This window comes from Mercenaria mercenaria, chromosome 4, assembly GCF_021730395.1.
Source record: "Mercenaria mercenaria strain notata chromosome 4, MADL_Memer_1, whole genome shotgun sequence".
NCBI classification, from domain to species: domain Eukaryota; kingdom Metazoa; phylum Mollusca; class Bivalvia; order Venerida; family Veneridae; genus Mercenaria; species Mercenaria mercenaria.
In genome coordinates, this window is record NC_069364.1 from 39,612,761 (window position 1) to 39,725,488 (window position 112,728).

General features: G+C 34.9%; 4 protein-coding genes across 4 annotated transcripts; all 4 read right to left on the minus strand.

The window, feature by feature from the left end:
- Positions 1-11,817: 11,817 nt before the first annotated feature.
- LOC128556597 (zinc finger MYM-type protein 1-like) lies at positions 11,818-13,104 on the minus strand. Its single transcript, XM_053542138.1, has one exon. The coding sequence runs from the start codon at positions 13,102-13,104 to the stop codon at positions 11,818-11,820; it is 1,287 nt and encodes a 428-aa protein (XP_053398113.1).
- Positions 13,105-20,226: 7,122 nt separating this feature from the next.
- On the minus strand, positions 20,227-71,372 carry LOC123551504 (F-box/WD repeat-containing protein 7-like). Its single transcript, XM_053542139.1, has 15 exons — positions 70,510-71,372; positions 58,495-58,665; positions 56,715-56,782; positions 54,636-54,791; positions 53,505-53,522; positions 50,691-50,880; positions 48,076-48,166; positions 46,075-46,157; positions 37,093-37,283; positions 36,410-36,596; positions 34,100-34,213; positions 32,067-32,189; positions 30,640-30,839; positions 22,134-22,235; positions 20,227-21,118 (listed from the first exon to the last, which is right to left on the minus strand). The coding sequence occupies exons 1-15, from the start codon at positions 70,735-70,737 to the stop codon at positions 20,992-20,994; spliced, it is 2,049 nt and encodes a 682-aa protein (XP_053398114.1). The 5' UTR covers positions 70,738-71,372; the 3' UTR covers positions 20,227-20,991.
- Positions 71,373-82,646: 11,274 nt separating this feature from the next.
- Positions 82,647-86,132, minus strand: LOC128556598 (uncharacterized). Its single transcript, XM_053542140.1, has one exon. The coding sequence runs from the start codon at positions 86,130-86,132 to the stop codon at positions 82,647-82,649; it is 3,486 nt and encodes a 1,161-aa protein (XP_053398115.1).
- Positions 86,133-86,387: 255 nt separating this feature from the next.
- LOC123551506 (uncharacterized) lies at positions 86,388-97,384 on the minus strand. The gene is made up of 8 exons (XM_045340492.2): positions 97,267-97,384; positions 93,263-93,338; positions 91,609-91,665; positions 91,169-91,209; positions 90,629-90,704; positions 89,542-89,706; positions 88,553-88,710; positions 86,388-86,892 (listed from the first exon to the last, which is right to left on the minus strand). Exons 1-8 carry the CDS (start codon positions 97,351-97,353, stop codon positions 86,389-86,391), a joined length of 1,164 nt encoding a protein of 387 aa, XP_045196427.2. The 5' UTR covers positions 97,354-97,384; the 3' UTR covers position 86,388.
- Between the last annotated feature and the right edge of the window lie 15,344 nt (positions 97,385-112,728).

Below are 112,728 nucleotides of genomic sequence, written 5' to 3' on the forward strand. Positions count from 1 at the left end.
CCAGAACATGAACTCTCGTTAACCCGAGTTATGTAAGAAATCCCAGAAAATGTTGTTAATTTTACTCTGGGCGAGATTTCTCGCTGCATAGACATGTGAAGTAACGGAAACTATTATACATGTGATAGATCTAGATTTAACAAAAATCCGGTCTACTAGCTATAAAGTGTAAGTAGAAGTTTTTGAATAATTTTGATAAAGTTGTGGAATCTTATAGAGAATTTCTTTTATAGCCTGTATGCATGTAGTATCCATGTGACTTAAACATATGTTGAATACTTTTATTTAAAACTCGTGGATGGCACTAATGTTGAGTGTTGAATTCTGTACATAAAATAACTCATATTCTCGTTAATTTTAACACAATTTTCTCTGTTAAATACAGGCAAAAATAAATTTCTTACACTTTACGCAAGTTTATGTCCAGAGGTTTATTTGCATTTGTATAGTTATTGTAACAAATTTGGCATGGATGGTTTAATCAATATTATGATTTTCGATTTTTTTACAGGGTGCTGTTCAAGAGAGTAATAATGTAGTGCACAGGAAAAATGAAAATACAGAAAGCTGCAATTTAAGTCAGAAAAGACAACACAGAAACAGAGTTGACCGAATGTTGGACCAACCATGATAGACGACAAAATGCTGTTGGCCCAATGATAAGTGTAGGATACAAGTTGTTGGTGCAATGGAGGGCCAATGATAAGTGTAGGATACCCATCGTTAGGCCAACGTTGCGCCAATTAGCAAAATGGCATTGGGCCAACATTGGCAATCTTCGTTGGGCCAACGAAGAGACTGCAGTTGACCAAACGTTGGGCCAACGCCTGTCTGCTATCTGGGATTCCCATACCTGTCTTCCTCGCTCTGCAGATTAATTTTCTTGAAGATCAAAACAAGTTTTTCTTACTAAATATGATCTTATCCATTGGTCAATGCCAATTTTTATATGATTTATTACTTTTAATTAACTCATCTGAAGGAATCCATAGGGCAAAAGGATGCGTCTTTTGCAAAGCTAATAAATATGTGCCCTGTAACGCGATCATGATTTAGCCGACATAGGGGTATGCGAAAAAATGCAAGACAAATTGATACGAATGTCCGATAAGATATAAGGACCTGACCGGGGCTTGAAATCAGGACATACCAAAAGCGTACACTTTAACTACCGCAGTTTCTATAGCTAGGCAGTGTAAATGCACTCTTACATTATGCCCGACTACATTACTGGAACTATTTTGTCACAATGATCCGGACCACTGATATATTGACTTTGTTACATAACGACAATTCTCATGTAAACGAAAAAAATATAATCCAGTTTTTTCCGACATCTTTAATCGGTCAAATCTGCCGAAATTTCACTAACGTGTTTTTAGTGCATTTTGTATAAACTTCATTTGGCCTCAATTGTTGCAATAAAAGATCACGGGCTCTCTGACCAGACCATTCATTAATTTCTCATACACACAGCTATCAATCAAAAAGAACTTTCTGGCCAGTTCAATGTGGCATGGGGTGCTAAGCATTTCGTTACTTATCATGAACAAGCTCAGTAAATCCGAGCTTGATATCATTTTGCTTGGCTGTGTTCTGTGCTTCCAAAGGATCGTTTTACAACTTTTATTGTAAAAAAAAATTGAGGTGGAACTAGAAGTTTTCTTTCAGTCATCAGTTGAAAACTGCAATATATGAATGTATCAATTTGAAATAGATAACAATGCGGGGCACCTAGAGATTCTAAGATGTATGTGTAAACAAGACTTCAGTAAAACGTCAGTCAAATAAATGAGAAACGTTCCTGCAAGGACGCTTGATATAAATTTGGCAGTAATTCTAAAACGTAAGTGATGTTGTTAAAACAAAAAGTCCATTAAGGAATTCCCTTCACAAAGATCCTTTCTTAGCTGACAATTGGCACGCTTTCCAGTAGTAAAGCTTTCAAAATTTCCTGGAGATGCCAGCTGAATTGTGTAATTTATTCCCAAGAGGATGCAACTCAAGCTATTTCAACAAATTGAATTTAGATGTTCACAAGACGTCAACTTTATCTTTAATTTTAATAAGAATATTAAGTACAGACATCAGTATGTAATGTTATTATCAATGACAGTACACACGTAGGTCGCGGTTATCATATTTCTAAATTAGACTTTTAAAAAATGCAAAGCTTTTTATATAAACCAGAAGTAATTTACACCTATATTATTTTATATCATAAATTCTTTTTAATAACTTCTTACATATTTTTTATTGTCATTCCACTTTTAAGAACTTATTTCATGTAATTGTTGAAATTATTTTATAGAAATGGAAAGATTATTGGGAATAATTTCGAGTGAATACGAATAGTTGATTACCAACTGTTCCGCTTTTAGCTTGATCACCTGCATGTTGCGTATGTCAATTCTTAAAAACTGAATGAGACATATCGATTCATACAAATATCTTCATACTCCTTATTCCAACTTAAAAACACTCTCCTAAAATGTTCAGACGTTCCCAGAGGGACAAACAAATATTTGGTTAATCCAAACTGTCTTAAACTTACAGAGTATGCATTTTTTCACTGAGAGGAAGGGCATTCTGCTGACTGGACAGGACAACAAAAGCTTGTTATGGGAGGTGACCAAGTGAATATAAAGAAAACAGAAAACAATGGTATGAAATATTTTATAACAATGAGAATAGCTTAACATTATATTTTACTATATAATAATTAACAGGTATAAAGTCTCAAACAGCTTAACAGTAGTAAATAAAATAAATAAAAATATTAAAGACATTAATGTTTTTAAACACACGTATACATTTAAAGGTAAATACACATTAATAAATAATGTCAAAGCAATACAAAATATCTATATGAACTTCATTTATAGGCTATTTTGTAGTTATACATTCTTTAAAAGTGGTGGTCAAGTAATAGATCCGTTCAGATAGATGGTTTCCCTGACATAAAATGATTCTTCCAAACAATGTCGGTACGGACCCACAGAAGTGAAGGGCATGTGATTGGAAATCTGCCGCCATAGTCACTTGACTTTGGAGGACCACTATATATTTCGAGATTTACCAACTGTTAAGAAATATATTACCATTAAACTGATCTTTTTTCAATAACCTGCATCCCTGGATACTTTCAGGTTGTTTATACTTTAACAAATCTTCGAATGAGTCAAGCTCGAAAAATTAAAATTGTTACAATTTGTTCTTTTCCTGAAAGCGTAAGTTAAGGGAATGTCTTGAAAAAAGAAAACTTCATACAAAATGTAGTAAACTGAATAGACTAAAACGTTTGATCTCTTAGCTTACTGAACAAGCATGTACACAAATCATATTAAGTAACGTAAAGATAATATTTCTGATCTCAATGTTAAACGAATTAAGCGCTCAAATACGAAGAACAAAGTCTTGAACAAATCTGTTACACACCAAAAATATAAAGGTAAATACTACTTATTATACATGGGTAGGCAACAAAAGTCTCCCCCTGGAATTTATGAAACAACTACTTTCCCATCGAACTCACGATAAGTTTCGTATTCAGCTCCCAAACGTCAAATCTACCGCTTAAAACTGTACCATTTATTAATCACTAAACACCTGTCGGCCGAAAAACAACCCCAGATTGCTAGCACTATAGTCCAATATGCTAGCCACTTCGTCTCTGACGCCCTTATAAATAAACATTCAGTTTGCTGATTGGGTGCACAGCATAATATCAGACAATAAAACAATACTATTGAAAAAAGTTACATTCCCATGTTTAAATGTCGGGTTATATTTTTAAGGGAATGGTATTTGTATATAACATATTCCAAATATTACTTACAATTTGAAAGGTGCTATTCAAAGTACTTGATATTATGTGCAATTAGTTAAACTAAACAACAGATAATGGCTTAGAAATATGGTGTTATAATTATGAACAAACTTCTTTGAGCACAACAATCTCAGCTTTTAACAACAATGATATATGCGTGTCCATCTGTGAAATACATATAGTTATAATTTCACAGAAATATTTCCTTATTGTTTTCAAATTCATATCAATTTAAAAATAGAAACATACCGCAAAAAGAAACTGTCAAGTTAGTATCTGCTTTTTTTTCTTTTTTTTTTTTAAATCATTTCTGAACAGTGATAAATTTTCAAATAATCAAACCCTGTTCCCTCGTTTTAACTGGTACAAGCAATTTCTCTCAATAAATAACAAAATGTACTACAAGATGTCTGACTAGACAATAAATGACTTTTAGGGTTATCCAGAGAGCATAGATCCATCTTCTGACTCCACAGACGCAAGAGGGACCTGGAAAATACTCGGATTCGGTCGTTTGTATTTAAGGTTCAAACTGGATGCTATTTTTGTTTTCATATTATTTGGCTACTTAAATTTAACACGACAGCATCATTTTTCTAGACAGTTTTACTAAAGTACAATACTGTATTGGTATAAACAGGTTTAAAGCATGCATTTTGTGTATATGAACAAATTAAGTTAACACAACTGCAGAAATGATCGTTTTGTGATTATATGGTTAGGCTGACACATTATAAGTTCTTGAATTCTAAATATGTCTCATTCCTGTGATATCCAGATGTGCAAAGGCAAAAATATGATTAAATATTATATGTGTCATTTTATCACATTTGATGAATATCATTGCCATCATACATAAAACTGTATGTAGAAGTTTGATTTTCTTTTCTGTTACCATCCTTTTATACGTTGAAATTCCATATTCGGATTTTGTTATCATGAGCAGCACTTGCGATACGTAGTTCATCAAAATAGATGGCATTCACTTCACGTCCCCTATGGCCAACAAATGTCTGAATACTTTTGTCCATGGAAAGAAGAAATAGAGAGGAAGGTAATACAATATGGTCATCAAATGTCAAATATCATTCAAGCTTATTGGCAACCTGAGAGCCATGATGCTTTAAATGTCTGGAAGTATTTTCACTAAACATAACGAGAAGATGTGTAATGACGACTTAAGATGTTACGATCTTTTCTTAATTCAAATTTATGGAAATCTAGATCAGATTGTGAAAGTGAACTTTATAAATTATGGTCTTACTTTTACAATAATTAGTCTCGGTGGGTACGATCGTTATTTCATTTCTCAAGTACACATTTCAAACAAAACTAATTCTATAAAATAAAACTTTTTTCCTGACAATCAAGTCATAGAGGTGATTTAAAATGTTTCATTCTCCTAGAGATAATCATTATTTTAATTTGAAACTAAATCTAAAATTCAATGTCTGTCATAGGAATTCGTAAAATCGTTTTCTACATTTTGATTCTAAAGTAAAGATTATACATTTCCAAAGGATCTTCTGTTAGATTTCATTTATTATTTACAAACGCAGTCTTTAAGTGCCGTGTTGCGATTGTCAGAAGTCTCCCCGGTCTTGGATTCAAGAGCTAATATAGCTACATATGCTATGTAACCATGGAGTTCATCCAAGTTCAATAGAATTCCGATTCCGCCTGTGCCTGGTCCGTGACGTCTTTGCACATTTCTTAACCTATCAAACACTCTATCAAACCGAGTCTGCTATAAATTTTACTTGGTTGTGTTCTGTGCGTCTAAGGGATTTTTTAATATATAAATTCCAGTATTTGATATTGTACACAAATTCGAGGGCATAATGGAAACTGTAAGAGAACACATCAGAAAGGAGTTTTTCCTATATCCCTTTATAGCGATACGGACACAGTTTCAAAAAAACCTCCGTCAGCAGTTTGTATTCTAAATAGACATAAAAAGTATCTTATTCCTGTATAAGTAATAAGATACAATCTTTATATTAGTGGTTGTTGAAATGTTTATAGATCTTCCTTACTTTTGAATATCCCAGTATTTGACTGCCCCATCTTTACCAGCACTAACAATTATACCTTCTCCCTTCTCTTTGTCAAGTATGCTGAGTTTTAAACATTCTATCCTGTAAATACAAATAATCAAACAAATTGAAAACAACATCTCATACATAATGTTTTACAAAAAGTATATATTTTATTTTGATATTAATTTACTGGCTTTAAATGCGTGTGTTTTCTAAAATACAATGTTCATATGGTAAATATTTCATTCTTGCAATTTGTATCCAAATATTTTAATAAGATGCATAGATGTCGTCAAAAGTCGACCAGGTAGACTACGATTTAGGGTTTCTTCAGCTAAACCATGCTAATGTTTCAATGACATCAAAGACACCAACGTAAACGTTTTTTTTAAAGCAAAAGTCAAATCAACCATTTATAATTGCAAATCCTAGTAGATTTAAATATCTTATAACGGCGTAAAGACGTAATTAATGCATATACGAATAAAACTTATCCTAATACGAGCTTCACGAGTTGCACTTCTTATTAAGCAAAAGATCACGTCTATAATAGCCTTACATAGTCTTACAAAATTTATACACATGCTATATACTGCTTTTACACCAGTGTGATACTCCAAGCTTACATCAACAACCATAAAAACCTGATAAAGTGGCAAAAATGAAGCGTTCGTTTCAAATACTTTTTCTGCTGTTCGTTAACAGTATCAAGATATTTCTTGATCAGGCTTGTAGGACCTTTAACGCGTTTCAGCAAATATGCCAAATGAAATTAACTGTAATTTAAAGACGTGATGGACGTCATCTGGTTGGCACAGATCCATTGCCAACATCTTCCCGCTCTGTTCATATTAATATGTATTTCCATTAAAATTTTTGTTCAACTTGTCATTGCATAATTATATTTAGATATTTAATACGTACAAAATAAACAACAGAGAATTTTTTATGTTTTAAGCGGGTCCACTAAATAGCATTTGTTTATTGAACAAATAACCTGACAAAACTTCAACCTGCAAACTAAAGAGGCCCCGAAATGATAGTTTAAGCCCAGATACAAAGTCTACAGATCCTATAGATCCTGTGATATCAAACTGTGCATTTTCACTCATATCTAATACGATAATAGCAACTGTATCACAAACGAAACTGTTGAGATATTATTAGTTACACTACTTGTTGGTGACAGGATACGGGATATACGCTGTTAAAAAAATCCACATCAGGCGAGAGCGAAGCTACTTATAGTGCAGATTGGAATCCTGCAATCATTTGTTTGGTCATCATGTTTTGTTTATAGTTGATTTACACCAGCCATAAAATGCACAATGACCTGTATTTTGATTAAATCACAAAACACAAAAGCTCATTTACACATATTATGAACTGGTTTAGATCAGAAATATTCTGTTCCATCCTTTCGAAAATCACCAGATTTCACGATGTCACAAATGTCTTGAAACTTCTGCTTGCTTCCCGTTTCCTGTTAAATCATTTATCTTGCACGTAGATTAAATGATCCTACAACAAACTACTGAGTAACAAATAGGTCAATTCCTTTGCTTTACGATGATTTAATTAAAAAAAAAGATTTCAACGTCCGTGTCTCCCTTACAGAGTTATTCCACTTTTACGGTAAACTTTTGTCAAACTTCACGAGCCTAAACAAAGTAGAATGAATAAAAAACTCCAAGAAAGCACTAAATTTACTCTCGGAAACGTTTCTATTGCTGGAGCTAATTATTAATCTGATTTGATTCAATTACGACAGCGATGCGGCAGCCATTTTGTTTTAAATAAATTCATATATGAAATGGCTGATGTAGCTTTATAAAAACCCCTATCCAAACTGTCACAGAACGTTTGCTCTGTTATGGAATGGATCCCTAGATTATAAGCAGATTTTTTAGACGAATGATCAGAAGTGGTTAAAATTCAGTTTAAATGAATTTTATGTATATTGTTAATCAAGATGCTCTTTATTAATTTAAGCACTATGACCTGCTTAAAGAAATTCTGTAACATAATTTTGAATAACATATTGTTTCAGCTTATGACATTTTTGTACAGTTTATGGTACATAAGCTAATCTATCACAGCCAGAATTTATTTGAAGTCATATTAAAAATTCTCTGACACTTTTATCTCATACAGGGAAAGTTGTATAAATTACAGGAAAGCATTTGGGTTCAGTGTTTTACCCGTAATTGTAAGCTTTGATAAAATATTGATGATTGGTAAGCGACCTACATCTTGGTGTAGTCATAACTTTTATGATCAGTTTTGTTTCATCTGTTTAGAAGTGTTTAAGATTTTTTCATACATAATAGGTCTCTTTTCCTTCAGCCCAAGCTTGATCCCAGCAAATCAGGTTTTATGTGTTCGCTTCAATCCATTCATACGTTGAAATACAATACTTCACATCCGATATGACCCAAGGACATATAAAATAGTCATCAAATGTTATCAATGTTTCTATTATTCAAGCTTATTGGCAACTAGAGAGTCATGGTGCTTTACATGTCTATAATGTAACATTAAGTCATATAATGACGACCTTAGGTGCCATGATCTTTTCTTGATTCATATTTATGGGAATATATTTTGAAAGTACATCATATAAATTAAGCGTGTCAAGAAGTGAAATCCTTGTTTTATACTTTATGTATGATATTGAAACTAAGCTGTACTCTCAGAATGATTTAAATCCCCACTTAGTACTTGGCCACTTGTGGTGGAATAGTTTTATTTCTTTGGCAGCTCTATTGAAAGCATAGAAAGACATCATTGTGAAACTGAAAAAAAGTGTTGAACGGACAGAACAGTGACTAGGGCTGTCACTTTTACATTTTCTGTGCAAAACACGTAACTCCCTAATGATGACCTGTCCCATTTTCAGTCCAAAGATCGCTGTGACCTTTGTTTTATTGACCCCTCAAAGTAATAGGGGCAATCAAATAACCAAAAACAATCATTATATGAAGTTTGTGGACTGTATGACAAAACGTTTTTAGATGTTATGCAGAAACTGTTTTCAGTCCCAAGGTAGTTGTAATATTGAACTTTGACCTACCAACCCACAAACATTTTATGTCACCTACTGACCACAGGCAACAATCCTATGCATTTCAAACCATTTTAGTCCTGAGGTCACGTAGACCTTCACCTTTAACCAAGTGATCTTCGAAATAAAAGGGAATATAATATGTTAACAACAAGCAATCCACTGAAGAAATTGTAGGCCAAAGCATTCTTAAGTTATTGCACGGAAACCAACACAAAACGGCAACCATCCAACAAAGTTTGACAAATTTTGGCTAAAGCATTCTTTAGTTATTTGGTGGAAACGATTTTCAGTCAGATGCTAATGTGACCTGTAAAATATGATATCCAAAACAGTCAGTCATTTAATGACCACATACAGTCATCTAATGAATTTTGACGACTGTGCAAAAAATTTCTTTAGTTATTGGGCGGAAACCGCTTTTCAGTCTCAATGTCATTGTGACATTGATCTTTGACCTACTAACCTTTTCAACAATAGAAGACATCTAGACCGTCTTATGACGCTTTGATGTCTGTAGACCAAAGCATTCTTCAGTTATTGAGTGGAACCTTTTTTAGTCTCGAGATCATTGTGATTTTAACCTTATATCTACTCATCACAAAAATAAACGGGTTAATCTACTCACCAGACAGTCGCCCTAAGAAGTTTGACCTTTGTGAAACCAGGTACTCTCTAATTACTGATCGGAAACTTAATAGGCTACCGACCAACCGAGAGTAAATCAATATACCCTCTCCTCTTTGAAGGGTGGTGGGACATTAAAATTCAATCCTTAAGATATGTTTCTAACAGGTACCAAAACGTTGAAGGTATTCACTAATGCGGACGACTTGAATGTTACATGTATCTACAAAAGACTAGTTTGTAAGGTATGTTTCGCATATCCTTTAATTAAATTCTAGCGGATTATTCAAATGATTTACCTCTTATTCTTCCTTGGAACTGTTTTATACTTGTGTAGAAACGACCATCCATGGCAGTTATAACAGTTCTCTTTATTTTTTTTCTTTTACAACAGTTAATGAAATCTTAATCAAATGAAACTGTCATTGCATACAATATATATTATGTAGGTGATAAGATATAATACTGGTTTACGATATATCTTTCTCTTCTAATATCCCAGGTCTTCACTGACTATTACACTGAGTTTTAAAGTACATCATGTACATAACATAAGGATGAAACACATTGATTCTCTACTCAGGCAACAATTTAACAATTCCATCTCTACTTCTAGGTAAAACATTTAATATTTTACCTAGAAAGGAAGATAAAATGGTTACACTGTCACCTGGGTATAAAACATTCTGTACTGCAATAAAAGCACTTAGTTTCAAGATGCAAAAAAAACAACAACACAACAACAACAACAAAACATTTCAAACCTCAACAAAAGTGTTTAATAAACGTGTGAAATAATGAAAGAGACTGCTTGAAGCAAATAGCTTATTTCAAATTTTCAGATTACATGGCATCCGTACTTTCTATCATATCTAGAAATGGAGTCATTTTCTCTGCAAAATTTAACCGTGGGAATAATGCTTTAGTTCAAAGGATAACAAAATAAGTTTAAGCAACTGTTACAATATCAAATGGATCATAGTTTTTGAGTTATTTAATTAAGAAAAATGAGTCCAAAAGATACAGTTTTGAAGGCTCCTGTGTTCTGCACATACATTCATCACTTTTATGGCGTGGTCACACTACACGTAGTTAATCGTAGTAAGGAATGATCGTACTTGATCGTAATTGATCGTACTAAGCGTAGTTACACGTAGATAATCTTAGTCTGTCAGGGGCGTCGGAAGGTGTTTGATATTGGGGCCGCGAGGGGGGTAGGTACGGGAGGGGGTATCCCCCTCCCGTAAGGGGGGTAAGGGGGACCTCCCCCTGAAATTTTTTAAAAAACAGGATCATAAATGGCGAGTTCTGGTGCATTTTAGGGGTACTGAATCGCATCTCAAGCCTCCAGTATTTTCTTACTATTTACATGACTATAAGCAAAATAGTGTTTAATAAACTCTTATCAGAATTAATAATTTGTAACGCAATACAAAGAACGCATGTATGTTTTTTTCGTATTTAATGTATTGAACAATAATCAATCATGTTACATTCAATAAACTCAAGTAAGTTCACTCAACATTTTTCAACATTCTCAAATCAGCTAAGTCGAATTGGACTTATTCAGTCTCTTAAACTTTTCCAAAAATGGAAAGACGTGAGTCGTTGCTGTTCACAAAGTCATTTGCCACCGCATCGAGATCAATACTCTCTGTTGCCTCTCTGTGAATATGTAAAGTCATAATGTGGTTCAAACGTTTTTCAGTCATGTTGGAACGTAAGTACGTTTTTAATCTCCTTAAAGCTGAAAATGAACGCTCACTTGTAGCGTTGGTGGCAGGCATAACTAATATCAGTTTCAAGACAGTAACAATTTCAGAGAACATAGCGCGAGAAGCTGGTTTCATATTTGTCAACAATTTGGTAACATCAGAAACAGTAACACTGGAAACATTGTCACAGCTATTTCGAGCATGTACTTTCAGAGATTCCAGTTGAGATTTTAGTGAGAGTCTATCTATATCGTCCTTGTAGAAGTCTACCACAAAATCCATGTCTTCCAGGTATGAAGAGTCATTGGTGACACATTTAAGTACCATATCTTCCAAGTGACGATAGGACTTGTAACCGGGTTGGTCAAATCGATCCTGCACACAGTTTACAGCTAAATCCAGTGCCTCATAATTTCTGGCGGTACAGGTCTTTCTCTGTGGCGTGAAATTCGTGTGGTGCCTCCCCAGTCTCGAAACGTTTTGGCATTTTACGACGTCGAGGCATTACAGGCTCACTGACATCCAAAGTGTCCAGTTTTTCATTTACACTTTCCCAGAATTATCGTAGGCGTCATCCTTTCTCATATCACTGAGTGTTCCAAGCGTAATTTTGGATAAATGCTGACCTTCAGCTGCTGACATGTCTTTGTTCTGCAAACATTTGCTCAAATTGTCCGTATGTCTGAGAATTTCGTACCCTAAGCTAACACCAAACAGGAAGTCAAAATTAGACATACGAGACTGAACACCTAGAATACGTGCACGTGTTTCAGAGTCCCTGGCACTTTCGTACGAGCTTTCCCATAAAGATTGTAGCACATTGTAATTTTCAAGAACACTTCCGAGACTAGCTGCTCTCACAGTCCAACGCGTAGGACACAAAACGCGAAATCCCGGCGTCTCTGGGCTCATCTCCTGTTTAATTTCCTCTAGTTTGCTGTCCCTCTTTGGCGAATATTTGATTAACTTTGACATTTCATTTACCGTATCTAATACGTCTCTCATGACTTTTGAACGTTTCACTGTGTCTCCAACTGCCAGGTTCAGAGCATGTTCATAGCAATGCGTATACACTGCACGGGGTTCACGGCTTGACAACTGTGTTGCAACTCCCTTTTTAGCACCAGACATGTTACTTGCTCCATCGTAGCATTGTCCACGACAGTTGCTCAAGGAAATGTTCATACGGAGTAGCACATCTTCAATTACATTGGTCAATGTTTGCGCGTCAATAGAATGAACAAGGTAAAGTCCAATAAAATCCTCATGCACATTCAGATCACTGTCCACATGTCTTAATACAAGCACAACTTGTTCACGGTTTGACTGATCGGTTGCCTCATCCACCATTATAGAATAGAAACGATTAGTCCCAATGTTCGCTGCCACCCTCCGTAAAATTCCTAATGCCATTATTTGCAGTATCTCATTTTGAATGTCACCACTAGTGAATTTGTCCGTTTTCTTTTCAAGCCATGTAAGAATAGAATCATCCGCCTGACCGTGTAATTTCAACAGTTGAATGAAGTTGCTGTTGTTATCGTCATGACCTCGTAGAGCTAGTCCCTGGCGAGCTAAAAACCGGATACTTCTTAATATCTTGAGAAGCTGATGTCTGTTGTTCATTTTCTCTTGAGCGTGAGCCGAAGATAAGGTCTCACCGATGTCTTTTGTCTGTTTTGGAAGTGTGATGCTTCTTTCAACCGCCTCTTTATGGCACTCTGAATTTTCATGTTTTTTGAATTTCTTAGTGGCGTCCTTCCAGTTGCTGAACCCGGTACTGATGAAGGCAGTTTCTGCTTTTGAGTTGGCAACCTTTCCACCTGTCATAGCTGACATACATATGTAGCAGAACGCCACGTCTTTTGCCTGAAATGAGATAAGAAAAATTGTTTCAATGGATTTTTTAATTACATGTATAAAAAGATTATATATAAATAAAATACAATAAATATGTCCATATGTTACAAATTTAAGCAATGATTCAAAAAGTTTTTCATGATGGAAAACATGTGAAATCAGAAAAAGTACGTACCTCATCATAGTGAATCCAAGGATGAATTTTGAACCACTGAACATTGAAAGAGCGCTGTTCAGGATTTTTTATTCCAAAAGTGCGTTTTGGAAATTTGAAATTTAGTGGTTGGTTAGGAGTATCCATTATGAGTATCATAAAAGATATGACATAAGTTAAACTTCATTTCTTATTTTGTTTGAAATATTTTTTTTTGAGTAAAAACAATTTATGTAATTAATTCCTTACATCTTAGCGGTGTGATAAATCTTAACACTTACCTCTTTCATAAAATAAAAACATGATAATTATTTTTCTGAATTTTATAAGTTAATACCTTAGATCTTTGCGGCGGGATATAGCTTAAACGTACCATTAACTAAAGACATGCCAATTAAAAACATGCTGATTTATTCATGCGTAATTAAGTCCAATCACGGACACGTGTGTATGACTCCAATTAACACCCCGATCGTGTCACCGTCACCACGGTAACGCACTAATCTGGACAGCGTGTATTGTTTAACGGGAAGCAAAATTTAGTATACTATACAAAATATTGGGTCCGCGGATCTGCGACTCCAACTTATGAATTTACAAAAAATTGTATTTGGGCAAATTATTGGGGCCGCGACCGCGGCCCCTGCGGCCCCACTTCCGACGCCCCTGAGTCAAACGTAGTAATGATCGTAGTTCGAACTTATGATTTGTCCGTAGTAAGCAAATAATTTTTCGACATGTTCAAAATCTGACTACGATTAACTACGAAGTTTTGACCCTACTGTGACCGTAGTTTGAACGTAGTTGATCTTAGTTAAACGTACTTGATCGTACTTAACAGTAGTGTGTATCGTTTTTGATCGTAGTACAAGAAAAACACATCGACAGTACGGTTCAACTACGATCAACTAGGGCTCCACTACGGATAAACTAAACTAGGGCTCCACTACGGCTAAACGCTTTTCCGTAGCTCAACGTAGTTGATCGTAATTTGTCGTAGTTGTTCGTACTTCGATCGTAGTATATACGTAGTGTAACGTAGTAACTCGTGGTAAGACGTAGTGATACCCTAGTTAACCCTACCAGATTTAATCGTAGTTGAACGTAGTTGTTCGTACTTACAAGTACTTCAACGTACGACAAACTACGTTTAAAATGAACTACGACCAACTACGTGCGTGAACGTAAATGTGACCATTGCTTTAGTTTATTGCAACAACTGAGGCCAAGAAAAGTTTGTACAGATTATAAGATAATTACATATCCTGCATGAAAACTTATTAGTATATATCAAAGCGGTTCGTATCTACATTTTGCTCATTTTATCATAGGGGTGGTTATGTTTGTTTCTAAAACCATATGGGGGTAAGATAAAGATCGCACCTTCCAGTTTTTTTACTATTTGATTACAGTAACTGATTGTAATTAAATATATATTTATCAAACGATGTCAGCAATAGAGAGTTCTTCAAAGAGCAGAGTATTTAAGGTCGAAGTTGTGTAAGAAATACTGCTTTTTTTATTATCACCGACTTTTTCTGACATACTTAAATTTGATAATTAAAGATAACTGACTTACAATAACAATATTTTTGAACAATGAAAATAAATTTCAAATATGCAATGTTTTGTGATTTTAACAAAAAAATGACCTCTGATCTTAAATATCAGCTTTGACTTTGACTCCTTTTCGATGAACTAGTTAACTCCTTATTGCTGACATTTTTGACATATACCAATGTACTGACAATCAGAAAGTTCCTGTTAGACAGTACCTAGTTTTTACAAAACATAGATGCCTTGAAATGCATGCATATATGCACACGTTTCTCAAGAACAATTATATTGCAATATTATAAAGACGAAGGCATAGGTAAATTAGCATTTAATTATTTTATATAAAAGAAAGTTCTGCTATCATTTACTGGATATTTTCTAAGGGGATGTATTTGATTTTACAATTAACAGTGATCCGGTTTGCTAGACTCTAGTATGGACTTTTGGAAAAACCAGTGAAATATAATTTATTTACACGAATCTTATATTGTTGACATTTTAACAGCAGGCCAACGGCGAAGACAGAGAGCTGTGTCCAAATGTATAAACTTCATTTGGACTGAATTGTTGGAGTAAAAGACCTAGGCTCTCTGACCGAACCATCCATTATTTCTTATACATGTAGCTGTCAATTGAAAAAAAAACAATATTTCTAGCCGGTCTAATGGGGCATGAGGTGTTAAATATTTCGGTTATTTTCATGATCAATCAAACCGAGTCGGACATTTTCTGTGCTTCCAGTAGATTATCTTAAAAGCGTTTGTTGTAAGAAAAAGGTGGAACTTGATGTTTTCTTTTAGTCATATACAAAAAAACCCCTGAAATATGTAAATACATTGATTTTAGATAAATGATGGACTATGCAAGACATCTAAACATTTTAAGATACATGTGTAAACAAGACTTCAACAAAACGTCAGTCAATCATATATGAGAAACGTTGCTGCTAGGACGTTTCATTTAAATTTGGCAGCAATTCTGAAAAATGACGAATGATTTCAGACACAATGTCTTTCATCAAATCATCACGGAGAACATACGCCCCGCCCGGGGATCGAACTCGCGACCCCGCGATCCGTAGACCAACGCTCTCCCTGCTGAGCTAAGCGGGCGGACAAACATATCCTTGAGATGTCAGCTGATTCGTGTAATTTGGTCCTAAGAGGATACTTCTCAAGCTATTTCAACAAATTAAATTAAGAAGTTCACAAAACGTCAACTTTACTAAGAATATCACAGTACAGACATCACTATGTAACGTTATTATCAATGTCAGTACACACGTACTTCTCACCGGCAGGCCGCGGTTATATACTTTTTAAAAAATGCAATGCTTTTTTATCTAAATAAGGAAATAATTTACAACCATATTACTTTATACCGTTATTTCTGTTTAATAACTGCTTACACATTTTCATTGTCATTCCACTTTTAAGAACTTCTTACACGTAATTGTTGAAATTATTTGATGAAATGGAAATTTATTTTTTATTAAGATTATAAGGAATAATTTCGAGTAAATACGAATTATTCATTACTGTTTCACTTTTAGATCGAGCACCTGTATGTTGCACAAGTCAATTCTTAAAAATTAACGAGACATATTAATTCATACAAGTATCTTCATACTGCTTATTCCGAACTTAGGAGCTCGCCAAAAAAAGAAAAAAAGTCAAAGTTCTTTATTTTTGCAAGAATGAGGAGCAAAGTCATCAATATCAATTTATTTATCAACAGCCTGTTTCTCTTAAATGCCGGTGTAAGTCCGTTTGGCAAACTACAATGCCATAAAGAGTTACCTGCTGAAAAATCATTAAACATAATAATGCATGCACTCAATACCATTCTTAGACAATCTTAATATAATGTTTAATAGTAAATGTCCCGGGTTAATTTTAAATCTGACGGGTTCATGCGACAATATCAAAACTAAGCCTAATTTCAGTGTTATAGTTTAAAGCTTTTTGTAGTTCCAAATTTATTAGGCCGGACTAACGCTCACGGTCTCATTCTGTGATGTGCGTAAATGAAGTAGAGAATTGTAAGTTTAGCAAAATATAGTATTCAAAACCGAAATTGTTCGAAACACATCCGAGATGTATGTAGGATGAAAAGCTTCATGTCGAAATTGAACGCAGCATATTGTCCTAGTTGTATGTATGATGAGGAATAATACCTTCTAAGAAGAATGACAGATGGACAAGCAAAATCTGGTACAACCAAACTTCAACTTACAGAGGATGCAATGTTTCACTGAGAGAAAGGGCATTTTGCTGACTGGACAACAAAAGCTTGTTATGGGAGGTGACCAAGTGAATATAAAGAAAACAGAAAACAATGAGAATAGATTATCATTATATTTTACAATATAATAATTAACAGTATAAAGTCTCAAACAGCTTAACAGTAATAAATAAAATAAATAAAAATATTAAAGACATTATTAATAATGTTTTTAAACACAAATATACATGTACATGTAAAGGTAAATACAAATTAATAAATGTCAAAGCAATAAAAACATCTCTATGAATTTTATTTGTTGGCTATTTTGTAGTTCTACGTGGTCAAGTATTGGATCCATTCATATGGATGGTTTCACTGACATAAAATGATTCTTCCAAACGATGCCTCGGGACGCAGAGCAGTGAAGGGTAAGTGATTGGAAATCTGCCACCATAATCACTTGACATTGTAGGTAAATGCTACTTATTTAACATGGGTAGGCAACAAAAGGCTTCCTCCTGGAATTTATGAAACAACTACTTTCCCGTCGAACCCAAAAGGTTTCGTATTCAGCTCCCAAACGTCCAAACTACCGTTTAAAACTGTACCAGTTTATTAATTACTCCTAGTACTAAACAACCCCAGATTGCTAGCACTATAGTCCGACATGCTAGCCACTTTGTCTCCGACGCCCTTATAAACATTTTCAGTTTGCTGATTAAGTGCACAGCATAATTTCAGACAACAAGAGGGCCATGATGGTCCTATATCGCTCACCTGAGTTTAATTGCTTGCTTTAACAAATTTCTTTGCTAAAGCTTCAAAATGAAAACAATTTTTATTTTTGTTGGATTTAACGTCGCACCGACACATGATAGGTCATATGGCGACTTTAACTAGACGAGAAGATCATGGTAAAGAGTCTTCAAGGTAATACTGAAATCTGTTAAAAATTATACAAATCTCTTTGCTGTAGCTTCAAAAACAAGAAAGTACGTCTATAGGTCAGGGCTCAAAACATTAAAGATGAGTATTGATATCACTATCGAAAGTTACTGAATTGTCCAAAATTTCTATGCTGTTATGATCGTGTGCAATATTGTACATATCATCCAAATTTCAAGACTGTATCTTAAAAACAAGAAAGTAGGTCAGTAGGTCAAGGTCACAGTCAAGTGACACCTAATTACTTGCGGTCATCAGGTAATTATGATTAAACAACCTAGGAAATAAGATCAGATATTTTTTTAAGTATTTCTCCTATATAACTCATATACAAGTGACCCCCGGGGCGGGGCCTCTTTTCGACCCAGGGGCATAATTTGAACAATCTTGTTAGAGAACCACCAGGCATGGCTACATACGCAATATCAAATGCTCAAGCCTTGAAATTTCAGACAAGATTTTTTTTTCCTTTTAGAAGTCTATGCAAAATTTTGGGCCCATGAGACAGGGCCTCTTTTCAACCCAGGGGCATAATTTGAACACTTATGGTAGAGGACCATTAGGCAATGCAACATACCAAATATCAAAAGCCTAGGCCTTCACACAGTTTCAGGCAAGAAGATTTTTAAAGATTGTTTCTATGTAAGTCTATGTTAAACTTGAGACCCCCCTGGGTGAGGCCTCTTTTCACCTCAGGGGCATAATTTGAATAATCTTGGTTAAGGACCATTAGGCAATGCAACATACCAAATATCAAAAGCCTAGGCCTTGGAGTTTCAGAACAAAAGATTTCTTTTAAAGTTTTTTTCCTATATAAGTTTATGTAAAACTTGGTACCCCAAGGGCAAGGCCTCTTTTCACCCAAGGGACATAATTTGAACAAACTTAGTAGAGGACCACAAGGCAATGCTACATACCAAATATCAAAGACAAAGGTCTTGTAGTTTCAGACAAAAAGAGTTTTAAAGGTTGTTCCTATATAAATCTATGTAAAACTTAGAACCAACGGGGCGGGGTCTCTTTTCACACCAGGATTTTAATTTGAACAATTTGGTAGAGGACCATAAGGCAATGCTACATACCAAATATCAAAGGCCTAAGTCTTGTGGTTTCAGACAAGAAGATTTTTAAAGTTTTCTACAGAAGTCTGAATAAAATTGGGACCACCGGGGCGGGGCCTCTTTTCACCCCAGAGTAATGATTTGAACAATCTTCAAGTTGGTAGAAGACATCCAGGGAATGTTTTATACCAAATTTATATCAAAGGCCTATGTCTTGTGATTTAAGACGGGAAGATGTTTAAAGTTTTTTTCCTATACAAGTCTATGTAAAACTTGAGACCACCAGAGGCCTCTTTTCACCCCAGACGCATAATTCGAATAATTTTGGTAGAGAACCACTAGATGCTGTCACATACCTAATATCTAAGCCCTATGCCCTGTGATTTTTGTCAAGGAGATTTTCAAAGTTTTTTTTCCTATATAAGTCGATATAAACCTTGTGTCCCCAGGGACGGGGCCATATTTGACCCTAGGGTGATAATTTGAACAATCTTGGTAGAGGACCACTAGATGATGTTTCATACCAAATATCAAAGCCCTAGGCCCAGTGGTTTAGGCCAAGAAGATTTTCAAAGTTTTTCCCTATACAAATCTATGTAAACCGTGTTACTCTCCGCCCCCCCCCCCCACCTCCCCACAGGACGGGGCCATAATTGACCCTAGGGGTTTAATTTGAACAAACTTGGTAAAGGACCATTAGATGATGCCACATACCAAATATCAAAGCCCTGGCTACTGAGGTTTTGGACAAGAAGATATTTAAAAAATTTCCTTTCGGTTCTGTATGGAATTCATTTCTTTGACTGATTTTCAATGAGGATCATGCAAGGAACATTCCTGTGAAGTTTCATCAAAATTGGACTGGTGGTTTAGGCTGGGAGGTGTTGACGGACGACGAACGGCGACGGACGCCGGACAATCACTGACCACAAAAGCTCACCTTTGAGCACTTCGTGCTCAGGTGAGCTAATAAAACAACAATCATTAAGTCAGACTCTTGAAAAAAAGTACATTCCCATGTTTAAATGTCAGGTTATATTTCTAAGGGAATGGTATTTGTATATAACATACTCTAATAATACTTAAATTTTGAAAGGTGCTATACAAAGTACTTGATATGAAGTGCAAGTTAGTTTAAAAAACAACAGATAATGACTTAGAAATATAATTATGAACAAACTTTTTTGAGCACAACAACAATGATATATGCGTGGCCATCTGTGAAATATACATAGTTTTAATTTCATAGAAATATTTCCTTATTGTTTTCCAATTTATATTAATATAAAAAATACCTCAAAAAGAAACTTTCAAGTTTGTATCTGCTTTTTTAAAAAAAATCATTTTTGAACAGTGATAGTTTTTCGAATAATCAAACCCTGTTCGTTTTAACTGGTACAAGCAATTTCTCTCAATAAATAACAAAATGTATTGTAAGATGTCTGACTAGACAATTAATGAAGCATAGATCAATCTTCTGCCTCCGCAGACACAAGAGGGACATGGAAAACATTCGGATTTGGTCGTTTAAATTTAAGGTTTAAACTGAATGCTATTTTTGTTTTCATATTATTTGGCTACTTTGATTTAACACGTCAGCATAATTTTTCTGGACAGTTTTACTAAAATACAGTATTGTACTGGTATAGACAGATATTCCACGTGCATTTGTGTATATGAACAAATTATATTAACACAACTGCAGAAATGGTCTGTTTGTGATTATATGGTAAGGCCGACACATTATAAGTTCAACTTCTTGAATTCTTAATATGTTTCATTCCTGTTATATCTAGAATATGCAAAGGCTATTAAATGTTATATGTATCATTTTATCACATTTGATGAATATCATTGCCATCACACATAAAACTGTATGTAGAAGTTTTGATTTTCTTTTCTGTTACCATCCTTTTATACGTTGAAATCCCATATTCGGATTTTGTTATCATGAGCAGCACTTGCGATACGTAGTTCATCAAAATAGATGGCATTCACTTCACGTCCCCTATGGCCCACAAATGTCTGAATACTTTTGTCCCTGGAAAGAAGAAATAGTTAGGAATGTAATATAAGATGGTCATCAAATGTCATAAATGTTTCTATCATTCAAGCTTATTGGCAACTAGGGAGTTATGATCCTTTAAATGTCTAAAAGTAACTTCACTAAACATAACGTGAAGATGTATAATGACGACTTTAGATGTTACGATCTTTTCTTAATTCATATTTATGGCAATCTAGATCAGATTGTGAAAGTGAACTTTATAAATTGTGGACTTAGCTTTACAATGATTAATCTCAGTGGGTACGATCATTATTTCATTTCTAAAGTACACAAGTACACATTTCAAACAAAAATAATACTTTCAATAAATCTTTTTCCTGTCACTAAGTCATAGACGTGATTTACAATGTTTCATTTTCCTAGAAAAAAATCATTATTTTAATTTGAAACTAAATCTAAAATCCAATGTCTATCATAAAAATTAATAAAACCGTTTTCTACATTTTGATTCTTAAGTTCCAAAGGATCTTCCGTTAGATTTCATTTACTATTACAATAAGCAGTCTTTAAGTTCCGTGTTGCGATTGTCAAAAGTCTCCCCGGTCTTGGATTCAAGCGCTTATATAGTTTCATTTGCTTTGTAACCATGGAGTTCATTCAAGTTCAATAGAATTCCGCTTCAAGCTGTGATTGGTCCTTGAAGTTTTTGCACATTTCTTAACCTATCATGAACGCACTCTATCAAACCGAGTCTGCTATTATTAATTTTACTTGGTTGTGTTCTGTGCTTTTAAGTGATTTTCTAATAAATAGATTTCATCGTTTGATATTGCACACATATTCGAAGGCATAATGGAAACTGTAAGGGAACACGTCAAAAAAGAATTCCTATATCCCTTGGTAGCGATACCGACAGTTTCTTTTTTAAATAAAAATCCTGTCAGCAGTTTGTATTATATATAGACATAAAGAGTTCCAGAATCCTGTATAAGTAAAAGATACAATCTTTATATAAGCGGATGCTTAAATGTTTACAAATCTTCCTTACTTTTGAATATCCCAGTATTTGACTGCCCCATCTTTACCAGCACTAACAATTATACCGTCTCCCTTCTCTTTGTCAAGTATGCCGAGTTTCAAACATTCTATCCTGTAAATAAAAATATTTAAACAAATCAAAAGCAATATCTCATACAAGAAAATGACTTTATAAGGATTTTAAAACTGTGCAATCTTTACCTGAAATGGAGACAAAATTGTTAAAAGTCTGAGTTATCAGAGAAAACACAAACCTCCATGCTGAAACAAAAAAAAAACATTTATTTTCAAGATGCAACAAAGAACAAAAACCGAGTCTTTTTTTCAAACGTTGGAATTTTTCAATGACATCTTTCAATGTTTTATAAAATGTGTAAAATATTGAAGAAGATGACTGACCAAATCTAAATTTTCAAGAACATGCATATTTTCTATCATATTTAGAACTTAAATCATTTACTGAAAGACTTAAGCTATAAATATTATAACATTTAAATGAGTGTTTACAGCATATCTCGTATACTTAGCTTAATGAAAATGTGAAATCAAAAGAAAATATAGACGTATGTTTTACAGAAAGTATGCATTTTATTTTGATATTTATTTTTACTGGTTTCAAATGAGTATGTTTTCTATTTTTTTTCCAGAAATACAATGCTCATATACATTGTATTGTCAATATTTCATTCTTGCAATTTGAATCTAAATATTTTAATGTACAGTTATTATTATCTAGTAATTCGATCGATGTAAAACGGTGATTTCTGGTGTACATTGTGGAATCATGTACAAACTGAGACCGTGCTGAAATTCATGACATATAAAATTCACATATTACATTTACAAGAATTAAACGGTCATTTTATGTTGTAGTCTATATTGACACATCAACAGCAATTTTCTACATAATAACCCAAATGTTGTGAAGTTCCCCGTCTGTTAATTAAAAACGTTATGGACTTGTTCTTGTCAAAAGAAACCGATTCTAAAACTCTTTAACTGTGACAAAAGCAAACATCATTCGCTTATTAAGTTGCATGGAAGTCGGCAAAAGTGTACCAGGTAGACTAAGATTTAGGGTTTCACCTTCAGCTAAACTATGCTAATGTTTCAATATAGTCACTTACGTAAATGTTTTTAAAGCAAACACTGAATCAAACATTTATAATTGCAAATCCGAGCAGATTTATATATCTTTCAACGGTGTCAAGACGTAACTAAATGCATATACAAATAAAACTTATCCGAATACGAGCTTCACAAGTCGCACTTCTTATTAAGAAAAAAATCGTTTCTATAATAGTCTTATTTATCATATATTGTAAATGTAGTCTTACACAAGTATATACAAGCTACATTTTAAATTCACTAAAGTGCAAATATACAGTATGAAAAGTATCTATATTTCAAAAGTGTGCAATTTTATTTTAGATGTGAAACTTTCAGTCTGTGCGACACATAGAAAGCTTTTGAAAAAATCAATTAAGAGCTTGTTAGTAACTCAGAGGTGAAACTAAAATTGTGTACATAGGAAACGGATGACCCCCACATACTGCACCGTCCTATATGGCCATATTCAGAGAAGGTTGCGCATCTGAGCAACTTTGAATCAATTTCTTAAAAAGTGTATGACGAGTTGAACACGCCAAATTTCTTCACTATGACCTGTTCTGTTTAAGAAAGGGCCAATATTCAGGAAAAAATAGCCATCGTAAAAAGTCCATTATTTATGGTCGTCTTAAAACTAAAACTTATATGCATATCCTTTAAGTAGCATTTGATGAGTTGGACACAAAAGTTTTTTTCTCTATATTCTATAGAGCAAAACTATCAAAGTGTCATAACTACGGTAAAACTAGTCACAGCTAATGTTTCTCCCTCTATGGTCATCTGTACATCAATCTTGATCGTCTGAGAAAGTCTGAAGCAAATCAGAGTGGGAGAAGTTGGACACACAAAAAATGGGACGTACGTACGGAAGACGTACGGACGACAGCAACGCTACATGCTCCTAGATAAATGTGGAGGCTTAACAAGGGGTTTATTATGTGTCGTTAACAAAGTACTGGAGTTTATAAATTTACTAATTTCACATTGATTATAGGACAATAATCAAACAATCGTCTGAAACATACACTTTTATGTAACTTCAAAAACATTTTGAAGAGTAATCTGTGAGAACCTAAAAAACTGTTGAGATTCTATTCTGATTCAGATTCAGCAAATACAAATCATTCAAAAAAGATAAAACAAGTGAATGAAGAATTGCCATGCAATACAAAGTCCCCTACTGAAAGGCACCTAATTTTCTCTACTGCAGTAAAACATAAAGAACTGATATCTTTTAATGATGTATAAACAATATTGTACTATATATACCATATGTTATAATAAAACACTTGGATTAAAACTTGCATATATAAATACCTACTGTTGTTTTCATATGGAATATTTTTTGGTCGATTATAAAAAAGTGATCATATAAGTTATTTATATTAACAAAAAGGAATATTAATCCTAAAAAACATAATAATATAAGCCGACAAGGAACTCTTTACCAGGTAGAGATAGGTCAAAATACACCTAAAAATTGGGTGTAACATGCATGTTGTACCACAGAAAAGAGGTCTTGATTTTTCTCTACGGCCAGTAATAAAAAGTTACAATATAATCTATTTGTAGTAACAACAAATGGACGTTATTCTAAAAACGAGGGTGGTGCCTAATGGTGGTGGACATTTGAGTTAAGTTGCATCAAAATCCCTCAATGCATAAAGAAGAAATGCTCCGGACAGTCATTCTTGAATTTGATCTTTGACCTCTAAGTATGACCTTGACCTTAGACCTAAGTCCCGGGTTTTGCGCAAGACATGGTGTGCTAACTGATATTCAAATCCTGTTTTGCATGACAAAGTTATAGAGTGGACAGGAAAAAAATCCTATTGCCCTTTGATCTCAAAGTGTGACCTTCACCTTTAAGCTAGGGTCATGGGTGTTAAGCATGACACATCGTCTCATCAATGGGAACATTTATGCCAAGTAATACTGTAATCCCTTGACGGATGACAGAGTTCTGGACCGGACAGGAAAAAAACCCAATTGACCTTTGACCACCAATTGTGGCCTTGACCTTTGAGCTAGGGGTCCGGGTTTTGCGCAAGACACGTTGTCTCATCATGGGAAACATTTGTGCCAAATAATATCAAAATCCCTTTATGGATGGCAGAGTTATGGACCGGACAGGAAAACAACTGTTGACATTTGACCCCCAATTGTGACCGTGACCTTTGAGCAAGGGGTCCGGGATTTGCACATGACACGTCGTCTCATCATGGGGAACATTTGTGTCAAGTGACATTAAAATTCCTAAATAATGACAGAGTTATGGACCGGACAGGAAAAAATCCCAATTGACCTTTGACCACCAATTGTGGCCTTGACCTTTGAGCTAGGGGTCCGGGTTTTGCGCAAGACACGTTGTCTCATCATGGGAAACATTTGTGCCAAATAATATCAAAATCCCTTTATGGATGGCATAGTTATGGACCGGACAGGAAAACAACTGTTGACATTTGACCCCCAATTGTGACCTTGACCTTTGAGCAAGGGGTCCGGGATTTGCACATGAAACGTCGTCTCATCATGGGGAACATTTGTTTCAAGTGACATTAAAATCGCTTAATGAATGACAGAGTTATGGACCGGACACGAAACAGACCCTGTTCATGTCATGTTAACATTTGACTGCTAAGTGTGACCTTGACCTTTGAGCTAGGGTTGTGCAGGACACATCGTTTTATTATGAGGTACATTTGTGCCAAGTGATATTAAAATTCCTTTATGGATGGAAGAGTTATGGACCGGACAGAAAAAAAACCCTTTTGACCTTTGACCTCCAAATGTGACCTTGACCTTTAAGCTAGGGGTCTGGGTTTTGCGCATGACACGTCGTCTTATCATGGGGAACATTTGTGCCAAGTAATACTAAAATCCCTTAATAAATGACAAAGTTATGGAGCGGACACGAAATTGCGGACGGACGGACGGAAAAGCGCATTCCTATAAACCCCGAAACTGGTTTTCAACCAGTAGGGGATTAATAGACTCATGATAAAAGGCAATGGTGATATAAAATGTTATAAAATATGAAAAATTAGTACAAGTGATAAAAGTATTAAGTTAGTCAAACATCTTCATATCCAAACATTATCATCTTTCATTGTGTAAACATTAAAATCCCTTTAATGGGGTCAAAGATATATTGCCAAAGTGTTAATAACTGATCAGGAGAAAACATGAAAAGGACGTTTCTTCACTATCATTCAGTGTGGAAATCTGGCTACTGAGCTTTACAATTCCTAAAGCTTGTTTACATAATTAGATAATCATAGCAAATTATATTAACTACTCACTGTACCTTTTACATTCGATCAGGGACATCCCAGGTTACACACAATTCCCTTTAGTGGATGAAAAGCTCTTGTCTTATATCGTAAAGTGTTAATAAAGTATGAAAAATTATATTCACGAAACATTAAATTCCCTTCAGTGGTTTAAATGCCATCCTCTTTCACAGTACAATTAGAAAAGGAGACAATTCTACACATCAACGGCTATGCTTTGTCAACCTGCTGTTTTGAGTCTCGAATTTTATGTAAAGAGCCAGTATAATAACTTCTTTGGTTTCAGAGCTAATTAAAGATAACAATTTTCTCCCATTTTCCAAGTCCAAAAGGGAGAATAAAATAAAATGTTTAACTCATAACTGTATAAATGCTTCATTATTCAAGATTTATGTAGCTTCAATCCAGTACATGCATACGTTTAAAGAAAATTGAAGGAAATTATGTTGTGTAAACTTATATTATTATCTGTAAGGGTCGTGTAACGTTTCAATATAACATGAATGAGTACGTTTCAGAAGTTTTGAAATTAATGAAAATTTTGTGGAATATTTCCGCCTGGGAAGGGAAAAACTAAAAACGATGTCAGAGTTATAGGACCTTGTATGTCAATTAGTATGATCCATGTTTCAAAATGTTACCTGTATGGGTTCCAGAGAAGGGACGGGACAAAGAGATTCTTACTCAGCTCCCAGAAACAATGTTTGGTGGGTTGATAAAGCTGAACAAAAATTGGCCTAATCTAAATTGTGGGAGACTGATTCGTGGATAATATTTATCAGATTGAAGCTAATGTCAAGAAAGACATTCATAGGAAAAGTTGATTGGTAAGCATTTGTGTTTTCTCTGATAATTATTTTATATGTATTTTATATTCAAATGTATATTGGTCATAAGCAAAGTTTATATGAACAATCAAAGTACGTACAAGAAAGATGTTATTAAAATGTCTGTCAAATGTATGACAGACCTTGCATCATGTGTGCCTGATATAAATATGACAGGTATTCTTAATTTTGTTACAACAAAATGCCGTCCATGAAAGAGACCGATTCTGAACTTGATTTTGTTGGAGTTAAAGTTACCCTTACATAATTAAGGCAAAATGCCGACTTTCCCTCTCCACATGATCTGCCAGATGCCGGGAAGAATCACCAACGTTCTATAAGACAGTTGAATGACGTGAATTATTCCACACCCGAAACGAGTTGCGAACCCAGTTCGGCGAGTGGCAAGTAAGAATTTAAGTTAGAGAATTAACCGCTTGGCTAGAGAAAAAACCCCCATCAAAACTGAGAAGTAACAACTTTTCTTTAATAAAACTGTAACAACTTCATAGATTTGTCGGCTGATTCATGTCAATTATTCCTTAGAGAATGCAATTCAAATATCTTTCATCAAATTACTTTTAGGAGCTCTCAAAATGACAAGATGATTCCTAATGTTACTAAGAAAACCAAGTACAGACATTAAAATATAATGCATCATCAGAATATACGTCTCAACAAGGTCAAGCTTAGCTTGCTTTTAAAAATTCTACATGATTGTTTAAGAAATATTAAGTATCAAAATTAGGTTTATCGTAGAATAACCCGAGTTTGGAGTTCTTATGCGTATGAACATATCACGAAGGAGTGATATATTTCTACGCATAAGAACGATAAAATAACAGTACTATTGTCTATTTGACTTAGTCTGTTCATGACAGATAATGAACAGTATACCTCATACACAAGCACATGCTTAATAAGTGGAATTCTGTTATATAGGCACACTGAATGTATTCAATACATTCAATGTGCCTATATAACAAAATTCCACTTATTAAGCACTATTTCATCAACAAAATATAACAACATAGAATCAAAACAATGGGACCACCAATAGATACAATCTCATTATTTTAATCAGTATCGGTCATCTTTTCTTAGAAATTAGTATGTTGAACAAATATTACATGTAACTAGAAAGTATATAGACTAATGGAAATGTTTAACGATGATGATAAGTGTTAAACAAAGAACTTACGTTTTAAGTTATTTAGCCATATTGTCAAGCTTAATCTGTTTATTCAGGGTTTTTCAACAGTATTTTAATCATGTAATTGTAGGCAGTTAATCTAACAAGTGTTCCAGGATTCAGTAACACTACACAACCTGTTAAACGTAAGTTACAACCAACTTTGCTCCATGAATCAGAGATAAGGGAAAAGGGATCGAATTGCGGTGGAGAACTTACCTTAGGTAACCGTTACCTACTGACTTGAGATTAAACCTATGAATAAACGAACTTTGCTCTCCCTGCTGAGCTACACAGGCTGATGGTGAAGATTATATTACTTTAGTTCAGGCTGATCGTGCAAAACGCAGAACTTTCCTAAAGACAACACTGTGAAACCAGTTTCCCTTTTAATGTCGTGTTGCAAGCAAGGGTTCCACTGATACCATTTTAATACATTTATACACCACCACTTTCTGCATATAGCTAAAACATATCTATGTTTTTTTAGAATTTTCAATTACAATTACCTTTCAACCAGTTTGTTCAATTTGTTCATATGTAGCATTATTTACGTTTATTTATTTGATCAAATGAAGTTTAGGGGCTTGCAACAAGATCGTGAATGTTGCTTGGAATGTCAAGAACAGACGATGAAACATTTGTTTGTTTGTTTTGGGTTTAACGCCGTTTTTAACAGTATTTCAGTCATGTAACGGCGGGCAGTTAACCTTACCAGTGTTCCTGGATTCTGTACCAGTACAAACCTGTTCTCCGCAAGTAACTGCCAACTTCCCCACATGAATCAAAGGTAGAGGACAAATCATTTCAGACACAATGTCGTTTAATAAATAGACACGGAGAACATACGTCCCGCCCGAGGATCTTACTCACGACCCCGCGATCAGTAGACCAACGCTCTATCTACTGAGCTAAGCGGACGGGCTACGATGAAACATGGAGATATCTCAACACAGAATGTTTCTCATAAATGCTGAAATCAAATTGTTTGCAAAACAAGGAACTGCATTCAATAAACGCTTGATGCCCTCAGTGGCATCATTTTCGATAGATTTCGCACCAAAGTCCAAAACAAGGTCAAGGTCAAACTGAGGTCAGGTGATGTTTGAAGAAGAGGAATGGTCAGAGTTTACATCTGTATTAGTATCAATTCATTCTTGTAAGGGGTACTGATGCTAGACGAAACGGTCCCATTTGGTTAACCAAGAGATGGCCCATATAAAGCAACCTAAGTCCAAAATGAGGTCAAGGTCAAACTGAGGTCAGGTGATGTCTGAAGATGAGGAATGGTCACAGGTTACATCTGCATTAGTATCAAGTCATTCTAGTAAGGGGTATTGATGCTAGACGAAACGGTCCCATTTGGTTAACCTTGTACAGACGGACGGACAAACGAACGGACGAACAAAACAATCACTTTATGCCTTTTGCATCAGTAGATGCTGCGGGCATAAAAAACGATTTGAACACAAATATCTCTTAATTTTTTTTAGAAAATATTCATGCACCACATTCAACATTCTCTTAAGTTTTGTTAGGTTTAACATCACACCAAAACAAAGTGAAGATTATTAGTAAGTGTTTAAATGATATGTGATATGTGTTATAACCTCACTGAATACAAGAGCATCAGTTAAATAATTACAGAATATAAGCTTAACTAAATGATCACACTGTACATCAGATATTTTCTAAGAGACGACTAAAAGAGAAATAAATTATACTTTATTCATGTACACAGTACATATGTATACCTTTTTGGAACGTACGTTTCACTAAAACATGGCAAGAAGTATTAAAACAAAGAAAAAAGTTTGTATTTGTATGGCATTGTGTTGAACAGGTATATTATAATCCTGTAACACTGTAATAAATATGTATAAGCAGGTTTATCAAAGAGAGGCAACAAAAGATATGATTCAATTGGATAAAAACTATTCGTAGGAAATCTAAATCTCAAATAAAATCGATATTTTAATATCTTCTTTTGTCATTCAAATGATGTTTTAAATCTAAACAAATTATGCATCAATGATCAATCCACAGACTCAATTATGTTTTGAAAAAGACAAATGAAACCATATTTTCAAATACCTTTTCTGATGTTCATTAACAATATCGAGATATTTCTTTATCAGCCTTGTCGGACCTTCAACTTTGTAGACACAGATAGTTTCACCATATGAACATGCTAAATGACCTTGACTATAGCTAACAGACATGATGGACGTCGTCTGGCTGACACTGATCCATCTCAAACACCTGCCAGTCTCGATGTTCCAGATCTTTACACTCTGAAGTAACATAAGATATTTCTTACACAATGTATTATTTTATCTCCACTTAATACTGAAAGAAATTAGTAATATACCATGCATATTATATGGAACGCCGGCTGTGCCACAGGAATTGACAGACTATAATCACAACCAGTTGCTATTAGCTAAAAGCTATTTGCCAGTCGCCATTTGCTAATGTTTATTTGCCAGTTTGGTACGTTAGAATTATAAGATCTTATATGCTGTATGATATCTAGAGACATACAACCTTGTAATGTTATGCTGTTGAATTGCTAATATGTATTTTCTGACTGTAAGTTGAAACATCCCATTTGTCCATTTGCTAGATGCTATTTGTCAAATCCTAATTGCTAGATACCATTTGCAAATTGCTCATTTGCTAAATATTATTGGCCAATTGCTTAATTTATGTTGGCCAGATATTCCAACGCTCAGGAACGTTGATCAGCAAAAGTATCTCCCCTGTGATCAATGTGGTACATAAATAGCATAAAAAACAGAAGTGTGGTGCAAATAGCCAATGGCATTTAACATTTAGCAAATGCACAATCAGCAACAAGCAGGTAGTAAATGAGCAATCAGCAAATGGCATACAGCACGTCTCAGCTTGCAATCAGCAAACAGTTATTAACCCTTACCCTGCTAAAATTCTATAATGAATTTGTCCATCTTTCAACATGGACAGTACCATTAACTGTTAAAAAGGTTGCTTACCTAAAAGATAAAAGGGTTGCTTACCTAAATGATACTGACTGCATGGATGTGCACTGGTCTGCACTGGTCGCAAAGGCAGAATCAATTGCCACCAGCAGGCTAAGGGTTAATAATTGGCAAATGGCAATTGGCAAAAAGTATTTCACAAAAGAGAATTGGCATGTCCCAACCCACATTTCATTATATTATGTTCTAGCCAAGTAACATTTTCCTGACAGCCAGATGCTGATTCACTGTTTAAAAACAAAACTTACTTCACCAGCCTGAACTGACAAAGAGTGAAAAAGGATTAGAATGGTTAACATTTGTTTATAAAATTCTAGAATCTCACTGGAGGCCAGTTTACTTATGATGCTGATCCGCTGTTTATAAATGAAATTTACTTTAAAAGCTTGAATTCACAGAGAAAGAAAGGGATTAAAATGGTTAATAATCATTAACAAATGAAGTGCAAGACCCTAGAATCTGAAGGCCAGTGTCACCGTGAGTCATTTTGTCTGAAATTACCTTATCTGCAGATCCTGTGATGACGAGGTGTCCATCTTCACTCATATCTACTGCAAATATAGCCGCTGTGTGACCAAGTAAACTGTTCAAATGTAGACACCTGTTAATATCCCAAACTTTTGCCTAGAAAAACAACAACAAAACATAAGAGCAAAGAGCGGAAGTATCAGTTAATTTACATCAGCCAATCTACCAACTAGTCAGTATTAATGTACAAAAATCTAAATGAAAATCTAATATCTAAATAGCATCTGCCTCTCTCAGACCACTGAATTATTTCAAGCCAATTTAACATGTCTAACTAGTTTTTTTCACATTTTTATTTGAGAACTTTTTTAGACTCTTATATTTTGTGCTCTAACAGGAGGTGAAGTGTGTGTGTGTGTGTGTGTGTGTGTGTGTGTGTGTATGTGTGTGCATGCGCTCATGCGTGTGTGTGTTTGTTTGAGCTTAACATCTTTTTCAACAAATTTTTAATCAGATAAATGATGGTGTCTACTTGTAGCAGTGAGCACAATGGCTAACCTTAGACATGTGACATAATACCCCACTCAGTAATATTATACTGACACTGGCCTGACCAGTCCTAAACTTTCCTCCTAATGCTGAGCATCAAGAGAGGAAGCTACAAGCACCATTTTTCACTTCTTTAGTATGACGCAGCCTGGGAGCCAGTCTATGACCTCTAGCAAGTGGGTGCTCTACCTATAGATTACCGAAGTGGTCGATAAGAGGTGAAAGATAAAACACATGCCAGGCATGTCACCCATTATTGCACATCAGAAATATTCAAATAAGTGTCAATTAACTTTTTTGAAAAATAAAGACATGAATCTCTTGTGGTGTTTCTTTAGAAAATCCTTATTTCATGTTTATTTGAGCCGCACCATGAGAAAACCAACATAGTGCATTTGTGACCAGCATGGATCCAGACCAGTCTGCACATCCCCGCAGTCTGATCAGGATCCATAATTTTCGCTAACAGTTTCTTTAATTGCTATAGGGTTTGAAAGCGAACAGTATGGATCCTGACCAGACTGCGGGGATGCACAGGCTGGTCTGGGTCCATGCTGGTTGCAAATGCACTATGTTGGTTTTCTCATGGTGCGGCTCATTTTATCTTTCTCAAAATGAATTGCTCCAGGAACATAAACCTAATTTAGTTTACATCATTATCTAGGGAAATGCATTAAATTCTTGAGTTACAGCATTTCTGTTTAAAGAAAATCAACAAATTGAAATATGAAAATTCAAGTGATACTGTAATTTTCTCATTATCTTTTCATTATATGGTGTTAATGTCATTCAATACCTGAAATGTAAAGTACAGCAATAGCCAGGAGGACAGACTAAAGGATGAATGACTGTAAATTTCTCTTCATTACATGTTATGTCTGCGCAAATTATGATCTGAAACCGGTATCAGTCAGAAGCTCTCCTGCAGTAACTACTTTCATTTTAGGCTTTAATCCACAATCCCAATTCAATTCAATCCACATAATGTAAAACAGCTGTTATTTGTTGTAAACAAAACAGACAGATGAACACGTTGTAACAAAAGCCACCTGGACTCTTCAATTGCCATTATGTCTGAAAATTGTTTCTTAAGGGAAATGTTTCTGAAATTTGTAGGTAGATCTAGGTCTATTTTGTGTTATACAACATCAGATATGCCAATGTTACACTTGTCAGAAACTAGGACTGTTAGTGTTACAGCTAATAAATTGCAAATACGAAAGATTGCAATGAAAATGAAGTGTCCATTAGCATTTATTCCCATTGTAAACTCCTTTTTTTGCTAACTTTTGAAAATTTTGAAACAGAACTAAAAAAACAACCCTCTATGATAGGTGCTTTTAGCTTGGAAGAATCCAGTTATCAGAACAAACAATTTTTTTAGGACTTAGAGACGTCTGTGAACAAAGGAAACAACCAGCTGACATTTTAACAGGTTTATCTTCAGCTAAGACAATGATGTGAACCCTGCTTTGAGATATACATGTAGTTGTTAATTGCCCAACACAAAAACTTACAGTTTTATCCTGAGATACTGTGACTAGAACTTCATTGTGTCTTGTCAAGGCCCAGATTGGTCCATCATGAGCTATTATAGTCTTGTTGCACTTGCCGGTCCTCAGGTTCCAAACCTGAAATGGAACCAAGTTAAAAAATATCTGGCAGGTAGTCAAGTGATGTACAAGGCCAATAAAATGATCAAACTAAAGGTACTGTATCTTGAAGAAGTATCTTTTATTAAGAAAAAATAAAACATCTGTACTTACTGTAAGAACTAAGAAATGTATTCAAGTAAGCGGGTTGTTTTGTTTGTCTCAGCAAGTACAATAACATTCTCTTCAGTGATAATTTTCTATAGCAATTGATCTTAACTTGGCTGAGAAGACAGCAGCTACATACTTATATGAGACACATTTAGGTCCATTTCTTGTAACAAGAGGACCATGATGGTCCTGAATCGCTCACCTCTTCCCACATGACACAGTTTTGAGTATGAAGTCGTTTTTTTCTATTATTTGACATAGTGACCTAGTTTTAGAGCTCATGTGATCCAGTTTTGAACTTGACCTAGATATTATCAAGATAAAAATTCTGACCAATTTTCATGAAGATCCATTGAAAAATATGGTCTCTAGAGAGGTCACGAGGTTTTTCTATTATTTGACCTATTGACCTGGTTTTTTAAGGCACATGACCCAGTTTCAAACTTGACCTAGATATCATCAAGGTGAACATTCTGACCAATTTTCATGAAGATCCATTCAAGGGTATGGCCTCTAGACAGGTCACAAGGTCTTTCTATTTCAAGACCTACTGACCTAGTTTTTGATCGCAGTTAACCCAGTTTCAAACTTGACCTAGATATCATCAAGATAAACATTCAGACCAACTTTCATACAGATCCCATGAAAAATAAGAGAGGTCACAAGGTTTTTCTATTATTTAACCTACTGACCTAGTTTTTGATGGCACAACTTTCATACAGATCCCATGAAAAATATGGCCTCTAGAGAGGTCACAAGGTTTTTTCATTATTTGACCTACTGACCTACTTTTTGATGGCACGTGACCCACTTTCGAACTTGAACTAGATATCATCAAGGTGAACATTCTGACCAATTTTTATGGAAATCCATTCACAAGTATGGCCTCTAGAGAGGTCACAAGGTTTTTCTATTTTTAGACCTACTGACCTAGTTTTTGACCGCACATGACCCTGTTTCGAACTTGACCTAGATATCATCAAGATGAACATTCAGACCAACTTTCATGAAGATCCATTGAAAAATATGGCCTTAAGAGAGGTCACAAGGTTTTTCTATTATTTAACCTACTGACCTAGTTTTTGATGGCACATGACATACTTTCGGACTTGACCTAGATATCATCAAGATGAACATTCAGACCAACTTTCATACAGATCCCATGAAAAATATGGCCTCTAGAGAGGTCACACGGTTTTTCTATTATTTGACCTGCTGACCTAGTTTTTGATGGCACATAACCAAGTTTCGAACTTGACCTAGATATCATCAAGGTGAACGTTCTGACCAATTTTCATGAAGATCTTGTGAAATATATGGCCTCTAGAGAGGTCACAAGGTTTTTCTATTTTTAGACCTACTGACCTAGTTTTTCACCGCACGTGACCCAGTTTCGAACTTGACCTAGATATCATCAGGATGAACATTCAGACCAACTTTCATACAGATCCCATGAAAAATATGGCCTTTAGAGAGGTCAAAAGGTTTTTCTATCATTTGACCTACTGACCTAGTTTTTGAAGGCACTTGACCCAGTTCCAAACTTGACCTAGATATCGTCAAGGTGGACGTCCTGACCAATTTTCATGAAGATCTTGTGAAATATATGGCCTCTAGAGAGGTCACAAGGTTTTTCTATTTTTAGACCTACTGACCTAGTTTTTGAAGGCACGTGACCCACTTTCGAACTTGACCTAGATATCATCAAGATGAACATTCTGACCAATTTTCATAAAGGTCCCACAAAAAATGTGACCTCTAGAGTGGTCACAAGCAAAAGTTTACAGACGCACGGACGCACGCACGCACGGACTGACGACGGACACCGCGCGATCACATAAGATTACCTTGTGACTTTGTGACAGGTGAGCTAAAAACCTGACATAATTGAGACATAAGCAATGTTCGAAGCAGTCACTGTCAGTATGACTTGTCAACATTTGATAAACGTATGAAATGTACAAGAAGTATAGAGCAACAACTGAACAAAGAGTCTGTTTCTATGATGCAAAAGTAAAATGCTCATGCTCCCCTAAGCAAAATAAATTTTGATAATTCATTTACCCTGATGGTTCCATCATATGACCCACTGACGAGGAGGTTGTGGGTGAAGAAGTTCAGGCACCAGACACCTTTTACATGCCCTTTGAGAACATGCTGACATTTGCCAGTCTTTAGATTCCAAACCCTTATGGTTTTGTCCAAACTTCCACTCGCCAGGTGCAAATGGTCAAATATTACACATATTACACTGAAATAAAACAAAGGTCCAAGTAAGTAATGCTTCACAAGTACATAATTCAACTTAGGTCATTAAACGATGGTGTCTACTTGTAGCAGTGAGCACAATGCCCAACTTCATAGTGCTGCCTCACTGGGATATCACGCCGTAGACATGTGACATGATGACCCAGCCAGTCACAATATACTGACACAGGACTGACCTGAGTCTTAGCACTATCCTCTTCATGCTGAGTGCCAAGCGAAGAAGCTACTAGTACCATTTTTTACGTCTTAGGTATGACGCGGCCAGGGATTGAACCCATGACCTCCCAATTAGCATGCGCTCTACCACTAGGCTACCAAGGCAGTGCAGAAAATTGTTTAAATTGAGTTATATAAAAAAAGAAAAACATCCAATGTGTTTCCTCTATCTATATTTCTGTCTACCTACCGGTTTCATATCATAATCATCAGTGCAGAGATATAAAAAATATTTATATATTTATTGTATATATGTATTTTACCTGTCAGAATGCCCTTTGAAGTCTGTTATTTTACACTTAGCACTGTTCCAGTTAACCCGCAGATATTTATTGTCTTTATACAATTTCTTCCATTCTGGCTGATCACTCACAGGAACCTCCATTTTAACTGTTTCACATTTATGTTTCCACAGATCATTGTTATTGGCTAGAGCATTCCATGTTTTACATACCTGGAAAGTAGAAAGTTTATTTTAATTGGATGTCTCTTACTTGGGACATTTTCAAGGAGTTAGAGGTTTGCCAGGCATAGCAGGTATGGGACAGACTAGCCATTAGAGGTTTGCCAGACATAGTAGGTGTGGGACAGACTTGCCATTAAAGGTTTGCCAGACATAACAGGTGTGGGACAGACTAGCCATTAGAGGTTTGCCAGACATAGCAGGTGTGGAACAGTTGACAGACATAGCAGGCATTGGACAGATTAGCCATCAAGAGGTTTGACAGACATAGCAGAAATTGGACAGGATAGCTATAAGAGGTTTGACAGACAGCAGGCAATGGACAGAGTAGATATTAGAGGTTTGACAGACATAGCAGAAACTGGACAGAGTAGCCATTAGAGGTTTGACAGACATAGCAGTCATTGGACAGAGTAGCCATTAAAGGTTTGAAAGATATATCATGAACTGGACAGAATAGCCATATGAGGTTTGACAGACATAGCGGGCATTGGACAGTGTAGCCGTTAGAGGTTTGCCAAACATAGCAGGCATAGGACAGAATAGCCATTAGAGGTTTGACAGACATATCAGGTATTGGACAGAATAGCTATTAGAGGTTTGACAGACAGCAGGCAATGGACAGAACAGCCATTAGAGGTTTGACAGACATGGCAGAAATTGGACAGAGTAGCCATTAGAGGTTTGAAAGACATATCACGAATTTGACAGAATAGCCACTAGAGGTTTAACAGACATAGCAGGCATTGGACAGAGTAGCCATTAGAGGTCTGCGAAACATAGAAGACATGGGACAGAATAGCCATTAGAGGTTTGACAGACTTATCAGGAATTGGACAGAATAGCTATTAGAGGTTTGACAGACAGCAGGCAATGGACAGAGTAGCCATTAGAGGTTTGACAGACATAGAATAAATTTGACAGAGTAGCCATTAGAGGTTTGAAAGACATATCACAAATGGACAGAATAGCCATTAGAGGTTTGACAGACATAGCAGGCATTGGACAGAGTAGCCATTAGAGGTCTAAGAAACATAGCAGGCATGGGACAGAATATCCATCAGAGGTTTGACAGACATATCAGGAATTGGACAGAAAAGCTATTAGAAGTTTGACAGACATAGCAGAAATTGGACGGAGTAGCCATTTGAGGTTTGAAAGACATAGCAGAAATTGGACAGAGAAGCCATTAGAGGTTTGACAGACAGCAAGCAATGGACAGAGTAGCCATTAGAGGTTTGAGAGACATAGCAGAAATTGGACAGCGTAGTCATTAGAGGTTTGAAAGACATATCATGAATTGGACAGAATAGCCATTAGAGGTTTGACAGACATAGCAGGCATTGGACAGAGTAGCTATTAGAGGTTTGCCCAACATAGCAAGCATGGGACAGAATGGCCATTAGAGGTTTGCAAAACATAGCAGGCATTGGGCAGAGTAGCCATTAGAAGTTTGCCAAACATAGCAGGCATTGCACAGAATAGCCATTAGAGGCTTGCAAAACATAGCAGGCATGGGGCAGAGTGGCCATTAGAAGTTTGAAAACCATAGCAGAAATTGGACAGAGTAGCCATTAGAGGTTTGCCAAACATAGCAATCATGGGACAGAATAGCCATTAGAGGTTTGCCAAACATAGCAAGCATTGGTCAGAGAGGCTATTAGAGGTTTGCCAAACATAGCAATCAAGGGACAGAATAGCCATTTGAGGTTTGCAAAACATATCAGGCATTGGGCAGAGAGGCTATTAAAGGTTTGCCAGACATAGCAGGCATGGGACAGAGTGGCCATTAGAGGTTTGCAAAACATAGCAGGCATGGCACAGAATAGCCATTAGCGGTTAGCAAGACATAACAGGCATTGGACATAGTGGTCATTAAAGGTTTGGAAACATAGCAGGCATGGGACACAGTGGCCATTAGAGGTTTGCCAAACATAGCAGGCATGGCACAGAGTAGCCACCAGAGGTTTGCAAAACTTAGCAGGTGTGGAACAGAATAGGCATCTAAATATTGAAGCCTAGCTAAAGTACAGTCATGAGATGCCAAATATTGGTCAGGAAAAATAAATTAAGTTAGAACTGGACTCTGTTAAAAATATTACAAAAACACCTCGTGCATTATGATCACACAATGAAGTGAGAAAATAAGCTTTAAACATGATAAATAACACAAAAAAGACACTGGTGACAGGAAAGTGTGATACTGGCAATGAAAATTTGTCACCACATCTGTTTTGAAATATGTGTGGAAGATGGAAGTACTTGTGATGAAAGATCTGCTTGTGGCCATAGAATTATGTACTGAAATAAGTGTGGCAGATGGAAGTACATGTGACAACAAAATGAAGACGTGTCAAAGCTTAGGGAATATAGAGACTATAAAACTTTTGAAGTGTCATAACATCAAGTGCTTTTGAGGTCAGTACAAATCAACATCATAGATTAACAGAACTTCCAATGAAAACTACATATGAAAGGAGGACCAGAACATATATTGTAATGATGCTTTTTGTTTGTTTTGAGTTTAACAACTTTTTTTAACAGTATTTCAGTTATGGAACAGCCGGCAGTTAATCTAACCAGTGTTCCTTGATTCTGTACCAGTATAAACCTGTTCTCTGCAAGTAACTGCCAACTTCCCCACATGAATCAGAGGTGGAGAATGAACGATTTCAGACACAATGTCTTTTATCAAATTGTCACATTTGTAATGATGCACTTGTAGCATTGAATGATGATGTCAAAAAACAAAAACACTTGTAATGAGAATTCAGAAGAGTATGAAATAACTTCCAGATCATGTTTCTGATGAGTATATCTCGAGCTACTTCATGCACATTGTTTGAAAGTTTTTTTTTGTTTTTTTAAACATTACCTATGACATGCTAAAAGGAGCTCATTTCTGCATCTTTATAATATGACAAAAATTTTGCTTTTTCAGTGTGCAATATTTGAACTTACAGCTGCTTTGATTTACAGTCATGTACTTGACTATCAATTTTATACTGTTCTTGGAAGAGAAAGAGACTTACGTCATTCATATCAAACTAAAGGATAAATGGAGACGATACATGTTTTAAGTACTTCCGCTTTGATTTTTTATCTTCAGATAAGATACTGTTAATGCAAATTTATCAGTTATTGAGATTATATATCAAACACTTAAACTGAGTAGTACCATCAAATAAATATACTCTGTACAAGGTCAAAATGGCAGAACAGTACTTGAATGCATTAATCAAATTCTTGTTTCAAGTGTTTTGATGACTTAGCTGTATTTTATCCTATTAAAAGAATTAGTTTTGAGTGGAAATTTCACTAGTCTACTTTTGAAGAGAACAGCTGTTATTTGTCTCATATCTCTGAAGCTTTCAGCAATAAACAAATAATAGAATCTATAAAAGATCCTTTAGAAGCATAGAGTGTGCATGTGTGTTCAGGTTTAGCATCTTTTGAAACAACTTTTTCAGTCATATAAACGAGGGTTTCTGCTTGTAGCAGTGTGTGCAATGCCCAAGTTTATTGTGCTGCCTCACTAGAATATCGAGCCATAGGCAGGTAATTTATTACTCCACCCAGTCACATTATATGGCATCCTACTGACTAGTCCTTGTACTGTCTTATCTGAGTGCAACAAGAAGTACTGTGCATTTTTAATGTCTTTGATATGACATGCCGGAGCGAACCATGAACTCTGCACTCGAAGCACGGGCTCTACCATGGCTACCAAGCATTCTTTGACCAGATTCAGTCATAACTCTTATTGATTTTTTCTCTTCAACTATCATTGTCCAAAAGGGACATGAAGATGTACATTGAGACTTGATTGCAATAAAGAATCACATTTTTCAAACTGCAATAAATTTATTAACTAAGTATGTCCACTGGTGTCCTCATTTACTGTAAATATCTGATCAGATGTTATTGCGCAAGGAAGACTAAGAAAACTTTCATGTCACCTTGGATGGACAGTGACAATTTTTTGTAGAAGTATCGGTGGTGAGAGTATCAATCAAACTTGCATGCTTTATTTATTCCAAAATTTCATGACTCTAACAACTCTATGTCGAATTCTTTTAGATGACATGATACACAAACATTTAGGCTCTATATGATATATGCATATTTTTGGTGATGTCAAGGGCCAATAATTCTGACATGCTGATGAAATCTTATCATGTTTGATCACTCTAGTCAAGTACTTCTTGACATATGCCTAATCATTCGACGACTATTTAAATAAACCGGATGAACAGATATTAACAGGTAAATGAAGCATATTTCATGTGAAATCTTAAATGATTTAAAATATTTCTTTGGATCTGAATGACACAGTGCAAGTTTGTTTGCTGTACAGATTGATGAAATTAATCAATTAAAAGATACAATCAATTAAAGATACAAAATGCATTTTAATCTTGACATTAGATAAATCTATGCTAACATCCTTACAGACTACTAAGTATTCATATTCCAACAAAGTCTAAACATACTCAGCTAGCGGACATACATACAAGTGCTTATATAGCAACAGTGAGGAAGAATCAAATGCACTGACACACTATATCAATACTTCATCATGACATCATGTTTCAGCAGTGATTGCAATCCTATTCATTCTACATCCACATTTCAGCTGTGGACATGCAAAGTTTTACCATACAAATCTGAGTAATCTTGAAGAGAATCGTAAGTATCTTATGTATATCTTTGGCAATAAACTATGAAGTCCCTTTTGCGCCCAGCCTAAAAAAATATAGAAGTCTATAACATAACCTAGAAGCATGATTAGTAATTAGTTTAATATCTATGAACAAACTTTTACTAAAGAGTTTTGTTGTCAATCAAAATTATATCATGGCAATGCATTACTAGCATAACTTTATACGAGCATTGCATAATTTATCTAGCAGACACCCTGAACTTAAACTGGCATCTATACTGATGTATTGCTAATTTTAATACTCAATCCATAGACAATGAAGTTCTTGCATAATGTTACTGAATGACTGAACACTTTATCATGATCTAATATCTGGCAAACTCTACAAAATGTACATAACTACTATTATCAAACACGGATCCAATGAAACTTGTCACTAAGAGTTTTTGGAACAACCTTATATCACACTAATCTATGTACTTGCAAATTTATACTGATTACTTGGAACTTTTTTACCCTAGAAAATTGATGTACTTAAAAACTTAATTAACAATAAACAATCTGCAAACAATTGCTAATGTACTTAAAACTTTATACATACACAATTTATGTTTAGCATAACTGATACTGAATGTACTTCCACTTTATTCATAACCAATCTTAATGTACTTAATAACTTTATATTTACATTATTTCACAAGACAATTGAATGTTCTAGCAAAACTTGATACGAATGTACATCTCTTTATATCGAACCATCTTAATGTATTTTACTAACTTTATTCATAGTATTGGAAGTACTAAACTTTGCCTAACCAGAAAACTGCCATGAACATTTACTGATCATACCTCAAACTGACGATCTTATCTTTAACTGATGATCATACTTCAAACTAGATTTATCTTTAAACCTGACTGATCTATCTTTAAACCTGATGTCATAGCTTCAACCTGACTGATCTATCTTTAAACCTGACTGAATTATCTTCAACCTGACTGATCTTGATCTAACCTAGATCATACCTTCAAACCTACTGATCAATTCAACCTGACTGATTTATCTTAACTCTACTGATCTTATCTTCAAACTTTACTGATCTAATCTTTAAACCTGACTGATCTTATCTTTAAACCTGACTGATCATACCTTCAAACCTGACTGATCTTATCTTTAAACCTGACTGATCTTATCTTTAAACCTGACTGATCATACCTTCAAACCTGACTGATCTTATCTTCAAACCTGACTGATCTTATCTTTAAACCTGACTGATCATACCTTCAAACCTTACTGATCTTATCTTTAAACCTGACTGATCTTATCTTTAAACCTGACTGATCATACCTTCAAACCTGACTGATCATACCTTCAAACCTGACTGATCTTATCTTTAAACCTGACTGATCATACCTTCAAACCTGACTGATCTTATCTTCAAACCTGACTGATCTTATCTTTAAACCTGACTGATCTTATTATTAAACCTGACTGATCATACCTTTAAACCTGACTGATCTTACCTTCAAACCTGACTGATCTTATCTTCAAACCTGACTGATCTTATCTTCAAACCTGACTGATCATACCTTTAAACCTGACTGATCTTATCTTTAAACCTGACTGATCATACCTTTAAACCTGACTGATCTTATCTTTAAACCTGACTGATCTTATCTTCAAACCTGACTGATCTTATTTTTAAACCTGACTGATCTTATCTTTAAACCTGACTGATCATACCTTCAAACCTGACTGATCTTATCTTTAAACCTGACTGATCATACCTTCAAACCTGACTGATCTTATCTTTAAACCTGACTGATCTTATCTTTAAACCTGACTGATCATACCTTCAAACCTGACTGATCTTATCTTTAAACCTGACTGATCTTATCTTTAAACCTGACTGATCATACCTTCAAACCTGACTGATCTTATCTTTAAACCTGACTGATCTTATCTTTAAACCTGACTGATCTTATCTTTAAACCTGACTGATCTTATCTTTAAACCTGACTGATCTTATCTTCAAACCTGACTGATCATACCTTCAAACCTGACTGATCATACCTTCAAACCTGACTGATCTTATCTTCAAACCTGACTGATCTTATCTTTAAACCTGACTGATCTTATCTTTAAACCTGACTGATCTTACCTTCAAACCTGACTGATCTTATCTTTAAACCTGACTGATCATACCTTCAAACCTGACTGATCATACCTTCAAACCTGACTGATCTTATCTTTAAACCTGACTGATCTTATCTTTAAACCTGACTGATCATACCTTCAAACCTGACTGATCTTATCTTTAAACCTGACTGATCATACCTTCAAACCTGACTGATCTTATCTTTAAACCTGACTGATCATACCTTCAAACCTGACTGATCTTATCTTTAAACCTGACTGATCTTATCTTTAAACCTGACTGATCATACCTTCAAACCTGACTGATCTTATCTTTAAACCTGACTGATCATACCTTCAAACCTGACTGATCTTATCTTTAAACCTGACTGATCTTATCTTTAAACCTGACTGATCTTATCTTTAAACCTGACTGATCTTACCTTCAAACCTGACTGATCTTATCTTTAAACCTGACTGATCATACCTTCAAACCTGACTGATCTTATCTTTAAACCTGACTGATCATACCTTCAAACCTGACTGATCATACCTTCAAACCTGACTGATCTTATCTTCAAACCTGACTGATCTTATCTTTAAACCCGACTGATCATACCTTCAAACCTGACTGATCTTATCTTTAAACCTGACTGATCATACCTTCAAACCTGACTGATCTTATCTTTAAACCTGACTGATCATACCTTCAAACCTGACTGATCTTATCTTTAAACCTGACTGATCATACCTTCAAACCTGACTGATCTTAGCTTTAAACCTGACTGATCTTATCTTTAAACCCGACTGATCATACCTTCAAACCTGACTGATCTTATCTTTAAACCTGACTGATCATACCTTCAAACCTGACTGATCATACCTTCAAACCTGACTGATCTTATCTTCAAACCTGACTGATCATACCTTCAAACCTGACTGATCATACCTTCAAACCTGACTGATCTTATCTTTAAACCTGACTGATCTTATCTTTACACCTGACTGATCTTATCTTTAAACCTGACTGATCATACCTTCAAACCTGACTGATCATACCTTCAAACCTGACTGATCTTATCTTTAAACCTGACTGATCATACCTTCAAACCTGACTGATCATACCTTCAAACCTGACTGATCTTATCTTCAAACCTGACTGATCTTATCTTTAAACCTGACTGATCATACCTTCAAACCTGACTGATCTTATCTTTAAACCTGACTGATCTTATCTTCAAACCTGACTGATCTTATCTTTAAACCTGACTGATCATACCTTCAAACCTGACTGATCATACCTTCAAACCTGACTGATCTTATCTTCAAACCTGACTGATCTTATCTTTAAACCTGACTGATCATACCTTCAAACCTGACTGATCATACCTTCAAACCTGACTGATCTTATCTTTAAACCTGACTGATCATACCTTCAAACCTGACTGATCATACCTTCAAACCTGACTGATCTTATCTTTTAACCTGACTGATCTTATCTTTACACCTGACTGATCTTATCTTTAAACCTGACTGATCATACCTTCAAACCTGACTGATCATACCTTCAAACCTGACTGATCTTATCTTTAAACCTGACTGATCATACCTTCAAACCTGACTGATCTTATCTTTAAACCTGACTGATCTTATCTTTAAACCTGACTGATCATACCTTCAAACCTGACTGATCATATCTTTAAACCTGACTGATCTTATCTTTAAACCTGACTGATCATACCTTCAAACCTGACTCATCATACCTTCAAACCTGACTGATCTTATCTTTAAAGCTGACTGATCTTATCTTTAAACCTGACTGATCTTATCTTTAAACCTGACTGATCTTATCTTTAAACCTGAAGAGCATAATAAGCTAACAGAATGGCATTCGCAAATCTGCAGCAGTTTCACAGCCTTTGAGATATCTTGGAATAAAAATATCCACTTAGAATTGAACAGTATATTAGAAATGTGCTACTTACAGCAAGAAAACTTGAAACAAAGTAATGCTGCCTTGGGTCCAACTTGAGCATAAACTTATGCAGGAACTCATTCCTTTTTACATCTGAAAGAAAACAAAACACACATAGATAATGTCAGGACACACTGAAAAAAAAAAGAAATAAGACAGAACAAAGGTACCTGAAGTAGATTAATTTACATTCTGAAAAAGTTTCTGTGTGTCCCATATTCAAAACTTGTATCACACTTGGTATAACTGACACTGAACAGTCTGTACTGTGTCTGTGTGATATTGTACATGTTTTAGGTTGATGTCTCAGCCTGGCTGCCATTTCTCTCGACTGATGGTATTTGGCGCTATAGAACTAGTTTATATGCCATCTATTTTACATTTAACTTTCTTTTTTTTTTTTTGGTTGGATTTATCGTCACACCGACCCATGATAGGTCATATGGCGACTTTCCAGCTTTAATGGTGGAGGAAGACCCCAGGTGCCCCTCCGTGCATTATTTCATCACGAGCGGGCACCTGGGTAGAACCACCGACCTTCCGTAAGCCACCTGGATGGCTTCCTCACATGAAGACTTCAACGCCCCGAGTGAGGCTCGAACCCACATCGATGAGGGGCAATTGATTTGAAGTCAGCAACCTTAACCACTCGGCCACGGAGACCCCTATTTACTTCTGTGTATAAAGATTTGAATGCCTAAGTTCTGATATGCATGGGCAATAATTTCTTTGCACTAAATAACAAGGCTAGATTTAACTTTCTAGCCTTGTTATTCAGTGCAAAGAAATTATTGCCCATGCATATCAGAACTTAGGCATTCAAATCTTTATACACAGAAGTACTGGCTAAGGACAAATGTGACACTAATATCTTAAGTACTTTGTACCCACATCCCTTTAGATTTGCATTCTTCTGTTAAGGTTTTTGGGCAATTCGATTTAAAACAAGATGATGTTTTAAGTCAAATAAATTGCCCATATATCTTTTTTAAAGTACTGCTTTTACACTCTATTATCAAATACTTTCAACTTCACCAGAGGAAATAAATTAATTCTTATCCAGTAGCATTTCAAAATGACTTTTGACCTAACACAAAATGGTTTAAGTAAATATTTAGACATGTAAGACTTTACGACAGAAGTTCGGCAAGATCTTTTAAAGTCAGACAGGACTCACAGTTAATACCTGTGCAAACTTAAAATAGGTGATAAACAACATAATCTAGGATAGTTTAAATACCTAAATATCCTAAAAGATTTGGATTTAATTGTTCCTTAATACTTTGAGAAAATTTACTGTATTTGTACATAGATTAATCTAATGCTCAAATGACTTGCTCCATAGAGAAGAAGTCGTAAATTAACATTTTTTTAAAAAAAAATTATCAATGCGAAAAGCAGAAATCAATTCATTGTTTGAATAAGATTTTTATTTGCAAATATCATATATAAAAAAATACATGTAATTTACAACCTTTTAACCTGATCAATATTAAAGACACCCACCTCTAAATTTATGTAAAATTTTCTGAAATTTTGGAAGTACTTTTACTGATAGAAACTGCAACAAAGAAAAAAATATATAAAATATATCCCCCACATATCTGGTATCTTAGGGTACAACTTTGCATGCACTAATATTTGCTACATGCAAACCTAATTTCATCCGTTTATATCCCTGCTGCTAGGACTTCTACAATTTTCTTCTCTGCCTTTGACAGATCATTTTCAAAATTTGAACAATATTTTACTGAAAATTTCATTTTATATTCCCAGGAAAATTAATGATTTCACAGTTTCACATTAAGAAAAGATTTCTTTAACACTCCAGAATACTCTTAAACTAATATTGAATTACTGTGGTATCTTTGCATTTCAAACAAATGAAACAGTCAAAATCTAAATTTTAAAAGGTCAAAATTTTAATAATCCCTTTTGATATCATGTCCACATTTGTAAAATTTGATATACGTGAATATAAATAGATTTAAGGGAAGGTGGAGGAGCTTACCTGACCAGTTTTGTGTGTACCAGCTGAACAGGGTACCAGCTTCATCAGGAAGGGATAAATTGGGCACATTTAATGCAGAGCTTCCTTCACCCTGAAATACATTTAATTTCAAAATTAATTTTTTTTTCTGATGGAGATGGGTTAGGGGAAGGTAAAGTCATACCAACACAGTTATAGGTCATCTGGCTGCTGACCAAATTGCAGCTTTTGATGGTGGCGAAGGACCCTAGGTGCCCTGTGTACTATTTCAACTTAGGCCGGTACCTAGGTAGAACCACCAAACTTCCCTAAGCCAGCAGAATGCAGCCTTACATGAAAGAATTCTTCATCCTAAGTGGGGATTTAACCCACAGCGGCGAGGGGTAAGTGATTCAAAGTCTGGTGAGTGACCCTGAAATACATTTACAACTTCTCTTCACAATCTCAAATTCTTAAACATCAAAGTCACAGGAAAGTAAGATATTGCAGTCCTTGTGGAGGGAGTCTTCTAGATACTATTTTAAGCACTTTTTCAAATATTTTAGAGCAAAAACCATGACATTTGACAAATGTCTAAAAATCTGACCCAAGGAAAAAATTATTCTTGGATAATCAACCAACCTCCATGAAATAATTCAAGAAATTAGTAATTGAATCTAAAATTCTATCATTATGATATAAGATCTGATATGCAATTACATCATATAAAACTAGACATTTATTACATGATATTACAATAAATAGGCCCAAATATGTTCATTCCAGACCATACATTATTATACTAGTATGGATACAATTTGACAGGACCAGACATTATGGGAAATCACCCAGCTCTTACTGTTATTGCCTAGTCTAAATACAATACTGGCTGGGAACCAGTAGCCAGACAAGTTTTCATATTTCTGCTCCTTCATTTTTTCGTAAATACAAGAGTCCGCCAAGCGGGCAATATACGCCGAAGGTTATATGAAGTTGGGAAAATAATGTTAAAGAACTCATTGTTTGATGCCATAAAAGACAGGAACCATAAAGGAGAAATAAAACTAAAATTCTGTCCACAAAAAAATCCCTTAACCAGGTAAGATATGTTCAGAATTTACACTAAATAATTGGAGTACATCAACGTGACCACAGAAAATGGTTTCGTTTTTCCCTACGGCAATAATAAAAACTAGTACAAAATAGCTATTCATATAAACATAAAAGGATAAAATTTTCAAATAAAAAAATATTGAAGTGAACATAAAAGGATATGTCAAATAAATAACAAGAACTGCAATCAGAGCAATATAACAATACGCCACAAGTAATATGACCTTTACCCTAAACTGACCTTGACCTTGAGCAAGCATCGTAACATGCTTTCTGCATTGTCGCTCGATGTTGTACAATTTGTGCAGTTCCTTGAGTCTTCAAGCAGCACAAAGGTACAGAGCATGACATGAAACAAAAAACTCATATGACTTTTTTTCCCCAACGTTTGGACCTTTGACCTTGAAGAAGCCACCAAACATGCACTCTGCACATCATCTTGATTGGTGAACATTTGTATCAGTTTCTTTTCAAAATCTTCAAGAGATTCAGAGTTACAGAGCGACACAAAATTGCTAACGGACGCTAGCCCTTACGATTATGTTTAGTGGTCATTCATTGTTTGTAAAACAATAGAAACTGACCACTGTAAGGAACAAAAGAATTAAGTGGTTACGGAATGATTCAAAGTTTCTATTGTCTAGCCACACCTCTACCACCTAAGGGTACAACTGTGTTTGCTTGGACGACGGATGACGGACACCGGTATATAACCATGTACGTGCCCTTCGGGGGCATATAAAAATGATTGATAGAAATGAAGCCCACATTACACAAACTTCAGCTCCTTGGGCATCTGATATTGTAATAAGCATCACATTGTGACTTAAAATATGGGTTCCATGGTGCCTTAAATGGGGTCACAAAAAGCAAGTTATTTTCCATAAAGATAAACCAGGGTGGGCTGGACTATTTTGACGATTGTTTGCTGTTATTTTGATATCGAAATAAGTAATTAAACTATTTTTAAACATTTCTTCATCATTAATTTCTCCAACAATTCTAATGAAAGATTAACATGACTCTGTAAAAACGTTCTGAAAAAATTAAGGCATTTCCATGACCCATTTAATGGCAGGTGCATCCAGTAGTGTTACATGTATAACATTTTAATACTTTAAAGTTAAAAATACTAAATTAGCTTAGAGAACCAGCTTACTTTTTCAGTGGAACCATTGAATTGATATTGGCACATTCAGTTCATAGTGGAGCGTCTTTGCATTCTGATACTGATGTTACATTGCATAGTTTATAATTTAAAGGTAAATTAACAAATTGACTTTGACTTCAGGCCATGATGGCAAACCTAGAAAAAGCACCAAGGGATCGGGCATTTTAGTTCAAGATAACTGAAATTTGACTTAAAATGAAATTTTGTGCGCATTTTCGGAACGAAACTTGAAAATTTCTTCAAGATAGCCAAAATTTTGAGATAAACAAAATTTGAGATATCGAGTTTCAACTACATTAACCTCTGTTTATCGTCGTATATTAACTGCTTATTAAAAGACCAATGAATATTCTTTACCATACATATACATTACCTTGTGCTTAAGTTTAGGTTTTCTATGAGCATTCAGATGACTGTTACTCCTGTGGACTGTACTCAAATTTGATGATTTAGTGAGACCAGTATTTGAAGACAATATTGTGGTGGTAGCAGACTTGACGTGTGAGCCCTGGCGCGGGCTGTTCTCATCCTGTATATGACGGCGAATTGGCATATCTATATATCTGTTATAATAACATTAAACATTGTAAGATAATAAATTCTCTGATACAAAATCCAGGTTAGTGTAAAATAAGAAATATTTTCACTAGTTTAGCAATTTTTATTATTTGCAAAACATTTTCTTCAAAAAAAAAACAAACACACTTTAATAGTAATTCTTTTAAGGGGACAACTTATAGCTTACATAAAATTTGATCAGGAATTTGAGCATTTGATACCAAATTCTTTCTAAATTTAAGAAATTCTGGTCTCATAAAAAATCTGATATAGCTGTAAGTAAATAATTATCACCTTTATACTACATTGTCCTTGGTACAGAATATAATATATTGCAAGGAAATGGACAATCATAAGTAATATGAATTACTGTAAACTGATTAATATTCATGGTGGACTAAGTTACATGCCAGATTATGTAACTGGGTCAATTTATGAAACAAAACTCAATGAACAAGTAAAATTCCCATTCATTTGATGCTCATAGTTGAAAATCATGAATACATATGACAACAAAATAGCTATTTTGGCCCAAACCACAAAAAATTTGTGTCCACAGATTCGAATGATTTTAAAGTAATAGTATATTATATTTCCAAAATGTACTTAAGGAATTAACAGTAAATTATAATCACAAAAATACAATAGCTAAAAGTAATGAAAGTAAAATAAGCATATGGGATTTTACAAGTTCTTACTATTTTAAGAAAGGTTTTAAAATGCAAAAAAGGAAGGATTATGGTCTTAGATTAAGCTCTAAATTAATAGTAATACTTGCAGATAATCTGATATAAGTATTTTAAGATTAGGCCACTATAAAATAACTCATTGGTTTGGGAACCACTGCTTACTATTTCATTTCCGCTTTCTGATTAACACATTGAGCTAAAAGGGAAGAAAAAGAGGTGAAAACTGATATCTAAGTTAGTTTTCAGAAAATATATCTAGAAAATGATAACTTTATTATGATGATGATGATGATTATTATTATTATTATTTTCATTATCATTAATATTATTCCGCACTGGCCTTCTAAAATAATATACAAAATTTAAAGATGTTGCGACATCTTGTGAATGATTTTCTATAAAACTCAAATAAACAGTTAATCAATCTTGCAGAATTACTACTTGAACGAAATCAATCAAATCAAAAAAGTCAAAAGTTTGTTTTTGTGGTGAAGCAATTCTTTCAAGTTCTGCACTGATGGGACGTTACTGTACAAAATAACATGCTGCTTATCATTCATATCAATAAAATTGAATTTATCCATGAAACATACATGTTGGGTATTTGCATGCCTACAAAAAAACTATGCAATAATCAAACCTACACATGTAATAAAAACAGTCCTTTTTTCTAAAGTCTTGTTTGTCATAGACATACATACTAAACTAAAATTTAAAGGGACTTTTTACAATTTTAAAACAGAAAAGAACATTAATGTTCAATGTACAAATTTAATATGGGGATATATATAATGCCTAATTTATCCATTTATATCATTTAAGAAATAATGTGCAGAAAAATTGTGTTTCAATGTTATTAATACACAAGAGAGGTTAATCGTTATACATCCGCAGAGTAATTTTACGAGGGCGTAGCCCCATCGAATTATTCTGGTCATGTATAAATGATTTTTAGTGTATTAATTTAAGTAAAACACAATTTTGCTATATATAATTATGTCGATTCTAATATGCCCTTTATCTGAAACAGAAGATAAAATTCAGTAGGGCTCTTTCTTGGTCGTAACAAAAACTACTGATGTTATCGTGATGTCATTTTAGCTAAGCATGGTTTAACAGAAACAAGCATATTAGAATATTTGATAAAATGAAAACACAAAAAGCAAAATGTCTTTAAATATACTTGAAGTCTAAGGACTGTTTTGTGCGAGAACTGCCACATTAGAAAGAACCATCTGACTGAACGTTTTCGAATTTTCTGCAGCTTTTTATCTATGAAAAGGATTTTTCAATTTTCTAATGTTCATAATTATTATAGATCATAATATGTACATTTTACAATTAAAAAGATAATAGAATCACTATTAAGCATGAAATATTATGATGTTAATAAAATTTAATAGCCAATCATAAACACGGTGTCACACTACAAGATTGTCCAATTAATGTGGCAATGTTAACCACTGTACACATGCGTAAGTTACAAGTATATAAGCATGCTGTTATAAAACAAAGTAATACAGAACATTGTTACATACATATATTTTTGTTACATACATATATTTTTTGTTACATACATATTTTTTCAATCTCCGTGATGTCAATATTTTTCCATATTGATAGCAAATTTCGTATTGGTAGTGTGACGTCATTCATGATGTCATTTTAATATGCTTGTTGCTTTAGGATGTTCGTTTATGCCAATATTTTCTATTTTACTCAGGCCAATAATATATATAATAATGGTATCTATTAAAGTGTAGATATGTATGTATGTAATAAAAACATTATTAGATTTGCATCAAGGAACATGCACTCGCTCATTGGCGGAATAAAACTCAACAGAACCCATGCATATTTCTTCATACAAAGCTAGTAAGCTATAAATATATACAAGAAAAGTTAGGCATGCATGATAATTCTAGTTCCATATTACAAACCTGATATTGCTGTACTGACTAAAATAAAAACATTTTTTAACAAATCAGCTGATATATAATGAATCTTAATTACTTTGATTTTTAAAAGGGAGTGCCTCCAGATATACGTATTAAATTCTATATAAATTTTTTACTATTTTACAGCACATTTTCAGTGTGTGACTTCTGTTTTCAGGAAGTTTTTATATATATATGTACAGTCAAATGGCATGGAACAAGTAGCCAGACAGAATTCTACATATTTCATTCAGTATTTTCATATAAAAATGAAACTCACACCCAATTAGTAGCTCTGCTACTCATACAACCTACCTCACCTACTTAAACATATTGCCTTGACTTACTTATGTCCCAGGAGCTCAAATGGGGTCACAAACAGTGGCCAATCCAGGATATTGGTTAAGAGGGGCACAGAATTTCTAGCAGGGTCTAAGGGCATGTCTCTGCAGAAAATATTTGGAAAGTATACCTCACGGTGCAATCTTACTTACATCTGACATAGTTTGGTCATGAATATTTGACATGGTGATATCTTCTAAATTTGTAACTCACCAAGTTGATACCTTTTTACTTTGACTGTCAGTCACTTCCGCAATTATAAATACTACCAATATAATTGTTTTGTGAGCAAAGCCAGCCAAAAATAGTAATTTTTCTGACAGGTAAACCAGCAGCCAGAAAAATATCTTTATTATGACTGTAATTGCAAGACAGACTGCAAACTGTTCCGGTCTGGCTACTTGTGTCTAGCTCAAAACTTCAGTGTCACTGTGTTTATATTTTCTATATACGTTGTACTAATAAATGACTAAGGTAATACTGTGGCATGCCCCTTTAAGTTCATAGCAAATGGAAGCAATCCATTTTTCAGTTTCTAGTTTCCATGTTCACTTATATTTTTTTTTTACAGCTTAGTACAAAATGTGCTAGCAGTCAGTGAAATATGCATTGTACAACACTTTTTTTTTATAAATGTGCAGCTTAAAATATTAGGACCAATACTCAAGTGACATTTAATGTGACATATATTTGTACATTTTGTGCTCTGTTCTTATATATAAAAGCACAACAGTTAGTTATACACCTTTATAAAGAACTGTGCAAATGTAATACAGATGTGAAAACTCTCACCTTAGATTTGGTTGACTTGAATACAGGGGATTTCCTTCCCCTACCCATTTGTCCACACCATTCTTGTCAAGACTTGGGCTCCGTCGCAGTTTTTTTCTCGGGGTAACAGTCAAAAGATGAGCCATGGGCTTATCAGTTACATCTACAGGAGATACCCTGTCATAAAACAATGGCAGTCATATCTTCTGGAGATAAGTGAAAGTGTTGTTTTTAGAAGAAATTTTAAGAAGACTAGACATTTGTCTGCTCCATTTTTGTGTGTGTGAGTGTTCGGGTTAAACGTCTTTTTCAACAATTTTTCAGTCACAACAGTGTCTACTTGTAGCAGTGAAAACAATGCCAAACTTTATAGTGCTGCCTCACTGGAATATCACGCCATAGACACGAGACATGATACCCAACCCAGTCACATTATACTGACACCAGGCTGACCAGTCCTAGCACTATCCCCTTAATGCTGAGCGCCAAGTGAGGAAGCTACTAGTACCATTTTTTACGTCACTGGTATGACACAGCCAGGGATCGAACCCGTCACCTCCCGCACTCGAAGCGGGTGCTCTACCACTTGGTTACTGAGGCAGTTCCATTTTTATCTTTTTATAATGTATCCGACTACAAAACAAACAAGCTTTTAGTGAAACAACAACAACATTTGACAGCCTGTATGAAATACACTTATTTGTTTTTGAATGGTAGTCCGTATGTAATTAATTCTGTTGATACTGACTGGTTTTGATTGAGGTACTGAACTGTCAAAAATATGTTAAAATGAATTTCAACAAATGAAATCCTAGTTGTCAGGTTCACCCTTTCAGTGCTAAAATGGTCAAAAACATCACCAAAATCTATAACAACAGGGTCAAGATGACCCTGAGTTGCTCACCTGAGTAATATGAGCCACCATGTTTCAATCAAACTGTGCATAATTTTTAAAAAGAGGTCAGTTAGTTCATGCATGTCATGAAAGACAGATTAAATCATGCAAACCTTACATGTATCTAAATTTCAAGCTGTATCTCAAAAACAGAATTGGTCATAGGTTCAAGGCACATCAAGTGACCCCTAATCGTTTGGGGCACAGGTATTAATTAAGCACTAGAATAGATCTGATAATGTTTAAGTATTACCTATAACTTCTGAACAATGACCCCAGGATGGGCTCTTTTCCCCAGGGGCTAATTTGACAATTTTGGTAGCAGACCAAAGGCATGCAACATATCAATAGAAAGCTTAGACTGCAGTTTCAGACAAAAGATTTTAAAGTTTTCCTACAATAATATGAAACTGATTACCAAAGGGGCAGTGCCTTCTTTCAAACCCAGGGTTATAGATGAACATTTTGGTAGAGGACAACAAGGCAATGCTCATCAATATACAAGCTAGGCCTTGGTTTTCAGGACAAGAAGATATTTCAATTTTTTTCCTATACAATATATATAAATTGGGACCCCCCGGGGCAAGCCTCTATTCACCCAGGTATAATTGAATAATTTTGGTAAGGACCACAAGGCATGCTACATACAACTATCAAAGGCTAGGTTTGTGTTTGACAGGATTTGTTAAAGTTTTTTTCCTATATAAGTCTATGTAAAAGTTTGACCCCGGGGGCTCTTTCACCAGAGCATAATTTGAATTTCTTCATAGAGCACACATTAATGAACCATGCCAATACCGATGCTCTAACGCCTTGCGGTTTGACAAAAGTTTTTTAAGTTTTCCTTTTGTTGCCATGAACTAATTCAGTATGGAATCAAATCTTTGAACAATTTTAAAGAGACCCATCATGGACTCCCTTGAAAACTGAGTCAATGCTAAATATCAGGCTCATCCTTCGTTTTGACAAAAGTTTTAGTTTTCCTTCGTGCCATGCAACTAAGTTCTGCATGAATTTAATTCTTTGAATAATTGAAGGCGGCCCAGTAGATCACTCCTGTGAATTTAGTGTAATTCTGCATGTTTCAAGAAGATTTTTTAGAAAATGTTACGACGATACGATCCAACACATTTGACAACACTAAAAGTCACCATCGATCCTTTGGCTCAGGTGAGCTATAAAAAAATGGCCTTTTTATATTTTACCCATTACTCCTCGATAACTGAGGTAATCTGAGAGATTCTCTCTCCTGTATTTGTTGCTTGACTTCAGTTTATCTTAGTTGCACTCTTAACCATGAAGTTGTCTGCGAGTGTATATCATTCTCTGAAATAATATGAAATAAGGAATTATGAGATAATAAAAATAAATTTTCTATTCACTTTACTTATACAAATTCGTCCTAAGCTGAGTTTTGAAATCAGATCATAATTGAAAAAGATATCGCTGTTTGAAATTTAAAACTAGAATGTGTCTGTAAGACAAAGGGTGTGCACCCACTGGTACATTTGTCACATATAAGGGGCAATAATTCAAATGTTTGCAGTCTTAAGGGAGTATAGCCTCAACAAACATTTTATATAAAGGATTTATTATTCTAGGCCATATACGTTTTGCGCTTTGAGCATCACAAACAAAAAATCAACTATTTTGGCTATTTCAAGGGCCATAACTCTGTAATAAGTGCTAAGATTTTCAAGAAGAATGCCATGTGTGCAAGGTCACATCATGATAAAGGCTCATGCAAGGTTTCATGTATTTACATAAAAATAGTTTTTGAGGTAGGCATGTCATTAGGTGAAAATGTGCATTTTTAAATCAGGAGCCATAACTTTAAAAATAGGGGGTGTAGCCAGACGAAAAATAAGAGATGTGCAAGTTTATAAGCATGATAAAGACTCATGCAAGTTTTCATCAATGTATATCAAATACTTTTGAGCTAGGTGCGTCACAAGGTGAAAAGGTGCATTTTTGACTATTTCAGGGGCCATAACTCTATAAATAGGGGCGGGGGGGAGGCAGACAAAAAATAGGAGGTGCACAAGTTCATATCATGATAAAGACTTATGCAAGGTTATCAATTTATATGAAACACTTTTGAGCTAGTGCACACAAGTTGAAAGTGCATTTTTACTATTCGGGCCATAACTCTGGAAATAGAGGCCAATGAAAAAGAGGTTTGCAAGTCATATCACGATAAGACTCTGCAAGGTTTCATCTTTTAGAAATGCTTTTGAGCTAGTGCCACAAGGTGAAAATGTGCATTTTTTACTATTTCGGCCATAACTCTGAAATGAGGCGGCCAAGAAATAGGAGTTGCAGTTCAATCACGATAAACTCATGAAGGTTCATCAATTTTTATGAAATGCTTGAGTTAGGCCCTCACAGGTAAAATGTCATTTTGCTATTTCAGGGGCCATAACTCTGGAAATAGGGGGCAGAGCCAGATGAAAAATAGGTGCGCAAGTTCATATCATGATTAAGACTCATGGTTGGACAAAGTAGAGAAATTATTTTATAGAATAATGGAAATACAGTTTGAATCAATATCTAAAACTAAATTGAATCTGCCATTTTGTTTTATGTTAACAAGAAACAGCTACCTTTTTAATTGTGAATGCTCATAACTTTTGCATTTGTAAGTTGACTTTGAAGATTCTTTCATTTTCTAAAATAATTTTAAAGGACCTTGGCTAAGCATACATAGTTGCATTTCCCTTTAAGCAGGACTAATTCAATGGCAGAGGTAGCCACTGATTCTCAAGAACATAATGAAAATCAACTGTGAAAAACATTCATAATTTCAAATTAGATTCCAAGTATGTGAGTCTAAATATGCAGACCTGACCCCTTTGACAACTATCAACAAACACATGAAATGGAAAACCAGTTGACGTATAAATTCTTTATATTTTTTAACAACTTGATTAGAACAATTCTTAATTTTCTGCCTTTTATTCTAACGTTTTGCTTTTTTCCACCTACCTTTAATTTTCTACTTGTGTGTGTGCTAACAGGCTGGAATTCTATCGCTGGAAACTGCGTGCGTGCTGTGTACATGAAATCTCTGTGCAGGATCGGTTGTAACGATGTGTTCAAGAACTGAAACTGGTTATAGTTACTGCGACGTAATATACCCTCCACAATCTGACATCTCTGAAATAAATGAAAATAATTTTACAATAAAAGCAAGTTTTAACATTCTGCAATCTGCCAGGAAAAGCAATTCACATAAAAGCTGTGACTGTGAGCAAAAGTGTTAAAGGCCAATTACAACACTTTTGTTTATAAGGAGGCCTAGCTATTTTTTTGCTATAAGACAAAATATGTTTATTTCTTCTTAAATCTTATTTACAATTTTACTGTCTTCTCAAATATTTGCAAAAGGTTTGAATATTATCTTATTGGAAAATATTTTTTAATCCACTGTTTATGATTACCTCCCTTTATGTCTGTAAATGTATCAGTTCATGTGCAATACTGACCCTGCAAATTATGCACAAGATCTAAATTGACAGCTGATTTATGTATTTTAAACATGAAATTGAAAGCCTTGTGGAACTTTAAATGTTTGGTGTACGATTTATCCCATGAAGGGGCACTTAGTTGATCCAACAATCTTCTGCAAGGCCACGTGAGTGAGCACAGTACAACTTACTCAGATTAGAGAGTATATTATAAACTGCAGCAGTGGCAAGAGATTCAAAGTCAACATCCTTAACCACTTTGCCATGGGCCGGCCCCCTGGATGCATTGAAAGTTTTAATAAGTGAATGGTAGGTGCTAAAATGAATCAATTTTGGAGCAGTACTTTTCAGATAAATAGATAAAATGCCTTTGATCCACTCTGTTACAATCATCTTGCAATACAGCTGCACCTCAGCAATTAAATTTCAGATCTTTGCTGTGTCATTCTGTAACTCAATCAGTCTGGCATATAAATCAAGATATTATATATTTGGCATCACTTATATTACCTGGACTCGTTTTCATCAATGAATGATCATTAGAATGATCATTAGACAACTACAGATATCTCAATGAAATGTTCTTAGTATGTGCTTGCTAAAAACAAAGTTCTAGCAAACTGAATATTCTCAGCTCTTAAGTATAAGTCTCAAGTGCAGGAGGTAGTAGGTTCGATCTCCATACCAAAGACATGAAAAATGGTACCAGTAGCTCCCTTGTTTGGTGCTCAGCATTAAAAGGGAAACCAGCCTCTTCTCTCATACCCTCATGGCGATGGATTCCATCAGGACTGAGGTGTCAAGAGTGATTAATATAAGTTGTAGAACTTGCTTCACAATCGACCAAAAATGTATCAGTATAAATTTTAAGTCCAAAATGTAGATGAATATTGGCCCACAGCTTACAACTCAAAGTTGCACTGTATCTAAAAAGTGATAAACAATATTTTACTTCAAAATCATTAATGACACTGCATTTTTTAAAAAATGTTTACATAGCATTCTAGAAACAGCTCTTCAAACGTATTAGAGCTTTCAACAATCCAATAAATCATCTAGATATGCATGTTTGCACTTTTGAATTATACCTTTAAATCAATAATGGTTGTCCTTATGCCATAAATTAAATACGATAGATTAAATAAAATCTATTCCGAAATCTCTTAATATCATTTTTTTTTATTCCTTTTTTTCTTCAATAGTCAAACAGAATGGCATTATGGAAGAGTTAGGTTAATTAAATAATTCTGTTTGACTTAAAGCATTTAAGTTTTCCTGAAGTGTGCAAAGGTGAATGTGTTCCTAACCTATCATAGAAACGCCCATTTGAAGAGGCAGTGGGATGAATGGCCCTATTCTAATGGCTTGCCAAGTCATTCTTTCTCTCTCTTTCTCCTTAAATATTAATGAAGACATTTAATGCACCTTTATCAATTTAATTTGAATGTTCTGTAAATGATGTTTTGATGTGACATCAAAATAGAACTATAAAAGTTTGTTTGTTTGGGAATTTTTTTTTGGTAGTTTGACTTTCTTACAAAAGGACTTCAACTGAATAATGGCAGCCAGCTTGTCTGATGGTTGTTTGTTTGTTTCGAGTTTACCTCTATTTTTCAGCAGTGCATCAGTTATGCAATGGCGGCCAGTAAAAGCAGGGCCCCGTGATTCTTAGATCTGCACTCTCCCTATTGAATAACCAGGCAGTCACCCAAGACTGTCTGAACCATTACAGACATTCTCTGCAACTGACTGAGTACTTAGCAATAAGAAATATTGTTATAAAATATTGGACACAATATTAGATCACTTGTACAAATCATATGAAACAGATAGAGCAAATACTAAACCCAACTGAGCTAATACAAGACAAGAGATGTTTAGTTTTGGTAACAGTGAGCTTGACCCTTGTGGTCACAGAGACAATCCCATAATTATTCTATTAAGCAACCTACATACCCAGTTCCAGTGCAAATTATCTTCATTTCTAATTAGACTTACTCAGAGCAGTAATAATTTTTCATTTTTTAGTAACGCTGCCACTCAAAATAAAACACAAAGTTAGTTCTTCACATAAGTTTGCTATACACCAAGTCTGGTGATAGTATGTCAATCCTGACTAAAGTTATAAACCTGAATTCACTTTACTGTCCTTTTTGATGATCCTAGACAGTGAAAAAAATTTAGTAACTGTAACCTTGACCATGACCATAATTATGGCATTTAATTTGCTCTTTTTTTATTACTTTCCCTTTCCCTGCACCAAAGGAAAAGACTTTTAAGTTAAAATTAAGACTACCCATCCTTTACCCTCCTAACATTTGGACGCACATCATGACTTTATTATGAACTCCACCCATGTTCTGACATGTGCACTTCTTTGGAAAAAAGGCACTTCATCACTACATGATTTATTAATATTTTAAAATGTAAATGTTCAAATAGATAAGGCTCTTCAAATATTACGGCTAATTTAACTTCTCAAATACACATTAGCTTAATACAAAGATAAAAACACAGTTTCCATTCACTTTTTAAATATTTCAGTTTCTACGTTGTCCCAGCATTAGGGTTATCTACACCAGGTTAAAATTGATTTTCATATGTAAGTAGATAATACTATTTAATTTGTAAATCACTCTCAATATAACTCCACTGTTCTAAGACCTTAAAAGCTTTCGATTGAACTAACCCCTATGTTTAAAAGTTTATTACTCTGTATTCCATGTTGTGACTTAAAAAGTAAGTGCATTTAGTACCATCTTGAAAAAGAATTTAAGCCGCACTATGAGAACATAATGCATTGGCAACCAGCATGGATCCAGACCAGCTTGCACATCCGCACAGTCTGGTCAGGATCCAGTCTGTTCGCTTTCAAACCCTGTTGCAATTAGAGAAATCGTTAGCTAACAGCATGGATCCATGCTGGTCGCAAATGCATGTTGTTTTTTTCATGGTGCGGCTCATTTATAAACTTATTCCTCTGAAAACCCAGAAGTGCTAGCACTTCATCCATCTGCATTTATTTATCATTGTATTATAGAAATTAGATCAAGATATAAACTAAATTCAACTAGAGCTGTCACAGCAGTGACAAATTATACCCCCACAATACAGCCTTGTCACAGTTGAACCTCAAAATCAATAGGGGTTTATAATAATCTGCTAGGCATGATTGACTCCCTATCAAGTTTAGTGATCGTAGACCCAAGCGTATGTCAGTTATCATCCAGAAATGATTTAACTGTTCTGGGTCACTGTGGCCTTGACCCTTGACCTACTGACCTCAAAATCAATAGTTGTCATCTACTGGTCATAGCCAACCTTCCTATCAACTTTCATGATCCTAGGCCCAAGCATTCTCAAGTTATCATCCGGAAATAGTTTTACTGTTGCGGGTCACTGTGACCTTGATCTTTGACCTACTGACCTCAAAATCATCTTTCATGTTCCTAAGTCCGAGCCTTGACCTACTGACCTCTAAGTCAAAAGTGACCTGTATTTTATGAATAATTGTTACACCAGTGTACCAAAATGTATGGTTCTAGGCTCAAGCATTCTCAAGTTATCATCCGGAAACCGTATAACTGTTCCTGGTCATTGTTACCTTGACCTTTGACCTACTGACCTCAAGGTCGGACTTGCCTGTATTTTATAATGTTACACCTGTGTACCAAAAATTATTTAAATCTGTCAAGCCTTTAGTTAGTTACATGAATAAATACTATATTCTAGGGTTGTTTCATTTTAAACATATATAACTTCAAAGTTCACCCCTGACGACATATTGCAGCATGCAAAAAAAGTGTTTCTTTAATAAACATTAAAAAAACAACCAAAGACAAATGAAATTATAATGACGTGTTAATTGTTTTCTTTTCATTATACATATTTTTATGGCTCCAATTACATTACTTTTAGCTCATCCCTCTTATATATGTTAGGTATCAAATTTTTATGCCCCAACATGTGTGGGGCATGAAGCGTATGTAAGTTCCGAATCTTGTATGTCAAATCCCTTCTAACTTTTACAGACGAACAAGCTTGATGTGCGGATGACCACTAAGGAAGGAACTTTTGCTCTGACTATTTTACCACAGTTATGGCCCTTTGATAGCTTTGTTATATAGAATATAGAGAAAAATCTTGTGCATTCAATTCCTCAAACACTATTGATAGGATATACTTGAAAGTTTTATGGATAAAAGACCTTGATGTGAAGATGGCCATAAAAAATGGACTGTTTTCTGAGGCTATTTTTTTTCTCTAGATTTATGGCCCTTTCTCAATTTCACAAAATGGGCCATAGTGAAGAAATTTGCTGTATTCAACTCCCTTATACACTTTTTGAAGGAATAGATTCAAAGTTACTCAGATGAACAACCTTATCTGAATATGACAATAAAGGATGAGGGTACATTTGTATCATTTAGACGCAATTCTAGTTTATATTGTAATTAATTAATTTATAGTCGCCAACTGTAACCTATATGGGTGACTCCTCCAGAAGATTGTTAGTAATGTAAGTCACCAGGGAAGATAGTACAAGATACAGAAGATGCTCCAATTCCAGAAGCTTCCCTAAGTTCTTAAATAATAGCATGCTATTTGTAAAGCACCCATGTTTCATAGTCGGACAGCCACTTTGTCCGCAGTTATTTCAATCTTTTAGGCATACGCCCGTTTGATACAGAAAAAATGTGTCTGACCTGTGATGCATACAGATGCATGGAATGGTCATATACTAGCATCATTCAGCCTTAGCCTTTGGAACATGAACATGATCAACGAGCCTTATAAAAATGATAGTGTTGAAGTTCCCTGTTTTAAATCTTAGTTATATACAATGTAATATTATTTTTTACATGAACATTTTTTTGCATCTGACACAGATGAGGAGTGGAAGTCATGTTTTCAAGCCTCTGTCAATATATACAGATGAGAGGAGAGTGGGGTCAATTGCCAGTTAGAAAATTGATAAAGCTACCGAAAACAGCAAACTACGTGGAATAAAGCAAAAATGGAAACATCTATTCACATTTTCAAACATCTTCTAGTCTTTCAGAGGAACACGTCCCCCGTATATGGAAAGAAATATTACTCTAATTGTATAGCTTTGACAGCTATATTCATGTTCTACATAAACACAATGCCACAAAATGATCACCTAACAGTTTCTGATCCTTTTTTTATTTATTTATCAGTTTACACTTATCTTTTTCTGTTTATTTTAGCACAAGAATGAACTCGAGCTATCAGAAAGTAAGCACGCTCAACTATTTTAATGCTTGGAAATAAAACTAAGGACCATTGTGGATGATGATGTGGGACACTGCATGTCAATGAGTCAAATCCATTATTAAAGTAATAACAGAGACAGAGTGAAAGTGCATTAAAACGTTAACCAGGATTTTTAACTATATAAAAAACATACTTCATAAAATTTTGGTGCCAGAGTCATGCCACATATGATGTTAGTGTTATTATATGTGTGAAGCAAATCCGTTGACTAATAACAGAGATAAAGTGAAAGTGCATCAAACCTTTAACCTAGCTGTGGATGCAGACGCAAGGGTTACATAATGTAGGATAGTTCTCCATGTACTTTGTATAGTCAAACTAAAAAGTACTCATGGGTGATAGACCGTAGATTCCATCAGTGTTATATAAATTATGAAATAAGATAGGTGTAAATATTAAATAAGAAAGATGTCAACATTGTATGCATGACGACAAAATTAATGTCTCTTGAATTTGATAGAAATATCAAATAACTGCAGGAGTTGACGACACAAAGTACATGTTTATGTAATTTTAATACTGTAAAGTTCAAAAAGGTTGGAGTTGGGGGATTAAGTCAAAAAAATATAATTCTAAATGAAATTCCAAGTAAAATGTGCATGACCACTTTATGTTGGTGATTACTATTAGGCACATAATGCAGAAATCCAAAAAGAGGTATATATATCAAGAAACATAATCAGACATGACATTGCAAGTTGTTGATGTCAGGTGACCGCTGACTCAAGGTGACCATTAAGGCAGTTTAGACTGTACCTGAAGTACAGGAAATGATGGACAGAATTAGCTGAAACACTGTAATTGCCATCCTTAGGCAGCAGAAGTATAAAAAAGAAACTCAGGGAGGTGTTCAAGATAGTGGAGGTTCTAAAATATCACACACAATCATTGTCTGCAGGGGCAGTTTCACTGCTGGGGATGTCACCCCTGCAAAATCTGGCAGCTGACACAATCAATGAATATATTAATTGTTACAACAATGACTGAACCATTATTGAGCCATAATTTTCATAAAATATATATACTCAACAATAGTAACTTACTGATCTGCAAGGAATTTAGGGGCAGTTCCATTCTAACAGAATCATTAACAATTTGTTGGGTTTAATGTCCCACCGACACAACGGTAGGTCATATGGTGATTTTCAGCTCTTCATGGTTGTAGAAGACCCCTGGGGTGCCCCTGCAGGCATTAATTCATCACAGGCAAGCACCTGGGTAGAACAACTAGCCTTCTATAAACAGGCTGCATGGCTTCCTTATATAATCAAATTCTTATACACCCTTAGGGAGGTTTGAACCAACAATGTGGAGTGAGGACTGGGGCTAGTGATTTGAAGTCTTTAACTATAACCACTCCGTCAGAAATTTATATCCCCATTAAATAACCATTTGGCTAAAACCATGAAATTTGATGCCCATGGAATTAAATGATTTTGCAGTAACAATAAGGCACCCTTGTGAACAAAAAGATACAGGAACGGTGACACTTTAAAATATGTTACATAATATAGAGTTGTAGTCTTTATTTAGAGGTGGTCTTAAGTATACAGTTTCCTGAAATACCGGAGATTAAAACATAATAGCACTACATCTTCATTACAGTGTCTTTTAATAAATGGAATAAGTACAAAATAATTAGTCTTATTCATTTAAAATTTAACACTCTATTTTAGGGTTTTGGATTTCATGTATGCCATTTAAATTACTAAAACTGACATACAATGTTCTGTATGGTTGGCTTGAAACATTGAATTTTTGTAATCTTTTGAAGTATTTTAAACCGACTGGGAATTCGATACTTAAACATGTATTCAAAATAATATAGAAATGTAAAAGAAACATTTACCTGCCATTTTAAAGCAGCATACCTCAAAATTTGGCTAAAAAATAATCTTTCTTTCAAATTGAAGTTTGGTCTTATTATGAACATTAGAATATGAATTTTTGTTTCAGTCTAAAATATTTTAAAAGTTCCAAATCAAGAAAAAAATATGACCGCGTCGGGAATCGAACCCCGGACTGCCGCAGCAATAAAGACATTTTCCCCGTCGTCGTAACCAATAGCGCTATAGCTGAAGTAGTGAATAATGACTTCAAAATATAGATATTTATAATCGAGACAGTTTACATGGAGTAAAAGTGAGACAAACACTTTTTGATTTTCATCGTAAAAAGTAGTAAAATCAGCAAATTCTCATGTGTTTCCGTAACATAAAGTTTGTCAGTAATTAAGTTATAAAGCCTTCTTAAGCATTTATTTCAAGATATCTAAAAAAAAAATTTTTTCTGTTGTCGAACGATCTGGAGGTATGCCGCTTTAAACTTTATAAGGCTGAAATACAATCAAGCTAAATGAAACTACAGGTAAAGCTTACGGTAATCATGACTTGTAGTTTGAAATTTAAATCTGTAGAAACACTGAATTACTTCAGCTGAAGCCCACAGCCAATCCCAAAGTCATTAGTATCTAACAATTTAGGGGGAAAAATGACGTATTGCCCTATATTGTAATACAGTACCTGATACATGTAGGACATTTTTCCTAGTATCATATCATATCTGTTTGCTATCATGTTTACTTCAACATTCTTATTCATAATTATATGATTTAATTGTTTTCCGAATTATGCTCGATTTTTCTTGTTGATTTGGGTTTACTGCTCACAAACATAAGACTCTCATTTACAGCAAAATGAAATACAAGGTATGGAATCAAAAGAGGATATGACAGGAGTGTCTTCTAATACTGAAGTTATTAAACAAGTTGAATAATATAATAAAATGTTGGATTTTACTGGTGAAACATCAAAAATACTTTGTTCCTTTTTCTAGACCTTGTCACTTTGAACAATGTCTCCTATACTTAAAGCCCTGCTCCCATCCTACCTTTTAATCTTGAATTGTCACTGAAAAAGCATGAAAATCCTGACTATGAACAGTGACGCCCATCAAAATAGAGTCTATTTTATATAAAATTCTATATGAAATACCTGTGGTTTTGCGGGCTGAAGTGTGGCACGTGGCCGTTAACTGTTACCTATTGTAATCATGGGTTGCATACACACAAAAGAAGTTGAATAGCTACGGAGCAGGGATTTACGACCACGTCAACATCGAAGCTTAAATATTACGCTAGGGTAATTCCAGAATTATATTCTTGCTTAATTTCATTCCTGCTTAGTATATGTCAAACATGTGGTAAAAGCTTTTATGTGTGCTGGAATCACAGAGATACAGCAATGTTAAATGTTAAGACCCTATTAGTTGCTTCTTAGGATCATGTAAGGATATGACAACGGTTCCCACTTTTTTTCTTCAGTGTTTTCTGGTCCTTTGGGATCATGGAGTCCATTCAATAAATGTGTAATAGATTTCCGCTTAAGCCAGTGCTACTAGGGGGCGTGAGAGGTGTTGCACATTTCATTACATCTCATGAACAGACTCGATCAAACCGAGTCTGCTATTATTCTGCATGTTTGCATTCAATGCTTCCAAAGGATCTTTTGACAGATTTGATTTCATATAAAAGTTGTCCCAGAACCACATGGAACCAAATAAATGTTGAATAAAAAGAAAAACATATTACATCTTTCTATGTATATATTCAAACTTGGCCTCTATATATAAAAGGGAGCTAACCTTAGTTTTGTTAGCATTTTATTACAGTGGGTGATATAACACTTAAAGAATTTAGATCTTTATTTTTCAACTATTCAAAATCTATAACAATAACACCGCAGATTAAAAAAGACTAATGTGAAATTATTTGATCTGTATTCAAAGAAAGTTTATCTTTAGTGAATAGAGCGCCAGGAAATTATTGTTAAATGATCAATAAGTATTCATTTTAAGGGTAATCTGAATTGTTTGCCCACCATTACCATGCTATGGTTAAGTAAAGAGGCGTTAAACGATTTTCCTTGATCTTTACAATAATAGTTTCATGTTTGCAGGTAAGCTCCACACAACATAATATAAAATTCTTCATGTTTTTGAATGGTACAATGGTACTGTAATAAGTAAATGTTTGTGTAACAATATAAATAAAGTTATAACATAATTATATGAGAAGTATTGTTAAAGTGGATTAGGTGTGGCTGGCTTATTACCAAGGTTCAAGCCCATTCTCAGTTACAACAATACATTCCCATAAAGATTCCAGTTCATAGAATGCAGAGTTAATTGACCTAAATGACCTCTCAGTAACAGAATCAATTTATGTGATAAACCCATATATTCTCTAATTAACACCCCCACTCATTAAATGCACCCCTGTCCCCATATTCAAAAAAGGTTAATTTACTAAAAAATTTGTATATACTACCACAAGCCCCAAACACCATCCCCTGCCTCCAAACCCCCAGCTTTTGCATAATGTAATACCCCAGAGGTGTTATTAAGGGAGTATAATAGTAATATAAATAACCATGTTTGTCTTCATAATTCAGAATGACAATCAGATTCCAGTTCATAGAATGCAGAGTTAATTGACCTAAATGATCTCAATAGCAGAATCAATTTATGTGATAAACCCGTATATTCTCTAATTAACATCCCAACTCAATAAATTAATACACCCTGCCCCCATATTCAAAAAATGTTAATTTACTAAAACATTTGTATATACTACCATAAACCCCCAACACCACCCCCTCCCTCCAAACCCCCAGCTTTTGCATAATGTAATACCCCAGAGGTGTTATTAAGGGAATATAATAGTAATATAAATAACCATGTTTGTCTTCATAATTCAGAATGACAATCAGATTCCAGTTCATAGAATGCAGAGTTAATTGACCTAAATGATCTCAATAGCAGAATCAATTTATGTGATAAACCCGTATATTCTCTAATTAACATCCCAACTCAATAAATTAATACACCCTGCCCCCATATTCAAAAAATGTTAATTTACTAAAACATTTGTATATACTACCATAAACCCCCAACACCACCCCCTCCCTCCAAACCCCCAGCTTCTGTTTAATGTAATACCCCAGAGGTGTTATTAAGGGAATATAATAGTAATATAAATAATAAATAACCAAGTCTGTCTTCATAATTCAGAATGACAATCAGATATTGTTCGTCTACTGAACCTTTCAACTATACACTTTTGTTCATGCAATCCTTTTTTCGATCCACCAACTCTTATTTACTGTATTACGAATACAAACACTTTTTTTCCGAGGCAATTATATATGTCAATATATTGATGTCGGCTTTTTAATAAATCAAAACCACTTCAACTGTCAAAGTGCAATCATATCTGCCGCCTTAACGCCAAAACAAGTTCACTCTATGTGAAAAACCAGGGAGAACGTCTTTCAGAAATAAAGAACCTTTTAACTTTTTTTATCACATTTATTGCAAAACTTAAGACATCCATTTAATCAACTAGTAATTGAATTGGCCATTGTAAGGTATTGATGCATCATGTATTGAATTATAAAAATAGCGAAATGTCAATCAAGTGTAGGTTTGTTCAATGGAAGACTATATTGATCATTCTAACGATAAAACGAACACTAAATTTTATCTTTTCATATTTTAACAATTATCTTTTTAATGTTTACCTGTTTACAATACATTGCATTATTTTGTGTTTACAAAACTTAAAAGAGTCAAGTTGTTTTGAAGCTCTTAATGGGTTGCCATCAAAAGTGAACCCTTCATTAATAAATCAAGCAGTATATTGATAGAAATAATACAGAGTTACTAGGGCACAAATAAATGTTATTGAAACAATGCATAATTTATAAAAGAGAAGTTTACACACAGAATATTATCAATTTATCACTTTTAACAACTTCAAAACATATAGATGTACAAAAATCTATAATTTTATGAACTACACCTTAAAATGCTGCCACCGTGCTTTATATGTACCAAGTTTTTTTATCTGCCAAGTTTTTTTCCATGTTGTTGTTTTTGCAAAGGAAAATATATCATATACTGGTCAAAGGAGACTTTCTTTTAAGTGAAACAAGAATTAATGACATGTGCTTCAGTTCATACTTAGTCGTTAGTTAAGTTGATCATGTAATACTTATATAACTTAATTATCATGTAATACTAAACTTAAATACAGTTTATCATGTTACTCTAAAATCATATAACACTAAATTCAAGTTTAGTTTATCATATGACAAAGAAATTCAATTCCAAACATAGTCCCCTCACCTTTAGTTTAAAATGACTTGTGGATAAGCATAATGAAAAAGTTTCAAACCTGTTCATGACTCCATTCTTCCAGCCATACCGCTATTTTATCAAGCTGTCTATCAAATTCCACACTGCTCATAGTAGGGGCGCGACCCCCATGTCCCCTCCACGGAATATCATCAGCATTCATTGGTGGCGGAGGAGTCGAACCCTTTATCCTTTTTTTAAGACCTGCTTTTCGTGACAAGCTGGGAAGTCCAGCATCGGGGGTGCTCTGTACTTCAACACTTGTCATCTTGAATTGAAAGAAAAATATCCACTCTTCTTTTTTTGTACAAAATAACACTACTTTCACTCATGGAAAACACAATTTTTCATCTTCTGTAATTCCACTACATAATTATTTCTAACAATTAACACTTATCTCCGTTACATGAAACTTATAGTTTCTACGCTTCTATTAAATAAATATAAATTTTCACTATTCGTTCAATTTACAATCAATATCATAATTTTGTAAGTCAACAATACCAAATGCAATTTTGTTAAATAACTTTTTGTTCCATGATTGTCCTTTTTTGTGTCCCACTACCTAATGTGGTAAATTCAATAAACTGTCATTATATTTGATCAATCAAAATGCATCAATAATATTTTCATACTATTTCTAATCTAATGATTATGCATGTACAAATTTTTTTTAAACGGTACACAATCGGTCACAGATAACAATATATCCCGTCAAATCCATTGTAAATAGAGATTAAGAGTTAATCCGTATTATTTTACTTTGTATTATACCCATAGATCAATTATTTGTCACCTAGATTTAAGCGGAATTAAAAATTTAAATAGTAGATTACAGAATATTAAAGTTTCTGTCAGTTTTGAAACCCAATCAGTACATGTGAGATAAGGGGGTCAGACTGTTTGGTATAGCAGACGGATTTACCCCGGTATCGCCGCCTTTAATCAATGTTTATTGTATTTAAGAGGTGATAATAATGAATGCATTTAGTTAATACACTTACCTGCTAAATACAGTAGTGTTTGTTCAAGTGTAGATTATTTCAGTCTGAAGTAATACATTTTTATCTCCCTTTATACGAGTAAATACTTTTTACCCTTTACCTTGCTAAATTTCAAAAAATGAATTGGTCTGTCGTTCAATTTGGGCAATATCACTTAATATTCAAAGGGGTGTTCACTGAAAATTTACTGATTGAATAACCAACAGTGCAGACCATGATCAGGTCTGCACTGGTCGCAAAGGCGAAATCACTTTCCGCCCGAGCTGGCTAAAGGTTAGTATAATGCATAACAAATCATCATACATGACCCAAAATCTTGATTACTGAAAAAGAATTATATAAACTATACTCACTTCTTAATGTTTTTTTTTCTGTTGGGCTTAACATTACAGCTGGGCACCTAGGCAGAACCAGCAACCTTCCGTAAGTTAGCTGGATGGCTTCCTCACACGAAAGAATTCCACATTAACAACCCACAGCTGAGAGGGATAAATGATTGGAAGTCAGAGACCTTATCCACTCAGCCACAGAGGCCCCTCCACCTCATAAACTTAAATTAGAACAGGGTACAACCACCTTTTTCTTAAAACTATTTCTCATTTAACATAAAGAAAGTAATTGATGTAGGTTTAAAAGCAGTCATGGAAAAATGCAAATCCACTCATTTCAAGCAGACAATGATGTACAGTTTATGTTGCTTTCAAATGATAATTACGTTTCCCGTCTTTCTTAATCGAATTAGTTCTGAAATAGGTAATTAAATCTGTCAAAACTATAGAAATATTTCTTACTTATAAATACGAGGGTAATTATGGGCTTAAGTCGCTCACCTGACTTTGACTACTAGATCTTGAATATACATAAAACATGCTGAATCTCAAATGGTAACAATTATGTTTAGTGTAAAAAACATAAAACAACTCAAGTGCCGCTATTTGAACAAATTTGAGAGAAACTAACATGGATGCTACTGGCCAAGTGTAATGGATTTGCAAAGTGGTTCAAGGGAAATTTGTTAAAACTATTTCTATTTTTATGCCCCCGAAGAAAGGCATATTAGTTTTCAACTGTCCGTCCATTCGTTACAACGTTAACTTTTTGCATGAAGGCACTTTACTCGCAAACCACTGCACCCAGGACCTTCAAACTTCACATGCTGATAGTAATTATTGAGTACATGACCCCTACTGACTTTGGGGTCACCAGGTCAAAGTCACAGGGGCCAATGTTAACCTTTTGCATGAAGGCACTTTACTCGTGAACCACTGCACCCAGGACCTTCAAACTTCACATGCTGATAGCACTTATTGAGTATACGACCCCTACTGACTTTGGGGTCACCAGGTCAAAGGTCAAGGTCACAGGGGCCAATGTTAACTTTTCGCATGAAGGCTCTTTACTCGCAAACCACTGCACCCAGGACCTTCAAACTTCACATGCTGATAGTACTTATTGAGTACACGACCCCTACTGACTTTGGGGTCACCAGGTCAAAGGTCAAGGTCACAGGGGCCAATGTTAATTTTTTGCATGAAGGCATTTTACTCGCGAACCACTGCACCCAGGACTTTCAAACTTAACATGCTGATAGTACTTATTAAGTACACGACCCCTACAGACTTTGGGGTCACTAGGTCAAAAGTCAAGGTCACCAGGTCAAAGGTCAAGGCACTGTGGGGGGCATTTGTCACCATTAGTGACAGCTCTTATTTCTATTTTAAATTCAAGTTGCCACTTAGAGGTCAAAAGCACCCATTTGAAGAAATTTAAAAAAGTACTAAATTATAAGAATGGTACAGAACCAGTCTGATGGAGATCCATCAAGCACTTCTTTAGAAGTTTTTTAAAAGGTATTTCTACCTTTGGCTCTAGTACTGGCCCGAAAAAAGGGCCAAGTGCCCCTAGTTGAACAAAATATGAGGATCTAATGATGATGATACAGACCTGAAGTTTAATGAAGATCCATCAAGCAGTTCATTAGAAGTCAACAAAATGTATTTCTATTAGTAGGTCTAGCAGCTCCTAAAAGTGACATTAGTGTCCCTATTTGAATAAATCTGGGAAGGACCTAATAAGGATGCTACAAACCCAGTTTGGTGAAGATTAATTAAGTGGTTCCTTAGATGTTGTTTAAAGTATTTCTTTGTGTGCATGTTTGGTTTTAGCTTTTTGTCAACAATTTTTCAGTCATATTAATGACAGTGCCTAACTTGTAGCAGTGAGTACAATGCCCGTCTTTATAATGCTGCCTCGCTTGAATTCCATGCCATAGACTTGTGACATGATAATCCAGTCACATTATACCGACACTAGTTTGACCAGTCAGCAACTGGTACCATTCGTCATGTCTTTGGTATGACACAGCCGAGGTGCAAACCACACAAAGGTATTTCTAGTTTTAGTTTCAGTGTCTCCTAAAGAGATCACAGAGTGCACACATTTGAATGAAATTGGATAATGACCTTATAATGATGCTACAGACCAATTTTGATGAAAATCGATCAAGCAGTTCATGAAAGAAATTGCTTAAGTTTTTTAGGGTTTTTTTTATCTTTAGCTCTAGCAGCTCCTAAAAGGAGCAAATAGCCAAAATTTAGACAAATTCAAGACAGGACCTTGCCAGGATGCTACTGACCAAGTTTAGTGCAATTCTGAGCAGAAATTTTAGAGATGTTAAGGTTAAAATGTTGATGAAGGAAAATGGTTGACAGACCATCAGCCTATATACTGATACATGTAGCTTACACTGAACCTGTGATTCAGGCGAGCTAAAAATCTCAGGCTACAGAATTTCTATCAAACCATAAATTGCTATGAATACTTACTTTTATCTGTAGCCACTATAAATTTAGTGCCAACGAGAAATCGGTGAGAAATTTCAGTTTGTTGAACACTCAATTTCCCACTGGTTAAGTACATCTACAAGTCTGGCTCTTGTGACTGTGACACATCATCTGATTCACTTGCAGGACGAAAAAATTTATGGCAGCCATATATTTTGAAAATTCAGAGTAATTTGAATGCTATTCACCACAGGAACATTTATATAGTGTAAAATGTAATATAATTTTAGAACTGGACAAGCAGTTTCTATAAAGATGCCACTATACATATTTAAGGAAAAGTGACAACAAATCAGAATAGTAATTAACACTCTCTGTAGAGGGTGAGAATCACGTGTGTGAAATTATTTTAAAATCAAGCCAGCAGTTTCTTGCAGGATGATTTTTAAAGTTTCCACAGCACATATACAGAAAAAATTTTCAATTCAGAACACATTCTGAAGTTCATGTTTTTAATGAATCAGGGCATTTCAACAATCTTGGAAGAGTCTTAGCATTGACCCAAGGAAAAATTTCATTTTTTGATTTTTTAAAATCGAAGCAGCGGTTAAAACGTTTGAAGATTTTTCTATTTTTAGCTCTTGTGGTCCCTATGTGCAATCATTTGAACAATTTTGGAACAGGACCACCAAGGAACATTCAGGCCAAGTTTCATACATCTCCAGCTAATGGTGGTTTGAAGAAGATACTGACCCATAGACAAACAACGAATGGAAAGTGATCACAATAGCTATCCATGTGCATGTTGCACTCTGAAGAGCTAAAATTCCCGCTGTGATTAGGAGATACAATGACAGCTGGACCACTTACTTTGTATGTTACTCCCCCATGTGCAGTTATGAAACAATGAATAGCATAACTGATTTTCATACTGATAATCTCTGTATATGTCACATTGTCCTGAACTGATTTCTTTTAAGTTTTCTGTAACATAACATAAATGGGGAAAACTGGTCCATAAGCTCTTTTCGAAGACCCAGTAATTATTTCAAATTCTAATTTTGCATAATAAAGGGAAGTTATCCCATCTGAAATGACCCAAGTCTGCAATCACTAATTAACTTCCCTTTACATAAACTGCTACAACAAGAAAAGCTCTTGAAAGGACAGTACTTTCAGTCCTAATTTTTGGACTAATGTTTACAAAATTTAGCTAAAAATAACATCCCAAGGGTCTATCTAGTGATAAAAATTTAAAAAGAGGACTTATTGGATTGCAATATTTGCCTGTGGAGGGATTCAAATGGCTAATTTTTTGCCCGTTTTCTTGTATGATTTTTAGGCCCCTCACTCAAGTCACAATCCTGAATTTGACTGTTAGGGATCTAGTTCGAACAAAGTTTTTATAGCAATGTTATGTAAAATAAGAAAATGTTTCAGTCAACCTCCCTGTACATTCTGAAAAGTACACTAATTTTCTCCCTATAACAAGAGTTGTTCGCAAGACAGCATGCTCGACTTTTCTCAGTGCTTGACTCTGAATTAGAGCTTTGCCAGTAAAAAAATGCCAAGTCAAAAAGGGACATAACTCTGTCAAAATTACAATCAGAGTTGTGGGAATTGTGTCTCCTGGTGTAGACTTTGATAGTAAATAACTATTTAGAGTTTCAAGTCAAAAGCATTAATAGTAACAGAAATATTTGACTTTTAACAAAAAATTCTAAGTTAAAAAGGGGCATAATTTTGTCAAAACTCAAATCAGAGTTATGGGGATTGTTTCTCCTGGTGTAGACTGTGATGGTTAATAATTATTTTAAGTTTCAAGTGAAAAGCTTTGATAGTAACAGAGATATTTGACTTTATCGAAATCTTTAACCAAAAATACTAAGTTAAAAAGGGGCATAATTCTGTCAAAATTCAATCCAGAATTATGGGAAATGTTTCTCCTGGTGTAGACTTTGATGGTTAATAAGTATTTTAAGTTTCAAGTCAATAGCTTTGATAGTAACAGAGATATTTGACTTTATCAAAAACTTTAACCAAAATTTCTAAGATAAAAAGGGGCATAATTCTGTCAAAATTCAATGCAGAGCTATGGGGATTGTTTCTCCTGGTGTAGACTTTGATAGTAAATAACCATTTTAAGTTTCAAGTCAATAGCTTTGAAAGTAACAGAGATATTTGACTTTATCAAAAATTTTAACCAATGGCGACGCCGACGCCTACACCGACGCCGGGGCGAGTGCAATAGCTCTACTTTTTCTTCGAAAAGTCGAGCTAAAAATCTATGTATTTCTAAAATAAATTTGGTATCATGAACTGGGTACCCTTAGTATTCAATCATACAAGCAAATGCATCATGTCAAAGTCTTGCAATTTTTAATTTTTCAAAAACCTTCCTTATGTATACACAGGCACTTGAAGCTGTATCAATAAATACATGTATCCCCATCCACTTAAAATAAGTACTCAGGAGATCTAACCTGCAAATATTTTTATGAGATTCAAACACCAGTGGTGTATCTCTATATAGAACAATGACTCATATGACTGTCCCAAATTTGAGACAAACACCAGCACATGCTGCTTGTAAAATATCTTCTTTCTAATAGCCTTTTAAGTTAAATTCCTTTAGGTAAATCACTAACCCTGTTGCAGTCCCAAATTTGGACCCCAAGGATTCTGCATAAATAAAGTTTTATAGTATTACTAACTATCATGTTTGCGAGCTGATAAATAAAGCAGTTCAGATACGTTTGAAACAAAATAGAATTTGTTATGTAAATGTTTAACAGCTCAATGTAATCAACCATCAGGTAAAGCCAGGAATCCACAAACATTCTGTATAAGACAACATTTCTGAGTCCAAAAGGGAGCATAATTTGGCCAAAATACATGTCAGAGTTATAGGACTTGATGCTATCACCTGGTCTTATAACCCCGAAGACACAAGTGAAGTTTCAAATCAATACCTGCTTAAGTTTTGAAGACACTAACTTGCAAGCAAATCTAAAACAGGATTCTAAGTCCAAAAGGGGACATAATTTGGTCAAAATACAGGTCAGAGTTATGGGACTTAATTCTGTGAAGTTGGCCTTTGACCTAGAAAAAGAAAAAAGTAAGTTTCAAAGCTATATGCCTTTAAATAACAGCTATAATGTACTTGCATGTAATTAAAGGGCCATATCTAAAAGTTATAAATGTCTGACATTGCACTGTAAAAAATCAACATCCTATTGATATATGTCTACTGTTAAAGCTTGTCCACAGAAAAACGAGCTGTTTGTACAACACGCATGCCCTTCATTATGGGTTGTCCCATTTTCAGTCCCATGCTGTTTAAGTTTTAAGTGTTTCTCAATTTATTGAGCAGAAACTGTTTTCAAGGTTCAGGTCTCTGTGACATTCAACTTTGACATACTAACCCCAAAACCAATAGGGGTAATCTACTTCATAACCCAATCATGCTATCAAGTTTGAAGGTCTTGGGTCAAGTGGTTCTCAAATTATTTGGTGGAAACTGTTTGCTCTAATGACAGACCGAACAACCGTCCAACAGGTGCAAAGCAATATACCCCCACTTCTTCGCAAAGACACAACTTTACATTATTTTATAGGGAAAACAATTAATCAGCCATTACTGACAGTTGTATGCTGAATAAGAAAAACTGATCTTCTGGGATTAGTTTTAGTGTAACCTTATTCATTTAAGCTAAACTGTGATGCAAGCTTAAAGTTTATTTGACTGAATCAATCTTGATTTAATTTCCTGGAAGACCAATGCTGGTGCCATATGAGGTAATGAGTCCCCTGTGGGACTCAAATCCATAACCCTGGGTTGAGTAGCTGACTCTAAACCACTAGACCACTGATCCCTTTGGCCTTGACATTATTATAGACATATAATAATTCATTTAAATCCACTGAAAAATGTAACTTGGGCCATGTAACTGCTATGTTACTTTATCATGAAATCAATGAAGGGCTATCTCCCCCTTATGACTGTATTCTAAGGATTGAAGAGGAAATCTGTTAAGCAGTTTGACCTGTGAAAGACAAGATTTTTCTTTTTTTAGCTCTGGCAGCCATTTTGTGCAGCGAAGCAGAACATGCCAGCAATATGCACAACTAAGGTTGGTACTGATCACTCCTGTGAAGTTTCATCGAAATCCAGCCCGCAGTTTGACCTGTGAAATCCAGACAAGATTTTTCTACCTTTAGCCATGGAAGCCATTTTGTGCAGCAAAGCGGAACGTGTCAGTGATATGCACAACTAGCCTTGGTACTGATCAGTCCTGTGAAGTTTCGTCAAAATCCTGCCATCAGTTTGACCTATGAAAGCCAGACAAGATTTTCTATTTTAAGCTTTTGTGGCCATCTTGTGCAGCAAAGCAGAACGTGCCTGGGATATGAACAACTAGGCTTGGTACTGATCACTCCTGTGAAGTTTCGTCGAAATACTGACACTTGGACATTCTAACTACATGTAGTTTCCATGCAGGTTGTTAAAGTTGAAAATGTTGCCTCTAGAGTGTTAGCATTTTTTTCTCTGAGGTATAACAAAGTTTTGACCCCAGATGACCAAGTATTTACCTGATCATCCAAGACTTAATTGCAGAAAACATTCTGACCAAGTTTCATTAAAATTTTGCCAAAATTGTAACCCATAGAGTAATTTAATAGTTCGGCTGTTGAGGACACACAGCAATGGATGACAGGCACAGGGCAATTACAACAGCTCATCCTGAGCACTTTTGTACTCTGGTGAAATAAAAACATATGCTCAAACAAAATAGTGAAATATCTATGTTTATGATATAAATTTAATTGACTAAGAACTAATGTGATGGTATAACAATTTAAATTTTTATATAGCCATATTTTACATGTTTTAATACTGTCCTGAAATGCAAATGCTAAGTTAAAAATCTTAATTTTAACAAAAAATAAAAATATGGAATGAAAGCCTGGTTGCCATTTACATGTATGTTGCAAACAGATAAAAATTTCTTGAACAAGATTGCTTTTAGTAAAAACACATGTCTCCCCATACCAGCACATTGAAAATGGAAAGGTAAACTGATATGAAAATGGGTCATCGGCTGTTTACATATTTATACTTATTTTATAAAGTTTTACAGCTTAAGACTCCATTTAAGGTGACTGCTGGATACTGTTTCTGCAGGCATAAGAATGTTATGTAGGTAAATGGACGTACCACAACAAAACATCTCCAATAGTGACATTTAAGAGGCCATTACTCCATTAAATATCATTTTAACAGGGAAATGCTGACAATAATTATGCACAACAAGATTAGTTGAAATCCTGCAAGTAGTTTTAGAGTAGTCCAGACAAACTTTTGTGAAGGACAGACAGACAAGACAAAATCAATACATCTCCCTTATATATAGGGAGACATAATTACAAAATATTAACAAGAACCAACAGAATAGCAGTGCTCTCGGCTGTCAGTAACAACCTGAATTTGACAGAAATAAGTGAATGCAATAGAAAAATTGTAGACAGATGCTAACTTATAGAAACAATATGGAGTACTACTAACAAACTGCAGAAGATATGCCATAATACTATACCTAGTGCAAAGTTATACAAGGATAAAATAGGTGATATTTTACTTCATCTATGCCAATATTATTTAATCCACTTTACAAAAGCAATACATCTTCTGACTGGTTCAGCCAACTCAAGCAATATCAGGATCCAATCATGGCAGAAAAACTAACGTCATCTTGAAATTGTTTGAAGTTTTGTTCACACCATGATAATCTTACTAATTTTATTTGACTACAAAAATAGTTGATAAATTTTTTAGTGTACTGCATCTACAATAAATTGTGATCATTAAAAGGAATTTAAATTAGGAAAGACGAAAGTGTACATTTGCAGGGTTAAAAAAATTGGCTTCCAGCAATTTTATTGGAACAATCGGATTTGGGAAGCATTTCTGATAAATTCATTTTGTTCTGACTAGTGGATTTAGCAAATTTAAATTTACTTTGTTGTGTACTAAAGTGTTCCTGATTGCATCTGCATTAACTTGACACGGTTGAGTTGGCAGCAATGTTTTCCATCACATATAAGAAAACTTTATCATTAAAGTTAGTCTCATCGAGTTTAGATATCTTCTTTGAAAGTAATCAGAACTAAAAATCAGGTTAAAATTTACATTCAGGAATATCTAAAAAACAAGAGGGCCATGAAGGCCCTGTATCACTCACCTGAACTATTGACCTAAAGACCATCAAGATTATCATTCTGACCAAGTTTCATTAAGATAAATGTGGCCTCTAAAGTGTAAGCTAGCTTTTCTTTTAATTTGACCTAGTGACCTATTTTTTGACCCGACATGAACCAGATTCAAACTGGACTTTGAAATCATTAAGATTACCATTCTGACCAAGTTTCATGAAGATACAGTCATAAATGTGGCCTCTAGAGTGTTAACAAGCTTTTCCTTTGATTTGACCTAGTGACCTAGTTTTTGACCCCACCTGACCCAGATTTGAATTTCACCTATAGATCATCAAGATTAACACTCTGGCCTAATTTCATTAAGATATGGTCATAAATGTGACCTCTACAGTGTAAACTAGCTTTTCCTTTGATTTGACCTGGTGACCTAGTTTTTGATCCTACATGATCCAGATTCAAATTGGACCTTGAGAATATCAAGATTACCATTTTGACTAAGTTTCATAAAGATATAGTCATAAATGTGGCCTCTACAGTGTTAACAAGCTTTACCTTTGATTTGACTCGGTGACCTAGTTTTTGACCTGACCCAGGTTCGAACTTGACCTAAAGATTATCAAGATTAACATTCTGACAAAGTTTCATAAAGATACAGTGATAAATGTGGCCTCTAGAGTGTTAACAAGCTTTTCCTTTGATTTGACCTAGTGACCTAGTTTTTAACCCCACCTGACCCAGATTCAAACTTGACCTATACAGCCTCAAGACTTAACATTCTGACCAAGTTTCATTAAGATATGGTCATAAATGTGGCCTCTAAAGTGTAAACTAGCTTTTCCTTTGATCTGATCTGGTGACCTAGTTTTTGATCCCAGATGAACCAATATCAAACTTATCCAAGACTTTATTGAGGGTAACATTCTGACCAAGTTTCATTAAGATTGGGCCCAAATTGTGACCTCTAGAGTGTTAACAAGCTTTTCCTTTGATTTGACCTGGTGACCTAGTTTTTGAACCCAGATGACCCAATATCGAACTCGTCCAAGATTTTATTGAGAGTTACATTCTGACCAAGTTTCATTAAGATTGGGCCAAAAATGTATTCTCTAGAGTGTTAACAAGCTTTTCCTTTGATTTGACCTGGTGACCTAGTTTTTAACCCCAGATGACACAATATCGAACTCATCCAAGATTTTATTGAGAGTAACATTCTGACCAAGTTTCTTTAAGATTGGACCAGAACTGTGACCTCTGGAGTGTTAACAAGCTTTTCCTTTGATCTGACCTGGTGACCTAGTTTTTGACCCAAGATGACCCAATATCGAACTCATCCAAGATTTAATTGAGTGTTTGTTGACGCCGACGACGACGGACACAGGGCAATCACAAAAGCTCACCTTTGAGCACTTCGTGCTCAGGTGAGCTAAAAAGAGAAAAATGGCTTTTGTGGTTCATGTCATTATTTTTCAATGAAAAAGAAAAAAGTTTTGAAGAAATATAATAGTCAATTATCAATAAAACAGCCATTCATACAGTGATTTTGTACTGGTTATATTATTTGGCCTTTGACAGACTTGACAGAAGCAACCAGTATATCAGTCCTCGGCCAGTTAACAAAATCAACATGAAATTAATTAATAACATTTAATTTAAAATTTATCAAAGGGACTAACATTAAGTTTATCCAAAGTTACCTTGACATTTAGGGTCCTTAAATCATAACTCCAGTCAGCACTTGTACAACTTACTATTCAAAAACTACAAGTAATTCACCAGATAAACTTTCCTAATTAGAATTTTTAACACCCTACTTGGCTTATATATACCTATGGCACAGATTTAGAATAAAAAAAACTACTAAGTTTACAATTAAAAATTAATTCTTGATATCTCAAGAATACATTTCATGCTGTACATTTAATACAAACTTATATTCGCAATTATACATATACAACCTTTAGATATTTGCAAGTCAACCTTTCATAAGAATAGAACACATTAAACTGAATACTGAAAATTAGATGGAATATTTAAAAAAAACAACCTGCAAACACTTTTTAGTGACCTTTTCTTTGTTGTATACTATCTGCACTTTTCTTCTGTAAAACATCAATTGTATAAACTATTTTCAAGATGAAAAAAAATGTTCTGTTAACTTAAACACACACAGTCCATCAGATCAGTACAATCTCTTCATTTGCATCGTTATTAATTTCAGTTTCATCGCTGCCCATTATTGTTGACATAGTTGTGTTCATTGTAAACTGAATACCAGGCTTTATAGGAGTACTTTGCATGTACTGTAATGGCGTCATTTTATCTGAACCACTGTTTGTATAACGTTTGTTTGAAAATCCCTCCCTAGTCTTGGTCACTTCAGAAGAAGCACATTTAGTTTTCTGTGTGAACATTTTTTTCTCATCATGCTCATTTTCTTTGTTATGTTTGTTCACTTTAGTTCTAGCTACAACTGGGGGACTCATTGGTATTTTGAATGCATCAAAACCTTTTCCACTCTGTAACACTGTCTTTCTACTTTGGGAAAGGGTGTTTTGTCTCCTATTTTCATAAGTAGGGGAAAACAAACTTTTCCTCATTTTAGGTTCACTAGAAGTGGTTGGCAATCTATTGCCTGGTCTTTCGGTGTTATGTTCATTACTATTAATTTCACTATCTTGTTTGTCTGGTGACTGGCCTCTTTCCTGACCCCTTTCATTGACAACTTCATAGTATTTGTGGTAAACATTAGAATTTCTGTTAATTTCAAGAGATGGATGCACAATTTGCTCGTTTTCATAATATTCTGAGTTTTCGTTTGACTGTTCACAGATATACTGGTTACTACATTCCACATTTCTAAACTCTTTCCGCCTGTCACTTAATCTTCTTTCACCTGTAATACTGTGTCCTGATTCTAACTGCTGAATTCTAAACTGTAAAGGCATTCCCCCTATCTGATCCAAACTGACAAACCTTTGTGATGACTGAGTTGGGGTTCCTACAGGCATTTCCTTCTCTTGTCCTTGTATTTTTCTTGAGAATTCTTTATCAAAACTATAATCATTAATATTGTCCTTTCCAGCAGCATTAGCATCACAAACTTCACTCTGGTAACAGGGCTTCTGATATGGATCTACATTTGTTTCACAGTCTTCTCCCCTACTTTGACTTCTTCTATGTTGTCTTCGTCTGTCTTCTGATCTTGATTTAGGTGTGTTCAGTCTCATTTTGGCAAGCGACGTACTTGGCGAAAATTCGTCCTGTCTGCTGCTAGCTTTTGCTCTTTGTACAATTGGAGAACTAAAATCCTCACATTTTTTATTTGCGTTACGTCTTGTACATGGTGACTTGTACTCAGTTTCTAATGGAGTATAGCTAGTTCTTTGTATAGTAGGTGACATGCTGTCCTTATATGCAACATTATTTCTCTGTTGGTGGGGTGATCTTTCTTCCATTCTGTAATCTGTGAGGTGTTTTGACCTGTGCCAGTGGGGACTCCCTAAATGACATTCAAGATGGTACCTTTTGATTTGAGTTCTAGGTGACACATAGTCATTTTCATCTTCAAATTCTTCATCATTATCAACAAAGTTTCTGTTAGAGTTATTGAAATCTTCCATCTTTTTAGAACTATATCTTTCCTTTTCAAAAGACAACTCAATGGAGGGCTCATATGCACCTTTGTAATTCGCATTCCTATCATAAAATTCATCTTGGTCATAGTTTCGAGGATTTGTGTACATATCTTGGTCTGTTCTGACATTAGATTTCCTACTTCTATTTTTTATCTTTGGAGAACTTTCTACAAATTGTTCACAATTTTCATGTCTATTATATATATCAACTCTTTCTACTTCATCATAATGTCCAATTTCTGGCCTATCTCTTTCCTTTATTTGCCTATATTGTCTACTAAAAGCCTTAGACCTCGAATACTGGCCAAACCCAATATTACAGTCTGTTCTGGATTGCTCAGACTTTTCAAATACAGTTTCTCCTTCATTTAAATCGAAGTCATTTTCCCTATTACATTGATTATATTCAGTTCTTTTATTAGCTTGCCTACTGGTATGTCTACCTTTTATTCTAGGAGATCTTTCAAACTCATACTGATTTTTATCTAGGTTACTATTTCTTTCATGTATTTCTTCACTCGTTTCACCTAATTCATCATAATGCTGACTTTGGAGACCATCTTCTGCATCTTCAAATTTTGGGCTATTTTTTAGTTTTCTGATATATGACTGGTTGACTCCATACTGGTTGACAGGTGAAATGCAGGCGTTTTTCATCCTTAAGTTTCTCTCATCTCTCTGCCTAGGACTCATTATTGAACTGTTTCCATTCTTTGGAGATTTCATTTTCTTTTGCTGCCTATTAGTATTACTGTCAAAGTTAGCATAAGCGTCTTGGTCACTAATATATTCAATTTCGTGATAAATATTCTGATATTCATTATGTTGACTGTCCTTCTTTGTTCCTTTTCTGTTTGGGAAAACTTCTCTTTCATCATTAACAAGGGAATCTTCCCTATCAGTATTTCGGCCATGTTTATATTCTGCTCCACTATTCGAAGATTTCTTTGGAAAATTCCTCTGCATCATATATGCTAACATTTCTTGTCTATCATCAGCTGGATAAGTTTTTCTGTAATCTTTTTCAATGTAATTATCAACATTTTCAACTTTTCTATGACCGGAACTTTTATACTTTTTATCTCCAATGAAATAGTTATATTCGTTTTCTTCATATCTTTGTTTAAATGGCCCACTGGCATTTCCATTCAATTTTCTACTTTTTGGTGGAGTTGGCAAAATATCAATTTTGTTTTCCAGCTCATCATCAAATTGGTCAATGTAGCGTTTTCCACAGAATTCCGAATGTTTACGTTTGGTGACTTCTTTAAAAGCATCACTGTCATCATTTCTACCACACTTTCTCATAAGTTCTGCAACTTGTTCATCCTTTAATCTTTGGTGAAACTGAGGAGTTAAACTTCTATGTACTTTCAAAATATGTCTATCACCATGTCCAAAAATCTCCTCACTGTGGGCATTCAAATTTACAGGCCTACCTCTTTGACAGTCAACGTTCATATCTGACCTTTGTTGTCTCTGTAATGGCTGACAAGACTTACTTACAACTGTATTGAAAAACAGTACATTTCCTTTCGGTATTTCAACACTATTCTGCCTTTGCCTGTTAACTTCATGTTTCTGTCTTCCATTTCTAATTTTATTACTACTTCTTTGATTTTCAACATTTCTGCACATTTCTTGACTGATTCTATTCACTTTTCTGTCAATACTGGTCTCACTTTCTTTTTCCATTTCTACAGAGACATCATGTAACCATTTTTCAACTTTTTCAGTCTTTTCCTCTGTTTTACTATCAGAACAGTTTACAGAGACATTTATAAAAGTTGACTGTTCTGCTAGCGACTTGTTAAAACTGTCTAAATTCTCCGATGTAAGAACCTCTGGAATGTCTCCATACACTGGAGTATCAATTGTTAAACTTTCATCATGCATTGTGCTAAACCCTGAATCTTTCTTTGAGCTTCTGTTGTCTTCATGTAGTGATTCTTGTTCTGTTTCATTACAACTTATATATGTATCATCTTTTGGTAAAGGAGAGGACCGTAAGTTTGAATTTATCATTTTCCTCGCTTGTCTATGATGCAACGGTGTTGAAAGTTGTGCAGCTTCAGTTCTAGCATTAGAGAGGTACTTTTCACTATTTGACCTTCTTACCGAGGCTTTGTCACTACTCTTTTCATCAAGCCTCGGAGACCCTCGTATTCTACAAGAATGTGATAAGTCATTGGCTGGAGATCTGATCCGTTCAGAAGTTTGTCGTGGACTGAAATTTCTGTCTAGCCAATTCGATTTCTTACTGTGGGAATCTGCATTAGAATCACCCTTTTGTCTGGAAATGTCCAGACGTGTCAAGCTTGTCTATTTCAAGCTGTATGTTGTTCTGTATTTCATATATTCGATTCGAATTACCATCTAGACACCTACTGTCCTCAGAGAACAAACTGTTCTCTGTGTATATTTCCCTTTGAGTATCTTCTCCGTGTTCATTATTTATACAAAGTTCTTTCTTGTTATTTAAGTAATTCCCTGAGACACTTCCTCTTCTATTATCCATGTCATCTTCATGGAAAGGTGTGAAATGTGTTAAAATCTTTCTTACATTTATTCCTTGTGAAGAACTGTTACGGACATTATGACCAGAGTTCTGTTTGGTAACTTCACTATGTCCAATATCATAATTATCTACTGTGGAGCTGTTGTTGCATTCAGCAGTGACATGTCTTGAACACTTCTTTACATTATGTGCATTGGCAGTTCCATTTATATTTGACTTCTTGCAATCCTCAATTACAAAGGTTTCATCCAGTCTCTTTTCTTCATTCTGAAACAAACAGATCTTTGATGATGAAGACAGTTTCTAATTACATTATTTTTATTTGCATTTTAGACCTAATTGTGTGTTTTCCAATCAATAAATGAGCCGCGCCATGAGAAAACCACATAGCGGCTTTGCGACCAGCATGGATCCAGACCAAGCCAGGCATCTGCGCAGTCTGGTCAGGATCCATGCTGTTCGCTAGCAGTTTCTCTAATTGCAATAGGCTTTGAAAGCGAACAGCATGGATCCTGACCAGACTGTGCGGATGCCCAGGCTGGTCTGGATCCATGCTGGTCGCATAGCCACTATGTTGGTTTTCTCATGGCACAGCTCAAATCAAGTTTACACATACATCATGAAATATTATATCCCAAAGTAAAACCTAAGGCCTTCCAATAAAGATTTGGTGCATACTATTATCCCGCAGTTTCTTCCCTTAGACTGTTTTCTGAATTGTGTTATAAATGCCGCTTAAATATTCCCTGCAAATCTACAGATATAGAAGTTTTTGAAATTATTAGGCCTGTATATCAGAATCAACCCCAAAATATTTTGGGAGTAAAATCTGATAGTAAACGAATGATATGCCTTATCAGTAGACATATAGAAGATATTTGTTTGTTTTGAGTGGAAGTGAAATGATAAGACAATTTTAGATATTCACGATGAGAAGGTAACATGTGCAAATGTATGAAAATTGTCTCATATCAAGGCAAGAGATACGGTATTCTATTTCACTCAAAACAAACAAATTTTCCTTTCACTTTGTTTATTTACACTGAAATATGTATTTTGCGCAAAGTTTTTATCTCAGCATGGGAAACAGTCATGCTTAAACATATAATGTCAGATGTCTTGTTATGTTACAAAGACACACACCCTTTCATTTCATACATTGCAGAAATAACCAGGGATCGAATTTAACTTTTTTTTTCCACTAGCAAATTTTTTAAACATGTTATTTTCCTCTCCATTTCCGCAGAACTTTGCAAATTACAGACCAAAATGAAAACAAATATTGCCTAGACACTTTCTTAGATATCCAATAATTACTTTTGTACAAAGCGACAAGTGTCTACAAGCAGCCATGTGATTATCGGTAAATAAACTGCCCCAAAGAAGTTTTTAAAGAGAAAAGGACAGTTTGCGCGAATTCCCCAATTTTCCAACGTGATCGCGAAAATATTCGAGTGCCATGATTTTCTACTTGCATTTTTTATTCTAACTCGAATTTTGAGAGTTAGCGACCGCTAAATTCGATCCCTGATAACATGATATTCTCATTAAGTGACTTTACCTAGAACTCAGAAAAACAACACTATAAAGAACAAAGCACAACTAAAATCATAAATGACTACACACTGGAAAAGCTATATCACTCAAAGTAAGACTGTTATGGACTATACCTCACTGACAATTCCCAGTACTTCCCAATCCCCATATTTTCAGTCATCTTGTAGGTACTTACACCTTTCACAAACCTACCAGATGGTAGTGAAATGAAATGAAATCAACCAGACAAGGCCAGAGCAAACTGAGATGAGATGTTTTAAAATGATTCAAAGTCCACAACCGTGTTGAAACAAAAGTTCCCAAAGAGAAACACTGACATAAAATTTCCAAGTAAAAAACACAGTGTTCTTCTCTTGAACATATATTTTACCTTGTGGATCCTTTCATCTCTCTCAGAGAACTCACTGTTGAGATGAGGTAGTGTGTTTTTTGACTGATTAGTTCTATTTTGAGGTGCATCCTTGTCGATCTGCCTATAGAGATCTCCATCAATCTCGTCATATAGATGCTCATCTTCCCCACATTTTTCTGCACGATTAAAAAAATGTAAAACATTTGTATTTGTGGGGAATTTCTTTTCCTGTATTATTGCATGGTTGCATCATTCCACAAAATTAAATCCCAATGAATAAAATAAAAATTCCATTCATTTCATCTCAACGATTCATATCCTCATGAAATAGCTGTTTGGAGGAAACCACCAAACTTCATGCCCACAAAATTTAATGATTTCACAGAACAATTGATACAAGTATTGGAAAACCTTGTAACATCATCAAGAACTGTAACTGTTTTTTTCCCATGTGTCATAATTCCGGGGTGCCATAAATTATGACACATGGGAAGAAAACAGTTACTGTTCATACTTGCTGCTCTAAATGAAAGTAGACATAACATGATGTACTTAATTCTAACAGTTATTTTGTTCGGTTTAACGTCGCACCAACACAATTATAGGTCATTATGGTGCCTTTCCAGCTTTGATGGTGGAGGATGACCCCAGGTGCCCCTACGTGCATTATTTCATCACGAGCAGGCACCTGGGTAGAACCACCGACCTTCCGTAAGCCAGCTGGATGGCTTCCTCACATGAAGAATTCAATGCCCCAAGTGAGGCTCGAACCCACATCGATGAGAGGGCAAGTGATCTTAAGTCAGTGACCTTAACCACTCAGGCCACGGAGGCCCCTCAATTCTATCAATCAAAAGCCTGAAATCAGGAAGTCTTTCATAATCCCAGGCCTGCATAACTTTATGCCACAAAGTAACAGTGATAGACATCTGTAAAATTCACTGATGTGCCCACAAAATACAATTTCAAATATGGACAGAACACAGCCAGTATTATTGAAAGTTTACCTGTATATTTGAAATCTTCTTCCTGGCTACAACTGTCCTGCGTAGTATCATCATAGTCACTGAGAATTGTTTCATACGAGTCTGTTGATGTTGAACTCAAGGTCTCAGCATCACTTGGTTCTGGCTCACCTTCCTCAAGGAAACTAGCAACACATGTACTCAGATCTGTGCAAAATAGACAAGATATACATGTATTGACTATAAGAAAATCTTATTTCAAGGAGAGCAATGTGCATGGCAAGATCTTTACTACTGCTGACAAGACGAAGAGCTTGATCAAAATCGCTAAGAATTACTGCCAAACCATTAATATTCATGGGGAACTATTTTTTGTGATTAAATAAACCAAGGAAATTAAATCCCAATGGCCAAATTATCAACATTCATGAGGTTTTTTTTCGTAATTGAATCAACCAAGGAAATTAAATCCCAATGGCCAAACCATAAATATTCATGGGGGACTATTTTTCGTGGCTGAATCATCCTAGGAAATTAAATTCCAATGAACTGGTAAATTTCCGGTTCAATTTATGTTGAAAATTAAAAATCAATGAATTACTACTCCCAAGAAATAGTCATTTGGTAAATTTCCGGTTCAATTTATGTTGAAAATTAAAAATCAATGAATTACTACTCCCAAGAAATAGTCATTTGGGGCTAAAACCATGAAATTTCATGCCCATTAAATTAAACGAATTCACAGTATTTTATGTAACTAATGTCATCTACCCAGCTTTTGAAATTTTGATGTTTCTACTGAGATGCTGCTTTTGTAAAATGGAGGATTAATTTATAGAAATAAAATTATTATGGGGATCATTGAAATTTTATTTCACTACCTGACAGGATTGTTATTCTAAAATATTCACTAGAACCAATGCTCTTCCAAGAAATCAAACCAAGTGGTTCAAAGCCAGATCACATAACTTTTAAAACCATACCTGTTTAACATCAATGCTTTTTTCTTAAAATTACCTTGACAAAATCAGACTCGTAACATTCTCAAAACTTAGATACTGATACAAAGTAAGTCGTAATAGGTTCATGTCTGACGTGTAAAATTTGCAGTAAGATATATATCACGGACCACTGAGTACTTGAAAGTCCACATTCTTGGAGTCTGGATCGGAATCATCTTCCTCCTCAGGCAAAATGGATTCATCCTGTAGTCAAAAAGTATTCACACTCTTTATATAGTGAATATATCACCAAGCTCCAGATACATGTAAGCAGTGCATTTGCATAAAAATGTTTTAAAATTTGCTATAAACACATCGAAAATCTGACAAATACTCTATGGCGCATACTTTGTATTTTTAATTAAATCAAGTCAACCCTTACCACAACTGAGTGCATCAAAAACAGATTTTCGAAATTCAGGACATATTCTTTTGTAACTTCTGCACCAGACATTTTAAAGGTGTTCGCTACAGTTTCTGTATATGAGATCAGAGATGGACGAAATATTTACCGATAACAGAATTTCTTCAAACTTTGGATACTGAAGGACAATCATCTAAGAAACAAAGATAAGCAATCATAGTCAGAGGTCACTACTACAGAAAAAGAGTTATCTGCCCTTGAAAACAGCATTTCCCCAAAAAATAATTCGAAGCTCCGTATTTACCTCCTCTATTCTCTCTTTCAATGTATAATCTTTACATTTTTCTGAAAACGAAGTGCAAAAATAGAATTTAAATATGTATAAATCTAAAGTAAACCTGTTTTTACAAGAATCACAATTGATAAAGAGATACCTCAACACTGAATATGACAACATTAACAAAGGATGCACACTGTATATTGAATCCTTGTAAAGAACATCTATGCAATGTTATGCAACAATTCTTCAGCAGATTAAAACAAAGCAACATTTTTTTCTTTAAAACTGCTGTAAAAACTGTTTCAATTTAGGGACACGTCACTATAAAAAGATCAAAAGTCAAGAACAATATTCTTATTTTATGATTTCTATTGAATGTTGTGCCCTGGATGTTAAATTAACTGCACAGTAGAAATCGCCTTGACAAAGTGAATATTTTCAAAGTAAATTACAATAAAACTTACCATTAGAACGAACAGAATGAGATGCTGAACCAACAAATTTTCCTCTGCGAAATATATCTGAAATATTAAAGATTCTAGAATATTATAAACTAATCAAGCCTCAGACTCAGTCAAAAACCAAAAGTTTGAAAATATACTTTCCACTGCTACTTGGTACTTTCTAAAGCCTGAAATTTGCCCTGAAATATCAATTTTTCAATAGAGGAATTTATATTGGGCAATTCAGGCAATTAAAAGCCTGAAATCAGGGCCTAGTTGTTCGAAACTTTAACAGGCGATTAAGCTAACGGTTGATTAATTTTTAGAGCTATTTTTCAGCATTTCATTAGACTTTGAAAAACAGATGTATGATGTAAGAATTTTGAACACTGGAAAATCTTTACAATAAAATCAAAACATCACACTAGTGTGTCCCACCAAGTCTAGTATTTTGAATCAAAATTTAACCGATGGTTAGTTTAACAGTCGGTTAAAGTTTAGAACAACTGGGCCCAGGACCCTAGGCCTGGTAAATTGCAATACTTTGTATTTCACATTAATTTTAGCGCTCATCATTTTGATTTTTTTTCTTTCAGAGATTCGATGACTAGGGCCCAAAATTCACATTTTCCGAGGCCAAAATAGGGTCATATTCATGGTGTGATCATTGATTGACTTAATGGAATAGTTTGTATTGTGATAAACAATTGTCTACTTAATACAGAGACATAGTTTAACCCTTATCATGCTGTACACAATTGATTCTGCCTTTGTGACCAGTGTAGATCATGACCAGTCTGCACATCTGTGCAGTCTGATCATGATCTGTACTGTTCGCTATTCAGCCAGTATCTTTTTGGTTAGCACCCCTTTTAATGTTCAGTTAATGGTACTGTCCAAATTGGAAGATCGACAAGTTCATTATAGAAATTTAACAGGGTAAGCCAAGGGTTAATGAAATAAGTATATTTACTGAATAAGGCATATTATGAGGTTGAGATCTGTTCAACAAATTTATATATGGGCTACAATGTCATGTCAGGGATGCATAGAACTTCGTCTGTCCATGAAATTCCTGATTATCATTATGTACAAAATATACAATTACTGATAATAAAATCTGTATGATCCTCTAGAAACAAACAATGCAACAAAGGACAATAATACCAGACTTGGTTTGATTGATCAGGTTTATTACTGTGAAATCATTAATATTCATGGGGGACTAATTTTCGTGGATTTCGTGGCTGAGTCAATCCGCGAAATCTAATCCCAACGAACAAGTAAAATTCCCATTCATTTTATGTTCAAAAGTTGGAATCCACGAATTCATATCCCCACGAAATTGACACTTTGACCAAAACCACGAAATTTCATGCCCACGAAATTAAATGATTTCACAGTATGTAAATTAAAGGTTCACCTTTTCAAGCATTACCCAAATCTAAATTTAATGAAAATCTGATTTTTGGCATACTACTTTTCTACATTGTTTTTGATGCACGTTTTTTCTATATGGTTCTAGTAAGTAGTAAATAAGCAAATACGCAATGTTTGTTTTGATTTGTGTGTGCATTAAGTTCATTTTGATCAGAGCTGCTAGTTCTAAATCTAAGTCTTATTTTCAAATTGAAAGGATTCGGATTTTTTTCTTATTCTGAAAAGCCATAGTTACCTTTTTTGTCTTTGAAAACCTCGAAGCTTGAAAGATCAACAACAGAATCCAGTTCATTATCACCAACATCTTCATACTGAAAATAATTTTGAGAAAATACTGTGATAATCAGTCAGGGGTGTAACTGTTTCAAGTTATCGCAGTTTATAACCCATTCAAGTTATTGCTTATACTTTCATAACTTGTTTCAGTTATCATAAAATATTTCAAAGCCCTCATTTTGAATGAGACTAATGCAATTATTTCCTGAATCCTTGGCCTTTTATCTTTCCAGCTATGCAGTAAAATTTTTTACGCAAGGCTGATAAAGTTTTACGCAAAAGTTTTAAAGCTATAAAACTCTTAACATTCTATTATGTTCATCAGGTCATGATCAGACTAAAAGAGAATTTGATTAACCACAGTTTGCTACTAACTTCACTTTAAAGGTCACTTTGTGAGAACAGCAAAAAGACTTTTTTGAATAACTTACCTGAGTTAACTATATTTTATAACTAATACAGGTAATAAAATGCTTGGAAAAGTAACTGAAATAGGTTACATAACTTAAAACAGTTACACCCCTGACTGATTATAGTAATATTTACAACTTTCTCGAATTGCATGATTAAAGTGGTTAATGCAATTAATAATATAATGTTTAGTTTATTAAAAGGTTCTCGAAAACACCTAATTTGGCATCCTTGTACGCATAATTGCTCCCGGTATACCCATGTTTAATAAAACTCGGGAGTCACTCGATGCAAGTTTATGCAGCGGGATGCAAGCTTTAACTCTATAATTAATTGTTTACACGTCTGCGAATACACAAGGTTTGACACTTAAGCGATATTAGTGTGCGGAGTCACTTGCTTGTCATTGATAGCCATGTATCAGCATTGCCCATTTGCACTACGAGAGTTGTGTGCTCTGCAAATTGTCTTGATAATGATTGATGCTAGTTTTATGATTCCTGGTTTAGATAATATAATTATGGAGCCGTCAGGAAGTTAATCTGTTTTGTCTGACCTCCAAGTGTGACCATGACATTGGACCTAGTGACCTGGGTTGTGCACATCATCCTGATCAAGGTTAATAATTCATGCCAGTCTTCTGAAAATCTTCACAGTGGTTAAAAAGATATAATGGAGCAGACAAAAATCATGGACGGGTGGATGGACAATTGTGTGGCTACAAGCCCTTAGTTTACCTTGCATAGATCTGCTAAAATTTTTCAGCTTAAAGACGTTTATAAGCTGTTATAAATGGATCTCTTAGGTGAAACAAACTCCGTATTGAAACCTGTATACAACCAGACATAATGCCAGAAATCTGTCACACTATAAATTTCATCAATTCAAATGTCGCAGTGACACAAAATAAACCACGCAACTCAATTTGAAGAACACAAGTTTCAAATGGGTACCGCTGTCTGCAATATTTTGCCCACCATTGCAATTGTCATGTGATTGGGGCACACTTCACTTTGAAAACAAACAGGTAGTACAGGACTCCAGATAAAATGCGTATTAGCTTAAATTACGCTTTGAAATAATGCATATAAGCATATCTGATAATTTTTAAGGGTATAAAAACGTATATGAACAGGGTTCTCAGAAACGCCGAAATTGGCGTCCCTGTACGCATAATTGGTCCCGGTATACGCGTGTTTATTGCAGCTTGAGAGTCCCCGGACGCACGTTTCTGCAGCGAGACGCAATGAAAATTAATTGATTACGTAAACCTGCGAATACACAAGGTGTGACTCGAGAGCAAACCATGTGGGCGGAGTTACTCGCTTGTCACGGATAGCCGCGTATAGCCAATCAGCGTTGCCCGTTTCCAGTACACTGCGAGACAGGCGGCATATGTATGATCAACTCGAATACATGTGATTGTGACAATTTCTAATTGTTAACGACGGATTACGTGGTTTTTGAAGTAACTTCAATTGTTTTCTCACGTACTAATTACCAGGCAGTTTTCAAGATGTTTTTAGAAAAAGTGCTAATTAGGCTTAATTATGAATGTCCAAGTGATTTTAAGATGCTGTCGATGTCGGTCTTAGTAACGTGATTATTTTTCTGCAAAATCGCTAATGTTTATTTCTACTGTTACTGAAGAAGCATTTATTAATATGTTGATCATAGACATACTGTGCATTCTTAAAATATTTTAGACCGAATGCTCTTAATAAGTATTAAAATTAAAGTATAATTGTTCATATATTTTATTTTTTCAATGTATGTTTATATACGTTCCCATTCTGAAATAAAAAGGTAAAGAAAAAAATTATCACGAGGGATTTTGTCCAACTTGGTATTTTCACAAGGGGGATTTTGTCCACCTTGATAATTTCACAGGATATCGTCCAGGAAGACTAGAAACAGCAGGGAGGTGGGGGGGAGGGGAAGTGTCCAGGGGTGATTTTGTCATACATTAATTTTTGACTACACCTATTTTACATTTACCTTTTTATCTCACCTTAACAATATTTGGGTGAAGAATTGTGATTACAAAATGTCTGTCGGTCTACACTTAATTTGACAGTACAGTAGAGGCCTGTGTTTTGACGAAAGTTTAAGCCTGTCTGTCAGGTCTAGTCAGTAGTTGGGACTGCAACTTTTTCAGCTTTGGGAGTCCCAGGACTGCAACTTGAAATTGCTAGTGAGAACCCTCAGTCCCTGATGAAATTACAGAAACGCACGCAATTTTTACTACCATAAACAAAATCTAAATCGTCTGGATGTTTTACGTAACAAAGCACAGTCGGCATTAATTCTCCCTGTCCCACATTGAACATACACACACACTGAATGGTTCTCTATAAATCTAGGTTAAACTATATTATACACTCAATGTGTGCGTAAATCAAATGGTTGGGAATCAAATCAATATTTATGGTACGGTACTGTATTTTATAGTGGTGTTAATTTAAAATATCAACTTCCGGTGCAGAGTAAACAACAAAAATTTATGTCTCTTTCTATGAATGTAAAAATTGCTCTACGCATTCTTTAACAAAAATGATCCCCAAGACATAGTTAAAGGTATATTGGATATTCCAGGGATTGAATTTAGCGGTCACTAACTCGAAAAATTCGAGTAAGAATAAAAAAAAATGCGATTAGGAAATAATAAGCCTCTGTTGATTCACAGGAGTCTGAAATTCTATCAATAAGACCATGCAGAAGTCTATCTTTACAAAAATTACCCCCTATATATATAAAATAAACACCAGGAATGAAACGTCAATAACCCAGGGTCGCCTGAAAATACGAACGGAACGCAGGGTGATCGGAATCTAATGAGCGTGGTGAAGAAATAACACTGAAATACACCTACCCCACTCGACAGTGTTCAAATCTGATACACTTTACGACAGAAATCAGACATTTTCTGAGGTTTTCAGAGATTTTTCATCTGTCGCTGAAGCCATTCGCTGACGTCACAACAATAACAACTCCTGTTGCCATTCCATGTATTTTATACTTCTTTGGTTATCTGTTAACTATGGCAAGAAGTATAAAATACACAGAATGCCAATAGGAGAAAATATCTTTACTTTTTATAATTTTGCACTGATAGTAAATTTCAAAACATGCTGAATGTATAACAAAATAACTGACGATTGACACATGCTTACTTAGTGTTTTTTTTTTAAAGACTAAATATATTGGCTGACATTAGGCAGCCTGGCCCTCGAGTGTCAAAACAAGTAATTTAGTAAAAAAAAAAAACACAAAAAAAAACAACACAATACAACTGTTGAAAACAATGTAACTTCTTCCATGGTGACATGTCAAGCGTTTACATGCATAGTATATGCTTGTCAGGTGATCATATGCATTGTGTAATTAAGCATGTTTTCTTGTAGAATTTGAAATTGAAAACATAAACAATATTACTGTCACGAAAACACATTACAAATGGTATTTTATACAAATCTTAGTCACTAACTATCAAAGCTATGCTAATGAAACATATTCTTAATCATAAATGACCTGTTATAATAAAAGAATTACCCTTGCTATGAGAGAATCAACACTTGATATATAGCGTGTGTGACTTTTTCTGTGTTGAGCGAAGAATTTGTTCAAATCCCGCGCCATCTTAGGCTTCGCTAAGTTTCAACTGCATCGTTATCATCCTCGCTGCATTAATCGGCGGGCTCGGCATCTGCTAAAAAGGAAAGCTGTTATGTTATGATCATTCAAGTGTAAAATAAAGCTTTAATTCAATAGAAAAATCATGCTTTTTATACATCTATAGATCTATGTTACAGCAATCTGATTAAAATCTCGATCTAAAAGCAAACCAAAGAGCTATAAAATAAATAGCTGTGTATTTTATACTTCTTTGAGCAAACAAACAAGTTTCATGGTGGTCAATCACATTTTAGCAACATTTTCTGACATTTTTCAGTTTTCTGTTAGAGATTTATTTAAGGAACAAAATGACCCATTAGCCTAAAATAAGTTAGATTCCTATTAGAAATGTATAATTATTTACTTTTCATGAAATTTTGTAATACTCTCCCTTTAATACAAAAGTGTTTAAAAAGTGGATAATTACTTTTGATCTCATTATAATTTCTAGTTTTACATTTGCATTTGATAAATATTGGAATATTTCACTGCCTGAAACAAAAGGCAAGTTTTAAAACAACATCAGGTGTCCCGCAGCGGTCTGTACTTGGCCCCCTGCTCTTCCTAGCTTACATAAATGACCTCCCACAAAACATCAGTTCCAAAGTCCGTCTGTTTGCAGATGACACGGCAATATATCTAACACTGTCATCTGCAGACCAATCTGTCACTCTCCAAAATGACCTAAAACTACTAGAAAAGTGTGAGTTGGAGTGGGATATGGAGTTCAACCCCTCCAAGTGTCAAGCGATCCATGCCACTAGAAGGAAACATCCTATCCCTACCCAGTATTACCTACATGGAGTCCAACTTGAATCGGTCAGCTCAGCTAAATACCTAGGCGTGGATATCTCAAATGACCTATCATTGGACAATCACATAAATAGGTCAACCAAAAAAGCTAACCAAACCCTAGGGTTCTTACGAAGAAACATTAAGGTCGAATCCCAACCCATTAAGACCATTGCTTACCAGACTCTAGTCCGACCCCAGCTCGAATATGCCTCCGAGGTATGGTCGCCCCACACCCAAACCCAGATCGACCAAATTGAAAGCGTCCAAAGGAGAGCCGCCCGTTGGATCAAGACTACGGCCGTACTTCTAGTGTAACAGATATGCTACACTCCCTAAACCTTCGTCGACTGGATTTAAGGCGTATAGATTCTAGGTTATCACTCTTCTATAAGATTCATCATGATCTGGTTGCTATCCCAATCGTAGATTACCTTACCCCAATGACCCGATGTGTCCGCTATGGCCATTCCCTAAGTTATAGGTTAATAACTTCAACCACTGACTATTACAAGTTTTCTTATTTTCCGAGAACTGTGTACCATTGGAACCACCTCCCCCCCCCCCCCCCCACACCCTAGAGCAGTTCAGTGCCGAAGTTTGCAGCTTTGAACACGCCTCGCCCTAGTTATCCTGCAAACTCAAGTTTTAACCTTTTTATATCGCCAAAGTTATTTTTTAGTTTCTTCTACTCTAAATTTTTATCATTATATTATTTCTCTTTATGATTTTGACGCGCAAAATGTCTACGTTCCCGCAAGGGGTTTGACGTCTACGGAAGATTGATAGATAGATATTTTCAGTCTATCTTGGTTGCACCCAAGATAGACAAAGGCGGATAATAATATTTTTATTAACTTGCATTTCTAATGGACTTTAGCAAAATATGTACTTGTCAAGGAAATCTTTGACAATTTTGTTACAATGGTGCTTATATTCATATCAATCCTGAGGTAAAATGTGTTTATTAAATTTTTACTTATGCTAAAATAACGCTATCTTGGTTGGGCAACCAGGATAGGAAAATCAATGTTTAAAAATACTTAGAGTGAAAATCTGACAAACATTAAGAACTCGGTAAACACAAATAAGTGAAAATGATCAGTTGGTCTAGTTTCAAACAAATTCATCAGTTGACCAAAATCTGATTGACCACCTTTAAACTGTCAGTGAACAGCGAAGATTCCCCCAAAATGAACAGTTTACTCTAGCCTGGGAAGCCGTTGATAATATTCATGCTTTGTCAGAAGAAATCATACCTAATATCTATGCATTAAAGATGCAACTTAATTTGCGCAAATTAGTGTTATTTGCAGTCATCGAGTTTCGGATATTATTGTCACTAGGAGGATACTACGTCATCGCGCACCTGCTAAAACGATCGTCCGAGGACACCAAAGGTAAACAAACCCGTCGCTCGGAAAGTAAAATTTGATCTTTATTTATCAACACTGACTTTTTGCAAAATCTCTTTCGGTGCATCGAAGAACTATATGTCCTATAGTGTCCCCGGCGTATATACTTTTCTAACAGTCCTTGTAGTTTTATAGATTACGATGTTTAAATTTTTTTCTCAAAGATCCACTGCGTAGACGGACCCATAGATTTGCATGTCTGGCTTAATCATTGAGCCGCTTATACAACCGTGCACGAGCTCGAACAATTGTCGTCGGGTCTTTCAAAATGCCCATACACTATCACCAACGTTCAAGTTTGTCCCGTGGTTATGTATTTAGGATGTTTTGAGAGAAAATTTAAAAAGATCCATCATGTAAACGGCTGATGAAAAGATCCACCATGTAAACGGGTGATAAAAAATCGATCCACCAGGATGTAAATTAACCTGAACTTCCTCCTTTTCTTTTTTTCTAGTTATGCTGATATTCTTTTAATAAATATTAATTGTATATTTCAGAAAATGTTCGTCTGTGCTCTATGCGCTAAAGAATATAAAAGCAAGTCTGGCTTAATTAAGCACGAGAAGAGGCATGCGGGCGTTGGCAAGCATAAATGTCTACAATGTGGTATGCTTGCCTTCTCCAGAAAAGACTTCGAGATGCACATAGCCAGGCACAGCAATGACAGACTATTTGGCGTCAAAGCTTTCATACAATACCTGAGCTAATTTCCCATGGCGTAAATTTTATGTGCACTTAGATACGTGTATGTTTAACAAAGGTATCACCCGGGGCATTTGCTTTTATTTAACGTGTCCTTGTTTCAGATATTCCTAGCAGAGTAGATACAGAAATAGAGGAGACGAATCGCCTTATGCCATTTGTACTGGAATGCCTTGCTAGTGTCGGACTTGGGAACATATTTTTGGATTATTTCCGACAACTACGATCAGGGGTACAAACTGTTAACAACATCGCGTTTCTACTGTGGACAGATGTCGTTCAGTGGTATAGCCACGAATCAGCCGCCACTATGCGCCACTATGACTTATGTTTATAAAGATGATCAGTCATAATATTTCGGATGCTATTAAATCAGCAATGAACTAACAGAATTTACAAAAGAAATCGCCATTGCTTAATTACATACCACATTTGGTGCATACATATAGTCTGTCATTGTTGTGCCTGGCTATGTGCGTCTCGAAGTCTTTTCTGGAGAAGGCAAGCATACCACATTGAAGACATTTATGCTTGCCAACGCTCGCATGCCTCTTCTCGTGCTTAATTAAGCCAGACTTGTTTTTATATTCTTTAGCGCATAGAGCACAGACGAACATTTTCTGAAATATACAATTAATATTTGTTAAAAGAATATCAGCATAACTAGAAAAAAAGAAAAGGAGGAAGTTCAGGTTAATTTACATCCTGGTGGATCGATTTTTTATCACCCGTTTACATGGTGGATCTTTTCATCAGCCGTTTACATGATGGATCTTTTTAAATTTTCTCTCAAAACATCCTAAATACATAACCACGGGACAAACTTGAACGTTGATGATAGTGTATGGGCATTTTGGAAGACCCGACGACAATTGTTCGAGCTCGTGCACGGTTGTATAAGCGGCTATAAAGCCAGACATGCAAATCTATGGGTCCGTCTACGCAGTGGATCTTTGAGAAAAAAAGTTTTCAACATCGTAATCTATAAAACTACAAGGACTGTTAGAAAAGTATATACACCGGGGACACTATAGGACATATAGTTCTTCGATGCACCGAAAGAAATTTTGCAAAAAGTCAGTGTTGATAAATAAAGATCAAATTTTACTTTCCGAGCGACGGGTTTGTTTACCTTTGGTGTCCGCGGACGATCGTTTTAGCAGGTGCGCGATGACGTAGTATCCTCCTATTGAATTTACAGGTAGAAAAATGTTAGAATTGTCAGACTGGATTCCCAGGCTACATATACCCCTGTAATCCCGCTTAGCTCAATAGGGAGAGCGCAGTTCTACCGATCACGGGGTCGTGAATTTGATCCCTGGACGAGGCATATATATGTTTTCCGTGACGATTTGATAAAAGACATTGCAATATTGTGTCGGAAATCCTTCGTCCTCCATCGCTGATTCATATGCGGAAGTTTGAAGTTACTTGCTGAGAATAGGTTTGTACTGGTACAGAATCCAGGAACACCGGTTAGGTTAACTGCCCGTCGTTACGTAATTGAAATACCCTTGAAAAACGGGGCTATACTCTGAACTAACAAGTATTTCGAAATAAATTACACACCACGACAATTTTCTTACAGTGGTAACATCACAGCAACAAAAACAACCGTTTGAAATGAATTATTCCTACAATAGTGATATATAAAGCTATTAATCATCTTTTTATAACGGAATGTTTATGTGGTATCAAGGCCAGTCAAAAATATTTGCTTCTGATTTTCTCCAAGAAAATGAACATTAAAACTTACGCCAAGCTGTGAATATATCACATAAGGTACATATTCCCATTCTTGATTATTCAAACGATTGAAATATCAACTGTATTTGATTCTACTTTCCATTTAAAAATAATTAAGTCTGATTTTTCAACCCATTTGCCTAGACAGTTTTGCACCAGAACATGTTATGTTGCAATCTCAAAGCAGTCTGCATAATTATGTAAAAACTGGTCACATTTGCTTGATAGAGGCTTCAAAGACTCGTTAAACAAAATGTCATTTCAGTGGCACATAAGAATTCCATCTACAAACAGTCTCTGAGAGGTAGGTGCATTAATTTCATATTTTTCATATAAAATTGCTTCACGGAGCCGGTAGATGGACTCCCAATCCTGAACATCTGAATGTCTTAAAATGTGGAATTTATGTTCTACAAACGAAATTAATTCATATCAATCCATCCATCCGCACGTACTGCTTCAAATGTATGTAACACTAAAATTTAACTTGACTAAATTTTATGAAGGTAGACAGGTTTTGAAATGTATGAATCCTGTTTGATAATTAACAATATGATTATACATATCCTGTATTTAAACAGTTTAGACAATATATTACAATGACATGTATCTTCTGCCATATGTTTACAACTCGGCTCATCCTACCGGGGACGCAAAGTTGAATTTTCGTTTCATTCAGCATAATTGAAAACCATACATTTTTTACTTGCATCTATCCCTCAAAATTCAGTACATTTTTAAAAGATATGAAAATACTTTAACATTGTGTCACTTTTGTAGAAATAATCAATTTTCAACATTTACTATTTCTCGTTGTGAAGTTACCGATAAGAAAGAGGCTGTGGTGCCCAGTTCATTTCGAGATATTACAGAGATATATAAGAGATATTCAACTTACTTCGACGCGGACTGCGTACTTACAGTAGGTGTTTTCTCAGAATATTTAAACGGGTTCACAAGAAAGAAAAACATATATAGGGTATATACGTTTTTTACCTATATGTGTATATATAATAACTTTTGGCTTCGTCGTAAAAATTGGTGTATTGTGATATAATTATCTGCTAATACAAAACATACATTTGAAAATATATGGATAGTGAACAGGCTACATTTAGCACACGTATTCGCAATTTTCAGATGTCATATTCTATTATTTGTTAGTTCATGACATAATTATTTTAACGATTCGGCTTCATAAATGTCTTTATGTAGGATGCCTCTAAATTCAGCGAAACAGTACTCTGTCGCATTTTATTTGCCATGTTTTTCAACTATCCGTACGCTTTAACACTTTGTTTTGATATTAAAACCAATCTTCCGCGCGACACGACATGTGATGTTTCGAACACACGGTACTACGATTATACTTCGCTTTAATTAATATGTTCACACGTTAAAAATACAACTTGAAACATGGATTGACGATAAAGGCGATTTCTATAAAAACAGTTTGGTTTTAATTTGTGTCCGTCCGTACGATTCCTAGACTTGTTTTTCCTAGCAATTAGATAAGAGAAAAAACAAGCAAATTCGATGAATTGGTATCCCCCCGCCAAAAGGGCTTGTGGTGAGGAATGGCAAAAAAAAAATATCCGGCAAGAAGTTAAGGATGTTACTATGATGCAAATAATTTCATTAGTCAAAATCATTTTAACAGAAAATGATTTTTTTGGGGTGTGTGTGTGAAGGGAGGGGGGGGGGGGGGGGGGGGGAGGGCAGCGGGGATGACCAGGTGAGGGTATAAAATTTCACATATTGATTATAAATATTGATGGAAAATTAAAAATGATGAAAAAATGGGTGGGAGATGGGGATGCATGATCGGGTGGTGGGGCAAGACTGAGTGGAGAGTGAGGTGGGGGAAAAGACTGAAAGAAGTTTAATAAAATTCTACTAATTGGTTGGTTTGTTATGTACAATTCTGTAATTTTTTAAACAATTAAAGGGCAATAACTCTAAGTAAAATTGACCAGTTGAAAGAAAAATGACAGGCATCATCGAAGTATGTTGGTTCATATTTATGTTAAGTTTCATGAAATTCTACCAGCTTATTACTGAGAAATGGCTACAGACGTGGATTTTTCATTAAATCAAGGGCAATAACTCTAAGGGAAATTGACCAATCCCCCCCCCCCCCCCCCGCCCCCTCCAAAAAAACTTGACGGGCATCATCGCAGTATGTTGGTGCATGTTTATTTCAAGTTTTATGAAATTCTACCTGATAGTTACTGAGAAATGGCTACGGACGGACATTTTTCATTAAATCAAGGGCAATAACTCTAAGGGAAATTGACCAATCAAAAAAAAAAAAAACTTGACGGGCATCAACGCAGTATGATGGTTCATGTTTATTTCAAGTTTCATGAAATTCTACCAGCTAGTTACTGAGAAATGGCTGCGGACGGACGGACGGACGTACTCACGGTATGATACTTAAGTGACTTTTCAATGTTAAATTTTAGCCACATAAACACAAAAATTAGTCACATAAACCCACTTTTGGACACTTTTTAAAGTGACTGTCATATAAACAAAGAGTCCAAACCCTAACCTGCTAGACACTCAAGTACCAATTCGTTAGCCCGGACTGACGGACGGACAACGCCATTTCAATACCCCCTCCCGATTTCATCGGCGGGGGATAAAAAACGCAGTATAAAATATTGTTGTGAAAAAAAAATCATTCTTAATAAAATGAAAGTCAGTTTAATATTTGTTGCATAGTATAAATACGGTGTTCTCGTAGAATTCTGTACGGAGAAAGTCACTGTTTTTCATTAATTTTGATAATTGTAGGATGTTCCATAAAATAGAAATTTTAATGAAATATCTTGAATGATTTAGTTCAACACTTTGGCTTAACATACAAGAAGTTCTCATACATGTATCTTTCATCCCCGTCGAAACGAGATCCGATGCATTACCATAATTTAGCGAAAACTTCCTGATTCAGAATTAGATATGTATCAGCAATTCAACATGTTTGAAAATAATCAGGAAGTATCTTCAAAAAAGATAAGCAGCCGCATAAGTCAAAGCACACTTAAAGCTACGAAACGTGCATGCACTCTACACTTTTATCTACGATCGCGTATTTATAAAGCAAAACAAAATGTAGTTTTTAAAGAAAAATTTTCATGTTTATTATGTAAAACATATTTTACTGACCACATAGTTTACATCATAATTATATTAATCATAATCTAGGAAACTTTGACAAAAAATAAGACTAAAACGTAGGGGGTGGAAAGGTGGGAGGTGGTGGTGGGTTGGGGGAGCATTTTTGGATTCGTCAAGGGATACGAAATGACCAAAATGGAAACGAGTTGACTGGGGGACGATTTGACTAGGGTGTGTGTGTGTGGGGGGGGGGGGGGGGGGGGAGTTGACTGTAAATCGTTTACTGGAGATTACTCCGTATCAGAGTGGCAGAGTCGAACTGTGCCGCAGGTGTAATACCGGATTCGGATTCATGACGTTTTACAGATTAATATACTGTCTAACAATACGGCTCAAAGCGCCTGTAAACCCTAAAGAAAATATTATCTTTTCAAGTTTTATTTCAAATCTCGGCCCTTTCAGGGCATCAGCATTACAAATAAATGCATGTACAAATTAATTGCCAAAACAGTTCAACAAACAAATATCACAAACCATCTTAACACTAGTAACATTTACTAACATAGCAGGAATGTGACCAACACAAACTCGAAGTAGCATGCATGAGCCCTGTCGCCAGAAAACCGACTCAGTGACCCCACAACAACGAACCCCTGAGCCGGCCCAAAAGTAACAGAGTCCATACAAAATCTTTCTTACTCAAATACAAAATTGTTTGCATTAATATGGGATGGTATGAAAATTGAGCATTTAAGTATGTAAAGTTTGTTGACCCGGAAGGTGGTATACCATTAATCAAATGCAGACATAATCTTTTGCACAAAATAGCTAATTTAAGTAAAGCTGTCCGGTCTCTATTTGCAAACAGTTGTTCAAAATTATACATGTTTGGTCTTCTGAAATGTATCGATAAATATTTTCTGCGAAGATCATTAAAATGGGAACATCCGAAAATATAATGAAACTCATCACCTAAAGAGTGGTTATTACACAAATGGCAAGTTCTTAAGTTATGAGCTAAATTAATAAAACGACCTTCCTCAATCGGTAGTTTGTGACTGCTGCATCTAAAACGACAGAGACTGAGCCAGATATTTTGGAAAAAGTTTAAGATAGTTTTCCAGTTCAAAATCATATTTAAATATTCTGTAGGTACAACATTTACTAGATCTGTTTAACTGCTCATTCCAAAATTGGATACATTGGTCCATAATTCTATTCTTAACCATATGTTTAAAATACAGTGGAGATACAACAGATTGGCTTAACCAATAATCAGCAAAACCCAACTCTTGCAAAGAGTTTTTAACATAATTTAGCCAAAGCGAGTGGTAAATATTTTTCTTATCCAACTCGTACATAAGTCTATACATAATGCTACAAATTTTATCTTTTTTAGCATTAATTATTCTACACCAAAAGTTAAGAATTCTACCTTTTATCACTAAATCTATAGGCAGTGTGCCAAGTTCACCAAAAACCATAACATTAGGTGTACACTTTTTAACATTCAGTAACATTTTTAAATATTTCAACTGGAATTGTTTTATAATTTCAACATTACCAACACCCCATGTTTCTACACCATACAACAGTATTGGGCATACCATTGTATCAAACAATTGTAATTGTAGGTCTATATCAAGAAATAATGCTCTTGACTTCTTAAGCACTTCCTTGCCTGATCACACAAGTACTTTGTAGTGTTATTAAATGAACCATTATGATTAAATTTCACACCAAGATAACTGAAGTCCTCCACAACTTCTAACTATTCCGACCGGTGGAATGTTTTATCCGCTAATCATAACGTACAGTTAAATGACCTTCACCCCAGATATAAACAGGAAGTAAAAATGAAATCAATACCGGCCTACGGCCGTAAAAAGGGAATAGCCGCTTTGTAGTTTCATAATCCGATATCAGATTTTGAAAAATGATCAAGAAAGGCACGATCTTGATAAGTGAGGCCACGCCAAGATTGAATTCCTGGACTTCTGTTTTCAAAACATTTTGAGTCTCAGCTGAGTTTGATAACGAAATTTTGTCATTGATATCAAAATTGCATGTTAAAATTTAAGTTTTAAATTCATGACAATTTTCAAGTTACTATTCAGTATGTATTGTCAGTCTCAACTGGAATTTAATCTTTAAGTATCATTAAAACTATAGCTGTCAAAATTTCAATCTAATACCCAGCTGAGACTGAAAATTGTTTTGTGAACATGCGGCCTGGGAATTAACGTCCGATCATATTCCAAAAATGTTTAATGGCCAGTATATGCATAGAATTGTGAACGAAATTAAATTTTTGACTTAGTCAACTCCAATGCCACCATTTGAGCAAATCTGTGTGGTCATTTGATGCAACTAGCTTAGTAGTCGAGACTAGCCTTTGTAGTCGAGTACCTTTTCGAACACATGCGTATATGGTATGTATAGCCTGATACTCTTGAACAAAGATTAAACTCATGAAAACATAAGGTCAATTTTGGATTAAAAATTTATAATGTAGCCATCGTGTAAAACTGAGTGAATTCAGTTCCGTATAAAACTGAATTTGTAGGGGTTGAAATGGTTAAGAATATATAATACCACATGCGGCATTTTTTTTTAAACCGCAGTGCATTAAAATGTCATGCATCGTATAGTGCATATTCAAAAATTTGCGTCGTACAGTAGCGTTTCCGCGTCGGGAGTGCAATAATACGAAACGCCATGCTTCCATATACACCATATACATTCCTTGATATCAAATATTAAATTAAGTAATAATTTGTAACATATGTTGTTGTGATGCCCTTTGCATAGGGGTCGCCTGATCTTCAATAGATGAACCTCTTGCAGCGCAGGGGAAGAGTGTCTGTCTCCTCACCAGGAGATCATTGGTTCAAATCCAGGATTATAGGGTATGTTGGTCGTTGAATCAAACAGCCGTTTTTACTGCTGACGAATACTGGCTAGACCTCACGAAATTGATAGCAAGCATATCAATAAGTTGCAACACTTCAAAAACAAAATAAGAACAACTTTGCGATACAGATCCTCTAACTTCTTGTTCATAAACACAGTAGTCGAAATATTTGAATTTATAGACACATTAATAAAAAGGTGATGTAAAAGTTTTTTTTCAAAATGCGCCCACGCTGTTAAAAATATATCGGTAATTCATATACAATAAAACGGATATTAATAAATCTTATAACTGTCTTCTCGCAGATATGTTAAATGGAAACAGTATTACGACATTAGAACCGGATGCTAACTTTATGCACAACTATATATACAGTTTGAGAAAACCCCTACAGTAAGTCCGCAGTCGGCGTCGAAAAAAAAAATAATAAGAGTTAACAGTGTCTTTTTAGCCTCAGCAAGCGTTAGCGACAATATAAGACATGAGATTTACAGAGTATCAAAGAGATCCACAAAACAATTAAGATGCCAGTTTACAATGGAGAATGTCATGAGGAAAACAGATGAAGACTTTGAACAGATCCTAACTGTGCCTCTGATTTTGGCCACTTTTTTCTTCTATAAAACATGAGATACCTTAAAAGAATTTGTGCAAAAATTTGTATCCAATAGCTTTCTTTTTCATTAAATGCTAGGACCCAAACATTATTATAAATTTCAGTGTGGAAAATCAGTATTAAAAACCTTCTACATGAAATCGTCACTTTTTAATTTTCTTAAACTTTTAATAATTAATGATGTTTTTTTTTTTTGCTATTCTATGGATGGCGTGTTTCTGTTAATAACTGAACTCATTATATTTTGACAACCTCTTACTCTAGATAGAAAGTTTAAAGTTCTATGAAACTGATTTTTTTAGTTAATAAGTAAGAGGTTCGCAATCTTTCTTAAAACCTGTTACCTCTTGATCAAGATTGTAAGGTTAGACAACTCCATACGGCTGATACACAAATAAGATATTTTAAGTAAAGTCCCCATTTGTTGCACAGTGATCAAAACAGGTTGTTCATTTATCTAAATTCGTGCAGAAAAGGACCGTCAATTGTAACCGTCGATATACAAATAAACAGCACCGTTTTATTTCTTAAAGATAATGTTTTGCATTCAAGATCTTGGCCCGCCCGCTAAGCTCAATAGGGAGAGCGGAGATCTGAGGATCGTGAGGTCGTGAGTTCGATCATGGCGAGGCGTATGTTCTCCGTGACGATTTGATAAAAGACATTGTGTCTGAAATCATTCGTCTACCACCTCTGATTCATGTGGGTAAGTTGGCAGTTACTTGCGGGTTTGTACTCGTACTGAAGAACTGGGTAAAAATCGATTCTATTATCTTCCCTTGTTTGTTAAGATCAACGCTATAGTAGTTGTCTCTCTCTCTCTCTCTTTTTCTATGAAATGCTCTAGTGACATAGTTTTTGACCTCAGGTATCCCACTTTGGATCTTTACATAGATTTCATAGAGACAAACATTCTGAAAAATACTTATAATGACTGATCAAGTTGAAAAGTAGCCTCTAAACAAACTTTTTCTGTAACTTGACCTTGTGACCTATTTTTTCTCAAGTGACCCAGTTACATTTTTTCGTTAATTTTAAACAAACAAACATTCCGACCAAGTCTCATGAAGATCAGGTATAAAATGTGGCCTTTTGAGTGTTAACAATGTCTTTCTATTATCTGACCCAGTGACCTAGTTTTTGACCTGGATAATCTAGTTTCAAACTTGACATAGATGTCACAGAGACAACATTCTGACAAAGTTTTATGAAGATCAAGTAGACAATGTGGTCTCTAGAGTATTAACAATGCTTTTCTATGACTGGACCTAGTGACGTAGTTCAAGTAACCAAGGTAACCCAGACCCAAACTTGACTTACATTTCAAACAGAGAAACATTCTGACAGCAAGAAGTAAATGTTGCCTCTGAAGAGTGACCGATGTTTTTCTATAATTTGACCTAGTGACCTAGTTTAAGATCTCAGATAATTAAGTTATAAACCTGACCTGGATTTCATAGTGACAATTATTTTGACAAAGAATTTTTATGATCAAGTAGAAAATGTGGCCTCTAGAGCGCTGACAAGGGGTTTGACCCAGCGACCTAGTTAAAGACCTTTAGACTGAACACCACTAAATCCAAGTGTTCTTTATTTCTTATAAAATCTACTTACTTAATTTTTTTTTCGACATTTCTTAGCATAATGAGATTTTTTCAGACACTTTTCGGGACATAAAATTCTTACGCCGCCATTTTTACCTGGCATGCAATAGGAACATGCAGGTTTCGATAGAATGCTACACATACATACTGAACCACAGTAGAGTAAAAGAAAACACGATGCTATTGAGAAAGGGCACGAGGAAAGGAAGAGAGATTATTACTATATATATTTGACAACATGAAAGATTAGGACTATTTATCTGGACTACTTGTGGTGAGGGTAGGCTTATATTTGATTTGGTAGATATCAGCTTATATAAACTTAAACTAGATTTCATAAGGAGAAACGTCCTGAAATAAGTTTTAAGAAGATCAAACAGAAAAGTTTTAACAAGTTTTTTTTCTATAACTTTACCAAGTGACCTAGTTTTTGACCTTTGGCAAACCAGTTTTGAGTTTGTACTGAATTATTACAAACTTTCATAAACATGAGGTAGAAAATGTGGCCTCTAGAATATTGCCAAATTTTATCCATTAACTGGCTTAGTGACCTAGTTTTTGACCAAGAAAAGAACTCTCCCGATATTTTATTGATGGTAATATTCTGAGATTTTGAAGATTGGGCAAGAGTTAAAAATCAAAGTGTTTAGATACACGCCAAAGGATAATGGACACATATCACACCTAGATCATTTTGTGCTCAGGTGAGTTAAAAGACTGAAGACGTCCCAGGGTCTCCGTAGAAATACAAACCACTGTTTATCTCATTAACAACTGGGAAGACTCTTTCATCAACACATACTTAGCATTCTTAAGCAATACGTAAACCGTCTATAATTAAAAAAACTGGCATTAATCTTTGAAATGTACCTCAAACACATGTGACAGTATTTCTTAATACATGCTGATAAATTTACTGATATGTATTTCTAAACTAGGAAGAAAAAAACAAAGTTTATCAAAGATAAAGAACATGTACAATACATTGCAATTTATAAACGATAGAAACACAAATCAATCTCAACTTATTTTCAATCAATCTGATTTATTGCAATTCAGTGTTCACTTTTTATATGTCACATGTGAATTATCTTATTTTGTGTTCCTGGTTAATACAATGAATTACTGAATATGCAGACATAACTCTGTCACTAACGAAATTTAGAATCCCCATGCGTTTTCATACCCATTTTGAATAAAGTTTCTCCTTTTTTAATAAGATAACCTATTAAACTTGTAGGCAGTACTAATCAGCGACAAGTAAGGAGAGTGAGCGGGGTATGCATTGAATCATTAAATTTCCCCGGCTAAAAACCAGCATACCTACTTGGCGTAGATACACGGCACGTGACATTTATACAAGACATTGACAAGCACAGGACCCAAAAGAGACAGCGAGATAAGAAAACCTGTCGTCGTCATATGATAGCAGGGAATATGGACAAAATATCTTGCGGAAATAATTTCTTTATTTATTATCATAAATTATCATAAAACGCTTGAATTTTACTTCCGCCTGTCGTTCTTATACGGATATACATGAGGCAATAAAATATATCCAGAAATTATACCCAGAGTGCCGTAAAGGGTTATTTTATGTATCGAAAAGCGGGTTTTCTTTCATTTCTTTTTGAATTATTGCGCATATATATATATATATATATATATATATATATATATATATATATATATATATATATATATATATATATATATATATATATATACATTTTTAAAACGGTTTAACTATATCAAACATTATCATAAACGTATTACAATTTGAACACTCTACATAACTAAGATCTTTTTAACGCTATGAAATCCTTCAGCAGATTTGAATATAATAGGGTTATAATAACAGTAGATCGATCTGGGATGCTGTATTCGGCTCGTGTGGATTTTGCCAGATCGGATCTCACGAGGCGCGCAAGCTAGATCCGAATACAAAATCCCAGATCTAGCTACTGTTATAATGACCCTTTTATTATATACCTCTAACTTTTTGTTTGTTGTTTTGTTATTGAACGAATTCTTTAATGTTTATCGATATTAAAATGGAAAAGTGAAGTTTTTTATGTGCACTATTTATAGAACTGTGTCAGGTCATGCATTTTAATGAAAATAGTCCGACAGGAACAATACGGAAGGTACAATACGGAATTTAAAAGGTACAATACGTTTTTTTTTTTCTGTCTGTTCATATTTAATTGTGGAAAACAAGCCGATTTTTTACAGAATTTACATAGGTATATAATAATGTTTTTACAAATGTTTTTACAAGGGCTACATAATAAATGGTGTGGAGCTTATTTTTCCATATGAAAAATGTCAATTAAATTTCTACAAAACTTTAAATTCTATATAAAAGAGATGAAACGGAAGTCTAAATAGATGTTATGCATACTTATATTGTTTGAAAAGCGC

Excerpts from the sequence above, each read along its gene's own strand:
- LOC123551504 (XM_053542139.1), bottom strand. The coding sequence starts at position 70,737 with ATGACAAGTGTTGAAGTACAGAGCACCCCCGATGCTGGACTTCCCAGC. Across the intron at positions 34,214-36,409 it reads CATATGATGGAACCATCAGG|GTTTGGAACCTGAGGACCGG; the intron begins GTAAATGAATTA and ends GTTCCATTTCAG. Across the intron at positions 22,236-30,639 it reads GTTAATGAACATCAGAAAAG|GATAGAATGTTTGAAACTCG; the intron begins GTATTTGAAAAT and ends TTTTATTTACAG.
- LOC123551506 (XM_045340492.2), bottom strand. The coding sequence starts at position 97,353 with ATGGCGCGGGATTTGAACAAATTCTTCGCTCAACACAGAAAAAGTCAC. Across the intron at positions 90,705-91,168 it reads TGAAAGAGAGAATAGAGGAG|GATGAATCCATTTTGCCTGA; the intron begins GTAAATACGGAG and ends TTTTGACTACAG. Across the intron at positions 86,893-88,552 it reads GAGATGAAAGGATCCACAAG|AATGAAGAAAAGAGACTGGA; the intron begins GTAAAATATATG and ends TGTTTGTTTCAG.
- LOC128556597 (XM_053542138.1), bottom strand. The coding sequence starts at position 13,104 with ATGACAGGTGGAAAGGTTGCCAACTCAAAAGCAGAAACTGCCTTCATC.
- LOC128556598 (XM_053542140.1), bottom strand. The coding sequence starts at position 86,132 with ATGATAAATTCAAACTTACGGTCCTCTCCTTTACCAAAAGATGATACA.